The sequence below is a fragment of the Moschus berezovskii genome, chromosome 9 (assembly GCF_049115385.1).
Source record: "Moschus berezovskii isolate FMDL1 chromosome 9, NW_MosBer_1.0, whole genome shotgun sequence".
In the NCBI taxonomy this organism is placed as follows: domain Eukaryota; kingdom Metazoa; phylum Chordata; class Mammalia; order Artiodactyla; family Moschidae; genus Moschus; species Moschus berezovskii.
The window spans coordinates 67,956,020-68,069,555 of NC_142468.1; the positions used below are offsets into that span (position 1 = coordinate 67,956,020).

A 113,536-nucleotide genomic window follows, 5' to 3' on the forward strand; every position below is an offset into this window, starting at 1 on the left:
TAAGCAAAAATCACTATTCTGGATCTTTGGAGCTTATAATCTAGTTAGAGATGGACATTCAAATAACCACATGAAGGCATTTAAATTTACAACAGTAGTAAGGGTTTAGAAGAAAAGGGACATAGAGAAATAAACACATATAGCAGGTAACTGACACAGTTTGGGGGTCACGGAAGGTCTTTCTGTTGAAGTGTAGTCTGAAAGATTAGTAGGAGTTAATAATCTGATAGAGGGAACGGCTTATATGAAGGCCCTGTGAGGCCCCTAAAAAGGCATGTATGAGTTGTAATAGTGTCCAGAAACCAGAGGCTGCAAAGCCTCATTGGCCTCCTAAAGGATATTTGTTTTTATCCCAACAACAATGAAAAGCTCTTGGAAGAATTTTAAAGGAGGAAGCCTATGACAGGATCAAATTTTCAGAATCTCATTATGGTTGTCCTGTGAAGTATGGGTGAGAGGGAGGCAAGCAGACCTAGAGGGGCTGGCACTAGTGTAGTCAAGAGATACAGCCAAGGGGTGGTGTGCAGACAGGGTAACATGGTTCAGACGTGGCTAGTAGATTTAATATCAAGTTCTTTCCCTTTTTGACTGCATAAAGGATATTTTCCTTTAAAAATATTTGAGAGAAAATTCCGACTTGCTTTATGCTTTACAGTTTGCAAAATCTGGTTAAGTAAGGAGGAAGCCTCTGGCAACAGTACCAGAAAAGCTCTATTCCTGAAGAATGAAACCCAGTAATAGTCTCTGTTGAATCATCCTGGGGTTTGAACTGTGTATGGTATGTCTACCTCAACATAGTTTATCTAGGTTAAGCTCATCTTATGTAGCTGTTTTCCTTAACTTTGGATTTGCTGTACTGGTAAACTTTCAATGGAAAATTAAATGCTTGGATTTGACATCTAATTTAGATGGCTGACTTTAAATTTTTTTTCTAAATACAAATCACATGTTTACTCTAGAATCAAAGTCAGGTATAGTAGATGTGTGTCAAAGTAAAGGGTAAAGTACACTCTCATATTTTTGAGAGGCACAGTAGAGCAATCTGGGAGCCAAATAATTTGGATTCAAATTGTGGCTTGGGTACTTATTAACCATGAACTTGAAGAATTAAACTCTTCTTTTAAAATAGGGGTTAAAAGCTAACTGGCTACAGTGAGAATTAAATGAGTTACTGAATACATCTAATGTAATTAAGAGTAGTGCTTAATAGTAAATGCTCAATAAATGCTAATTATTATAACTTTAATTCATGTGGACAGACAAAATAGGCAGTAATATTTTTCACATTATTCTGCAACGTGCTTCTTGTATAGCACATGTCACAGCTTTCTATACCAGGCCTCACCAATTACTCACCACTCACATGATTCAGTCATATGAATGCATCAGAATTTAACCATTCCTACACTAGACCCTCATTACATGTCTTTGCATATCTGTCCAGGTATTTCTGTAGGAGTGATTCCTAAAGTGGAACAGAGGCAAAGGGCATGTTCATTTACAATTTTGGTATATGCCTTTTATAAACGTTGTATTAATTGATACTCACAAATGACTAACTTTTAAACAAGCCTTAGTGGTCTAAGAGCTCCTCTGGGAAGTCTGACATCAATGACTGGCTGATATTAATAGACTAAAGATATCATTTTGCATTGTATATATGTTGAATAAAAAAAAGCATTTTCAAAATTCCATGTACTTAAGACTTCCCTGGCGGTCCAGTGGTATGACTCTGTGCTTCCACTGTGGGGGACATGGGTTCAACCCCTGGTTGGGGAACTAAGATCCCGCATGCCACGTGGTGCACCCAGAAAGTAAAAACAAAAAACCCATGTACTTATAAGAAAAATTGCGTATTGAAGGTTCCCAAGTTGTACACTATCAAGCTCCTCAATTAATGGCAGAAACCATCTCAATTTTTGTTAACTCCACCATCTAGCACAGTACCTGGGAGTAGAATGTATCACTGTGTTAAATGAAGTTTCATAAATCAAAGGAACTGCTACATTAGTTGTCACATCACAAAAACCACGTTCTCTTCATTTGTTAACAGCCAAATCTCAAGGAAGCTTGTAACATCTACTTTCTTAAATTTGAAATAACTCCTTTCCCCTGAACCTACGAGGTATCTTAGTGTTAAAACCTTTTTAGTTATTTAATAACTTGTTAAATATAAAAGTCTTGTTTTATATATTTCATATAGGATGGATTATCCGCAATAAGTTTATCATTACTAAACTTAGCTCACTTATTTCCTTACCAGAAACTACACATTTGCTCCTAGACGTAGCATAAAGTTGGCCCTAAATTTAGGTTAAAAAAGGGGATGGCATAAGGGCATACTTTAAATGTGGTGCCTCTTTATTCATATGGTTACCTGTTTTTGCCTTGAACTACATCAGAAACTGCTACAACTTGGTATCAAGCAACCCAGGTCCTTTGTTTTCTTTGACATCTGGAGCCTACCTCAGCACAGGTTTGTGAATGGCTCCTTCTTCAATCTCCATAATTTACTGCATTATTACAATTACCCATTCCAAATAACACAGTAAAATTTCAGTGCATTCTCAGCCCATGCTGCTTTATTGCCAAAATATATATGTACACAGGTGCAGAGTTTCTAACTCTTACAGCAGTTCCTTTTTACAGCAAAGAATAAAATTTCATCTACAGTCCCAAAGATGCATAGATTAGAAAGCAAGCGGCCTTTTGTAAAACTCCAAACAGTCAATGCAAGTCTTTTAACATTATCTTTTATACCACGGGAGGGAGAAAATGCTGAACAGTAAGTAAAAACAAGCTACTGAAGTAAGTCTATGTGAAGGTTATGCTAATATGAATCTTTTAAAATTACCAGTTGTAAGTGGTTTTAAGGTAACGGTCAAACATTACTGTTGCTTAAGGACTGATGATAATTTATTGCCAGAATACTTATCCCTGGGAGAAAAACATTTTAATCTATGGTGTGGCATACCATCACCAAAGGAGACAAAATCTTTTGAAAATTCTAACCTTAACATATCTATTCTGACTAAAAGTTTTAGAAGTATGAGTTCCTGGAGAAACCTGTGCTGTTTGGATTTCTAATATTAACATTTTAATATGCCCTAGTGGGATAATGTAAACAGAGATTACAGAAACTCTGTCCTTCAATCTTTACTGGTTTGTTTGGCAGACATGTTATTGGTAAGTACCAAAGAGAAACTTTACATATGGGATATGACATTTCACTTCCTGAACTGAGTGAAATGACTATTAGTAATTCAATTTGTAACTACTGGAAAGTTATCCAAAGGTATTTGGAATCAAATCCCACAGCAAAGATTAAAATCAGGTTGAAGTAATTTTTGAAAAAATATTTTTCAATCACAGAACGTGAAACTGGATGACACCTAGTGAAAACCAGTCTAATCCTGAATTGTCTTCTACTTAGGCCTCTTTCAGATACAATGAATCCCATTTGTACATTCGTCATGATCACATGTTCTTACATGGGTCATTTCTAAATCAGAAATCGTCTCAAAAAATTGTAAGCTATCACAATAAACTGGTCTATTTTCTACATCAAGAAAATAAATGACAAGGTTTTTCTTCAAAATGGGAAAAGTTGCTCCTTTTTACCTGCCATAAAAAACTTTAGGCAACATATTATGAAGTCTAACCAAAACAATAAAACTTTTCTTTGAAAACTTGAATACAGGAACAAGAGAGAAACCAAACCCCAGATGTCTGTATATTTTAAGGACTATTTCCATAAAATGCAAAAGGCTCCTTTACTGGAAGGAACTCTTAACGGCTGGTTAATAGCAGTACCATCCAAAGAGCTGCCCAGTTACCTGAAAATCCTGGAACATCTGAAATTTATGCATTGTCTCTATTCACTTTCAAGATTCTAATCTTAAAACAGATCCAAACTTAAGCCACGTAAACTTTTATCAGACAAATCCCATTCCTGGTTACTTTACATCTTCCACACTGGCACTCCATACCCTTTCTGAAACTCTGCACTTGATTAGAGCCACAACAGCTTGTTTATTTTTTCAACATGCTTAGTTTGTGCCTTTTGTTTTTAAACATGCTTGGGGACTAATGGAACCAGGCAAGAGGTTAGAGGGTGAGCACTGTTATGCTCTATTCCTGACAGTCTGAATGTCTTGTGGGTGCCCCCGTTTATCATCTAGCTCCCATTTTCAATGGAAGAAAGAGGCTTTACTTAGAAAATGAAAACTAATGATCCAAACAATAAATTCAAGATAGTGGTTTAAGTCTCTATTGCTTCATTACTAATAAATGGATATATATAATTACTAGTAACCACATTAACACTGTACATTTTCAGCCATGCATTAGGAATATTATACTCTTAAGAGTTATGGGCCTGCCAGTATTGATCGTACTTTCATCCAGACCCAGTTTTAATAAACATGCAGGGTAAATTTGTTGACTAAAAGGAATTAGGGGAAATTACAAGGATACATGCAGTTTCAACTGAAAATATAGGTTAATAAAGTGATTGCTTAGAAATGCAGGCAGCTGCTCCACATCTATCACAATGCTGCTTCAGAATAGAGGTACAAAAGTCACACACAAAAAGGTTAAAATTAGGACCACTATTCAGTTATAAAAGGCTTCATTGCAAATTCTGGTCCTTTCGGGTAGAGAATAATGTAAAAAATTGGGAAAAGAGTACTGACAGATGTCCTCTGGAGCAGTTGTTTTCTTGGCCATTTACTGACAGTGATGGCATAGAAGAGCATACATAGGTGGTATAGACAATGAAAATGCTCTTAGGCAGAATGGTTTCTGATTCACATTAATGAGCATACCTGCACAGCTCCCTGGGGAAAAGGAGTTTATGAACAGCAGAGCTAATACAATGTAAACTCAAAAATCAATGCCCTGAAGTTTAGCATAGCCCTCTGGTTTTGAAAACTGTTGGCCAAGGAATCCTTCCAAACATGGTATAATTAACAGCCAAGCAATGTTCTGAATAAACTAGAAGCAATTTGCTTGTACCAGCAGCACCATGAGAATGTAAACTCCTGGAGGCCAAGGGTCTCTTCATATTTTGCATATCACAGGTACATAAGAGTAAACATGGGATCACAATATTGAAAAACAATCAACCATACTTTGAGACCATAAAAACTTAAGAGCACATTTGAGCATTTAGAACTACTAATGTGGCTATTGAGGGTAATCTTTAATTGTTCTAAGTGACTAAACTGCTGACATCACTGTAACATGCAGTGGTGTCCTCATGATCGTGCAGATGTCTGAATATTGCTTGGTTATTCCAATGCCTCTAATACCAACTGAAGGCATAGGACATATAAAGAGGAGCTATAATCATTAATATAGCCTTTTCTCTATCCTTTGGAGTTGCCATTTAAGAATTTAGTATTCAAGAGGCACTATTTTCTTAGATCCACTCTATTTACCTTTCAGCTTTTCTCCCTGGGAAACAAGGGAACACACTCTTTATGGGAATCTTCAAGGTACTAAATGGCCAAGATGAACATGAGGTAAAAGTAGTCGCCCTTGTTCCACCATTACATCCAGATGTGAGAGCTGTGTTATTCTTCAGATCAAGAAACTAGTTTGCTGGGTTCCTGTTAAAATAAGCTGTCATAGACCACAGGCCTTGGCATATCTGCATTAGATGATGTACTGTCTTTGGCCATTCCTTTCAATCCTTTTGCTTAACACCTTTAAATCCTAACTCCCCTATACTAATAGGCATGAGGAAAAGCCAGTTATCCAAGCTCTTGGTTTGTTTTTAAAACCATAAATATATACACACAACAAACTTTTCTCTCTTTAAAAAACATACCCAGGAAACTAATGGAGAAAGATGAGGTGACAAAGCAAAATATATGCCATTTTATAAATGGCCTGTTGCTAAAAGGAACATCATTCCCCACATGATGAGCTTCAACGGGGCTACATCAGCAGGAGTAAGTTTAAGGTTAAGCATCAGATAAGGTTAATTTAATGAGGCTCTAAACCTCTGCTCTAGCAACCAAGTAAAGTATTTAAACTGACTTACACAAAAGTTGCTATTTCTCACATGATATATTCATGCACATTCATAGTTTTTTTAAGTACCTTTATACACTCTTTATCTAAAACATCTTTACGTCTTTTTCCTTCCATGGAATTCTGTTGATCGCAGAGTCTCAAACTCAAGTAGTAGTCTATTGTACAACCTTGCTAACATAACTTATTATACATGCAAAACTGTTATTGCTACTGAAATTCTACCTCTTGAAAATTATGAGCTTGTTTTATGGCTTTTTTTTTTGTAATAGGAAATATCCTTTTCTATATACTCTGCTATTTTGCATTCATTACCTTTTCAGAGGTATTTTTAAAAACGTTTAAATGCTTTTCAAAAGTGGATTCTCCCAGGCACTAAACTACTTGAACCAAGAGTACAACCACTTTAAGTGAAATCTAAGGATCTAAACGTGGGTCCCTGGAGATCTGCTGCCCAAGAGTCGATTTGTTTAAGCCTGCTTCTGCACGTGTCACACCACATTAAAAATGTTTTGTATTTCTTGTCATACTAACTGTAGAATCTGTGTCTATCCTGAACTCTCCTGAGATCTAAAAATCACCCCAGAAAACTGCCATTTCCAAGTTCTCAAGAAAGCTTTTAGAGGTAGGATTTTCTTTTCTACAGAAAGCTATGCTTTCAGAACCAAACAAACTTTTATTTCTATGAGGAAAGCAGAAAAAAGTGAAAGCTGTCTGAGGCAGTTACTATAACTAAGCAGAGAGTTAATGCATGGCAGCCTAGGTAGGCTCCATTTAGCTACATTTCCAATTTTCATGAAAAGGTCTGGAATCCCATCAATACACAATTCTGCAGATTTAGAAACAGGAAAAACCCATGAGAAATTCATATAGGACACTCTGAACTACTGATCAGTGTTGTTCTGTTAACATGCAGCATACCGTAGATGGAAGCATAAGTGGCCTGCAGATTAGGAAAACCGTCACTTGAGCAATAAACACAGAATCTTGGTAACATGCAAAATATAAAATAATCTGATGCAAAAGGAGTGGGAAAACAATAAACCTACCAGACATACAATGTGAAAAGAGTGTAAGAACAATCTCACTTCAAACTTAAGAGAGCAAAGCCGAATCATGAGATAGGGCCTCATTTTGATGTAAGGTTTCATAAACAAAGGCGACTGCTTTCCAGCTGCCTCATGGGAAGCTCAAATGCCCTCAAAGGCAGCATCTCATGTTGTGACCCCACATCTATTCCTAAATGAGTACTTTTGGCTTTAATCTCTTTTCCCCAGGGAGAATATCACAGATTCAGATATTTATGAAAAAACAAAAGGTCTAGATTTCCCAATCTTTTTACACTATTAGTTATCTTCTGTAATTCATCCTGAAGTTTAAAGTATTACTAGGCTCATGCACTAACCCCTAACATGGTACTACAATATGCTACCAAGCACTAATGCTTACAAAACTATACACATCTCAAAATGGAAGACATTGGTGATTTTGTTGTTCTTAAACAACTTGTAACATTTGTCCACAAGTATTTAGAAAAAAAAATATACATATATATATATTTCTATTGCACATATCCCGTTTTTGATCAACTTTTTAAAAGAAAAAATGCTAGCTAACATGGACGAGCAAAGTAAAGGAAGTAGGCACAGCCACAGACCGAGGCACAGTCATGCCTAACAGTAGCTTCTGCCGTCACGAAGTGGAACAAAACACATCAGGGAAAACCGTGTAGATGCAGGAAGTAAACACTGGGCAAGTACAACTGGAATGCACCCATTTTGTTAAATGCCGTCAGATGAAAATCATGGAAGATGCAGAAACAGTTTCAAAGAAAGCATTAAGCAGTGGTCTCTTAGCTGTGAAATCAAAAAATGTAAAGCAACTTGAGAAGATGAGTCGATACACACACACTTATTTAAACAAGTGGGAAAGAGAGCTTCACTGGTGCTGCTGGTACACATCTCTTCTATACCCTACCAAACGATTTTTGCAAAAAAAAAAAAAAAAAAAATGGGGAAGATGGGTTTAACAGACAAATGTTGATATTTTCAACATACCAATGGGACTCATATAGGCAGGTTCCATTCCTAAAGCATACCTACACTGTTTTTAACAATTCCAAAATACTGAGAGAAAACATCAGGAAATGTCTGAGAAGTTACTAAAAGAAAATTTAAGTTACCTTTATCCAAGCTACTTTGACTATGCTTTACCACTGAGTAATTGCTCGCAATTAAAAGAAATTATATTTTATCTATATTATGAAATTATTTTGCCAAAATGTTTTATGTCAATGCAAACTAGGTGACCAATTTAACTAATGATTAAGAATGCCCAATTATTTTCCACTTTTGGCTATTTCTATCACTCTCAAATTCTGATAAATCTTTCCCAAGATTTCAGCAGCACAGTACGTATAGCCCTGGGCAAACATTCCCTATATCACAGAGATGATCTAAGATGATTTAATCTTAATTTCATCGAAGCAGCTTTAAATTCTTTCTCTACTCACAAAGACTTATTATAAAAGGTTTCCTTATGTAAAGACCTGGCAATTCATACAATGGTCCTCTGTTGATTTGGAAGCAAGGACAGCTTTACCCTATAGACTGTTCATCAGATAATACATGTTTTAACAGAAAGGAAGTGCATTACTTTTCTTATTGGAATTATTTTTCCTGTTTGAGGTCTTTCTTCTTCCCCTTTTTTCAGACTCTGAATTTTTCTAAATCTACACTGAACCAATCACGTTTGGGTACATTTCTTCTGAGGTCCATTCTCTGATGAGAAAGTTCAGTTCCAAATGGAGAAAGTTACCTGAGTCCAAGCCTTTTCAGTCAAACATTACACCTATTGCCTAGAAAAACTAATCAAATACCCAAGAACCCGTCTTGGATCAAAGGAAAAAAGTTATTTATGCTTTTACAAAAAACAGAGCTGTAAGAATGTGAAACACCATAAACTCAGACGGAGCTGCATAAAGCATTTTCACTTTTTTTTCCTAGGAGAAAGGAGTAATACGGAAACTCCTCCACTCCTCTATGTCCATAGCTGAGGCAGGTCATACTGTAGGGTCCATCACATCCTCTGAACAGAAAATTCACTTATGCCACTTTTCTTCCAGCCTTAGCAGCGTGTAAAACTGAGTCTCAAGTGCTATATAAGACTCCACAAAAAAGAATGAAACACTTTGTAATACAGTAGGTCTCTCATGCTACAGAGGTGAAGAGGGTTCCATCACTGGAGTCAAAACTGTTGTTTCCTTTTACCAATTTTTCACTAAACCCAAGCATGCATCTAGCATCTGCACAATGTGGTCATTCCTTAGATGAATGAAAAAACATTTAAAAATAACAAATATCTAAAGACTGCTGAGAATGAAGTCAACTGCAGTTTCCTTCTCCAGGAGAAAAATTCCTCTTATCATCCCAAACTGTGGACTTACATATGTAAAAATAGCTAGTTATAGGTTTGTGATGGTTTATTCACATATGAAAGTTAACCTTGTGATATCTTGTCTTTTTACTTCTTTATCACATCAAGGGTTTTATTGCAAAATAGGACCTTTGTTCTTATCTAGTAAATCCATGTCAAAGGATAAGCCAGGATTTAGATACATATGTAAGCCATCTCTTTCAGCATCTCTTTCATTTCAAATTAGAACATATATCTGGAATTTACTGTTGCAAGTCTCAACTGTGCTTATGATAGTTAAAACTGGAAGACGTTAAAAAAAATCCCAAAACCCTGATGTCATACTGATACCTGCTATTTATATTCCGTCTTCTTGTTTGGAACAAAAGGTAAAGAATTCACAAATATCACCATCAAAGCATCTGTTTCAAACCAGACATCAGCCTTCAGCTTTTGAAATAATTTCTTTGTGATTAAGCAAATAGCAGCTGAAGATACATGTCAGTTGCTGCTTTCTTCCACGAGAACCTGGCAGGATGACTGCACCCCAGGAGTTTCTGTGTTGAATCCGAGTGGAGTGGCGGAACAAAAAGAAAAGCAGCTGTTTCCAATCCAATCATGGAGGTAAAGCGTAGAGAAGAGATCCACATTTCAATAGGGAAGGTGACTGGATAAAAGGAGGAGGACTACCCCACTCCAGGAGACAATACCTGGAAACACAAAATAAATTAAAAGACAGAAGGATTAAGATAGGTACCTCTACAGGAGCTTACTTTTTAAAAGTAATATTTAAAAACACAGGAAAAAAAACCTGCTTGGATTGCATATTGTTTAAAAGAAAATGTCCAACCACACCACCAAATTCAGTATTATCAGAAAAGCAGAAGCAATAGCCAGAAAAAATATGTTAAGTATATACAAAAAGTTAGATTTATATAAAAACTAGCATTATATAAAATGAGATATACATGTCAATTTCATGTTACACAAATCAGTAATATATTCCAAGTTTTTATAGCCATGAAATGATTCTATGTAAAACATATGTGTTTAAAAGCAGTACTGTACTTCAAAGGTGATGTTTAAATACTTAATAGGCAAAACCATGTGTATTATCTTACTCAGAATTATCTTCAACTTCCTAAGACTAAGAGTGAACAATAAAAAGTGTAAACTATAACCACAGGTAAAACAGTATGTACTGTACCATGATCACCCAATGTAAGCATGTAAAAACATCAGCAGTTCATTGCTACTGAACATAACACTTAAATTGTAAATATCTGCAAAAGTAAATCAGACAAAAAAGGATAAATACTGAATAAAGTCCGCTTACATGAGGTACCTAGATGAGGCAAAAGATGAGGCAAATTCATAGAGAAAAAAGTGGAATAGAGGTTACTAGGAACTAGGGGGATTGGGGGAATGGGGAGAGTTATTGACTACAGGGTATTGAGTTTGGAATGGTAAGTTCTGGAAAAAGACAGTGGTAATGGTTGCACAACAATGTGAATATACTTAATGCCACTGAATTGCACATTTAAATATAGTTAAGATGATAAATTTTACCTATGTGTGTGTGTGCTCAGTCGTGCTCAACTCTTTGTGGACTGCAGCCCACCAGGGTCCATGGGATTCCTGTCCATGGGATTCTCTAGGCAAAAGTACTTAGAGTGGGTTGCCATTTCCTCCTCCAGGGGATATTGCGATCCAGGGGTTGAACCTGTGTCTCTTGCATCTCGTGCATTGGCAGGTAGATTCTTTATTACTAGCGCCATCTGAGAAGTCTAAATTTTATGTACGTGTATATAAAAGAGTAAGTTACAAATGCATATTGAACGCTTAAATAAATTACTTAAGCTTACAAAAATGGCCAACGGTGACTGGCTAACCAGTCTTCCTAGCCCTCCATTTTTAGTATGCAACAGAGATTAAACAACAACAAAAACCTCAATTCCAAACTGAACTAGACAAGACTGCTGACAGTTCTGATTTATAGAAGGAAAAGAACTACAGAACTTGCCTTTGGTATAAATGGAACAGAGGAAATGAGCGGAAAAACTGAGAAGATCCACAGACAGGCCTTCAGAATGCTATGGAGAACAGAGCTATTTCATTAAAGAAACTTAATCTGACTAGTTCAAGGTTTGTACCAGCCACTAGACTTTTCTGCAGTTTGACTCTAATTGGCAGTAATGTTGAAGGGGAAAGCTAGTTCTTTCTACAAATAAATATACTGAAAAAATTCTATGTAAACCAAACAAGTACCAAAGGAAAAAAAAAATTTTTTTAATGTTCCTTTTCCTTAATGCTATTGCAGCTAGATGGATGAACCTAGAGATGTCATATTAAGTGAAGTAAGTCAAAGACAAGTATCGTATGATATCACTTACATGTGGAATCTAAAAAAAATGATTTAAGAATGTGTTTATAAAACAGAAACTGACTCACATAGAAAACAAACTTATGGCGACCTCCATAAGTTTGTCATGTGTCCTAAAACGAAAACTCCAACAGGAAGGAACCTGTTTTGTTCACTGAAATCCCAAGCACCTAGAACAGTGTGTGACCCACAGTAAGCACTTAATAAAAATCTGTTGAATAAATGAATGAATAGCAGGGCTCTTAAATACACTTAGCCAACATGAGCTAAAATTTAAGTAGACAGGTTCTAGAGTTAGAAGAAACTACAACTATATACACTGTGATCTATAAAACGTACACATACATTCTGTAAAGCTGGTGCCTTACTAGGCATTTCTGGGTCCCTGAACTCACTTGTTTACTGCTGCTGATACAGGAAAAAAGTAATTTACTTTTAATTTATAAAAGTAAATTTTTTATATTAAAAAATCTGACTTGAGAGGATGAAAAGATAAAACAGGAATTTTCAATGTAGCTCTTGTGCCAGCTGGATCTGAGTCAAATGACTGTATGCAGTAGTCAGCTTCTAAGGTGGTCCCCACTTATTGCTGCCCCTGGTATTCAACCCCTTTAATAACCTGTTCTAAAAATGAATCAAGGTTGATCTATGTAACCACTGTATAATAAAAAATTTTGACTGCCCCTTGTCCCTAGAGGGAGACTACAAATCTCTGGAATTTATGGTAAATGAACCAGTGGAAGTTAAACAACATACTCCGACACAACCAACAGGTCAAAGAAGAAATCACAAGGGAACTTTGAAAATATCTTGAGGCGAGAACTTCCCTGGTAGTCCAGTGATTAAGACTCCACTTTCTAATGCATGGGACATGGGTTCGATCCCTGGTCAGGGAACTAAGATGTCACATGGCAACTAAGCCTGTGTGTTGCAATGAAGACATAGTGCAGTCAAAAAAGCAAACACAATATACCAAAATTTACAGGATGCAGTGAAAGCAGTGCTGAGAGAGAAATTTATAGTTGTAAAAGCTTAAATTAAAAAAGAAGGGTATCAAATCTACAACCTGACTTTATACATTAAGGAACTAGAAAAAGAGTAAAACTAAACCCAAAGCAGCAAGAAGGGAAAAATAAATATTAGAGCTCAGATAAATGCAGAACAGAAAAATAACATACAAAATCAACAAAACCAAACACTGGTTCTGACAGGGTCATCGGAATCCCTGAATCTGCAGCCAGTTGGTCAGAAGTCAAAGTGTCCTGAGGATCCTTCAAAATACAGCTGACATCTAAAGTAAGGGCAGTCTTCTTGGGGGTCATGCCCTTTGACTTGTGTGTGGGGGGATCTGCATTAATTCCAGATGGTTAGTGTCAAAACTGTACTGCAGTATACTATTCAGTGTTCAAACAGTGAGCAAAAGAATGAGGAAGTGAGTGAGTAACCTTTGAGGCAAGGTCAGAGGTGGGATTGAGGCTTCTGCCTTGTTCTGGGATAAGCCAGCTGCCTTATATCATAAGGACACTCAAGCAGCCCTGGAAGAGGCTGACAGTGGAAGGAACTGAGGTTTTTCACCACCAGCATGAATTTGCTATCCATGTGAATAAGCCACCATAGAATTAGACCAGACAACTACCATCCCAGCTAGAATCTAGACCAAATAACCTTATGAGACCTCAAGCCAGAAGCCATCCAAGCTGCTCTCTAACTGCTGACCCACATAAACTGTGAAAGATAATGAATGTTTACTGTTGTTTTAATCCACCAAATTTTGGGTAATTAGTTATGCATCAATAAATAGTTCATACACTTTGCTTCCTCTAAGGACATGAAGAATGATATACCATAGGAGTTAAGTACTTTCTTACTTTGCTATGTAAATTCAGAACACATTTCATAAAACAAAGTGGGTATCACTGTCATTCAAATTAAGTTTTAAAGTGTCTTATTTGAAACAAATGCAGGGTTTGTTGGACAGTTTCTGTCCCCAAATATGGATAGACTATACTAATATAGATCTGCTTAAGTAGACTTATTTCCTCCCTATAAATGAAAGTACACTATACACCTTGTTCTGCACCCTGCTTTTTCCTTTAAAGTATACTAGAGATCATTCCCGGAGAAGGCAATGGCAAGCCACTCCAGTACTCTTGCCTAGAAAATCCCATGGATGGAGGAGCCTGGTGGGCTACAGTTCATGGGGTCGCTACTAGTCGGACAAGACTGAGCGACTTCACTTTCACTTTTCACTTTCACACATTGGAGAAGGAAATGGCAACCCACTCCAGTGTTCTTGCCTGGAGAATCCCAGGGAAGGGGGAGCCTGGTGGGCTTCCGTCTATGGGGTCACACAGAGTCGGACACGACTGAAGTGACGCAGCAGCAGCAGCAGCAGCAGCAGAGATCATTCTGTATCAGAATTTAAAGGTACTTTGTAAATACAAAAGCGCTTACTTTGTTAAGTACAAAAGCACTGATAAGTGCTTATCAGTTCCCTATAGATTTATAGGTTGCTATCAATGTGTTATACAAATGTAAAATTTCTATTACTCAGGCCCAATTAGAGTCCCTTGTGCTAACTCCACATCACCAAACTAAGACTTTAATACCTAACCTAACTGCAGTTTCAACCTCCTGCAGAAATGTTACCTTTAACCAGTCAGTCTGGAATTACCCAGTCAGCAGAACCCTCCTGTTCCTCTTAGGAGGATGACCTTCCCTGAAATTATGCATTTTTTGCTAATGATTTCCTGTTTCTGCCCCATTCCCACCTTTCCTCTTCTACAGCTCAGTGAAGCTCCTTTCTGTCTTCTAGATGAGAGGCTGCCTGACTCATGAATCATTTAATGACGCCAATCTGATCTTTACTCTGCTGACATAATTAAAAAAGACACACACACCCTGATGTTAACAGCAGCATTATTCACAATAGCCAAGACGTGAAAACAACCTAAATGTCCAACAGATGAATGAATAAATGTGGCACATATATACAATGGAATACTACTCAACCATAAAAGAATGTAATGCCATTTGCAGCAACAAGGATGCAACTAGAGATTACCATCCTAAGTGACGTCAGAAAGAGAAATACTGTATGATATCACTGATGTGTGAAATCTAAAATATGACACAAATGAACCTATTATGAAGCAGAAACAGACTCACAAACATAGGGAACAGATTTGTGGTTGCCAAGGGGGAGCTGAGGTGGGAGAGTGATGGAGTAGGAGTTTGGGGTTAATAGTTGGAGAAGGAAATGGCAACCCACTCCAGTGTTCTTGCCTGGAGAATCCCAGGGACGGGGGAACCTGGTGGGCTTCTGTCTTTGGGGTCACAGAGAGTCGGACACGACTGAAGTGAGGCAGCAGCAACACAGCAGATGCAAACTATCATATATGGAATGGATGGACAACAAGGTCCTACTGTATTAACATAAGGAACTATATTCAAAGTCCTGGGATAAACCATAATGGAAAAGTATACAAAAAAGAATGTGTGAATATATATATGTATAATTGAGTCACTTTACTGTATAGGAGACATTAAGACAACACTGTAAATCAACTATACTTCAATTAAAATTAATTAACTCAGCTGAATTTTTATTCAACAGTCTGCATGGACTTAAGGTTATAAATCCAAGCAACAAAGCCTTTACTCTAAAGGCATAAGATAAAGACGCTTACCAACTAAAGGGCACTTACTCTGTTTCCTCCGTTTTTATTCCTTTTCTTAATATTAAAATATACATAGTTGGAGCTTTTCACTTATCTTTTTTCATTTCTTAATTGTAAAATACACATAACATACAATTTATCATCTTAACCCTTTTAAGTGTACAGTTCAATGGCATTAAGTACATTCACATTATTGTGCAACCATCACCACCATCCATCTCTATAACTCTTCATATCACAAAACTGAAACTCTGTACTGATTAAACAATAAATCTTAATTTCCACTCCCTGAAGCCCCTGGCAACCACCCTTCTACTGTCAGGCTCTATGAGTTTGACTATATTTAAGCACCTTATACAACTGGGATACAAGATTTTAATCCTTAAAGCAGTTGAACGTTGAATGTTTTCATATATTATAATCAAGGTGTAAGACTAAGTAGACATGGGTTAAACTATGTTATATGTCATTCCCAAATTCCTATGTTGTCTTACAAGTACCTCAAAATGTGACCTTATGTAGAAAACAGGGTCACTGCATAAGTCATTAATTAAGATGAAGTCATACTGAAGCCAAATGAGCCCCTAATCTGATTAGTGTCCTTATAAAAGGGAGAATTTAGGACACAGACACACACAGGGAGAATGCCCTGTGAAGAATGGAGTTATGCTGCCACAAGCCGAAGAACTACCAAAAACTAGAAGACCTGGAAAAAATCCTTCCCAAGTGCCTTCAGGGAGAGTATGGTCCTGCCAACACCTTGATTTTAGATGTCTGATCTCCAAGTCACCCACTTAGTAGTACTTTGTTATAGCCCAGAAAACTAATACAGTAGCTGTGAACCCTAATTTGCACATAAGGTTACTGTCTACTATGAAAGTACTATCACTTAATGCTCTTTGAACAACAGAATGTACTTTACTTCTGTGGTAAATTCAGAAGAATAGATTCATACCAAAAGATAATCAAAGTGTACTGAAAAGGCTTTTGATTCAAATTTAAGTGAATATACTCTAAAATTTGCCCAGTAACATTTATATTTTATCAATTGATCTCCTACAGTCTACTTAAATCTTTCCTCCTTATCCAATAAAAATTATTGGTTTGGGCAAATGATCAAATTTTTATTTTCTTTTATATCTAGCTTCAACTGAGAATATCACAAGTGACTATAAATTATTTATATTTAAGCTAAATCGTTTATACATTGCTTTTGTTGAAAATAAACAATTTAGCTTAAATATAAATAATTTATAGTCACTTGTGATATTCTCAGTTGAAGCTAATGATTTCTTGTTCCACTTCCATCTAGTTATTTCTGAACGACTTTAACAGTATTTGAAAGCGTTAGCTACTTTTACTCACTTGCCAAATCCCGAGTTCAGCATTTTGTTTTTTTTTTGAGATGAATATAAAAGCACCTAAATGGCAAGGAAACTGTTCTTCCTGCAGTAAGGGGAAGAAAAAAAAATTACAGTAAGGATATAGCCTTCATTTGTGTTATATGCATCCATGTGCATAATATTCAAATGAACCAAATAAGTCTTTAAAACATAAAGAACTATTTGGAAGGAACAATCAGAAAAGAAGTTACTCTTTATCTGCACTGGCATTAATTTTATAAAGATGTCAAAACTCCTGAAACAGTGGTTCTCAAGTTTTTAAACAAGGTTCCCCTTGAGAATCTGATGATGCTGCGGGCCCTCTCCTCCCACAGAAAACCTCTGCTTTAGTAAAGATGACCACTCCCCTATTTGTAAGGTAGGAAGGAAGAATGTTCTGTCCCATATTTTCTTCACTTTCCTAAATTAAAGGAAAAAACTACTCCAGTCAAAAGCAACAGAAAGGTTTTATTTCTTCACTGGGTATTTTCAGCTCTGCTAAATCCAGGGCCAGCAAAAAGTGTACCAGTCACATTTATTTGTATTAGGACACATTTGAACCAGGCCTAACTAACGTGCCAGTTTCAAACAGGCTTCACCAACTCAGAAACCTAGTAACAGGAACCCTTCTCACAATTTAACTGAAAGACCGAATGTGAGGGGTCATAACCCAAATTACAAAAAGACGCATCCCATAAAGTTAAACAAAAACAGAACAGAAATGCCTGAGTATTATACTCTAACCGCTCCCCATTAACAAATTACTTTCTAATAATTCCCCAAACTCTTCCTCATTCTAAAATATATATATATATATAAATTAAATTGTACACTGACTCTTTCAGCTCTGGAAAACTACGGTGAATTCTATCTAATAGTCAGCCATGACTAGTGCGCCATTAGGCAACTATCAGGTCATACAAGGACAAAGCTGCTTTCTCAGACCTTAAAAAAGTTTGAGAGGCGGTGGGGGGAATAAATGGATATAACAGAGTTAAGCAAGAGTACATACACGATAAGCAGACTCAAATTGAAATCCCCGGGCGGGGTGGTGTGGGAGGGTGGGGAACCTGACCTGTTACATCAAATCTCAAGGTCAACGGGACGGGGACACAAAATACTCAAAACTCGGACAGGCCTCGATTGAGACTCAAGTCTCAGACAAAATACTGGGCACGAAGTTGTGAGACGAAGAACAGACACAAACCAATAAAACTAAGATATTCTTCAAAGAAAAACTGATGGCCGACACAGAGAATGCCAGTTATACACCAGCGTGGGTGCAACCATTGGGGAAAGAGCCGAAAGCACAAAAGCAGCCAAAGGCAAGGCACTTAGGTCAGTGGCGAAAAGGGTTTGAGAAGTGGTGCAACACACCTTCAAAAGCGGGGCCGGCCGCCCTAGGGCAGCTCAGAAGGAAACCAGCGCCCAGCCAAGGCCCGCACCAGCTGCGGGCAGGCTCTCTGCACTCTGTTCCTCGGACGGTTTGGGCCGCGCCACCGCCTGCTAGTTCCCCCGTCCCTAGCCTTCCCGGCTTACCTCGCAAGGGCCGGCAGAAGCACTCCAGCGCCAGGGGGCCGACCCGCCCCCTGGCCCAAAGGCCAGATAGCCTCTAAGAGCCTCACTCCGCCATCTTCGCTCCTTCTCAAGTCGGCCAACCCTGCGGCGGCCGTTTGCAGGCGCCCCGCCTCTTCCGCTAATGCTGAGTACAGGTTGGACAATGACTTGCGCAGGCGCGCTCTTCTTCCGTTGTAGGTTGGTTGGAATGTGTGTCAATCAAGAGCTCTAGCCCCACTCTTTCGGCTTGTTTTTGCCTGTCGTTGGGTCTCAGGTTTGAGGTAATAGGGCAAAATACTTTCTTAATACATTTCTTAAGAGTGTAAAATTATTTACGCGTTTAAGCATCGGAACTTCGTCGTTAGGTAGTCTATAGCTAGGCCGCGTGACTATTTTAATAAGCCATCGTTAGGTTAAAATACCTCTTGAGAAACCAATATGCAGGTCAGGAAGCAACAGTTAGAATTGGACATGGAACAACAGACTGGTTCCAAATAGGAAAAGGAGTACGTCGAGGTTGTATATTGTCACCCTGCTTATTTAACTTATACGCAGAGTACATCATGAGAAACGCTGGGCTGGAAGAAGCACAAGCTGGAATCAAGATTGCTGGGAGAAATATCAATAACCTCAGATAGGCAGATGACACCACCCTTATGGCAGAAAGTGAAGAGGAACTCAAAAGCCTCTTGATGAAAGTGAAAGAGGAGAGTGAAAAAGTTGGCTTAAAGCTCAACATTCAGAAAACTAAGATCATGGCATCTGGTCCCATCACTTCATGGCAAATAGATGGGGAAACAGTGGAAACAGTGGCAGACTTTCTTTTGGGGGGCTCCAAAATCACTGCAGATGGTGATTGCAGCCATGAAATTAAAAGACGCTTACTCCTTAGAAGGAAAGTTGTGACCAACCTAGACAGCATATTAAAATGCAGAGACATTACTTTGCCAACAAAGGTCCATCTATTCAAGGCTATAGTTTTTCCAGTGGTCATGTATGGATGTGAGAGTTGGAATGTAAAGAAAGCTGAGCACCGAAGAATTGATGCTTTTGAACTGTGGTGTTGGAGAAGACTCTTAAGAGTCCCTTGGACTGCAAGGAGGTCCAACCAGTCCATCCTAAAGTAGATCAGTCCTGGGTGTTCATTGGAAGGACTGATGCTAAAGCTGAAACTCCTATACTTTGACGACCTCATGCAGAGTTGACTCATTGGAAAAGACCCTGATGCTGGGAGGGATTGGGGGCAGGAGGAGAAGGGGACGACAGAGGATGAGATGGTTGGATGGCATCACTGACTCGATGGACATGAGTTTGAGTGAACTCCAGGAGTTGGTGATGGACAGGGAGGCCTGGCATGCTGTGATTAATGGGGTCGCAAAGAGTCGGACATGACTGAGCGACTGAACTGAACTGAACTGAGGTTAAAATATGCTACTAGTAGTTTCATTTTCGGGGCCCAGGAACTTTTAACACTGTTGTTGTTCAGTTGTTTGGTACTATCCGACTTTTTGCAACCCCATGGACAACAGCACACCAGGCTTCCTTGTCCTTCACTATCTCTGGAGCTTACTCAAACTCATGTCCATTGAGTCAGTGATGCCATTCAGCCATCTCATCCTCTGCCGCCCTCTCCTTATCCTGCCCTCAATCTTTCCCAGCATCGGAGTCTACCAAGGAGTTGGCTCTTTTCATCAGGTGGCCAAAGCATTAGAGCTTCAGCATCAGTCCTTAAAATGCATATTCAGGGTTGATTTTCTTTAGGATTGACTGGCTTGATCTCCCTGCTTCCAAGGGACTCTCAAGAGTCTTCTCCAGCACCACAGTTCGAAGGCATCAATTTTTCGGTCCTCAGCCTTTTTTGTTGTCCAGCTGTCACATGCGTACATGACTATTGGAAAAACCATAGGTGGGCAGTATAGGTCCTCAAACACCATTAAGGCTGTCATCTGAGCTGCTTCCTAGAAGTACAGATTCCATACCACTGCAGCTGAGATCATTTCCTAAGTCTTTAGATGAGGCCAAGAAATCTTACTTTTACAGAAGTGGTGACTCAGACAGTAAAGAACCTGCCTGCAATGCAGGAGATCAGGGTTCGATCCCTGGGTGGGCAAGATTTCCTGGAGAAGGGAATGGCTACCCACTCCAGTATTCTTGTGTGGAGAATTCCATGGACAGAGGAACCTGGCGGACTGCAGTCTTTGGGGTCACAAAGAGTCTGACACAATTAGGAGATTAACACTTTCACATGATAAAGAACATTTATGGGAAAACCTTCAGTTAATATTACACTTAATGGTGAGATGATACTTTGGTTTTAAGATCAGAAACAAGGTAAGGACACCATCTCCCACCACCTCTACTCTACATTGTAGTGGAGGGTGCAGACTGTGCAAAAAGACAAATAATAACTTTCTTTAGATGACATGATTCTTTGTAGAAAGTCGTAAGGAATACATTCACACACAGCAAAAACAAAACTACTAGAATATGGTGAGCAGGTTGTAGGATACAAGATCCGAATACAAAAATCAACTTTATACTAATAACAAAAATGAAACTAAGAAAACTGCATTCAAAATAGCATCCTAAAGGATAAAATGCTTAGGAAAAATGTAATAAACCAAGTCCAAGCTTTTTACACTTTAGACTACAAAACATGCCGAGAGGAAGGAAGATTTAAATAAATAGAGACTTTCCATGAAAATGGATTGATAGACTCAATATTGTTCAGATAGCAATTCTTAAATTGATTAGAGTCAATGCAATCTCCAATAACAGGTATTTTTCTTCCTGGGGTATAGGAAACTAAGGAAGAACAAAAAACTATAAAGGTGTCAACTGGGATGATGCAGACTGTCTCTTATTTATTTGTTCCTCCTGACAATCATCCCCCTTCATGTATAAAATTCTGCAGATATTCTTTTGTGTATTCCTAAAAACAAAACCAACACGAATACAAAAAATTTTTGCAAAATAAGTGTTATAGCTACTTGGAGAACCTAGTTAAGTCTATGAATTAACAGGCAAGAATTCTATCAATAAATCATCTAGGCAATCCTCTATTGTTTTAGGAATTCTGTAAGATTCCTGACAGAAATGATCATTCAAGATTTTCTAGGAACTTCCCCTTGGTGGCCCAATGGTTAAGGATCTGTCTTGCAATGCAGGGGACACGGGTTCAATACCTGGATGCTCCATTGGGGAACTAAGATCCCACATGCCTCATGGCAAAAAAGCAAAACAAAATAGAAACTACACTGCAATCTCAATAAAGACTAACAATGATCCACATTAAAAAAAAACTTAAAATTCCCATCAAGACAATCAGTTCGAATAGTGTTTTAAACACAAAACTTGGCAACATAATTCTATAATTAAGTTGAAAAAAAAAGATGACCATGAAACACATTCTAAAAAGAACACTGATGGTAAAGGAGAGTAATTAGATTGCTTGTGGTATTCTCTTTATCAAAGCTTGAAGTATATGCCCAAAGTTAGCTCTAATAATCCCACTTCTAAAAAATGTTTTCAAAGAAAAAAAGAATTATAGGTAGAAAGGCACTCATTGTATTATTTTAAAATATAAAATTGGAAACCAAACAAGATAATGGCTAAGTAAACATACATTAAGTTGGTAAAATATTATGAAACCATTAATATAAACAGGGAAGAACAGTTCATACAGGGATATACCACAATGTTAATTTCTAAAAGCTGATAACTCATGTTAAGTTTCATTTATGTTAAAAATATGTAATGGATGCATAGACCAGAAGGGAGCAAGGGAGATAAAATTGATTAAGGAGATTCTCTTCAAACTGCAAGTAATGTTGTAATGTTCTTAAAAAATTTTTACAGTATCAATTGTTTTTAGTCATAGACTGTATACCTATGGCATTGTCAGTAATACTAAAGTTCCTCCGAAACTGATGTTATGGTTACTCCAACTATTTTTCACTTTCTCCAGGTTGGAAAATTACTCAAAGTGAAGCAAAGCTAAAATAGTGCAAGTTATTTTGAATGGACTTTTGAGGCAGAGGGATGGGAAAAGAAGGTGGTATTGTGTTAGAATTTATAGGATTGACTCCTGTTATTCTTTGAGTCCTGTGGCATGACACTAAACTTTAAGATAAGAAATTACTCATACCCTACATAGTGGATTGAAACTTGAAGTGAAAAGCCATGTAATAATAGCTGGGCAGTTTTTCATTCCAATCCCAAAGAAAGGCAATATGCCAAAGAATGCTCAAACTACCACACAATTGCACTCATCTCACACCCTAGTAAAGTCATGCTTAAAATTCTCCAAGCCAGGTTTCAGCAATACATGAACCGTGAACTCCCAGATGTTCAAGCTGGTTTCAGAAAAGGCAGAGGAACCAGAGATCAAATTGCCAACATCCACTGGATCATGGAAAAAGCAAGAGAGTTCCAGAAAAACATCTATTTCTGCTTCATTGACTATGCCAGTCTTTGACTGTGTGGATCACAATAAACTGTGGAACATTCTGAAAGAGATGGGAATACCAGACCACCTGATCTGCTTCTTGAGAAATCTGTATGCAGGTCAGGAAGCAACACTTAGAAGTGGACATGGAACAACAGACTGGTTCCAAAGAGGAAAAGGAGTACGTCAAGGCTGTGTATTGTCACCCTGCTTATTTAACTATGCAGAGTACATCATGAGAAATGCTGGGCTGGATGAAGCACAAGCTGGAATCAAGATTGCCAGGAGAAATATCAATAACCTCAGATATGGAGATGACACCACCCTTATGGTAGAAAGTGAAGAGGAACTAAAGAGCCTCTTGATGAAAGTGAAAGAAGAGAGTGAAAAAGTTGGCTTGAAGCTCAACATTCAGAAAACTAAGATCATGGCATCTGGTCTCATCACTTCATGGCAAATAGATGGGGAAACAGTAGAAACAGTGGCAGACTTATTTTTCTGGGCTCCAAAATCACTGCAGATGGTGATTGCAGCCATGAAATTAAAAGACGCTTACTCCTTGGAAGGAAAGTTATGACCAACCTAGACAGCATATTAAAATGCAGAGACATTACTTTGCCAACAAAGGTCCATCTATTCAAGGCTGTGGTTTTTCCAGTGGTCATGTATGGATGTGAGAGTTGGACTATAAAGAAAGCTGAGCACCGAAGAATTGATGCTTTTGAACTGTGGTGTTGGAGAAGACTCTTGAGAGTCCCTTGGACTGCAAGGAGATCCAACCAGTCCATCCTAATGGAAATCAGTCCTGGGTGTTCACTGGAAGGACTGATGTTGAAGCTGAAACTCCGGTACTGTGGCCACCTGATGCAAAGAGCTGACTCATTTGAAAAGACCCTGATGCTGGGAGGGATTTGGGGTAGGAGAAGAGGACGACAGAGGATGAGATGGTTGGATGGCATCACCGACTCAACGGACATGGGTTTGGGTGGACTCCGGGAGTTGGTGATGGACAGGGAGGCCTGGTGTGCTGCTGCGGTTCATGGGGTCGCAAAGAGTCAGACACGACTGAGTGACTGAACTGAACTGAATAGCTGGGCACACTATGTCACTGAGACTGTGGACAACTTAATAACAAGCAATAGACAGATACCCCATTTTAGACCTCTTCTACATTTAAGAAGTCAGGGGCACAAGAACAGAAATGGAATCCCACCTGGAGAGAGTGGGAAGCTGCCAAGGCTGTCAGTCATGCTCAGAGGCATTCAGTGCTGGCCACTAGACGAACACTTCTGCTTTGTATGTCCAGGCAGCAGCAGATATAAATGCTGACAGAATCTCACGTCATGCTCAGTTATGTTCAAATAAATACATTTGACAGCACAGACATAAAGCCGAGTAAAGAAGACACATGATTTCAAACCTGAAGAAAGGGACTGAGTCATGAAAAATTCTTATAAAACGTAAGGACAAAAATCAACCAAGTTGTTTTGTTTTAACCACAAGTATTTATTGATGGATTGAAGAATACAATTTTAATGGAACAATAAGGCACAACCGTGGATTAAAACATTTCGCTACACAGCCATAAAGAGGAAAAAGCCATCATCTTAGGAACTTTAAATATGCAGGTCAAGGAGCCTCTGACGTACCTCACTAACAGACTAGCGTTGGACAGTTCTTCCCTTTTATACAATTCCTATATTACATCACTTGATCACAAAGTCACACGGATACTTCAGTATGAAATCCTCTCTCATTTATACTTGAGTCATCCAGTCTGGCCACTCTTTCTTAAGCACTCTTCCCAAACCCTTTGCAGTTTTTTTTTTTTAAGCAATTCCTGAAGTAGTGTGTATACATCTTGGATAGCCTTCCAAACAAAGCAAGGTAACAAGCAAGCAAGCAATGAGTCAGAGAGAATCAGCCAAGGACAGATATATGGATGAAGAGATGCATAAAGACAGATCTTAGGATGATCACAGTCTGATTCAGTGACATCTATGCTAAGCTGTCTTGGGGCAGAGGAGTTGCTCTGGTTCAAGCAAAGGCTTGTAATGCCACTTCAGGTTGTGTCACCAATGCCAGAGCTCTCATTCCTAAGGGATTAGCAGTAGTTTACAAGAGGAGCTAGGAAGTCATTGTAACCAGGCAGCTAATGATACGATACATTCAATATTTTGGACCTGTATTAAGAGCTGACTATGGCATCCAGCATTAACTTGTGCCAGGTGTAAAATTCAGAGAGAATGTTGTGCAAAACCTCAAGACATTGAGGACAATTTTTAAATCTTATGGACTGAGATAAGTTAGGCACTTATCTTTCTACTTAGAAATGTGAAGTAAAATGCATTCCAGGGCACATCACACCAAGGTATAAACCATGCTGCAGAGGTGGGAGTATTTTTAGGGTGCCCAGCCTAAACCCATGAGAAAGACACCAAGCAAATGCTCAGAGCAGCCATTCTGGTGGTGACATTATCCTCAGACGAAGCGAGCTGCAGGCATATGGCTAACTTCTAGAGAATCAACACTGTACTAACAAGAGCAGCCATGTAGGTATGTGTGTTGAGAATCAGAGGCCAGAGGTAGAGCGACCTGGGCAAGCCACCTAGAAGACTTGGCTCTACACCTCTTATCTTTCTTATCTTTCAAGAGCATCTCTAACCAACAGTCCTTTGGTGACAGAGCAGAGGGGACCAAGAGATGGTCAAGACATTCTTCTGAGAGAAGTGTTGGTTATTGAAAAGCTCCTGGGGAGGCAACATCCCAGATACCCATTTAAGAGTAAAAGTAGATTAAAAACTGCTAGACCACTGAATTATACTGCCAAGTCTGAAATATATTTAACAGGCATAACTGGGGATGCCAAGTAGAACAGGGAGGATGGAAGCTTAATAAAAACCAGGGATACTGAAAGACTAAGAGAGTGGTAGGTTGGGCAAAAGAGAAGTGGAAGCAAAGGACACATAAAAAAGGATGAAGGAGCATGCCAAAGCCAAGCTGGTGGGAAGGCAGCCTGGCTACGGTTCACATCCAGTCAAAGAGCTTTGCTAGATGGTTCTTGGGTTGATTCCCTCTCACTTTCTCAGACTGGATGGACGCGTGGCATTCAGCAGCAGAACAAGGGAAGGTGACATTTAGAAATGGAGATATCCGGCAAACAACACTGAACAGAATTAGACTGGGTGTACCATTCTGTAATGCCCTATTTATACACCAGAGGCAGGTTTGCGTTGACGGAACATATTTGGGGTTGTCATGCAACAGCAGTAGTACTTTGGGAGAAGGGGAATGATGGGGTGGAGGTGGGGCTGGTGGATAGGAGGGCTTTCAAGTTCCAGTTCTTAAATACTAGAAAGCAAGGAATAGTTTGGTCTCAGTCCTTTAGTGAAGAAATCGGATGCTCATTTTCTGTTCTACGTCCACCTTCTCCAAAACCTGTTTAAAAAAAAAAAAGCAACCCAGCTACAGTTACGAAGGTTACAACAGGATATGCTGTGTCAAGCTCCTCTCTAATGTTTTTTCTCCCTCTCTCCTGCATAGTAGGATTTAAGTTCTTCAAGCGAAGAGGTAAGTGACTGACCTTAACAAATTCTGTGAAAGAGATGGCGCTGTCCCCATCCTGATCAGCCTCCTGGATAGTCCTGTCTGCAATGCTGCCCAGCTGCTCATCTGAGATATTCACTCCGACCATCATGCGTAGCACCTGCAGGACCGAGAGCCAGGGATTATGAGAGACTTGGGGGTCACGAGGACTCTCTTTCTAAAATTTAAAAAATAAAAAGCCACCCCCACCCTCTCTTTCTTTGATGTCCTCTAATATAACAGCCAAAAAGCCTCAATGCATATCTTCTTATATAGGTCATTTTAGACAATAATATGAGCAGAACTATTTGGCAAAGTTATTGAATAGGAAGGCAGACCTTCACTTCAGGGAGAGTCCTTTGCATTTTGGTCTTCTCCATTCTTCCTGCCTGGATGTAGACATGAAGCTGAACAACAGTCATCCTGGGACCATTAGGTGAAAGTCAAATGTACTGTAGATGCCGCAGTAAGAAGCAGCCTGGTTCCTGGACATCATTTAGGTACTGTACGAACCTGGACAATATATTCCCAGGCTTCTTGTTGCATGAGACAAACTAGTCACTTATAGGTTTAAGTCAGTTTGGTTAAGACTTTCTGGAATCTTACCAGAATACAGTTCGCTTTGGCAGTGCATTAGCTCAGCTATTCCAAACGTATGGTCAAGGAACATAAAGACCGTGAAGGGTTAAATACTAAATCCCTTCTTTTAGAAAAATGACAAGCATAGTTAAAGGGCTGTGAGAACTGTGACAAAGAGAATTAAAAAACACTTTCACCAAATTTACTCCCAAATGTACCAAAAAAAACGCCAGCTCTCCACTTATTCTGCTAACATTTTTAGGGTGTGAATATACATTGAAAATTGCTACCTTAAACGAAACAAACAACTCTTACTAACATGACTTTTAAAACAACATGAAATGAGGGACAGGGTGCTTTTATGATGCCCTGCATTGCCCTAGTCCACCACCTCTGTCTTCAACAGGTAAGAGCTGAGTTTTCCCCTAGGAAAGAAAGACTTTCTCAGCCAGCTGTTCACGGGACTCCCTTTGCCCTATTCCTTTATACCCTTCCCCAATCTCTTAAAGTTGATTTTTAAACGTATGTTATGGAATATTCTGAAAAAAAAAAAAAAAACTGAAATACTGATTTGTATCAATACTCCCTGATCCCCAAATCAATTCTTGAAAACTGAAAGTTGTACATTTGGGGAGAAATATATACAAATTAAAGGTTAAATAAAAAGAGGCAATGCTAGCAAAAACTTTAACTGGCCAAGCCATCTGTCCTCTTCCTTGTGACCGGGATTCCCAGGTGGCTCAGGGGTAAACATGCCACCTGCCAGTGCAGGAGATGTGGGTTCAATCCCTAGGTCAGGAAGATCCCCGGAGGAGGAAATGGCAACCCATTCCAGTATTTCTGCCTGAGAAATCCCAAGGACAGAGAAGCCTGGCAGGCTACAGTCCATGGGGTCGCAAAGAGTCGGACAGGACTTAGCAACTAAGCACTCATGCAGTGACTGTGTATGGCCAACTAGACAAATTCATTCTGAAACAGCAGTTTCTTCAGGTCCCAGTCCAATTATTCTCTGAAGTGTTTTCCTTTTAGGATTACAGAACTGAACTGTGTGTGTGTGCACGCTGTATGTACAGTGGGGTGGGTATAGGAGTGGTGGTAGAGTGCAAATCATGCACCCAGTCTGTCCATGAGGACACAGGTCCCAGCAGCCAGTGGCCCAAGTTGTCTCCCCAGGCCTCCACACCTGGCCAGCGCCCTTTCCACCTCTCCACAGTGTCGCTCTGAGTTCCAGTCAGAAGTTTATTGGCAAACGGAACTTTTATTATTACTGTTTTTAAAATGAGTGATGAGGTTTTCGATATATATCTTTTATTAGTTTAAGAAAGCTCCCATCTCTCTCTGTTTTAAGACTTTTAAAAAAATCATGAGTTGGCGTTGGGCGAAGGAGAGGAAAAAATTGGGAGGTTGGGATTGACATATACATGTTCAGTTCAGTTCAGTTTAGTCGCTCAGTCGTGTCCGACTCTCCGCGACCCCAATGTTACTTTATATAAAATAGATACCTAATAAGAACCTACTGTATAGCTCAGGGAACCCTACTAGAAACTCTGTAATGACCTATATGGGAAAAGAATCCAAAAAAGAGAGGACATACACATGTAACTGATTCACTTTGCTGTACAGCAGAAGCTAACATCACGCTGTAAATCAACTACACTCCAATAAAAATGTAAAAATTACAAAAACTATGTAAGTCAATATTCCCACCATAATAAATCATGACTGAATGATGAATTTTATAAGAATTCTATGAAAAAGAACATTCGATTTTTCTTCTTTAATCTGTTAACATGGAGAAATACTACTGGTAGGTTTTCTCCTTTTACACCAACTTCAAATTCCTGGTATAAAGCCATCTTGGCTGCAATATAGTATTCTTTTTATATATTGCTGGATTTGATGTGTCAATATTTTGTTTTGGATTTATATATCCATGTGAGTAAAAGAGACTGCACTGTAATTTTCTTATTATATCTTTACAAGATTTTCATGTCCAAGTTATGCTACTCTCGTAAAATGAGTATAGCAACTATCTTTATTGAAGTGTAACTGGTATGCAGTAAACTGTACACATTTAAAATGTACAACCTGATAAGTTCTGACATATGTACACATACTTGTGAAACCATCATCCCAATCAAGATAATAAACATATCCATCACCCTTAAAAGTTCAGTCAGAACTTTTTATATAAATCAAACTAGGAAAATAAGAACACTCAGACTTTCCTTATAACAAACAGCAAAATTTTTTTAATATCCACCAAATAATTAAGAATTTCTTATTATCAAATGTTTTAGAAATGGCAGCATTTAGAAAAGTAAATTTTGTAAACTTTGGTAAAATGTTCAAATTCTCTTCTTGCTAGGATAACATTAGTTCTCTGACACCTCAATAATCCATAAAAACATTTGTTCTAAAGTCATTTCAGGCCTGAGGAACACTTTAGTCACTGACTGGTACTCTGGCCACATGATCTCCTCCTCATACCCTGCCGCAGGCTCTTTTATCTTGATAATAGGAAAAAAGAAAAAATCAACCTTCCATTCCAAAATATATCTTTCTGGCGGCTTGATCTGGGCCAGAGGATAAAAACTTGCAACTATAGAGTGATTGCCTCTACTTTTCTCTTCAGAACTCAGAAGCCCATATGTAGCAATTTTAAATAAAGTGAAATCTTCTTACAAAAAAAGATGTTCCCAATTCAAAACCAAAGGACACGATCATTGACCTGCAGACTGTTTTGGTTTTTACTATGACACAGAAATGTATTAATAGGAATACCCTTGGTTGGTCCTTAATTTCAACTGAGATTTCTCAAAGCAATGAGTTCAGACTCACTTCAAGGTAACTAGAAAGCACTTTACTTTTTAGTTTTATCTTGAAATAGAGAAATCTCCCTATGGAAATTCCTAAATGTGTTAGCCCCCTAGGATCCTAAAGATACGTAAAATTTTTTTAAGTTTTTTTGTTTGATGTGGACCATTTTAAAAGTCTTAATTAAATTTATTACAATATAGTTTGTGTTTTATGTTTTGGTTTCTTGGCCACAAAGCATGTGGGATCTTAGCTCCCTGACCAGAGATCAAGCTGGCACCCCTGCACTGGAAGGCGAAATCTTTTTTTTCTTATTGAAGGCTAATTACTTTACAATATTATATTGGTTGGTTTTGCCATACATTGACATGAATCCACCCTGGATGTACATGGAAGGCGAAGTCTTAACCTCTGGACCTCCAGGGAAGTCCCATGATTCATAAATATTAAAAAAAGGAAAAAGTAGAAATTTCTCTCCTCCTAAACTTGTGTTTAGGAAATGGGGAGCAGGGAAAGAGAAGGGCAACACTAACAGGATAAAATACCAGTCGCTGCCTTTAGGACCGGGAATTATCTGTTGGGAGCAACAAAGAACAGTGAACCATGGCTCAGTGGATACTGTCCCAGCAGCAGTTCCTTGACTCTTATTTACATCAAGCCTAAGGACATACGAAAGAGCCGTATTTACCTAAATGTCATCAGAATTACCAATAAGCTGATTTGACAATAACTGATCTGATCTAAACCATCTAACATATTTTAGTGTCAGCCTGCACTTAAAAGATATTTCAGTTCAGTTCAGTTCAGTCGCTCAGTCGTGTCCAGCTCTTTGCGATCCCATGAACCACAGCACGCCAGGCCTCCCTGTCCATCACCAATTCCCGGAGTCCACCCAAACCCATGTCCATTGAGTCAGTGATGCCATCCAACCATCTCATCCTCTGTCGTCCCCTTCCCCTCCTGCCCTCAATCTTTCCTAGCATCAGGGTCTTTTCAAATGAGTCAGCTCTTTGCAGCAGGTGGCCAAAGTATTGGAGTTTCAGCTTCAGCATCAGTCCTTCCAATGAACACCCAGGACTGATCTCCTTTAGGATGGACTGTTTGGACCTCCTTGCAGTCCAAGGGAGTCTCAACAGTCTTCTCCAACACCACCGTTCAAAAGCATCAATTCTTCAGCACTTAGCTTTTAAACAGTGGCGACATCTGTGAGAACTCAATGAGCCATTTCGAGTTTCCCCAGGTCATCTGTTCTGCTTTATCCTATATATGCAGGACAGGATGCTGCATACAGCAGGTGTTAAATAAAGGTTTACTGAAGGAAAGAACAATTCCTGCCCACATCACTAAGTCAGCAGGGCCCAAACACAAGCTAGCCGTGTGCATTGGAATTCTCCCACATACCTGTAACAGCTCATCACGGGAGATCTTGTCATCTTTATCCAAGTCATACAGTCGAAAAGCAACTGGTAGGAAAAAACAAGAATTCAGTGGAAATTCAATAATGTTTTGCAGAGAAGGCAATGGCAACCCACTCCAGTACTCCTGCCTGGAAAATCCCATGGACAGAGGAGCCTGGTAGGCTGCAGTCCATGGGGTCGCGAAGAGTCGGACACGACTGAGCGACTTCACTTTCACTTTTATGCATTGGAAAAGGAAATGGCAACCCACTCCAGTGTTCTTGCCCGGAGAATCCCAGGAATTCTGGTGTGCTGCCGTCTATGGGGTCACACAGAGTTGGACACGACTGAAGCGACTTAGCAATAGCAGCAATAATGTTCCTTCTCAAGGAACCAAGTATATAAAGGACACCAGGCAGAAAACTGACAATGAATTAATGGTTTTTCCAAGAGCAACTGCCCTTACTTGTAGAGATTTAAAGACACTGTAACTGATTTTAAGACACTTTAAGGCATTGGGATGCATCTCATAAATGACTTCATCTTAGCATAGATAAAACATGGCCTTTCATTGGACAAATCAAAAAACTTCATAAATCGAGTGTCCTTTTTCTTAACTTAGTTTCTAAACTTGTTTCTTAAGTTTCTTAACTTAGAATGTTAACTCTACCCCCGCCCCCCGCAAAAACCCCAAATCCCATTCTGTCAGTTGGGCCGTCTCTACATAGCCCGTCAAGTCTTCCGGGCACCATTGTCAGGGAGAGTCAACAACAGGAGCCATACAGGCACCAAACAGCAGACTGCAGGTCGCATTACTGTGGAAAAACAACCACTTCGGCAAATTCGTGTCAAATTTCAAAAAACTGTCAACTACAAATTGGCACTTGCCATCTACCTCTACAAGATTAAATCATGTGCTTCTGCAGCCGCTGATTTTCAACACCTTGTGAAAGGAGTTCAGGGTGGAGAGCAGAAATGAGGTACTCTGTGCTCTGGGAAAAACTGGCAGGACAGGTCTTCAGATAGTTACATATTTTTAGGAGTCGATTTTATGAGACCAATTCTTGCATCTTCTCAAATCTAGAAAAGCACTGAAATCCTTCATGGTGATGTCTGCTCCTCATGACAAGCATTAACCTTCACAAGACTAGCAGAAACTTTGCAAAATACATGTGCCTGACTGCAAGTACTCCCCCTCCACCTAAATCACATATATACTAGCTTTCCCTGCTGCCTCTTTGGAACAGTTTCTCAGCGCTGTCTGAAATGCTGTGTCTCAGGCTATAGTCTTCATTTTGCCTCAAATAAGACTGGGCATAATCCTCTTCCACTTGGGAGTCCTGAAGGTAAAGAACTTGTCTCCAACAGAAAGACCAAGCATTTGGTGGTGTCCTGGCCTCTTCATGCTTCTTTCTCTTTAACAATAGATAGATCTTTTAGAAACTACGATATTTGAGAGAGCGAATTCAGAAGAGCAGAAATCACTCAGACAGTGTCATGTTCCTAAAGGGCCACCAAGTGAATAGTGTGGTAACACTGGATGATTTTATAGGCACTGTGAGACATCACACTGAGGACGTGACTACCATACAATAGCTGAATGTTGTACTTTCGAGGCTTTGAATCACTTCAAGTATGCCGCTAAGATTTTTGGTTTTCAGTTCTGAAAACCAAAAGGTACTGAAGTTACTGAAAATACTAAAAGGCCCATATCCGTTGCTTTATAGTTATCAAGATACACAGATTTAGATCTGGTCCTTGGAATTCACAATCCAGTAGAGAACAACACACACTATGCACTTTAATATATTCTAGAACAGTTAGAACTGGACATGGAACAACAGACTGGTCCCAAATAGGAAATGGAGTACATCAAAGTTGTATATTGTCACCCTGCTTATTTAACTTATATGCAGAGTACATCATGAGGAACGCTGTGCTGAAAGAAGCACAAGCTGGAATCAAGATTGCTGGGAGAAATATCAATAACCTCAGATATGCAGATGACACCACCCTTATGGCAGAAAGTGAAGAGGAACTAAAAAGCCTCTTGATGAAAGTGAAGAGGAGAGTGAAAAGGTTGGCTTGAAGCTCAACATTCAGAAAAACTAAGATCATGGCATCTGGGCCCATCACTTCATGGAAAATAGATGGGGAAACAGTGTCAGACTTTATTTTTGGGGACTCCAAAATCACTGCAGATGGTGATGGTGACTGCAGCCGGTGATGGTGACTGCAGCCATGAAATTAAAAGACACTTACTCCTTGGAAGGAAAGTTATGACCAACCTAGATAGCATATTAAAAAGCAGAGACATTACTTTGCCAAAAAAGATCCGTGTAGTCAAGGCTATGGTTTTTCCCATGGTCATGTATGGATGTGAGAGTTGGACTGTGAAGAAAGCTGAGCACCGAAGAATTGATGCTTTTGAACTGCAGTGTTGGAGAAGACTCTTGAGAGTCCCTTGGACTGCAAGGAGGTCCAAACAGTCCATCCTAAAGGAGATCAGTCCTGGGTTTTCATTGGAAGGACTGATGCTAAAGCTGAAACTCCAATACTTTGGCCACCTCATGCGAAAAGTTGACTCATTGGAAAAGACCCTGATGCTGGGACAGATTGGGGGCAGGAGGAGAACAGGATGACAGAGGATGAGATGGCTGGATGACATCACCAATTTGATGGACATGAATTTGAGTAGACTCCAGAAGTTGGTGATGAACAGGGAGGCCTGGTGTGCTGTGATTCATGGGGTCGCAAAGAGTCGGACACAACTGAGCGACTGAACTGAACTGAAATGAAATGCTATCATACATATGAAATACCAGGGAACCTAGCATACTTCAGATGTGTCTTTCTGGTTCAAGTAACATTTGAACAAGGTATTGAAAGATAAACAGAAATCTGATAAAGAATGGATTCCAGGAAGAGCTAATACTGAGAGCAAAGGCTTGAAAACATGGATGAACATCTACAAGTTTAAACATCACCCCTTGCCTCCACCAAAAGGAAAAAAAAAGAGGGAGGAGGGCGGTGAGTCCACTAAAAGTCCAAGTAAAAATTTTTGAAAAATCCAATTTACCTTTTGTAAGGTACATATTAAAATTCTCAAAGGGGTAGTAAATAGGAGAGACTTTCCCTGATGTTTGTCAGTTTTCTTTAATTTCGTTAGTTGAGTTGAGATTTATATGATTAGGAAGTTTTTGACTCCCATGGAAGGGACAGGATCATAAGTGTTCCAAAATGAATGTGTGTTTAATACAGTATTACCAACTTGAAAAAGAACAAATGTAATGTACACCCATAACTGTATCACTTTGCTATACACCTGAAACTAACACATTGTAAATCAACTATAGTTCAATATCGAATACAAATTTAAACATATACACACACTCTCTCTCTTCTGCATATGCTGTTATCATTCTACAATACCATAAAATGTGTTATTTACTAAGGAATGTTTAGGGTGATTTAGGGATAGAAATCTGCTTGCTATATAACCCATGAATATGCTTCTGAATTTCTTAATTGGGTACCGGAATAAACACATTTCTTTCTGACCAAGTATTTAGAGAAACCTGAAAAGCTCATTTTTGAAACCTAGTTGCCATGGACTGAATGTTTCAAATTCTTGTATTGGAACCATAAACCCCAATGTGATGTTATTAGAAGGTAGAACCTTTGGGAAGTAATTAGGGTTAGATTAGCTCATGAGGGTGAGGTCCTCATGATGAGATTAATGCCCTTATAAAAAGAGGAGACAGGAGATCTCTTTATCCCTCTCTCTTTCTGTCTCCATGTCCCTCCCCTTATCGACCCCTCCCTTGCTTACCATGCTCTCGAGCATTCTAAGATGGGTTGGACCTTCCACATAAGACATTATAACCTCACTGACCTGAAAAGAATAATAAGGAACCATTCCTGGAAATAGAATAGCAGTACTGTGTGTGCTTGGGCCCGTGCCTACATAGGTACAGCACAGCCTTGTTAATTGCCCTTGACATTCTTTCACTGTGGCATGAAAAACAGATAGGACAAAGCATGCTCTCAGAGTTCCTGAAGAGACTATTCTCTGAGGAAGATGGACAATAAACAAATTTGCCTTAGTAGCAAATGTGTTGCTGGGTATATAATGTTCAGCTGTTCTCTTCAGTCTACAACAAGAAGCACCTTCTTGCTGCTTCCACAGCTCTATGGTAAATTAAGGAAAACCAATATATAGACAGAGAAGCAGACATCAAGGACTCCTCCTGTAGCTTTGGTTTCACCAGTCTCCTTACATGAATGTGATCCTAACATACAGGATGCAACTGAATTCTAATTCATGTTCAGCTTTCTGTAAAAGTTGATCTGAAAGCCAAAACTAAAGTAATGGTAAAAACTATGCATCACTAGCGCACGCTATTCTATCTCACCCTGAACTCTGCCATTTCTGTGGCACTCTGGACTTCTCCCTTCCTAACAGAAGCTCATCCATGGCTTAGGGGGCATCCTGTCTGTCTCTGTCTCCCCACTGTCAGATATGAACAGGGAAGCACATAGCCTAAATACCACTAAGCCATTATGTGACCATGAGGAGCCACACCTTTGGATGAAGCAGACCCTAAGGATGGCAGAGCAGGGCAGCAGGAAAAACTTGGGTCCTTGACAATATAATCAACCCTGACATGTGCCCCACTTCACTTGTAAAGTGAGATAATACAGCTCCTGACTGTTGAAGTCAGCTGACTCAGCTGAAGGTATCCTAGCTGATACACTAAGTAACTACCATATCCACTAATGCTACTTAGAATATTTTCTTTAGGGTCAATGTGAATTAATGAATTTGCTTATCCATTCATTCACTGATGAATATGGGTTGCTTTCTCATTTCAGCTCTTATGAATAATGCCACCACAAATGTGGATGTACAAGTATCTCTCTGAGCCTCTGCATATACCCTTCACCCCAGGCTCTCTGCAGGTAACATCCTGCATAACTGTAACATACCATCAAAACCAGGAAACCGACAGTGGTACAACCCAGAGAGTTTATCCAGGCTTCACCATGTGTGCATGTGCATGGGTGTGCAGTTCTACGCAATTCTATCATCTACGTAGTTTCATGTAACCATCACCACAAGCAAGATACAGAGCTGCTCTACAGCCAAAGGGCTCCCAATCACGCCCTGTTATTTAGTATGGAACAAAGAAGCATCACAGCATCACAAAGTGGCTTTAACATTTTTTTAACTGTATTTCAATATAGTTGGTTTTCTTTATAATTGTACGTGTTTCACTTTATACTTTCACAAACATTCTGAGATGAGATTGATACTATTCACCAGACTGCTAAGGGAATTCATGACTTGAAAAAAGTAGAGCCTACGCTGTAATGGGAATACAGGTAACAGATCTGTATTACATCTGATAACCTTTAGAGCCTCCTCTAATCCTGGATTAGAAAAGCAAGCATAGTTTTGTAGAGCACAGAATGTCTCTTAATTGTTTTCTCCTTAACCAACTCATTGATCCACAGACAGTCCCCTCCCCTCTGCAATCGGTCCAGCTGACAGCACACAGCACGCCTGCAGCCAATGGGAGACTCTGGAGCGTCTACTCCACCTGCTGAGTTGGATTCTTACCAACAATCAGGTGTGTCAACTATCCGAGAATTGTGCTATCTGTAGTTTTCATAAAACTGTATAACTTAATAGGAAATGAAACATATGTGAAAAGAAAGTTATTTTTTAAATGAAAATTAGTTTGACAGCTTTTGAAAGACTCAAAATCAAGTCACTGAAGAGAGGAAAAAAAAAAACCAAAACCAAACTGTTGTGAAAATGTGGCAGAACAAATGTAAAAGATGAAGGAAGAAATGTAAACACCTGGAAAATTCTATTCTCAGAATGCTTTCCAAGTACCTCTTTCCACTGAAAAGAAACTGCACCCAGAAACCTCAGACTATACATTACAGATAGGTTCTGTGCAAAAAATGTCACACAACTCCCATCAACAGAACTTTATTAAAACAAAACAATATATACTTAAGACTGATTTGCATTGGTGTATGGCAGAAACCAATAAAACACTGGAAACCAATTATCCTCCAAGTAAAAACTAAATAAATAAAAAGAAAGAAATAATTCTAAAAAAACAAACCAAAACAACTCTTGGTCTTACACCCAAAGGTTGGCCAATAAATGTGTTTTAAATATTTTAAGGTAAATTAAAGTGTTAAGCCATGTATCCTTTTCTATGATTCCATGCTAAAGCCAACTTTTTCAATTATTGATCAACTCCTGGCTTGACAACATTGAATAAGAAAATAATCTCCTATACTAATGCCAGCATCAGGCAAACTTGTACTAAATATACACTAAACCTCATAAAACATTAAGACACAAGGCTTTGTTTCAAACAGTACTTAGTCTTGAAAGAAGAAAGGGATATTCACTAATAAACATAGAGTATCCAATAAATTTGAGAACGATTCATCAGAATTCTGTTTTCTTCTATATTCAATTTTGTTTGTATTCAAGTTTTTTGCTGTTCACTAAGGTATATGATTTTGTAGTGAAGAGGAGCAGTGTTTTATTACTTGGGTTCAAAAACCTTTTTTGTCTTATACAACAATATTTATTTCAGTACTTCTCAAACTCTACCTGAAATAGAGGAGTGAACTCATACTCCTATAGCAAGGGAGATCTGGGGATATGGGCCAAGGGCTACAAATTAAAACTTTAAGTTTCATGTACCATCTTTCAAATGTATGTAAATTTAGCATTATATCCTATAGTTTATCCATATTTGTTTCAATGTTATAAAGCCTTTTAATTTTTCTTTAAATCATCTAGTAAAAATTTGGTGGGCATCCCAGTAACATAAGTTTGGGCAAAATCAATTCAATACAATTTCAACTTGTGTTAAATGAAAAGAGAAATCAATTTTAATTTCTTGGAGAAGTATTATAAGGGATTAGGCAATATCTTACACAAACTCAATAAAGGACAGAGGGAAATCTAAGAAGTATCCAAAGAAAGGAGGCGAGAGGCATGGGGAGAAAAATGAAAACTTTCACTAACCTGGCTGTCCACCCCTCTTAAGTGACATCCCAGCATCTGTCAAATTTTAAGGTGGGCTGGATCTTTTTCACTGCTGTCACTCTAGCACTTGATGAAGATGAAGATCTGTCATCAAATCTTTTCAACCTTCCTGAGTGAAACCTCTTAATATCCCATTTTACAGAAAAGGAAACTGCAGCCCAAAGATCTGAAGTAACTTGCCCAAAGTCACAGGGCCAAAAAGTGGCAGTGCTAGGATTCAAATCCAGCCAGTTTAGCTCCAGGGTCTTAGCTCTTAACCACTGTGTTCGAATAAATGATTGTTCAGTAAATGAATGAATAAATAAATTATTTGTAAAAAATGAAAAGCAAATATTTTAAGCCAGAAGACTATCTCCTTACAGTGCAGTTTGTTGCTTCGGCTGTTGAGTGGTTCTGGTCCATTCACATCTTTGCTCTTTTCATTATCCTCAATGGGTCGGAAATGAGCCAAGGTTCTCATGAATCCACGGAAGTTCACCTGGTCCTCTCTGATCAAGAAAGATAACAAAAAGAACATGTCAATCAAGGTGATTATTTCTTATTAATTTAATATATTAACAGGTATAACAGAGTGGCCTGAAGGTCCATTTAATGAAGTCTCTTTCCATATGCATGGTACTTTAGAGTTCACAAAATATTTTCAGCTAAGTCTTGCCACAACCCTTTGAGGTAGGTATTATTATTCTTACTTTATAAATGATTAACCAGACTTAGAAAGGTAATAGGACTTACCAGAGTGAGTTACCTATTAAATTTACTTTATTTCTTTGCCCAAGGAGGACTATTAAGTAGCAGCTGGGCTGTGCTATCAGACAAGTCAACACCTGAACTCACTGCTTCAGGCTCTGAAGTGAACAACAAGTTAGCCATTTCAACCGAATGTCTCCCTATCTACCTCGCATATCTCCCCTGCAGTCACATATACCTAGTGATATTTTAAGGTTAAGGCATATTATGTAACAACTGCTTTTGAAATAAACTTTATTTAGTCACAGAATCAATAACTACATTTTGAAAATTTGATAAAAGTAGAAAAATACCACTTCTAGTTCTACCAATCAGTTAGAATCATTGTTAATACATCTTCCAGTAATTTCTCTGTGCTTTTTGGAGAATTGTGAACATACTGCATATGTAATTTTGTATCTGGCTTTCTAAAAACTTTTAGGTATGTCTCTAACCAATATAAACACTTCAAAACATTTTAACCATCTGCATAATTGTGTGGCTGTATCATGATTTAATTATTCCCTCATAGTTGGATAGATATTTTCCTCATAATGCTTTGAAAGACCTCTTTATGTATAAAGCTTTTTTGGTACTGAAGATTAGAGAAAATCTTTTCATTGTGCCACAGTTAATCAGTAATCTTATAAGAAATAATTATAAAATTTGAATGAATAAAGAATGCTTTTTAATATTGAAAAAGAATGTCCCATGTGAATAGTTATTTATCTAAAGTAGTCATGGCGAGAACAGGTTGTCTGGTTCCTGTGGCTACCTAAAAATAAATCCTAGTCTTTGTCCCCACTGAATAGATGCGGTATATCGGGTCTTAAGCGCAAGCAGACATACAGATCAGAGACCTTCTAAAGGCAGAGTTCAAATGCTAGGTCATGAACCCTCTGTACTCAAAAGAATGACCTTTCATTACCTCTAAAAAATGTGAATAAGAGTTGAGGAATCATGGAATGTGTAATAAGATCGGAGTCATATGCCAGAACAAATAGGTAAACATATATCACTGACATAATGTCTCTGAGTAAAAGGAAACTAAATACCAATGTCCTACTTTCAAATCTCATTCTATTAAAAAAAACGAAACTGAGAGACTTCCCTGGTGATCCAGTGCTTAAGAAACCACCTGCCAACGCAGGGGACACAGGTTCAATCCCAGGAGGATGCCACATGCCACAGGGCAACTTAGCCCACACTTTAGAGCCCATGCTCTGCAATTACTGAGCCCACGTGCTGCAACTACTGAGGTTCTTAGGCCCTAGAGCCCATTCACCACAGTGAGAAGCCCGTGCACCACAACTAGAGAGTAGCCCCCATTTGCCACAACTAGAGAAAGACCAAGTGCAGCAACAAAGACTCAGTGCAGTGAAACATACATAAATAAATAATTAATTTTAAAAAAAAACCAAATTGAACCTGCATATGACCTAGAAGTCAAGTATCTATTTATGACAGAGCAAGAAGCAGAGGGAGGCTTGCCTAGCCATGTAGCTCGGTGCCATCCTCAGCCTCCTCATACATACCTCGAGTACATTAGCACTCATTGTGTCTTTAACAAGAGATCAATTAATAAGGCACCACCACAGTCACAACAAAGGTGGTCTGGCCTTTATAAAACAGCTTTCCACAGCTGCTTTTTCAAATGATCAATGTGACTACTGCTGCTGCTGCTAAGTCACTTCAGTCGTGTCCGACTCTGTGTGACCCCATAGACGGAAGCCCCCCAGGCTCCCCCATCCCTGGGATTCTCCAGGGAACACTTAAAAAAAAGTTGGCAAAATGACTCTACAGGGTTTCCTTTTCACTGCAAAAGGTTTGGAAACAAAATATAGCAGTGAAAGTCATCCCTGGACACAGTTCAATTCTCTGCAAGGGCTAAAAAAAAAAAAGAAGTTTAAAAAGACAAGAATTCAGCACTAAAACCACAGCTGAAACAATCAGGGCATTTCAGGGAGACAAAAAATCAGAAAATGAGGAAGAACAGATGATCACTCATGGTCAACATGAAGCTGAAAAGGGCAGGTCTCAGTCTCATTGAGTGCTGTCTTCACAGGAACTGGCTGCTAGTCTTCTCTGTCACTCAGGTTTACTGAGGGACCAACTTCTCAACTTGCAAATTCCTTTGCTTTCAACTCAGAGTTCTACCATTTCCTTTCCACTTATTTTACCTGAGTGTTTTCACTGACACTTTAGTCTCATTAAGAACTGGCAACCATGTAACATTTTAAAGTCCTCTGGGACATATAAACAAGTCACAAGGAACCAGGAAGAGATTGTTAAAGACATTCTTACTTAAAACAAGATTAGATAATAAGCTTTATTCAGCAAAAGGTACCTAATCAATTCAGTAAATATTGACTCAGTACTTTGAAGGCAGTATATTAGGTTTAGTGAAGCATATCAAATGCCTAGTTTTAATTACACAAACCTAAATCTGTTTGAGAAAGTATGTGTGTGGTAGGGGAACTATATCCTTAGCCAGTGTCAGAAAAGAAAAGTAATGTTCTGGATTAAAGGAGGCTAAGAATATATGACAACAACTGAGCCAGACTGGATCCTATAGTGGAGGAAGGAAATTGTTGGATAAACTGAAAAAACTGGACTATCAATAATATATTAGAATAAAGTAGATTATAGGAGAAGTGGATGAAGGTGGTCAAAAGGTATCAAATTCTAAGATAAATATATTCTGGGGGTGAAATACATACCCTAGTGATTATAGATAGATTGTAGTTGTGTCCGACTCTTTGCGATCCCATGGACTATAGCCCACCAGGCTCCTCCATCCACGGAATTTTTTCTAGGCAAGAGTACTGGAGTGGGTTGCCATTTCCTTCTCCAGGGTATCTTCCCAACCCAGGGATTGAACCTGGGTCTCCTGCACTGCGGGCAGACGCTTTACTGTCTGAGCCACGAGGGAATCCCAGTGATTACAGGTAACAACACTGAATTGTATCTTTGAAAGTTGCTAAGAGAGATCTTAAAAGTTCTTATCACAAGAAAAAAATAACTATATGCAATGATGAATGTGTTCGTTAATATTATTATGGTTATCATTTTTCAATATATACATATATAAAATCACTATGTTGTGCACCTTATATTTATACAATGTTACATGTCAGTCACATTTCAATAAAGCTGGAAGAAATATATTTTATATTAATATTCTTATAGTACTTGAAAGGTATGGTTAAATATAAATTACACAATAGATGCCAGACATCTTATGAAAAAGAATATATACTACAATAATTTTAAAATACTGATTTACACATTTTGGATACATCAGGGTTAAATAAAATATATATTGCCAAAGTTAATTTAGCTTGTTTATCCAAAATTAATTTAACTGTTTATTTTTACTTTTTAAAATGTGAAAATTTGTAGTAACTATGTATGTGGCTTGAATGATGTTTTTATTGGCTAGGACTGAGACAGACAACATTCACAAATGAGGCAAAATATTAACAATACAACAACAACTGCATCTGGGTAAAAGACATACAAGTGTTTGTCATACTATTTGCAAATTTTGCAACTTTTCTATAAATCTGAAATTATCTCTATAGTTTTTTAAAAGCTTAGTTTTACATCAAAGAAAAACAGAGATTAAAGACAGAATTGTGAAAATGGGCTAACATACTTATTTGAAGTTTAAAACAGGGAGAGGGTAGAGATATTGTAGATATGATTGAGTTAGGAATGTCTAATAGGAAGATCATGGTCTGAGATGACCCAACGAATATCAATACTTCAGATTAGCCTCCAAAAGGAAGTCCAACACCTGCAGGGACTCACCCCTCTGGAAAGAAGGCGTTGATGATCCGGTCCCCCAATGGGTTGATGGCAAGTTCTGGAATCCGCTGAAAGTCTTCCCGGCTGCCAAGAGAATCACCTTGGGTTAGAGACCATTGGCCCTTGCATGAACTCCTTCGGTCATGCAAGAGTACAACCGAGCAAGAATATTACCTCCTGGAATTTACTTCTGTGGCAAATTATACCAAATAACTGCAAAGAATAGCACTTTAATAGCTGCCAAGTGTTTCTTGCACCAGCTCAGGAGTGGAAGAAGCCAGATTTGACTATGTCACATTCCAGTGAATTCAGCACAGAGGTTACGTCAGTAAATCAACCAACAAGCAAATACTAAGCTGTCCTTGTAAATGATTCTTTGAACATGACCATTTTGCACTTAGTTATTAAGTTTGTAGAATAAACAGCAACTGTGAAGTATCAAATACCAAAGAGCTTGAGCATGGGAGGAAAAATTCAGAGGGGCCTCCGTAACCTTGTTAAGAAGATATACAGCACTTAAGAAATGCAAGGAGTTCTTAGATGATATTTACATCTCATTAGAGAACAAAATGTGATAACTGATTCCATGCTTCCTTGCTCTGATTGGACTTTTCTCCAGTACCTTCTACAGACTAGAGCTAGAGAAGTATTTAACCCTTGAACATGGCAAGAGCAGTCATCCTCTCACAACTTGAAGTCTGTTAAAGTGAATATTCATGTTAGTTTCCATTCACCCTATTCAGGTCACCTGCTACTCTGTTAATATACTTTGTCTCATTTTTTCATGTCAACACAGAGCTGAGGACGTTGTGAGTCAGTGACATAAAGTAACCTGTCCAGTGCTACAAAGGTAAAAAGCCGAAAAACTGCAATTTAAAACTAAGTCTGTGACTAAATAACAACTGTAAGTCAAAACATATGCTCTTTTTCCTAAAACACCTACACTTCTTTCCCATATTAAATAAACTTTTTGAAAGAAAGGTGCTCTCCCCAAAAATGTTTAGTAACTATTTTCTTAAAAAAAAAAAAAAAAACAATTCCTGGGGTGATAGCCTGTGCCAGAAATATAAAGCTATCTGCAACAGAGACAATATATCTATAAAATATCAATGTAATGAAGGACAGAGAAAGGTGGAGGCTTGTTCAAGACCAAAGAGAACTGACTAAACAGACATACAACTGAACTCAATACATGATCTTAGACTAGGAAAAAAAAAAAAAACCGTTGTGAAGGACATTACTGAGTCAATAGATAAATGTGGAATATGGGCCATATAGAATACAGAATTTTATATAATGCATCCGTTCCATTCCGTCACTCAGTCGTGTCCGACTCTTTGCAACCCCGTGGACTGTAGCCTACCAGGCTTCTCCGTCCATGGGATTCTCCAGGCAAGAATACTGGAGTGGGTTAATCGTTTCCTTCTCCAGGGGATCTTCCCGACCCAGGGATCAACCCGGGTCTCCCGCATTGGAGGCAGACGCTTTAACCTCAGCCACCAGGGAAGCATAGAAAATGCTAAAGTTCTTGATTTTGCTATGAGAATCTCCTAGTTATAGGGAATACACATTAAAGTATGTGGCAAAGTGTTAACAAGTGGTAAATCTGGGTACTGGTTATATGAAGTTCTTTGTATTATTTTTGTAACTTTTTTGTAGGTTTGCAATTATTTCCAGATAAGAAGAGGGTGAAAAGGATATAAACTCAAAAAGATGATTCCTGCTTTCAAGACATTTACTAATAGAAAAGATAAAACATTCCTCTACCTTCTCTGTACCAGATGCTAACAAAATGTTCATATTTTACCCATGTGCCTTCAGCTCTCTCTGATCCTCTTATGGTTTAACATTTACAAGGTGCTTAATTAATTAATTAAACAACACCACATCTGGGGGCGACAAAGTTAAGAAATGACCTAGGTGACTACGCGCAAAGCTCTGGTACAATAACTCTGGATTCTAATCTTCCATCATTTAGAGTAATAATTTAAGCGTCTGCCTCCAATGTGGGAGACCCGGGTTCAATCGCTGGGTCGGGAAGATCCCCTGGAGAAGGAAACGGTAACCCACTCCAGTATTCTTGCCTGGAGAATCCCATGGACGGAGAAGCCTGGTAGGCTATAGTCCACGGGGTCTCAAAGAGTCGGACATGACTGAGCGATGGAACGGAACGGAAATGAACTAGAAGAAGACATTCATAAGGTAACTGGGTTGCTTAAAATTATTAAAGAAAATTATGGAGGTCATGATTATATAATTCAACAAACATGTACTAAGCTGTTATTACATAATATGTAATACAAAGCTCACATTATCAACACAATGTAAGCTCCTCTTGTTTGACAGAGGTTAAGAAATAATAACTGCTGCTGCTGCTAAGTCACTTCAGTCGTGTCCGACTCTGTGTGACCCCATAGACGGAAGCCCACCAGGCTCCCCCGTCCCTGGGATTCCCCAGGCAAGAACACTGGAGTGGGTTGCCATTTCCTTCTCCAACGTGTGAAAGTAAAAAGTGAAAGTGAAGTTGCTCAGTCGTGTCCGACCCTTAGCGACCCCAGGGACTACAGCCTACCAGGCTCCTCCATCCGTGGGATTTTCTAGGCAATAGTACTGGAGTGGCTTGCCATTTGCCTTCTCCGAAGAAATAATAACTACTTCCTTTTAAAAGAAGATTAAGGCTAATGTGAATTGCAAGGCCACATACCCCAGTTTAATGTCTAACAAGCTTAAGTAATTTTAGCTGCAAAAAGACATAGTTTAAAATACCAGATCTAGTGTCAAGTGGTGAGTTCACAATCTAGCCTAACTCTGTCAGTCTCCATGAGGAATCTAGTCATGGATTTCCAACACCAGTAAGGTTCTAAACCCCGTCTTTTGACATTTTTTAACTCTACTCTTAGAATTTAGATTGTATATACAATGAGGTCTCTAAGATCAAGGGGAATACAGTTGAAAATACCAATACAAAAATGAAAGAGTATTAAGAAACAGTTTATAAACTATTAAACAATATACAGTTTATTACTGTTGACTGTTCTTGATAAAATGATCTTGGTTTTCTGTTTTATAATAGAAATTTTCATATAAAGTGCCAAAGTTCCAAACCCAGTCTTTGCTACTTATTTTAGTATTCTAGGGCCAGTCACTTATTTGCAAAGCTGCATCTGACTTTTGGTTGAGAAAGTGATCACACACAGGTTTACCTCCTCTCATTCTCTAAACCCCTCTGAAATGTCAGTAAAAATTTACACATGGGAATACAGCCATGACATAAACAATCAGGGTGGGAGGAGTATGTTAGTAGACAAGGAATTCTGACAAATTCTGGAAGGTAGAAAACAGACACAAACGCAGTGATAAGTCAGAGTAGAAGAGTTGAGAGCCATTCTGCCCTGCAGCCTCAGCAAGGCACCACACTCAGAATTGCCAGGTGAGGGAAGTATTAACAGCATTCAGGGAAATTAATTACTGGAACTTTTAAAGAATGGGCCAGCTGCCCACTGCTGCCAGCACCCATCCCGGGAATATAAAACCATTTGTCCCCAGGATAAAAATGGGGAGCTGCTACAGAAAGAAACTGGAAGAGCCACCTGGACAGGGTTTTGGACAAGTGTGGGAGGCTGGCTCCCCAGGAACACAGTCCTTTCATTGGGGGAAGAGAACCGCAAATCTGTCCCCTTGCTCCCTAACCACATGCCCTAAAGTAAGGTCTACCAACTTACTGGTCCTGCTCAGAGTATAGAAGGCTTGATGTCAGTCCTTCCATCCAGCGAAAGACCTGTGAGAAACCAACCACAAACAAGCCTATGCCCATTTCCTACATTACCCCATCCAGGCTTTTCCATAAATAGGAATGGACAATTAAGGCTCACCAGCGTTTTGGAAAAATTAGTAACATAAAAGAGTAAGATCAAGATGAAAAGCGTGCATGTATGCTCAGTTGTGTTTGACTCTTTGAAACTCCATGGACTGAAGCCTGCCAGGCTCCTCTGTCTATGAGATTTTCTAAGCAAGAATACTGGAGTGGGTTGCCATTTCTTCCTCCAGGGGATCCTCCCCATCCCAGGACTGAACATGCGTCTCCTGCATTTGCAGGCAGATTCTTTACCACTGAGTACCTGGGAAGCCCCAAGATGAATAGATGTAATGACAATTCAGGGAACAAAAGAAAGTTTGAAATATTCTAATAAGTAACCCAATAGACATTTGATAAGCTTTGGCATCTATAAAACAAATATAAGCTACTATAAGTTTCTTGGAAATTAAAAGTGTGATTATAGACAAGTTCATCAGAAGGTCTATAGAATAAATTTGAGGATATCTTCCAGAAAGCAAAGGAAAAAAATCAGTCAGAAAATATGAGAAAACTGAGTCATGATGGTCCAATAGCCAACCAACAGAAAAGGCATAAAAATCAATAAGAAAGATGGGGAGGAAATAAACAAATAACAGAAGAAAACTTTCCAGCCAAAGGACACATTTTTAGATTGAGAAAGTTCACCTGATACCGAGCAATGAATAATGAAAAATAACCCACAAAAAGATACAATTTTGTGAAATTTCAGAACATCAGGAAGATATATTTGAAGCTTTCAAGAGAGTAAAAAAATAGATTACCTTCTATAATAAAAGAATGAGAATTAGATTGGCATCATGGTTCTCACCTATGAAACTCCATTATGGAATGACTGAGAGCACTCTGTACAAAGCAAGAGTTTATCCAGGATATGAAATCATCTATCCTCTGGATAAAGTCAAACAAGAAAATGAATCTCAAAGGCACTCAGTTTTTAAGCAGATAAATGGCTACCACTTAGGACACAATTTCTTAAAAATTATAGGTTATCTTTTTAAAAGTGATATATAACAACACAGCCAACAAGTAGTTTCAGTAATAACCTCCTTGCAGAGTTTAACTGGTCTATACTGCTCCCTAGAATCAATTTAACCTGCATGACTTAATACTCAGGAATATTTTTCATCATAGTATTATATCAGAGAAAGTATCTGACAAAGATCCAATGTTAAACTTGCTCAATGCACAGGATATTTTTACAGTCAACTTTTAATGAGGTATAACATACATACAGGGAAGAGTACAAATCATAAGCATTCAGAATGGTGAAGTTCCACCAGTGCAGATTATACCCGCACCCACGTCAAGGAATTAATCACTATCATGACCCAGATACTGTCCTTCCTTCCTTCTTTCATGCTCCCTTTGTGTCTATCTGCTCCCCAACCCAAAGGGTAGTCATTATCCTGACATCTAACCCCATAGATTAGATCAGTACCAAGGATATTTAAACAAAAGATACCTTCTTTGTATTCAGATAATGACCAGGCTCTCACTTTGACCTGACCTACAAAGGAACATTTCAGGGCATCTTATGGATCCAGTTGCCTTTTCAAAGGTCACTTTCACTTTTTCAAGGATATTTAAACAAAAGAAGCCTTTGTATTCAGATAATGACCAGGCTCTCATCTTGACCTGACCTACAAAGGACCATTTCAGGGCACCCTGTAAGACCCAGTTGCCTTTTCAAATACCAATTTCAATGGCAGAGATAGAAATATTTCACTCAAAATAATGGCACCTGAAGAAAGTAAGATTTGTGAAGTTATAGTATATGAAATATCAATCTAAGATTACCAATCATTTTAACTTAATACCTATGGGTAGGCCATGGATGTAGTGTTTTATAAAACATACTTTGGAGTTGAACCTTTGAAAGCACTTTGTTGAAGCTCCATTTCTAACCAAAGCCTTCCATACTTTCTGCTTCATATTCCCACACAGACTGACACTTTTAAAAAAGGAGTACAGAATGTCTTGGACGGTACAGTATAGTCTCTCATTCTGGAGAATTTGGCTTCAAGTCCCAGACATAGAGCATCTTGGGAGAGGGAAGTGAAGAAAGTATGGAAGAAAAACATTTCTCCTAATAACTTTCTTAGGGAAGTGGGGCCTGTTACAGGTAACAAAAGACTGGAGGTAACTTATATTCAGCTGAGTACCCTGATGGGTTCTTGAAAGGTCAAGATAGGACTTGAGCTGAGTCTGGCACTAAAGGAGACAGCTAAATCACTCTATTACCATAAAAGAATCTGGGGGAAAAAAAGAGAATTTTGAGTTTACCAGGTATTCTCTTTTTTTTCCAATGTTTCATATTTATTACTGAGTCTCGGATTGATAGTAAGGAAATAAGAAACATCAGGAGCCAAGCATTACAGTAGTGATGTTCTCACTGTGATTTGGCTGCTTAAAAAAGTGGTCTTAACATGTGTGCCACTTTTTATGTGAGGCTGCTTATGGACCCAGCTTGGTTCTTCTCCAGTGTCTTCTCTTGGAGTTGTACCTGATTTTATTGCCAGTTTTCATTCGAATCCATTGAGGAATGGGACGATTCTGCTTTTGTTTCTTGGCCAGGAATCGTTTGATCCTGAAAGTCTTGTGAGAAGACATGGTGAGGCGGGAACTCAACCGCACATACGATGGCGGAGAAGAGAAAAGAGGTTTACCAGGTATTCTCTAAGGCTGGAGGGAGAGAAAGGGGAAGACAATCTAACAAGATGGCCAGAGGCTGAGATGGCCATCATCAGGAGGCACAGCCAGTGTGAAATTCCTGACAATGGGTAGGTACAACAAAATGACTTACATACTTAGTTGACCCTTGAACCTGGTTCCATCTACATGCAGATTTTTTCAAAAGTAAGTATCGTAGTATTACAGGTCTGTCATTGGATGCCTCTATGGATGTGGAACTGTGTACACTGAGGGCAGACTACAAGTTATTCTCAGATTTGACTGTGCAGAGGGCCACCATCTCTAACTCTGCCTTGTTCAAGGGTTGACTGAAACATGCTAGTTGTTTACTATGTAGTACAATAGGGTAATTTTCTCTTGCACTCAAGGTGGCTTGGGGGTTTTCCCACATTTTAATCTACATCCATGACAGAGATCAAAGCACTGAATTTAGAACAAGTACTTTGTAAAGCTGAATACAAAAAAGTCAGCTAGATCTAGGTAGCCATGAAATAAAAAATTACCCCATCACTTCCTACCACCTTTTCCTCTACCAAGAATTTGTAGAAACCAGAAAAGAAACAGTGTCTAGTGCATTACAGGTATTTAATAGATATGCATCAAATGAGTGAGTTCTCTGGCTTTCCACAGAGTGTGAAATTGAGCAAATATTGCCTATATTTTAAGGAACAGGTAACACTAGCTGACACATGAAAAGTTTCTCCTTTTCTGAGGAAAAACAGCTCCTTTTATAAAAGATGTTCCATTTTTTTCCCAGCAAACCACGAAAATGATTAAAATATACACATTTACAAATCATCTACTTTCTAGAAAAAAGAAAAGGATACAAAACTAATGTGAATTCTGTATCTTCATTTAATGGTTAAATCTTAATTTATAAGGAAGACGTAATCCCAAACTCAGGTAAATTATTCAAGTATTTGGGCTTAAGGAAATATAGATATTCTAGTCTGATTTATTTTTCAAGTACAAATATATATAGTCTCTTCAGCAAATGTTGCTGGAACAGCTAGATATTCACAGGTCCAAAAATAAGGTTTGACTCTTATATTTCTATCTATTGCCACACACACAACACTTTGCTTTGCTTGGGTTTTTTTTTTTCCCCACACTGCACAGTATGTGTGATCTAGTTCTCCCACCAGGGACTGAACCTGCATCCCCTGCAGTGGAAGCAAGGAGTCTTAACCACTGTTCTGCCAGGGGAGTCCTTTTTTTTCCCCATTGGGTGTAAATACACCAAAAAATTGTGTGTGTATATATACACATAAGAAACTCAAAAATGAGTTTCTTGGTGGTCCAGTGGTAAGACTTGGCCCTTTCACTGCCAGGGGCCAGGTCCAAATCCTGGTAGAGGAACTCAGATTTCACAATCCACATTGTGTGATGAAGAATGAATCAAAGACCTAAATATAAGAACTAAAATCATAAAACTCTTAGAAGAAAACATAGAGGTAATCTTCATGACCATGGACTTGGCAACAGTTTCATAGAATCAACACCAAAAGCACGCACACCAAAAGAAAAGTTAGGTAAGCTGGACTTCAAAATTTAAAGCTAACCCTGTATGCGAGACAGCAAAATAGACACAGACGTATAGTCTTTTGGACTCGGAGGGAGAGGGAGAGGGTGGGATGATTTAGGAGAATGGCATTGAAACATGTATATTATCATATGTGAAACGAATCGCCAGTCCAGGTTCGATGCATGATACAGGTTGCTCGGGGCTGGTGCACTGGGATGACCCAGAGGGAGGATAAGGGGAGGGAGGTGGGAGGAGGGTTCAAGATGGGGAACACATGTACACCCGAGGCGGATTCATGTCAATGTACGGCAAAACCAACACAATATTGTAAAGTAAAAAAATAAAAAATAAATAAAACAAGGGGAAACAAACAAAAACAAAACAAAATAAATAAAGCTATGTGTTTCAAAAAACACTAGAAAGAGAGTGCAAAGACAATTCAGAGAATAAGAGAAAATATTTGCAAATCGTGTCTGGTATCTCAGATATAAGAAGAACTCTTAACAACAAAAAAGACAAACTCCAGTTGAAAAACAGGCAAAGGACTTGAATACGCATTTCCCCAAAGAGGACATACAAATGGTCAAGCAGCACAAAGATGCTCAACATCATTAGCCACTAGGGAAGTGCAATCAAAACCAAAATGATCTACCACTCACATCTACTAAAATTAAAAGAGAGACGATAAGTGCTAATGAGCAAAAAGTCTACAAACAATAAATGCTGGACAGGGTGTGAAGAAAAGGGAACCCTCTTGCATTGCTGGTGGGAATGTAAATTGATACAGCCACTATGAAAGACAGTATGGAGATTCCTTAAAAAGCTAGGAATAAAACCACCATACGATCCAGCAATCCCCCTCCTAGGCATATACCCTGAGGAAACCAAAACTGAAAAACCACATGTACCCCAATGTTTACTGCAGCACTATTTACAATAACTGGAACATGTAAGCAACTTAGATATCCATCAACAGAAGAATGGATAAAGAAGCTGTGATACATATACACAATGGAATATTACTCAGCCATAAATAGAAACACATTTCACTCAGTTCTAATGAGGTGGACAAACCCAGAGCCTATTATACAGAGTGAAGTAAGTCACGAAGAGAAATATAAATATCTTATATTAACACATATATATGGAATCTAGAAAGGTGGTACCGATGAATTTATTTTCAGGGCAGTAATGGAGAAAGAGACATAGAGAATAGACTTATAGACATGGGCAGAGGGAGAAGAGGGTAAGATGCATGGAGAGAATAACATGGAAACTTACATTACCATATGTAAAACAGATAGACAATGAGAACTTGCTGTATGACTAAGGGAACTCAAACAGAAGCTCTGCGACAATCTAGAAGGGTGGGATTGGGAGGGAGATGGGAGGGAGGTTGGGGAGGGAGGGGACATAGGTGTACCTATGGCTAATTCTTGTTGATGTGTGACAGAAAACCACAAAATTCTATAAAGAAAATATCCTTCAATTAAAAAAATTAAAAACAGTGCTGATGAGGAGAAATTTGAACTTGCATTTCACTGCTGGTGGGAATGTAAAATAGTATAGAGTTGTGGAAAATAGTCTGGTGGGTCTTCAATAAATTAAGCATAAAATTATCATAGGACCCATAATTCTACTCCTAGGTATATGCTCAAGTACATATGCTTAAGTTTATATGCTTAAAACATAAGTCCACACAAAAATGTTCATAATAGCCAAAAGATGTTAACAGCTCAAATCCCCACCAGATGATGAATGAACAAACAAAATACAGTCTATGCATACAATGGAATATTGTTCGTGCTATTTAGTTGCTAAGTCCTGTCCAACTCTTTTGCAATCTCATGGACTATAACTCACCTGGCTCTTCTGTCCATGGGATTTCCCAGGCAAGAATACTGGAGTGGGGTTGTTATTTCCTTCTCTAGGGGACCTTCTCCACCCAGGGATCAAATCCAAATTTCCTGCATTGGCAGGTGGAGTCTTTACTACTGAGTCACCAGAGAAACCCCAGATGGAATACTATTCAGCCATAAAAAGGAAAGAAGTACTGATACACACTATGGAAGAACTTTGAAAACACCATGTAAAATGAAAGAGTGAGTGAATAAAAGGCCACATACTCTATGATTCCACTTATATGAAATGTCCATAGAAAGAGGAATGGGAAGTGACTACTCAATGAGTATGAGGTTTCCATCTGAGCTGATGAAAATGTTCTAGAACTAGAATGCGGTAATACATGACTGTATTAAACTGTGTTGTGAATGTGTTTAATGCCAGTAAAAAGCACACTTTTTAATGGTAAATTTTATGGTATGTGTCTTTTGCCTCAAAAGTAAAATTAAATTAAAAAGACAAAGTACCAAGTGTGGTCTTTGCATATGATAGGTACTCCATAGTCGTTGACTTTAATGACTGGACAACATGATCGTGGTCAACTCCAGCTTCCAGCGAAGCCAGACATGGCTCTAAACAAACATGGCCCTATAGATTTTTAAGCTCTTCTGCCTGAGGATTATACACAAAGGCTTAGCAACTATATTCTTTCCCCTCTTATGCTAACCCACACCTGTGCTAGAAGCCTACATTATTTCTTGCCATCCACCCAGAAAGGCAGACAGCTTTGTTCTATCAGTCAATCAAAGCTGTAACAAGACACAGTAACAAGAGTTAGGCTACTTAAGAATTAGGTTGGGAGGTGGTGCTCAGGAGACATTTCACTTGACTATGACAAGACATTTACAAATATAAAATGACAGAGCTTTACAGTAAATCTGAAGTCATATACTCACTCTAGACCAGTTTCTCAACTTTGGCACTACTGAAATTTAGGAAGGATTGTCCAGTGCATTGTAGGATGTTCAGCAACATTCCTGGCCTTGACCCGCTAGACATCAGTAGCATTCCCCAGTTGTGACAATCCAAAATGTCTCCAGATATTTGGCCCCTCAGGAAAATAGCCCTTAGTTGAGAAACACTGCTCTAGATAAATATATTGACCACCTTATCTAACATTAATACATATAAACTGAGGTACCCTAGGGATTGGTTGAGTTGAGAAATTAGAGACCACCTTGGATTGTTATGGATCAGCCTCCTGAAAGCTAACATGTTTGGGGAAGGGCTGTGGGAAAATTCAAGCAGAGAGAGCTGAACTTCCCGAAGGTACATGTCCAGGACCAGAGTAATGGCCAATCAAACTAAGGGGAGTGGGGGTAAAGCAGCAAGCACCTAGTGATAAATGTAAATCTATTGTTCTGTTTAAGTACCTTGTGGATCAATAACACTTAAAGATGCGTGAAGAAATGGTCCCTGCTCTCTGCCTGCCAGATGTCAGCTCTCTGGATAAAAGCAGCTATTCAGCCACTAGCAGGAAATAAAAAAAGGAAATGCCTACCTGAGAGTCCCATTCTCTCCTTTGTCCAGGCTGGTGAATCGGCTGTAGAGGCGGGTGATCTGACTGTGGGAAACTGAAGAACACAGAATTAGTCGCAGTTGGAGAAGTTGTCCTCTGCTCAAACTGAACCTGAATGTGAGTGACCCTTTGGAAACCAGCTGCCCTTCTGGTCCCAGCTTACCACTAAATGCTTCAAAATCAGTAAAGTGGTGCGATGTGTCAACTAACTCACCTCTAGTGTGTCAAAGTAGAAAGAATGAACGAAGTTAGAAAATAAATCAAGAGTAAACAAAATTGACTCTCAGGAGTGAAGTCTAGGCTTAATTAAGACTGTGTTAAATGTCAGTTGGTTAAGATTTAACAAAACAAAGCTAAATTTAGTTTAAAAGGAAAGTGTGAAACTTTCACCTTTCAGAACCCTGACTTAGAAAACCTGAGCTTTGATCAAAAACACATCCCTATTAAATCAGTTGGTTGTTTCAGACTGGCACAGCTGGGTAGGTAACATGTGCTGAATTAAGGACTGGGGCATGTGAAACAGTATTTTTAAAATCTAGTTTACTTTTCCTCAAGCATCAGTGACTTTTATCTTTTCCCTCAGGGCTGATCTTTGGGTAAAAGATCACTACAGCCTTGGGTCAGCCTCTTTCTCTGCAACTGCATGAGCTCCACTGAGTTCCCAGTAAAGGAATGGGATCCAAGAAAGAAAATTAGGCAATCTGTAAAATGGCTGTGCTATCTTCAGATGACATCTACAAGGAAGTTACTTTGTTCCTCATTTTGCACTAACTCAGGTACAAGCTGACAATTAAAATGAGGCACTAACCACAGGTAGACAATGAAACTTTGAAAATGCAAAAAGGAATTTCTGGGAAATTCTCGTGGTAGACTGTAGATAGGAGGGGAAAATATAGTTATCAAAGGAGAAAAGACAAAGCCAAAAAGGGTGTGACAAGTGTGGACTTTGTCCTAGGCTGTACCTTCAGGGGTAAAGGGGTGGCTCAGGGAGTTCAGATAGTTGTCCTCCTCCCCCAGCTCATGCAACAAAAATCCACTCGCAGTTTTGGGAACAATGGGACAAAATTAACACGGGCACACACAGGAGAAACAGGAAGTGAGTGGCCCAAAGCTAGTATGAGAGGACACACCGGGCCAAGCAGTAAATTCTTCAGCCTCAGGTTTCAAGCCAGCCTGGGCTCTGTTCTGTACTAGCTCTCAAGGACAGCAGGGAGCAGAGGAGGAGGCAGAACCACCCGCCAGGGCAGAGCCAGCAGGAGCCCAGACACTGAGGAAGCAGGTGGGGACATTTCTGCCCGACAGGCAGGTGTGTGCAGCTCAGTAAACACTCCTCTGAGAGTCAGGCTGACAGATTCTGATTCCAATCATGGCACCACAGCTCACCAACGAGGGCTGAGTGAATGGGGCTGTGCAGTGAGCTAAGTAAGTCCAGGAGAGAAAAGTGCTTGGCCAAGGTCTGGTAAGCATGCCAGGTTAGCTATTAGCATCACTATTCTTTTACTGTGAGCCTGCAGGTACAATTTTACTGCTGTTCTAATTAATCTCCACCTTTCTCTTGATTCTGCCAGCCACAACCGTCTTCTTCAGGAACCTGAACAGGCTTTGGCCTCATGCCTCAAATGTTGCTCTAGAACTAAAGTGTTTTTTAGTTTTCATAAGTTGGTTCAGGAATGACTAACTTTCTCAAAAGATTTTTTGAAAAGACAAAATTTGTTTACAATATCAATGCCACTGTTTTCATGTCTTCATATATTACCCAATATGTCACTTGTGCACTTTACATAGTTATAATAACTTATTTTTCATTTACTAATTCATAATTTTTCTATATTGCTTTGGAGTGCTTTTTAATAACTTCATAATATTTAGCCCACGGGGTCAGTTTTTAATACTTAAGAGTATTATACTTCAAGTTACTTTTCTTTAACAATGAGCACATTCAAATTGTATTTCTTTTTATACTAGGTTTTTTTTTTAATTTGAGAAAACAATCTATCCACATGGTAAAAATAGTACAAAAAGTGTACATAATGAAAAGTCTCCCTAACACCCACATTCCTCAGTCTTCCTAGCCAGAGTCAAACTTTCTTAGGTGTGACAATAGTATTGTGGTTATGTAGGAAACAAATCCCTGTCCTCAGGAATACATGCTTAAGGCTTAAGGGGTGAAAAGTTTGGCTATCTGCAACTTTAAAATGGTTCATCAAAAAGAATATATATACATATATATATATACACACACACACACACATACAAAGACAAATATAGCAAAATGTTAACAACTGTTGAATTAAAATGTTGACTTATATGGATGTTCATTATACTATTTTAACTTTTCTGTATGTTTGAAATTTTTCATCATAAAAAGGTGGGGGGTAGGGTGGGGGAGGTACAGAGCTTTGCAAATTACTTAATCCCAAACCAGCTGAAAACGTTAGTAATATGTGCAATGCTCTTTCAATAGGAGCTAGGAGACAGCAGGCAGCAGGGTCTTCTGCAGTGATAGAACCCTCAGGCACTATGGCAAGGCAGCTGAGGGCCATGAATGCGTCCTGTATCATGAGGCAGGAACAGCCTTCAGTTGAACTTCCACTTAAATTCTAGTTCAGGAAATTATTCTCAAGCAGTTGCCATTGCCAGGCTTGTGCTCTTTGTTACAATTACAGAGAAATACACACTACTGCCATCATCACTAACACCCTTTCAAACAAACAGAACTTCACTGGCTTGTAGAACTTACTTCCCAAACCTGTTCAGCACCTTTGCCATATCACGTGACAGAGACTAAAAATAAATCAATTGGAATTTATCACTACTCAGTTGGCGTGAATTGTTCCTCAAGGATTATGTGGCTATTTTTTGTTGTAAAGGTTTTAAGTAATTCACAGCCAGGTTATTGCATATAGTTAAGTGAACTAAGGGTGGAGATTTCAGAAACTCCCAAGACACTGTGACCTTTCCCCTAGTGACAGCTTTTACTCAAATGACTTTAATTTGTGGAAATGCTGAAGTGTGAAAGAAGGTAACAGAACTAAGACAATATAGCAAATTTTTATGCCAACTCATGTTTTTAGACAGTGTTTTTTTAAAACTCTTGGACATATCAGGATTTCTACTCCTTCCAAAGTTTTATTTCTTAAAATTGGAAAAATCTGATTCCTAGTCCAACGTCCCCTGAAAACAGGAAAAGTGTAAAATACTGTCACCTCTCCAATTATGTACTAGACATGGTTTTTATAACTAGCAATATGCTAATGGTGTTTTCGCAATGATTGTTACCTACAGTTCAAAATGAAAATAGCTAACACCTGGTGCTTATTACATACCCAGACACTATTCTAAGTAGTTTACCTAATTTTTCTCATTTAATCCTCACTAGGAATTCTATAAAATAGGTACTATTTTTATTCTCATTTACAGATGATGAAACTAAAGGTGTACAAGGAATTCTTACTTAGAAGTTCTTTTCTAAATATTTAAGAGATTACATTTCAAATACCAGATAAACTAGTCATATATGAGTGAGTGAGTGAAAAGTCGCTCAGTCGTGTCCGACTCTTTGCGACCCCATGGACTGTAGCCCACCAGACTCCTCCATCCATGGAATTTTCTAGGCAAGAGTACTGGAGTGGGTTGCCATTTCCTTCTCCAGGGGATCTTCCCGACCCAGGGATCGAACCCGGGTCTCCCGAATTGCGGGCAGACGCTTTACCGTCTGAGCCACCAGGGAACCCCAGTCATATATGAATTCTAACCAATTTAGACTTACAAATACAAGGTTTTCATACTGCATATAAAGTCAATTTTACTTATTTATGGTACATTTTCTTCTGGCAAAGGGAGCAGTGAAATGTCTTACTTGTTCTTAATTTGAAGTGTTTTGGAATAACAGTTCCCCAAACTCTTTATAGAACAAGAAGCAGAGGAAAATCAGGCTAATTTCATCACTCCACCCCACCCTCAGGTGTTTGCTGTTTATATTCTTCTAAACCTTTTGCATCATGCTAAGATTCCTGCTTTAAAAATCAATTCTGCTGATGGTCTCTAACTGGATAAACTGACAGCTCAACTCCCAAAGCAGAAGAATGACAGCGTAGCAGGTCAGGGGAGATGACTGGAAGCCACTCAAAATGCTCTAGCTTAATTTATCCAAATCTAATCCATTGATGCATATATCATGGCCCAATTCCTATCCTCCTCAAGGCCAGCTCACAATGACTGTTCCCTGAGTTTCTGGAAGGGTTGCTACACAATTTCAGGTATCTTATGTTTGATGCTAATCCTAAATCTTGTGGGTTTATCTCCATGACCTGGTTGTGGGCATCTTTTGTCACTACCTATTTTGAATACCCAGTATCATACTGAGTATGCTGCTGCAGCTGCTAAGTTGCTTCAGTCGTGTCCAACTCTGTGCGACCCCATAGATGGCAGCCCACCAGGCTCCTCTGTCCCTGGGATTCTCCAGGCAAGAACACTGGAGTGGGTTGCCATTTCCTTCTCCAATGTATGCATACTTGCTAAGTTGCTTCAGTCGTGTCCAACTCTGTGCGACCCTATGGACAGCAGCCCTCCAAGCTCCTCTGTCCACAGGATTCTCAAGGCAAGAATACTGGAGTAGGTTGCCATTTCCTTCTCCCCGTACTGAGTATAGACATTGCAAAAATTCAATAAATGCTTGTTTCATTACGCTTTCTGGCTCAATATGTTCATTTGTCCTGGTGTGGCTGAGACTCTCCCTCAGGCTTGATTCTCTTTTTGGCAAGTAGGAAAATAGCTCTGCAGGAGTACTCCATTCTCACAGTCACACAGTGAAAAAAACCTAGAGTACTAAGGCAATTGATGCCACTTTCACTTGGTCAAATGTAATAAAACCAGAATGGGATTACTGCTTCCTTCCTCTTGAGGGAAAAACAGCTTTTTCCCACCAGCACTCTGGTTTATACTCCCTCATTCTGTGACTCTTTATTTTAAGAAAGAATGCTTTAACTCTGGTGTCACCTTAGACCTAAAGTAGTTCTTATGTTTACAAGTGTGGCCAGAGGTCATAGCCACAAGATGTAATAAAATGCTTGCTGAATCCAAACCGTCTATGTTTCTACTCTTGGAATCAGAGTAAGTAATAAAATGACCACAAGGTCAAGTGGCTAAACAAGTACTGCACATTATAAACATCTACCTACTTTCTTGTCTTCATTGGTAGGTGGTGAGCTCCTTAAAATCTTTATAGAGAGGCTTAACGACTGTAAGTTAGGAGATGCTGAAAACAGTAAACCAATCTGACAAGGGATGAGGCTAGATAATATCCCTTCCAACTTGAAGATTCTAGAAAGCTGCTCTATCAGAAAGCATGGGACAGTATTTATTTAATTGATCTCAGGTCACCCTTGCCTGAGTGATTCTGAGGTTCCCCCAGCACTCAATATTATCTGCAAATGAATCACTGAGTTACTTTGTGGCCATCTCATTATCAAAAACAGAAATTATGAAGACTCAGAGCCCAGATGCTTACATAACTCATGTAAAATAAAAGAGTCATAATGGATTACTGAGAAAATATTGTATCCATTATCAAGGGCTACACAAATGTACCATGGTGTTTTACAGGGTTTATGAATTCACAAAACCCTGTTGCCCCTTTCAGATTCACAGGAAGAGATTAAGACTATAAAAATCGGTTCCTCTACAAATTCACTGAGATTTTTGGAACACATCCAATTTCCATGGCGACTGCATGAAATACATCAGCATAGTAGAAATCAATATATGCGAAATTAGGACAGCCAGCATCCTCAGTGTAAATAAAAAACTGGTAGTCACAACATCTGCACTTTTTCTCCGCAAGCTCAGAATGAAAGAAGTCTCATACTCTCAGACCCCTGATTCTTTACAGTGTTCCACCACCAGTTCACGTCTTCCAAAACCTTACTACACGATCTCACATTCTGGATTTATTTTTCCAGTTGCGGCAAGAATTTGTCTGATTTCCCATATTGTCAGTGGTTTTAAATCCTTGAGTAGAAACGTCACAGGAAAGAAGACAATGTTTTCTACAGGACCTATCCAGAGTTCCTGAGTTTAAGTTTGGTACGAGGAAAGACAAAGGAAAAGAGTTCGGGGACTTTCAAGAGCAGGGGACGGAGAAAAGAGCGGGATCAGTGATTTACTGGTGATCGTGACTCCGGTCTTTGATGAGAAAGGGAGCCGCACAAGAGCCAGAGTCCCACCGCGGGTAGCCTTAGCTGTAAGAACAGGTCCTCCATCATCCCCGAAGCTCCAGCACTGGAGGATGCCTAGGAACCCCCAACCTCTCGGCACCCCAGCTCCAGATGTCAGCGACAGCCGCCCTCGGTCCTGAGGCCAGCCGGAGGCGCCCGGCCGCGTTCCCACCCGCTACCCGAACTCACAGCCAGTTTCCTTCTTGATCTCCTCGAGCTCTTCGTCCCGCAGTAACGTGGAGGCCCGGGACCCCATCACCAAGCCGGGAGCTCTGCTGGGAGCGGGGGCGCCTGAAGCGACAGCGGCGGTAAGAGGGAGGGACGAAGGGGAGGAAGGGCCGGGGTCAAAGAAGGGAGAGGGCAGTGTTTCTACTGCGGACTGGGAAGGGAACCCAGGGGTGGTGCGCGGCGATGGGCAGGCCAGAGGCCCAGCCAATTGGGAGTGAGGCTGCGCTCAGCGCCCGAGCCGACGTCGACGTTCCTAGCTCCAGCCCCGAATGAATTAGCCCGGCGCCCGGCCGGGTCTAACTAAAAGCGGACCACGCCCCCGGAACCATGATGCCACCGGTCTTAAAGGGGCAATGCCACGCTGGCCCTAGCGCCCGCAACTAAAAGGGCAACGCCATTGACCCACTGTTTTACAACACACTGACCTGTGGCAACCTCTTTCTCACAGAACTCTAACACTAGAAATCCCACCCTACAGTTAGTATGGATTGCGGAGAGAAACAAAAACAGAGGCAAAACGTGGCTTGGTGGAACGCTAGGGTGTGTCTCCTGGGAACTGCATGCTGGGAGTGGCGTTGCCCCTCTTCATTTTTTCCTGGAGGCTCTCTCTCCTCCAAGCCGCGGGGGGCGCTCGCGAGCCAGTCTCGGGCCGCGCGCCGATTGGCTCCTCGGAAACAGCCGGCTTGCGTCGGCTCCAGTGTCAGCGGCGGAGCTGCGCTGACTTTTCTCTAGTTGTTTTCGGGATTGCCCTCTGGTAACTGCTACCGAGGGTTTGGAACTTGCCGAGATTTCTTTCTTAAAAGCAGTCCTTCTCTTTTCAGTTCAAGACTGAAGCTCGAGAAATTCACCATTTGGCTGAAATAGGCACAAATTTCCCAAATTTCCGTTGGAGGAAAAAAAAAAAACCTAACGGCGGAGGACAGACTTTCTAACGTATGGCGCCGTTTAAATTTATCTTGCCTTAAAAATGAGGAAATTTGCATTTTGTTCTTATGGCATATTTTTGTTTTCTTGAAAACGTTTAAAACCACCTGTCAAATTAGTACACCTTCTCAGGAGAACCAGTTCATTTGCTGTGGCTTCAATGCCTTTACACCCCTTCGCCGCCCGTTACTTTGTACCAAACTGGTTTCACTTCTGACAGATCTCACTTAGTACCTAAGCCCTAGAAGACTGTCTTAGCGGTCTGGTAGTCAACTTAGGTTACGGAGGTTCTAGTTTTAGTGAGTTGTTTTCATGATTAAAGACTTGCTCTCCTCTGACTTTATGATGTCTGCCTTCATAAGCAGAGGGTGACATGTTGCATATGCCCGTCTCGGCCACATGAGCTTCTTTTTATCTTGAGAATATAAGTACGGTAGAAAAGTCTGTGTTGTCAGCCACTTGAGTGTCCGTTTTCTGAGTGTGCCATGAAGCCCATGTCTGGATCCTGACCTTGCTCCTTACTAATCTTGAATCTTACCTTTTGCAGTTGTCCTCAGTGGAGCTTTCTTTGCTTTTTGTTAATGTTTTTCTGATTTACTTTAACATTTCTTAATTTTCCTTTTCCCCCAAGCATCTCACAAACTTATTTCTTATGTATCTTTTAAAAATATAAGTTAATTTTTATCTCTAGTAAGGGCTGGTTTTTCCATTTTTATATTCTCTTTTATTTCTGTAAAAATTCCCCTTTTGCTTGTTGGATTGACTGGAACAAGGAAGAATGAATTTTCCAGGCACTCTGGTGACTTCTTCTGTGTTCCCTCTGGAATTGTAACACTGGGTGCTGCACTCATCTCCACTAGGGGCCTGGTTTTAGTTCAGGTTGCACCAACTTCTAGCTGTATAACCTTGGACAGGTGTCTTAAATCTTAATTTAAGTCTCAGTTTCTACATATGTAAATTAGGCAGTTGTTGTGGGCAACAAATAACAGTTGTGAAAACACTTGCTAGACCTTAAAATATTAAAGTGTAAGTTATTTATCTGGTTAAAAACACTATGTAACTTCTCACCTTCTTCCTAGATGAATTGGGCCTTAGTTATTTGGTCAATGTTTTGTAGTTAAACTAAGTTGCAAAATTCACTAGTTGACTATTCCAAGTGTGATGAAGGCAAGCCGCTTTTAAATTTAAACCACTGTGGAGGAACACTTAGCTGAGGTTCAAAATACAAAGACATCCAAATAACAGGATTGTTCTAAAAGATCTTTTTTAAAAAAAGAATTCATCTTTTAAATTACAGTATTACACTAAGGAATGTAAGTATCTGCTGTAAATGATAGTTATTTCTGCAAGATAAAGTTTTTTCTTTGTGCATTTCTGCATTGCTATCCTTTTTATAATGAGCATACATCATTTTTACAAAAACAGTTTAATTTTACAAAACCATTGTGTGGCATGTGGCGGTTTAATCTGTCAGGCTGCACATGACTGGTTGGTTACATTACAGCAGCCCAGTCCCTGAGCTGTGGCTAGGGTGGGGTGGATGACCCTCAGAGTGACATGGCAATTGGATTGGTAATGCAAAAGTTGTGATAATTCTAACTCACTTATTCTTTGGTTGTTAACAGTGTGGAACTCTGGAAATGTTATTAATCTAGAAGAAGTTATATCCAGAAGAGATTTCATCCTGGATATTTCTGGATAAACAATTCATTGCAACATGTGTTGTCAAGTGTTTGCCAATATCATTTTTTTCATTTGAGCTTTTAGTTTTTTTGGCTGATGTTAAAATAGTGTATGTATATGCTATTGAAAGGCCTCTAAATGTTCTTCTTGCTCCATTTAGCTGAGGAAGGATAGGTGATATTAGGCCATTTTATAGACAAAGAAACCAAACCCTCTTTGCCTGAAGTCTTATAGTTTTAAGTTTCCCTTGTATAAGTTAGAGTTGATACTTGCAATGATCTTTTTCTCATTATAATTCTAAACAATAAGCAGAATTACTCAAATATTTTTATTTTTCTTGTCCCAAGTATGAGGAAAGGAAAAATAACCTCATTTCTCCCAAAATATTTAAAAAATCATAGATCTCTTTTATTTTCAAGGGTTTAGATATTAAAGAAGATTATTTGAAGACTCCTTTTGGAATCAAATAGCATGGATCTCAGCAGTGACTACCATTTCCTCAACCAGATTTTGTGGAGAAGAGTGAGACTCACATTAGTTTGTGGCATTTTTGAAGGAGTGCTGCAGCATGTGGACCCTGACAAGATTGTTGTTCTGAAGAAAGGTCTCATTTTATTTCTCATAATCTCCTGCCTTTTAGGAGACTAATAAGTGTGTTTGGGTGATGATTCTGGGCTCTCTTAGCAACTGAAAGAGTGGCATTATTCCTATTTTAGGGGAAAGGTGGGAGGAAGATTAGAATGTTATTTTCCCTAACGGAGCAATATGACTGTATATGCTGGCTTGTCCACCTCTGTACTTCAATTGACATGATAGTGGAAAACTTCAGTATTTAGGTTTTTTTTTAATTGAGCACATCTTTTAATTTCTCTCCATATGAACCTTGAAGTTAAAAATGAACACTGTATTAGATAGAATTGCTTTTGGCTTCAACCGACGAATTTCAAAGACAGTAAGGGTCTAATTTTGGGACACAAAGAAGCCCATTGGTAGACTGCTGAGGAATAGTGCAGTGGCTGAAAGATTCCAGGAGAGATAAGGCATCTTGTGCTCCTACTTGGCCACTTCAGTGATCACTTGTTACCCTCACGGTCATGGTGTAGCCTTTACACCTTCCAGTTTCAATTCCAGTTCCTTTATGAAGGATATAATTCAGGAACAGCCAGATGGAGGAGATTTATAGGGGAAGGTTTGTGGGAACGGGCTCAGAGTTTCTACTGTCTCTAAGCATACCACCCTTTTAGCCTCTTCCATGTGTTCACCTTGAAGCCTCAATGTAGAGTTTTTATTCGGTTAGAATATTGACTTGTTAGAGTAGTTGTACTCCTGTTAGAGTAGTAAGTTTCAAGTTCACAATTGAAATGTGTAAATGACATTTGAGAGATTAGTATTATTGTTAAGCCATATTATTAAACTTTTGTAGGCTAGGGTGGGACTATATCAGGTTTTTGCAATACTATTTCACTTGGTAATCATTTATTGAGTTTTATATCCCAGGTACAGTGCTGAGTACCAGGGATATGGATGAGAATAATGTGGTCTCTGTCTTTGAAAAAACTAGACTAGTAAGGAGACAGATAAACAAGTAGAAAGATATAATGCAGTGTGATATCCTCTGATAGAAGGACACACAGGATGCTATGGAAACACAAAGTTTCTAATTTAGATCTGAGACAGTGGGGACGGCTTCCCAAAGGAGGAATTGATGTCGGAACTGTGTTTGGAATTAGATGTAACTTCACAAGAGTTAGCTGGTTGGGAAAATCGGGGAAGGTTGTTTTAAGCCAATGGTTCTCAGACTTCATCTATATTTCAGAATCACTTGAAAGACTTGTTCAAACACAGATTGATGCCTCCCACCCCCTCAAAGAGTTTCTGATGCTTATGGTCTTAAATGGGGTTCAAGAATTTGTGTTTCCAAAGTTCCCAGGTGATGCTGATTCTGTGCTGGGGAACACACTTTGAGAGAACCATTGTTTCAGGGAGAAGTAGCAGCATATGCGAAAGTAGAGAACTGAAAACATGGTGCATTCAGAAAACATTAAGTATGGGGCTTGCCTGAGGTCCGGTGGTGAAGACTCCTCACTTCCACTGCCCAAGACAGTGGTTCTATCCCTGGTCAAAGAACTGAGAATCTTCATGCCTTATGGTGCAGCCAAAAAAATCCCAAAGGAAAATCTAAGTAAATTTCAGTGTGAGGATGTGGTGAGAGATAAGGCTGGAGAAGAGAAATAAGCATGGGGCAGATCAGAAGGACCTCACATGTCATAACATTTGGAACTTCTGAAAGCAAAGAGGAACAATCTGAAATATCTTTTCAATGGGAGTCATATAGATTTTCAAATTACTTGCCTGAAATTTTTAATGCTGTATCAGTTAGGATCCGTGCTCAGCTGCTAGAAACAGATTCACTTCTAGTGGCCTAAACAAATCATGTAAAAGAAGGCAGGTATCTCAGAGCTACTGTGACTCTCCCCAGAGTTGTTCTTTATCTTTCTCTTGCCTAGAAAATCCCATGGATGGAGGAGCCTGGTAGACTACAGTCCATGGGGTCGCTACTAGTCAGACACGACTGAGAGACTTCACTTTCACGCATTGGAGAAGGAAATGGCAACCCACTCCAGTGTTCTTGCCTGGAGAATCCCAGGGACAGCGGTAGGGTCGCACAGAGTCGGACACTACTGAAGTGACTTAGCAGCAGCAGCAGCAGTATCATCTTCACCATGTGGCTTCAAATCTCAAGGGCATATGGTAGTAGCTGGTGGAGTTAAACACAGGAGGAAGAGGAAAAATAGGGTAGGGTGTTGTTTCTCATCTTAAAGAGATGTCTTGGAAATTTAATAGACACTGCTGTCTGGGGAGAATGAGCACATTGGTAGCCTGAATAAATGGCACTAAGTAGATAACAGTCAGTAAATGCCACATGCTCGTTCAACAGAGTGTTCAATTCTGATGAAATTTTTGGTATATTTCTCCCTAGTGTTTAATTACATAGTTTTATTGTAGTTGACATAAGAAATTGGCTGTATCATATATGCATTTTTTTTAGTTAACAGTGTAACATTTTCTTATGTTATTTGAAACTTCAGTTTAATGGCTAAACATTTTAAAACAAAAAGCTTAAAAACAAAAAATTTTTAAATATTTTATAGTTATAAATTATAGTAAATTACAATTAAAATACAATTGCATATTTTATAATTATGAGTTATAATAAATTATAATTATAAAATACATTTTGATATTTTTTATATTTTATAATTATTATCTTAGGAATAGAGTTCCTAGAAGTGAAAATACTGGGTGACAGTTACAGATATTTTAAATGTTTCTGATGTATGTTTCTAAAAAGTTTTTCAAAAGGTTATGTGTTTTTACTTTGCTCCAAGGGACTCTTAAGAGTCTTCTCCAATACCACAGTACAGAAGCATCAATTCTTCAGTGCTCAGCTTTCTTTATGGTACAACTCTCACATCCATACATGACTACTGTAAAAACCATAGCTTTAAGTAAATAAGTATAAAGAAATACATTCAACTTCCTCAGGAATAGTTTTTTAAAACATGCCAGAATAAAATATCACTCTTTGCCTATAATACTAACAAATGCTGAGAAAAAATACACATTTGCATTTCTTAAAAACTCAAGGCTAGGTTATTTACTGAAATTCACTTACACATTACTAGTCTGTCTGTCCACGGAAATGCAAAAAATATTCCTGAGGAAGTTGAATGTATTTCTTTATAGTTATTTACTTAAAGCTATGGTTTTTACAGTAGTCATGTATGGACGTGAGAGTTGTACCATAAAGAAAGATGAGCACTGAAGAATTGATGCTTTTGTACTGTGGTGTTGGAGAAGACTCTTGAGAGTCCCTTGGACTGCAAGGAGTTCCAACCAGTCCATCCTAAAGGAAATCAGTCCTGAATATTCATTGGAGTGACTGATGCTAAAGCTGAAACTCCAATCTTTTGGCCACCAGATGCGAAGAACTGACTCCTTGGAAAAGACCCTGAATCTGGGAAAGGTTGAAGGCAGGAAAAGGGGACAACAGAGGATGAGATGGTTGGATGGCATCACTGACTCGATGGGCATGAATTTGAGCAAGCTCCAGGAGTTGGTGGTGGACAGGGAAGCCTGGTGTGCTGCAGTCCATGGGGTTGCAAAGAGTTGGACATGACTAAATGAATGAATTGAACTGATTTACTTATTTTATGTACTATTTGGGTAAAGCAGGGAGTGACATCACTATGATAGCAGTGTGAAGGAAACTTTGAAGTAGGGAGAAACAAGAGACAAGGAGAATAGACAGGGAACTATTCAGGCAATCAAGGGACCCAGTAAAGAGGAAGTAATGGGAGTCAGAGCTTAATCTTGTGAACGAATGGAGAAGACAGATTCTAGAAATGTTTAAGAGAGGGGATTAGTAATTTAGTAATCAATTAGATAGTCAAAGAGCAAAGGAAAATGACTCCTACATTTATGACTGAGATTTGACATATAATACTGTTATTGATAGAAATGGGAAGAGGAACAGGTTTGTTGGTTACTGCAAGAAGATAATGATCAGTTTGAAAAACCTTGCAGTAAGTCTGCCATTAGTTGAAAATTCGAGTGGACCTCAGAGAAATAATCCATATTGGAGAAATGAGGGATTAGGATGATTAGGGAGTGGATATGATCACTCATGGAGAAGGCAATGGCAACCCACTCCAGTACTCTTGCTGGAAAATCCCATGGGTGGAGGAGCCTGGTAGGCTGCGGTCTATGGGGTCGCTAAGAGTCGGACACGACTGAGCGACTTCACTTTCACTTTTCACTTTCATGCATTGGAGAAGGAAATGGCAACCCACTCCAGTGTTCTTACCTGAAGAATCCCAGGGACAGCAGAGCCTGATGGGCTGACGTCTATGGGTCGCACAGTGTCAGACACCATTGAAGCGACTTAGCAGCAGCAGCAGCATGATCACTCAAGGAGAAGGTAGAAGGTTGAAGAACATAACCTTAGGGACTGTCAGTGTGTAAGCTGCAAGCGGTGGTGGTAGAGGCAGCTGAGGAGACCAGAAGGAGCAAATCAGGGAGACGCTGGAATGCTGGTTATAAGATGTATATTAAAATCACTGAGGCCTGGGTTTGAATCCTGACTCTTTTACTAGTAGTGTGACCTTGAGCAAGTTATTCAACCTTTCTGAGCCTCAGATTCCTCCATAATGAAGATAATGAAATGCCTGTCTCATTATGTTGCTGCTGCTGCTGCTGCTAAGTCGTTTCAGTCGTGTCCGACTCTGTGGGACCCCATAGATGGCAGCCCACCAGGCTCCCCTGTCCCTGGGATGCTCCAGGCAAGAACATGGGAGTGGGTTGCCATTTCCTTCTCCAATGCATGAAAGTGAAGTCGCTCAGTTGTGTCCGACTCTTTGTGACCCCATGGACTGCAGCCTACCAGGCTCCTCCATCCCTGGGATTTTCCAGGCAAGAGTACTGGAGTGGGGTGCCATTGCCTTCTCCGCTCATTATGTTACTGGATAATTAAACATAGGCAATTAATTGGCATGATGCCTTGTTTAGGTGCTTAGTATGATGACTCTGGAAAGGACATAAACACTAAGAATGTCTTGTAAGTCAAGAAAGTAGAGAACAGACAGTATTGTCAAAGAATGCATGGGAGCCAAGTATAAGATAGTAAACTTCCGGGGGATTTTACAAATAGGCAGTTGGTGATCTTTGACCTCAGGATATATTCAAGCTTAGCTATTTAAAATCCTAAAAGATGTTGCTGCTGAAGTGCTGCACTCACTATGTCAGCAAGTTTGGAAAATTTAGTAGTGGCCACAGGACAGGAAAAAGTCAGTTTTCATTCCAATCCCAAAGAAGGGCAGTGCCAAAGGATGTTGAAACTACCATACAGTTGTGCTCGTTTTGCACGCTAGTAAGGTTATGCTCAAAATCCTTCAAACTAGGCTTTAGCAGTACGTGAACTGAGAACTTCCACATGTACAGGCTGGGTTTAGAAAAGGCAGAGGAACAAGAGATCAAATTGCCAACTTTTGTTGAATCATAGAAGAAGCAAAGGAATTCCAAAAAATAAACAGTTGCTTCATTGACTATAATAAAGCCTTTGACTGTGTGGATCACAGCAAACTGTGGAAAACACTTAGAGATGGAAATATCAGACAACCAGTATCAGACATTAGTTACCTGTCTTCTGAGAAACCTGTATGCAGATCAAGAAACAACAGTCAGAACTTTACATGGAACAACGGACTGGTTAAAAGTTGGGAAAGGAGTATGACAAGGCTGTATATTGTCACTCTGTTTATTTAACTTATATGCAGAGTCAGTCAGTCCAGTCGCTCAGTCGTGTCCGACTCTCCGCAACCTCATGAATCACAGCACGCCAGGCCTCCCTGTCCATCACCAACTCCCTGAGTTCACTCAAACTCATGTCCATTGAGTCGGTGATGCCATCCAGCCATCTCATCCTCTGTCGTCCCCTTCTCCTCCTGCCCCCAATCCCTCCCAGCATCAGAGTCTTTTCCAGTGAGTCAACTCTTCGCATGAGGTGGCCAAAGTATTGGAGTTTCAGCTTTAGCTGTTCCAGTGAACACCCAGGACTGATTTCCTTTTGAATGGACTGGTTGGATCTCCTTGCAGTCCAAGGGACTCTCAAGAGTCTTCTCCAACACCACAGTTCAAAAGCATCAATTCTTCAGTGATCAGCTTTCTAGAGTACATCATGTTAAATCCAAGACTGGATGAATCATAATCTGGAATCAAGATTGCCAGGAGAAATACCAACAACCTCAGATATACAGATAATACCACTCTAATGGAAGAAAGTGAAGAGTAATTGAAGAACCTCCTGATGAGGGTAAAAGAGGAGAGTGAAAAAGCTGGCTTAAAACTCAGCATTCAAAAAACTTAAGATTGTGGCATCTGTCCCATCACTTCATGGCAAATAGATAGGGAAAAAGTGCAAGCAATGACAGAGTTTGTTTTCTTGGACTCCAGAATCATTGCAGATGGTGACTGCAGCAATGAAATTAAAAGATACTTGCTTCTTGGAAGGAAAGCTGTGACAAACCTAGACAGTCTGTATAGTCAAAGCTATGGTTTTTCCTGTAGTCATGTACAGATGTGAGAATTGGACCATAAAGAAGGCTGAGCATCAAAGAATTGATGCTTTTGAATTGTGCTGGAGAAGCCTTTTGGGAGTCTGCAGAGTTTGTACTGCACAGAGATCAAATCAGTCAGTCCTAAAGGAAATCAACCCTGAATATTCATTGGAAGGACTGATACTGAAGCTGAAACTCCTATACTTTGGCTACCTGTTGTGAAGAGCAGAGTCATTGGAAAAGACCCTGCTGCTGAGGAAGGTTAAAGACAAAAGGAGAAGAGGGCAGCAGAGGATGAGAAGGTTAAATAGTATCACAAACTCAGTTCAGTTCAGTTCATTTCAGTTTAGTCACTCAGCCGTGTCCGACTCTTTGTGACCCCATGAATCACGGCACACCAGGCCTCCCTGTCCATCACCAACTCCCGGAGTTCACTCAAACTCATGTCCACTGAGTCAGTGATGCCATCCAGCCATCTCATTCTCCGTCGTCCCCTTCTCCTCCTGCCCCCAATCCCTCCCAGCATCAGAGTCTTTTCCAGTGAGTCAACTCTTCGCATGAGGTGGCCAAAGTATTGGAGTTTCAGCTTTAGCATCAGTCCTTCCAGTGAACACCCAGGACTGATTTCCTTTAGAATGGACTGGTTGGATCTCCTTGCAGTCTAAGGGACTCTCAAGAGTCTTCTCCAACACCACAGTTAAAAAGCATCAATTCTTCAGCAATCAGCTTTCTTCACAGTCCAACTCTCACATCCATACCTGACCACTGGAAAAACCATAGCCTTGACTAGACGGACCTTGGTTAGCAAAGTAATGTCTCTGCTTTTTAATATGCTATCTAGGTTGGTCATAACTTTCCTTCCAAGGAGCAAGCGTCTTTTAATTTCATGGCTGCAATCAGTATCTGCAGTGATCTTGGAGCCCAAAAAAATAAAGTCTGCCACTGTTTCCACTGTTTCCCCATCTATTTTCCATTAAGTGATGGGACCAGTTGCCATGATCTTGGTTTTCTGAATGTTGAGCTTCAAGCCAACTTTTTCACTCTCCTCTTTCACTTTCATCAAGAGGCTTTTTAGTTCCTCTTCACTTTCTGCCACAAGGGTGGTGTCATCTGCATATCTGAGGTTATAGATATTTCTCCCGGCAACCTTGATTCCAGCTTGTGCTTCTTCCAGCCCAGCGATCCTCATGATGTACTCTGCATATAAGTTAAATAAGCAGGGGGACAATATACAGCCTTGTCGTACTCCTTTTCCTATTTGGGACCAGTCTGTTGTTCCATGTCCAGTTCTGACTGTTGCTTCCTGACCTGCATACAGGTTTCTCAAGAGGCAGGTCAGGTGGTCTGGTATTCCCATCTCTTTCAGAATGTTCCACAGTTTATTGTGATCCACACAGTCAAAGGCTTTGGCATAGTCAATAAAGCAGAAATAGATGTTTTTCTGGAACTCTCTTGCTTTTTCCATGATCCAGCAGATGTTAGCAATTTGATCTCTAGTGCCTCTGCCTTTTCTAAAACCAGCTTGAACATCTGGAAGTTTACAGTTCACATATTGCTGAAGCCTGGCTTGGAGAATTTTGAACATGACTTTACTAGCGTGTGAGATGAGTGCAATTGTGTGTTAGTTTGAGCATTCTTTGGCATTGCCTTTCTATGGGATTGGAATGAAAACTGACCTTTTTCAGTCCTGTGGCCACTGCTGAGTTTTCCAAATTTGCTGACATATTGAGTGCAGCACTTTCACAGCATCATCTTTCAGGTTTTGAAATAGCTTAACTGAAATTCATCACCTCCACTAGCTTTGTTCATAGTGATGCTTTCTAAGGCCCACTTGACTTCACATTCCAAGATGTCTGGCTCTAGGTGAATGATCACACCATCGTGATTATCTTGGTCATGAAGATCTTTTTTGTACAGTTCTTCTGTGTATTCTTGCCACCTCTTCTTAATATCTTCTGCTACTGTTAGGTCCATATCATTTCTATCCTTTATCGAGCCCATCTTTGCATGAAATGTTCCCTTCAGTTCAGTTCAGTTCAGTTCAGTCACTCAGTCATGTCCGACTCTTTGCGACCCCATGAATCACAGCACGCCAGGCCTCCCTGTCCATCACCAAATCCCAGAGTTCACTCAAACTCATGTCCATCAAGTCGGTGACCCTTGGTATCTCTAATTTTCTTGACGAGATCTCTTGTCTTTCCTGTTCTGTTGTTTTCCTCTATTTCTTTGCATTGATCACTGAGGAAGGCTTTCTTATCTCTCCTTGCAATTCTTTGGAACTCTGCATTCATATGCTTATATCTTTCCTTTTCTCCTTTGCTTTTCGCTTCTCTTCTTTTCACAGCTATTTGTAAGGCCTCCTCAGACAGCCATTTTGGTTTTTTGCATTTCTGTTGTTTTCCATGATAGGATACTGAATGAGGCATTCCCCAGGTCGGTAGGTGCCCAGTATGCTGCTGGAGATCAGTGGAGAAATAACTCCAGAAAGAATGAAGGGCCGGAGCCAAAGCAAAAACAATACCCAGTTGTGGATGTGACTGGTGATAGAAGCAAGGTCTGATGCTGTAAAGAGCAATACTGCATAAGAACCTGGAATGTTAGGTCCATGAATCAAGGCAAATTGGAAGTGGTCAAACAGGAGATGGGAAGAGTGAATGTAGACATTCTAGGAATCAGTGAACTAAAATGGACTGGAATGGGTGAATTTAACTCAGATGACCATTATATCTACTACTGTGGGTAGGAATCCCTTAGAAGAAATGGAGTAGCCATCATGGTCAACAAAAGAGTCTGAAATGCAGTACTTGGATGCAATCTCAAAAACGACAGAATGATCTCTGTTCATTTCCAAGGCAAACCATTTAATATCACAGTAATCCAAGCCTATGCCCCAACCAGTAACGCTGAAGAAGCCAAAGTTGAACGGTTCTATGAAGACCTACAAGACCTTCTAGGACTAACACCCAAAAAAGTTGTCCTTTTCATTATAGGGGACTGGAATGCAAAAGTCAAAAGACATCTGGATTAACAGGCAAATGTGGCCTTAGAGCATGGAATGAAGCAGGGCAAAGGCTAATAGAGTTTTGCCAAGAGAACGCACTGGTCATAGCAAACACCCTCTTTGAACAACATAAGAGAAGCCTCTACACATGGACATCACCAGATGGTCAACACCGAAATCAGATTGATTATATTCTTTGCAGCCGATGATGGAGAAGCTCTATACAGTTAGTAAAAACAAGACCAGGAGCTGACTGTGGCTCAGATCATGAACTCTTTATTGCCAAATTCAGACTTAAATTGAAGAATGTAGGGAAAACCACTAGACCATTCAGATATGACCTAAATCAAATCACCAACTCAATGGACGTGAATTTGAGCAAACTCTGGGAGATAGTGAAGAACAGGAAAGCGTGGTGTGCTACAATCAGTGGGGTTGCAAAGAGTCAGACATGACTTAGTGACTGAACAGCAACAACAGCAAAGAATATATTCAGTGGACTAGTGAGAGTGAAACTCCATTGTTTTCAGTTGCTGAGAGATGTGGAGATATACAGATGCTGTGAGCATTTCCATCTAGAAAAATATGACACTGTTGTAAACATGACATCTAAACTTCTAAATCCTTTACCTACTCACAGAAAAACCTGTAAGTGGGCCAGGAGTTGGGCTGTTGTCTCTGACAATTCATAGTTCAAGCATGTAGCATGAAAAGGGTGTGGGCTCTAGAAGCAGTCAGATGCCTTAAATTTTTTTCTGGAGTTAGGTGGAATAAAAATCAGTAGAAATATAATAAATAGATAGTCCTTAGCTCAGAGGCCTTTGGATATTCTTGGCAGAAGTTTAAATTTGGTGTATTACTACTGCCCTTTCAGTGTATCTTTGATCGTTCTGGGGTTCCCTCTGTTCTTTATACTACTTGTTTAAAGGTTATAGCTTTGTAACTTAACTAAATTTTAGCTTTGACTCTTTATTCCTTGGGGAAGATAATTTGGTGATTTTTATAAAATTCAGATTTGGGCAATTTTGAGAAGTATTATATTTTCTTACAGTTTTAAGGACTATTACTTTTTATTAATCAAATGAATTGTTTTCTATAACAGTGAAGAATGTGGAGACTGGTCTAAGTGTCCCAGGAGTGAAGATGTTTTTTGGACATGAGATTGTGAATGGTGAGAGCTTCATGTTTCCTACTTGCTGGTATCAGGATTTGCAGTAGCAGGAAGCTCACTGCTCCACCTCATTCCAATATTTGGTAGTGAGCGGGTGGCGCAAGATGTTGTCTTGCATTTATGAACTCTTAAAGTTGGTATTTGAGAATTGTCCCTTATCTTACTGTTGCAGTAGGTACTGTGAACAGAACTGTCTTAAAGAATTTTAATCATTTTGGTTTTACAACGTGAGGATAGCTGGTTCTCAATATTAGAGGTCAGTTTGCAGACAGAGTTATCAGTCTGAACAGAGAGGAGTTATCTTGTTCAGCAAGTGAGTTTAACACCACACGTTCACAGTACATCCAGAGTACATTATTTGAAACCTTGGGGCCAAATGTTTCAGAACCCAGTCTAGTTCTGAATTTTTGAAAACCTAACAAAGGCCACTCCAGTACTCTTGCCTAGAAAATCCCATGGATGGAGGAGCCTGGTAGGCTGCAGTCTGTGGGGTCGCTAAGGGTCGGACACGACTGAGCAACTTCACTTTCACTTTTCACTTTCACACATTGGAGAAGGAAATGGCACCCCACTCCAGTGTTCTTGCCTGGAGAATCCCAGGGACGGGGGAGCCTTGTGGGCTTCCATCTATGGGGTCACACAGAGTCGGACACGACTGAAGTGACTTAGCAGCAGCAGCAACAAAGGGTATAGGGGCTTCCCTGGTGGCTCAGACAGTAAAGACTCAGCCTACAGTGAGGGAGACCCAGGTACGATCCCTGGGTCAGGAAGATCCCTTGGGGAAGGAAATGGCAACCCATTTCAGAATTCTTGCCTGAAGAATTCCATGGACATAGGAGCCTTGTGGGCTTCTATGGATCCCATGGGGTTGCAAAAGAGTCAGACACTACTTAGCAACTAAACAATAACAAAGGGTATATACTGGTCATATTACATAACACTTCAAGTGGGTCTGGTCAGCACTCTAATAACACATTTCTGCAGAAAAATGGGTGGATAATCATACGAAGCAGGATAAAATAGGACTATAAGTAATATGAGAGTTCAGGTTTTGCTCCCAAAAGAGTTACACAGAATTTTTGGTTTTCAGACCTTTTGGGTTTTGCAATTACAGGAAGCGGCCCCACTCTTTATTTCTGCCAGCAAAATCCATTTAGCAAGAATAGATCCAATTATTTGCCTAAAGGAATATAGACTCTCATCTGGTCAGTGTGCTTCAGACAAGCCAAATGAAATAAAAGGAAAAAGGTTGCAAACAAGAACTGTTCTTGCTTTCAAGAAGACAAAAGCAAAAAGCCCTCCAAGGAGGAGTAAATATCAGTATTGGGTGAAAGGGAGTGGGGTAATGGAAGACCTAGGAACTCATAGAACTGTGCATTTCTAATCATTGAGGCAGATATAAGGAAGGAAAAGGACTCCTGTAAATGAGAGATTACTACTTCTTGAAAGATTGTTTTGTGAGCTAAATAGAATTTAGGGAAAGATGAAAATCTCACCAAATTAATGACTGCCAGTCCAGACCTACTTTAAAGCAGACAAGTCCAGCCAGCTTATCTAACTGCCCTTTCTCACTCAGTATGCTATTGGAGTACGCTACTTGAGAACCCCATAAACAGTATGAAAAGGCAAAAAGATAGGACACTGAAGGATGAACTCCCCAGGTCGATAGGTGCCCAGTATGCTACTGGAGATCAGTGGAGAACTAACTCCAGAAAGAACGAAGAGATGGAACCAAAGAAAAAACAACACCCAGTTGTGGATGTGACTGGTGATAGAAGCAAAGTCCGATGCTGTAAAGAGCAATATTGTATAGTAACCTGGAATGTTAGGTCCATGAATCAAGGCAAATTGGAAGTGGTCAAAAAGATGGCAAGAGTGAACGTCAACATTTTAGGAATCAGCAAACTAAAATGGACTGGAATGGGTGAATTTAACTCAGATGACTGTTATATCTACTACTGTGGGCAAGAATCCCTTAGAAGAAATGGAGTAGCCATCATAGTTAACAAAAGAGTATGAAATGCGGTACTTGAATGCAGTCTCAAAAACAACAGAATGATCTCTGTTCATTTCCAAGGCAAACCATTCAATATCACAGTAATCCAACTCTATGCCCCAACCAGTAATGCTGAAGAAACTGAAGTTGAACAATTCTATGAAGACCTACAAGACCTTCTAGGACTAACACCCAAAAAAGATGTCCTTTTCATTATAGGGGATTGGAAAATGAAAGTAGGAAGTCAAGAAACACCTGGAGTAACAGACAGATTTGGCCTTGGAGTACAGAATGAAGTAGGGCAAAGGCTAATAGAGTTTTGCCAAGAGAGCGCACTGGTCATAGCAAACAGCCTCTTCAACTCAAGAGAAGACTATACACATGGATATCACCAGATGGTCAATACCAAAATCAGATTGATTATATTCTTTGCAGCCAAAGATGGAGAAGCTCTATACAGTCAGCAAAAACAAGACCGGGAGCTGACTGTGGCCCAATCATGAACTCCTTATTGCCAAATACAGACTTAAATTGAAGAAAGTAAGGAAAACCACTAGACCATTCAGGTATGACCTAAATCAAATCCCTTATGATTATACAGTGGAAGTGACAAATAGATTTAAGGGACTAGATCTGATAGAGTACCTGAAGAACTATGGATGGAGGTTCGTGACATTGTACAGGAGACAAGGATCAAGACCTTCTGCAAGGAAAAAAATGCAAAAAAGCAAAATGGCTGGTTAAGGAGGTCTTACAAATAGCTGTGAAAAGAAGTGAAAAGCAAAAGGAGAAAAGGAAAGATATACCCATTTGAATGCAGAGTTCTAAAGAATAGCAAGGAGAGATAAGACAGCCTTCCTCAGTAATCAGTGCAAAGAAACAGAGGAAAACAATAGAATGGGAAAGACTAGAGATCTCTTCAAGAAAATTAGAGATACCAAGGGAACATTTCATGCAAAGATGGGATCAATAAAGGACAGAAATGGTATGGACCTAACAGAAGCAGAAGATATTAAGAAGAGGTGGCAAGAATACACAGAAGAACTATACAAAAAAAATCTTCACGACCCAGATGATCATGATGGTGTGATCACTCACCTAGAGCCAGACATCTTGGAATGTGAAATCAAATGGGCCTTAGGAAGCATCACCACAAACAAAGCTAGTGGCGGTGAGATAATTCCAGTTGGGCTATTTCAAGTCCTAAAAGATGATGCTGTGAAAGTGCTGCACTCAATATGTCAGCAAATTTGGAAAACTCAGCAGTGGCCACAAGACTGGAAAAGGTCAGTTTTCATTCTAGTCCCAAAGAAAGGCAGTGCCAAAGAATGCTCAAACTACTGCACAATTGCACTCATCTCACACCCTAGTAGAGTAATGCTCAAAATTCTCCAAGCCAGGCTTCAACAGTACGTGAACCGCGAACTTCCAGATGTTCAAGCTGGTTTTAGAAAAGGCAGAGGAACCAGAGATCAAATTTCCAACATCTGCTGGATCATCGAAAAGGCAAGAGAGTTCCAGAAAAACATCTATTTCTGTTTTATTGACTATGCCAAAGCCTTTGACTGTGTGGATCACCACAAACTGTGGATAATTCTGAAAGATATGGAAATAGCAGACCACCTGACCTGCCTCTTGAGAAACCTGTATGCAGGTCAGGAAGCAACAGTTAGAACTGGACATGGAACAACAGACTGGTTCCAAATTGGGAAAGGAGTATGTCAAGGCTGTGTATTGTTACCCTGATTATTTAATTTATATGCAGGGTACATCATGAGAAGCATTGGGCTGGATGAAGCACAAGCTGTAATCAAGATTTCCAGGAGAAATATCAATAACCTCAGATATGCAGATGACACCACCCTTATGGCAGAAAGTGAAAAAGACCTAAAGACCCTCTTGATGAAAATGAAAGAGGAGAGTGAAAAAGTTGGCTTGAAGCTCAACATTCAGAAAACTAAGATCATGGCATCTCGTCCCATCAATTTATGGCAAATAGATGGGGAAACAGTGGAAACAGTGGCAGACTTATTTTTCTGGGCTCCAAAGTCACTGCAGATGGTGACTGCAGCCATGAAATTAAGATAGTTGCCCCTTGGAAGAAAAGCTATAACAAACATAGACAGCATATTAAAAAGCAGAGACATTACTTTGCCAACAAAGGTCTGTCTAGTCAAAGCTATGGTTTTCCCAGTAGTAAAATATGGATGTGAGAGTTGGACTATAAAGAAAGCTGAGCACCAAAGAATTGACACTTTTGAACTGTGGTGTTAGAGAAAACTCTTGAGAGTCCCTTGGACTGCACGGAGATCCAACCAGTCCATCCTAAAGGAAATCAGTCCTGAATATTTATTGGAACTACTGATGCTGAAGCTGAAACTCCAATACTTTGGCCACCTGATATAAAGAACTGACTCATTTGCAAAGACCCTGATTCTGGGAAAGATTGAGGGCAGGAGGAGAATGGCACAGCAGAGGATGAGATGGCTGGATGGCATCACCAACTCAATGGACATGAGTTTGAGTAAACTGTGGGAGTTGGTGATGGACAGGGAGGCCTGGCATGCTGCAGTCCATGTGATCACAAAGCATTGGACACAACTGAGTGACTGAACCGAATTGAACGCTGCTGGAAACACTTTTTGTCCCTTGAACACCTTTTCAAAATGCCAGTGATGGTGGTGGTAGTAGAGTGATTCTTAATTGTGCTTTGACTGTTAGACTTTGCAGTAGAGCAGAATTCTGGACTGGAACAAAGCTAGGCTGTAGATGAGTTTGTAAAAATAAATGAAGGAATCACTCCCACTATCTCCTAACTCAGGAGAAGGCTGACCACTGACCAGCTTTGGGATCTGTACAGATGGATTCATTTCCTCCTAAATTCATTCTCACGATCTGGACTTCATTCATAATTTTAAGATCAGAGAATGGTCATCTCCTTCTTTCTTTGCTCTGTGGCTTAGTCAGCCATGGAGGGGTCTCCAAGGTGCTGAAAAGCACCTCGAGTAAGAACTATCAAGATGAAGGATAATAATTGACTAATACGTGTTTTCAGTGAATTTTGCTTTCTCTGACCAAAACTCATTACTTTTAGAATGTAGGAAAAAGAGACATTTTGAGACATTGTGACCCCTGAGAAGCTTCTGCCCCCACTGAATAGTACCCAAGTGTACTTAATTGAATCTTAGATGCCATCAATGATAAGGTGCATTATTTCTTTTTCCACTCTAAGAAAAAAAAGCTGCCAGTTTAATTATCATGTGTATTTACTGAAGGCATATCTAATTTTAGAGCTGTTTAAAATGTGCATCTTAGAATCAATGATATGTCCATATAATATTTCCCTGTATTCTGTGAACCATTAGGTTAAAAAAAAGTGGTTTCAGAGTCTCTGTGGAATGTCTCTCTCATATTTCTTTTGTGATTTCCAGTCTAGCTTTTGTTACCTTTTATGTTTCTGACCTTTAGTGTACCAGCCTGTGAAAGAGTCAGTGTGAATGATTTAAGAGTAAAACCCCAAACAGTACATACTGTGAGGGAAGATGCATTAGGATGGGAATAAAAAGGAAAGAAAAGATATCTCTAGAACCAACCTGCTTGACCACAATAGTGCCCTGGAACAGAAAGGGTAAAGTGGACATGTAGAGAGATTCCTAATCCTGCTAAATGACCAAGAAAGCTATGTAGAGATATAAGATTAAGGGTCTTCAGTACTTTGGTTTATCTTTTCTGCTCTATTTGTTACTGGTCGGTGAAGTCCTCTATGGACTAACATTTCATTCCCAATTACTGTCTGTGTTACATAATCAAACTGCGGGTGTGGGTGAGAGAGGAGTAGTAAACTGTTTTCAGGTTGGAAGCTCTGTTGAAATCCATCTGGTTATTTTACAGTGGAACTACTAGATGAAGTGGAACAAGGTGCAGTAAGAGAAAAGGCTTCTTCTGTTAGGTATGATGGAATGATTTTCTTAATTATGATGTTACCCAAATATACACATTAGGGTAGGAAACCTTAACTCTTAATTCACTGGTTGTGTAGTTCCTAAAGTGAAGAAACAGGCAGATGGTGTCTTCAAATCAGTGTAAGCAGTGGATGAATGGGTTCTCTATGAAAGGTCCAGAGTCCTTACCACTGATGTGTGTATGGCATTAACAACAAAGAACAAGTTCACCTAAGTGTTGTTTTTTGTAAGTATAGTCTAAATACAGAAAGAACCAAGATGGATACAATAAAAGATGAAGACCTTAATGTACATAAGCCTGCTTCTCCTGCCCCTGAGGTGCCAATAACCTCTCTTCTGAATGAACTCAAGTACAGCCCATCTGGTGAGTACTAGGGCTTTGAATTTTCTAGGCTTTTTTTGTCATTCAGAGTTCTTCAGAGTTGGTATATAACCCAAAGTCAGAGTTCTATATGGAACTTTCAGCTAGGACATTGTTTCTAGGGTCCAAATTAAGATAAAAGATTGCGATTCATTCATTTATTTAATATTTGCATGCACACTATCTGCCAGACACTGGGGATACTAAAGTTTGGTATCTCTACACTCCTTGAGTTATGGTTCATGAAACACATTAAATAAGATAAATCAGTATACTATGTAGTTTGCTGGAACCACATGTTAAGTAGAAAAAAAAAATGAAAGAGAAGAAATGTGTGAAGAGGGTAGTTTTACAATTTTGGGGTGTCCAGAAGACATCTCAATGAAATGGTGACATTTAAAGTAAAATCTTGAAGAAAGTGAGGGATCAAAATGTATGAATATCGGAGGAACTGGTTTTTAGGCATAAATAATGAACAAATGCAAAGGCCCGAAAGAGAAATATGCCACGATTTGAAGGGACAGTAAGGAGATGAGTGTAGCTGGAGTAAGGAGAACAATTTGGGATGAGGTGGGGTGAGTGGCTCATGGAAGATTTTGTTGATGATTAAAAGGACTTGGTTTTTACTCTGCAGTGAGAAGAGAAACCATTGGAAGTTGGTTGGTTGTTTTTTTCATTTCCCTAATGACTAAGGATGTTGAGGATTTTTTAATGTGCTTATCTGACATCTGAACATCTTTGGTGAATGTCTATTCATATCTTGTTCATTTTCTTATTTGATTGTTCTCTTATTATTCAGTACTGGAAGTTTTTTTATATATATATTCTAGATACAAGTCTTTTCTCAAATACATGCGTTGCAAATATTTTCTGCAAGTTTCTGGTTTGCCTTTTCATTCTCTTAAAGAAGAGAAGACATTTTAAACTTTGATGTACAGTTTATCCATTTTCTTTCTTTTATGGATTGTGCTATTGATGTCATATCTAAGAAATCTTTCCTAACTCAAAGTCACAAAGATTTCCTCCTGTGTTGCCTTCTAGACACATTAGTATATGTTATGCTATACCTCTAATATTTTAAATTACATAATTAGAAAAATAATTTTCAGGATCCAGAGAATTCCAAATATGTGGACATTGGCCCATCACCAGAACTAATTTATTTTAAAATGCTATTTTTTATTATGAATGTGCTTTTAGAAAGCATATGTCTTAAATACTGTATGGGGGGATGGAAGACAGTATTACATGAAAATGGAAATCAGAAGAAAGCTGGAGTAGCAATACTCATATCAGACAAAATAGACTTTAAAACAAAGACTGTTTTAAGAGACAAAAAAGGACACTATGTAATGGTCAAGGGATCAATCCAGGAAGAAGATATAATAATTATAAATATATATGTGCCCAATATCAGTTCAGTTCAGTCGCTCAGTTGTGTCCGACTCTCCGCGACCCCATGAATCACAGCACACCAGGCCTCCCAGTCCATCACCAACTCCCGGAGTTCACTCAAAATCATGCCCACAGAGTCGGTGATGCCATCCAGCCATCTCATTCTCTGTCGTCCCCTTCTCCTCCCACCCCCAACTTTTCCCAGCATCAGAGTCTTTTCCGTTGAGTCACCTCGTCGCATGAGGTAGCCAAAATATTGCAGTTTCAGCTTTAACACCTTAAATACTGTATGATATCACATATGTGGAATCTAAAAATTACAGCAAACTAGTGAATATAACAAAAAAGAAATGGATTCATGGATATAGAACACAAACTAGTGGTTACCAGTTTAGGGAGTGATATACGGGTGGGGGAATGGGAAGTACTAATTATTGTGTGTAAGATAGGCTACAAGGATGCATTGTACAACACCGGGGAATATAATCACTATTTTGTAATAACTGTAAATGGAGTGTAACCTTTAACAACTGTATAAAATTTTTTTAAAAAAGGAAGTACTTGTCTTGAAATGTTCAAAACATAAACCTATGATGAGGAAAACATGGATTATCACAGGAAATGAGTAAATATTTCACTTTATGAGATTATGATCACTGGGGCTTTTGTTTATTCTCAGTTGACAAGTCAGATGCTAATAGTGGGATGGACTGATACTGGTGATAATGAAGTAGTTCTCAGTATTCTAGACATAGTCTCAGTAGTTCTAGACATTTGAGTTGCAGTTGAGTTGGAATTTAGGAGTATGGCTAAAATTAATGGGAGGGCTATTCTGTTGCTAAGGAAGACAAATATATATAATATTGTTCTTCTGTAGAGGAAGAGGAGGTGACATACACAGTCATTGATCAGTTCCAGCAGAAGTTTGGTGCTGCAGTAAGTATTGCCCTTAGTCATCCTCAGTATTATCTGCAAATGGATATCATGTCTATGTTTCATAAATTTTTCTCTTACTGTAAGATCACTGTTTTCCCTAATAATTTAACAGAATATCTGAGTGCCTGCTTTGTGCCAGGCATTGTTCTGAGGTCTGGGATAAAATAATGATAAAATTCCAGTACTTTCCTAGTGGTGCAGCGGATGAAAATCTGCCTGCCAATGCTGGGGACACGGATTTGATCCCTGGTCCAGGAAGATTCTAAGTGCATCAGAGTAACTAAGCCCATTCGCCACAATACTGAGCATACCCTGTAGGGCCCAAGAGCTGCAACTACTGAGCCTGTGTGCTGCAGCTACTGAATCCTGCTCACCTGGAGCCTATGCAAGAGAAGCCCATGCAGTGAAAAGCCCAAGGACTGCAACTAGAGAAAGCCCAAAGGCAGCAATGAAGACTCAGCATGACCAAAAATTAATTTTAAAAATTCTATGTGAAAAACAGAAAAAAAACAAAAGATAAAGTTCCAGCCCTGAAGGAGTTTAATGCGAAAAAATAAATAATTATATGTCAATTGATGGTAAATGCTATAAAGAAAACAAAACTGTAGTAGGGTGAATAGAATGTTAAGGAGTTCCTATTTTATTTAGGGTAGATAGAGAAAACCTCTGTGAAAAGGTGACAGTGAAGCAGAAACCTTAAAAGAAGTAAGGGAGCTAATCATGTGGATAAATAGGTTAAAAAGTTAAAGAAGGCATGATTAGCAAGAGCTGAGGTCCTGTAGCTGAAACACACTTGACTTGTATGCAGAGGCAGCAGGGAGGTCCTTGTGGCAGGAACATAGTGAAAGAGTGTTAAGAAATGGAAGTGGGCAGGAAGCAGATCAGGTAGGGATTTTTAGACATAAGGATTTCAAGTTTGACTTGAGTAAGATGGAGAGTCATTGGCAGTTTTAGAGGAGAGTCAGAAATTTTTTATTTATATTTTAAAAAGACTGGATGCTTTGTTTAGGCAATTTCTTTATGATTCACTAATTTGACATGTGGCGGTAACTCTTCAGCCTAGGTTATGATTCACAGATAGATGTCAGGGAAGTTATTAGGTTTTTTTGTTTAGATGCAAGCTTATGCTTATGTATGCCCAGGTGTATTTTTTAATGGAGTGTTAACTTTCAACTAGATTCTTTTTTTTTTAAACAGCTTTATTGAGATATAATTCACATGCCATAAAATTTGACAATTTAAAATGTATGCTTCACCATCGTTTAGCATATTCACAGAATTGTACATCCATTACCACAATGAATTTTAGAACATTTTTAATACCCCAAAATGAAACCCCATATTCCTTAGCCAATACCTCCAATCCCTCCTCAGTCCCCCAGCCCCTGACAACTACTAATCTATTTTCTGCCTCTGTGAATTTGCTAGTTTAGGATATTTCATATAAATTAGATCATACAATGTATGGTTGTTTGTGATTGGTTTGGGTTCTTTCACCTAGAATAATGCTTTCAACTTCTGTGTTATAGCACATATCGGTATTTCATTTATTTTTGTTGCCAAATAATATTCCTTGGTATATTCACATTTCATTTATCCTTTCACCATTTGAGGGACACTTGGGTTGTTTTTGATATTTCTCCCAGCAATCTTGACTCCAGCTTGTGCTTCTTCCAGCCCAGCGTTCCTCATGATGTACTCTGCATATCAGTTAAATAAGCAAGGTGACAATATACAACCTTGACGTACACCTTTTCCTATTTGGAACCAGTCTGTTGTTCCATGTCCAGTTCTAACTGTTGCTTCCTGACCTGCATACAGGTTTCTCAAGAGGCAGGTCAGGTGGTCTGGGATTCCCATCTCTTTCAGAGTGTTCCACAGTTTATTGTGATCCACACAGTCAAAGGCTTTGGCATAGTCAATGAAGCAGAAATAGATGTTTTTCTGAAACTCTCTTGCTTTCTCCATGATCCAGCGGATGTTGGCAATTTGATCTCTGGTGCCTCTGCCTTTTCTAAAACCTGCTTGAACATCTGGGAGTTCACGGTTTACATATTGCTGAAGCCTGGCTTGGAGAATTTTGAGCATGACTTTGCTAGCGTGTGAGATGAGGGCAATTGTCCGGTAGTTTAAGCATTCTTTGGCATTGCCTTTCTTTGGGATTGGAATGAAGACTGACCTCTTCCAGTCCTGTGGCCACTGCTGAGTTTTCCAAATCTGCTGGCATATTGAGTGCAGCACTTTCACAGCATCATCTTTCAAGACTTGTAATAGCTCAACTGGAATTCCATCACCTCCACCTCAGATATGCAGATGACACTACCCTTATGGCAGAAAGTGAAGAGGAACTCAAAAGCCTCTTGATGAAAGTGAAAGAGGAGAGTGAAAGGTTGGTTTGAAGCTCAACATTCAGAAAACAAAGATCATGGCATCTGGTCCCATCACTTCATGGGAAATAGATGGAAAAACAGTGGAAACAGTGTCAGACTTTGTTTTTTTGGGCTCCAAAATCACTGCAGATGCTGATTGCAGCCATGAAATTAAAAGACGCTTGCTCCTTGGAAGGAAAGTTATGACCAACCTTGATAGTATATTAAAAAGCAGAGACATTACTTTGCCAACCAAGGTCCGTCTAGTCAAGGCAATGGTTTTTCCCGTGGTCATGTATGGTTGTGAGAGTTGGACTGTGAAGAAGGCTGATCGCCGAAGAATCGATGCTTTTGAACTGTGGTGTTGGAGAAGACTCTTGAGAGTCCCTTATACTGCAAGGAGATCCAACCAGTCCATTCTAAAGGAGATCAATCCTGGATGTTCATTGGAGGGACTGATGCTAAAGCTGAAACTGCAATACTTTGGCCACCTCATGCGACGAGTTGACTCACTGGAAAAGACTCTGATGCTGGGAAAGGTTGGGGGCGGGAGGAGAAGGGGACGACGGAGAATGAGATGGCTGGATGGCATCACCGACTCTGTGGACATGAGTTTGAGTGTACTCCGGGAGTTGGTGATGGACAGGGAGGCCTGGCGTGCTGTGATTCATGGGGTCGCGGAGAGTCGGACACGACTGAGCGACTGAACTGAACTGAACTGAACTGGGTTGTTTTTGCTTTTTTGGCTGTTATGAATAATGCTGCTGTGAACACACATTGTACAAGTCTTTGTGTGGGCATGTGTTTCCATTTCTCCCGGATAGATAATTACAAGTGGAGTTGCTGGTTCATATAATGATTCTGTGTTTAACTCTTTGAGGATTGGCCGGTACTGTTTTGCAAAGTTGCTGCACCATTTTACTTTCCTACTAGCAGGACATAAGGGTTCCAATTTCTCCACATGCTCACCTACACTTATTATCTGTCATTTTAATTATAGCCATCCTAGTGGTGTGAAGTAATAATACATCTTTGTGGTTTTGATTTGCATTTCCCTGAAGGATAATAGCATTAAATATATTTTCATGTGCTTATTGGCTATTTTTAACAAATTTTTACTGGAGTATAGTTGACTTACAATGTTGTGTTAATTTCAGGTGTACAATAAAGTAAGTCGGTTCTACATATGTCTACTCTTTTTTTTTAAAGATTCTTTTCCAATTGTATATTTTCTTTAGAGAAATATCTATTTCATTGTCATTTTTATTGTTATAAGAGTTTTTAATATGTCAACAGATGCTTCAAAGGCTCCATGACAGCAGCAAAAAATAAGATGAGAACCTTTGCTCTGGAAATTTAAAGAGCTGGTTGGAAATTCTTATCAATAGGGAAATACAGCCTTTGTTCCTGGTTTTGCAGCCGTCTTATTGATTGAGAATGAAACTGAAATTCAGTCCCCTTTTTTAATCATTGATGAAAGATACTCAGAGTATAGAAACTTTATGCTCTGAAAAGAAAGATACTGTGCTAGTGTACATTGCTTTGCCCTTCTATTCTTGAGTAATTTATCTACCTGTAAAATGGGGAGAATCTTGTGTCATATAAATATTTTCATGGATTATGGAGTAAGGATTTTAGAATTGTATAATGTTTTGAAATATGATAAGATTGTAGGTAATAAGAGGACCAGCATGTGTTTTGGGGATACTCTTATTTCAGTTTTGAGTAATTTAATGAATCCAAGACTTTAAAGGATCTGTTGAGTCTGTGTTTTTCTCATTCTGAGCAGTAGATACTGTGAGACTCAGCCACTATGAGTTCCCTTTTGGTACAGTAAATTGCCCTGTGTTAGTTTGCTGTTTTTTGCATGAAGAATCTTGCCATAAGGACTAGAAATTGTTCACTGTAACATCAGTGGTGACAAAAAGTATCTGAGTTTGCAACTCTTATTAGCATTTGTGATAAGAATTATTTATTTTCCAGTTGTGGAATACCTTTGTGAACACTGAAAAGAAGATCAGAGATATTCAGTGTGATGTGTGTGTGTGTTTGTGTGTGCATGAAGCAAACGTGTTTGGGATTTTGTAAGTTTAAAAAGTATGATCCAATTTGTTTATTTCTAGCAATTTTACTTGTGCCATTCATGATGTCATAATTGCAGCATTTATTTCCTGGAGATTTTTATTTTCTTCCTTTTCTCATCAGATGCTCCACATCAAGAAGCAAAGTGTCCTGAGTGTGGCAGCAGAAGGAGCTAATGTGTGTCGTCATGGGAGACTATGTTGGCTTCAGGTGAGAGAGTTCTTAAAACTTTTGAAATAATTGTAGATTCACTGGTAAATTTATTTTTTCTTTTTATGTCACCCCAGTGTTGCTGTCCTGTAACTTGTTTGGAATGTCTTTCAGTTTCCTCATACTTTTTATTATTTTCAAAAGGAAAGAGCTTTATAATCATCGGTTAAGTCTCATAGGCTCTACTTAAGGTCTTCTTTCTCAGCTCTGTTTTCTTGCCTTAGATATGTAGAGAATTTCTTATCTTTCCTTCTGGTTGGTAACTTTCCACAGTAGATTTCTGCCACATCATTTTCATTTTCCTGGATCAAGGAGATGTCAGATGAGGGTTTCTATTATATCCAAAGACGTTTGTACTGAGCCTTGAATAGCTAGAGGATGGGTAACCACATTTGGATCAAACTCAGCAGCATCAGTATTTAAGGGGTGTGTGTGCTAAATAGCTTCAGTCATGTCTGGCTCTTTGTGACCCTATGGACTGTAACCTGCCAGGCTCTCCTGTCCATGGGATTTTCCAGGCAAGAATATTGGAGTGGGTTACCATGCCCTCCTCCAGGAAATTTTCCCTAACCAAGAATTGAAGCCTTGTCTCTTAGTTTCCTGCATTGGCAGGTGGGTTCTTCACCACTCGGGCCCCATGGGTTGATATTTAAAGGGGGAGTGGGCCAAAAAAACCAGCTGAATTCCCAACCAATGTCCGCTATCTCTTGAATGAAGACTTACATCAGCCTACCTTGTTATTCAACTCTGCCTCAGCTCCTGGTGTTTTTCAAACCTCTTTGCTGTCTAAGCAGCCTGTTACACTTTTAATAACTCCCAGTAGTTGACAATATCCCGAGACCTGTCAGTGTCCCCATGTAGATGATCTCAGCACACAGACTCAGGGTGACTGGAAATGAACCCTTGGCCATCAGCTTTTTAAAGTATGTAAATATATAAGGTCCTATGGAACCACAGCATGAGAAATGCTGGGCTGGATGAAGCACAAGCTGGAATCAAGATTGCCGGGAGAAATATCAATAACCTCAAATATGCAGATGACACCACCTTTATGGCAGAAAGTGAAGAACTAAAGAGCCTCTTGATGAAAGTGAAAGAGGAGAGTGAAAAAGTTGGCTTAAAGCTCAACATTCAGAAAACTAAGATCATGATATCTGGTCCCATTACTTCATGGCAAATAGATGGGAAAACAGTGGAAACAGTGGCTGACTTTATTTTGGGGGGCTCCAAAATCACTGCGGATGCTGATTGCAGCTGTGAAATAAAAAGACGCTTACTCCTTGAAAGAAAAGTTATGACAAACCTGGACAGTATATTTAAAAGCAGAGACATTACTTTGTCAACAAAGGTCTATCTAGTCAAGGCTATGGTTTTTCCCATGGTCATGTATGGATGTGAGAGTTGGACTATAAAAAAAACCGAGCACCGAAGAATTGATGCTTTTGAACTGTGGTGTTGGACAAGACTCTTGAGAGTCCCTTGGACTACAAGGAGATCCAGCCAGTCCATCCTAAAGGAGATCAGTCCTGGGTATTCATCTGAAGGACTGATGTTGAAGCTGAAACTCCAATACTTTGGCCACCTGATGCGAAGAGCTGACTCATTTGAAAAGACCCTGATGCTGGGTAAGATTGAGGGCAGGAGGAGAAGGGGACGACAGAAGATGAGATGGTTGGATGGCATCACCAACTCAATGGACATGGGTTTGCGTGGACTCTGGGAGTTGGTGATGGACAGAGAGGCCTGGTGTGCTGCAGTTCATGGGGTCGCAAAGAGTCAGACACAACTGAGCAACTGAACTGAACTGAACTGATGGGACCACAGCATAAACCTTGCTGGCCAGTAGAGCTGGGCAATCTGGAGATGTCCCCTGCATGGCAGTTACAGAAATCAGGACTCCAGACGAGTGTATCTGCCCTCTTCTGGGTGATATCGGCAATCTGTAGCGAGGGAAAGCATTGAGATGGAGTCCACAGCTTATGTTCCTTGAGAGCAGCTCCAAAGGCCACTAAAGTGTACCAGCCCTGGAACCTGCCCCTCAGGCTGAAGCTCCAGGGCAAGCAAAGAGCTCTCCTTCACAGAAAGACTGGAGCATGTGCCCCAGTCCACTGTCTGTGTAGTGCCCTTAGCGGGGGTCATGGTAGCCTGCCAAGAACTGTCCCTCCAATTGCCCCAGTCCTGTTCAGTTCAGTTGCTCAGTCATGTCCGACTCTCTGCAACCCCATGAATCACAGCACGCCAGGCCTCCCTGTCTATCACCAACTCTCGGAGTTCACTCAAACTCATGCCCACAGAGTCGGTGATGCCATCCAGCCATCTCATTCTCTGTCATCCCCTTCTCCTCCTGCCCCCAACCTTTCCCAGCATCAGAGTCTTTTCCAGTGAGTCAACTCGTCACATGAGGTGGCCAAAGTATTGCAGTTTCAGCTTCAGCATCAGTCCTTCCAATGAACACCCAGGATTGATCTCCTTTAGAATGGACTGGTTGGATCTCCTTGCAGTTCAAGGGACTCTCAAGAGTCTTCTCCAACACCACAGTTCAAAAGCATCAATTCTTCGGTGATCAGCTTTCTTCACAGTCCAACTCTCACATCCATACACGACCATGGGAAAAACCATAGCCTTGACTAGACGGACCTTTGTTGGCAAAGTAATGTCTCTGCTTTTTAATATACTGTCTAGGTTGGTCATAACTTTCCTTCCAAGGAGTAAGTGTCTTTTAATTTCATGGCTGCAATCAGCATCTGCAGTGATTTTGGAGCCCAAAAAATAAAGTCTGACACTGTTTCCACTGTTTTTCCATCTATTTCCCATGAAGTGATGGGACCAGATGCCATGATCTTTGTTTTCTGAATGTTGAGCTTCAAGCCAACCTTTTCACTCTCCTCTTTCACTTTCATCAAGAGGCTTTTGAGTTCCTCTTCACTTTCTGCCATAAGGGTGGTGTCATCTGCATATCTGAGGTTATAGATATTTCTCCCAGCAATCTTGATTCCAGCTTGTGCTTCTTCCAGCCCAACGTTCCTCATGATGTATTCTGCATATAAGTTAAATAAGCAGGGTGACAATATACAACCTTGACGTACTCCTTTTCCTATTTGGAAACAGTCTGTTGTTCCATGTACAGTTCTGACTCTTGCTTCCTCAAGAGGCAGGTCAGGTGGTGTGGTCTTCAAGAAAATTAAAGATTCCAAGGGAACATTTCATGCAAAGATGGGCTCGATAAAGGACAGAAATGGTATGGACCTAACAGAAGCAGAAGATATTAAGAAGAGGTGGCAAGAATACACAGAAGAACTGTACAAAAAAGATCTTCACGACCAAGATAGTCACAATAATGTGATCAGTGACCTAGAGCCAGACATCTTGGTACGTGAAGTCAAGTGGGCCTTAGAAAGCTTCACTACGAACAAAGCTAGTGGAGGTGATGGAATTCCAGTTGAGCTATTTTAAATCTTGAAAGATGATGCTGTGAAAGTGCTGCACTCAATATGCCAGCAAATTTGGAAAACTCAGCAGTGGCCACAGGACGGGAAAAGGTCAGTCTTCATTCCAATCCCAAAGAAAGGCAATGCCAAAGAATGCTCAAACTACCGCACAATTGCACTCATCTCACACGCTAGTAAAGTCATGTTCAAAATTCTCCAAGCCAGGCTTCAGCAATATGTGAACCCTGAACTCCCAGATGTTCAAGCAGGTTTTAGAAAAGGCAGAGGCACCAGAGATCAAATTGCCAACATCCGCTGGATCATGGAGAAAGCCAGAGAGTTCCAGAAAAACATCAATTTCTGCTTCATTGATTATGCCAAAGCCTTTGACTGTGTGGATCACAATAAACTATGGAACATTCTGAAAAAGATGGTAATACCAGACCACCTGACCTGCCACAGTCCTGTAGGACCCAGAAATACAAGCCACCCCAGCACCAGAGCCATGCCATCAAGGGGCATCCTCTGGTAGCAGTCTCAAAAACCAGGGAACCAGACACACAAAATACAGAGGTAGCGACTTTTAACATATTGAAATATTTCTGTTTTCCTTTTTCTAATAATTTGTCATTGTTCTCTCTTTATTAATTAGTTTTACAAATTATTAACTTTTATTATACTAAATAAAGATTTTGCTCTCTATAACACCCACATTCCGTAGAGCCTACCAATGTAGCTACATCCCAATTTTTAAGAATTTTTATTTTTATATAACTTTTTATAAGAATACAACTGATTTTTTAAAAATAATTTGATTAATTTATTTAATCTGGCTGTGTTGGGGCTTCATTGCCGCATGGGCTCTTCTTTAGTTATGGCAAGCAGGAGCTACTCTCTAGTTGTGGTGCATCGGTTATTTTTACGCTGGTGGTTTCTCTTCTTATGGAGCTAGGCTTTAGGGCAAGCAGGCTAAGTAATTGCGGCTCCCGTACTTTAGAGCACAGGCTCAATAAGTGTGGTGCACAGTCTTAGTTGCTCCTCAGTGTCTGGGATATTCCTGGATCAGGGACTGAACCTGTGTCTCCTATATTGGCAGGTGAATTCTTTACCACTGAGCCACCAGAGAACCCATATTTTTTTTATAATTTTTAAAGGTTACTTTCCACTTACAGTTATTACAAAATTGTTGGCTGTATTCCCCATGTTGTACAATACGTTCTTGAGCCTGTATTACACCCAATAGTTTGTACGTCCTGCTCCCCTACCCCTATATCCCCCACTAGTTTGTTTTCTATATCTGTGAGTTGACTTCTCTTTTTGTTATATTCACTGCTGCTGCTGCTGCTGCTAAGTCACTTCAGTCGTGTCTGACTCTGTGTGACCCCATAGACAGAAGTCCAGCAGGCTCCCCCGTCCCCGGGATTCTCCAGGCAAGAACACTGGAGTGGGTTGCCATTTCCTTCTCCAATGTGTGAAAGTGAAAAGTGAAAGTGAAGTCACTCAGTCATGTCAGACCCTCAGCAACCCCATGGACTGCAGCCTACCAGGCTCCTCCATCCATGGGATTTTCTAGGCAAGAGTACTGGAGTGGCTTGCCATTGCCTTCTCCGGTTATATTCACTAGTTTGTTGTATTTTTAGATTCCACATATAAGTGATATCCTACAGTATTTCTCTTTCTGTGTCTGGTAACGCCTTCCAGGTCCATCCATGTTGCTGTGAATGACTAAAGTGTGTTCTTTTTTGTAACTGAGTAGTAGTCCATTGTGTGTGTGTGTGTCTCGCACCACTTCTTTTTCCTTTCACCTGTTGATGAACACTTACGTTATTTCCAGGTAATAACCTATTGTAAATAATGCTGCTTTGAACATTGGGTTGTGTGTCTTTTTAAATTAGTGTTTTTGGTGAGGTGTTTGGTTTTTTTTTTCAGTGGGGGAATTTATGTCCCAATTTTTGATTAAGACAGGATTCAGGCTGTATATGACTATGTAAACATTGCTCCTTGTTGAGCCAGTAAGATTGTTCTTTTCTTGACCAACCTTTTGTTTTTCATAGAATTGATAATTGGAGAAGGAAATGGCACCCCACTCCAGGGTTCTTGCCTGGAGAATCCCAGTGACGGGGGAGCCTGGTGGGCTTCCGTCTGTGGGGTCACACAGAGTCGGACACGACTGAAGTGACTTAGCAGCAGCAGCAGCAGCAGCAGCTTTGTTTTCCTTTCATTTGTGGCTAAGCCTTCCCATAGTTTCCCCTCAGAATAGTTTTTCACAGGCTTACATCTATTCTGATAACCTGGGCTGCATTTTTGTCTTGAAGCCATCTTCCCTGGAACCCTCTATCCTCTAGTTCCAATGCAAGCTGGTGATGTCAAGCTGGAAGCTACAAGGGAAGAGGCCTGGAGGCTCAGAATTCAGTGTGCAGACTCATTTCTGACTCCATTACCAGCCCTCTGCCCTCTTCTATATCTTATATTCCCAACCCTAGAGCCTCTCTCGTTGAATTTATCCAGAGAATATATCTCTGTCCTCCATGAGAATGGAAAGGCGTAACTTAGAGACTTACTTATACAGACCTTCAGCCCATTGCCTTATTTCTAACTCCTCACTTTTCTTAGTATCTGGCACCTTCAATTCCTAAACCTTTGTTTTCATTTTGTGTTTCTTTCTTTGTTCTGTTTTGTTTTTCCTAATCTGATTTCTTTCTGTCAGTATTTCCCCCTGCTTTTCTTTAAATTATTTAAATGTTTAACCTACATCTGTGGTCAAATATTTTCAGTTATAACATTATGTCCTAAGGTGAAGGTAGTGAATATTTGTTTAGAGTCATAAAGGTTTTTTTTTTTAATTATTGGCACAATTCTCAGGTTTGTTTCTGGGAGTCCATCCTAAATAATTCAAAATATGGAGAAAAAATTCTGTATGAACCGGTTCGTCTTGGCAGCATTTATAGTGGTGAAAAGTCAGAAGCCACTTAAATAATTAACAGTAGGAGATAATACAGTATATTTGATAGATCTTATGTGGCTGCCAAAAGTTGACAAATATAGTATAGAAAAATGTTTGAAAGTTTATGAGAGAAAAAAGCAGGGTATAGATTTGAATGCATATTATTAGAGTCATATACATTTTATATGAAAAAAAGGAAGGGAGTGTTGTACTGCATGATGCAATGATTCACTGAAAAGATGGATAACAACCATCCTCCTGGTTGGCCTGGTAATTGTAACTGTACCAACAGTAGCTCCTGAAATGAAAAAGATGCCATCCGCCTGTCCCATAACTGGCTCTCAAGACCTATTTGGATCTGTTCTTACCTTTATTCTTTGACTCAGTACATTATACAACTATATAACCTTTGTGACTTTTATAATCAGAAAAGTGAAGGTGAAGTCGCTCAGTCGTGTCCGACTCTTTGCAACCCCGTAGACTGTAGCCTACCAGGCTCCTCCATCCATGGAATTTTCCAGGCAAGAATACAGGAGTGGGTTGCCATTTCCTTCTCCAGAGGATCTTCCTGACCCAGGGATCGAACTCAGGTCTCTAGCACTGTAGGCAGAAGCTTTACCATCTGAGCCACTGCAACCTATAATTCTTAAAATTGTATAAAATTGATCAAAGTGACAGTATTTCACATGCTACCATTTGTGCCAGCCTGTTTTAAACTGCTAGAGGACAAGGATCTTCTGAGTAATTTTATGTAGCACCTCACATGACCATGCTTGTTATGGAATTCAGAGAAATAGCATTTTGTGTTATTGAGAATTAAATATTGTTAGTTCCCCTTAAACCTATAATTCCAGAATATTAGGATGCCACAGGTGAAACGTAAAACATTAAAAGAGAAAAAAGCTAAAGGCCAACCACCAACTTGTCCTTTTCTTTCCTTTGAAAGATCACAGAGATAGTGTATTTGTGGGTCTGTAAAAAACATATTTATTTTGTATTGGAGTATAGCTGATTAACAATGTTATATTTTCAGGTGCACAGCAAAGGGACTCAGTCCTGCATATAGATTTCCATTCCTTCCCAGACTCCCCTCCCATCCAGGCTGCCATATAACATTGAGCAGAGTTCCCTGTGCTATGCAGTAGGACCTTGTTTGTTATCCATTTTAAATATAGAAGTGTGAAAAAGAAAAGTAGCAATGTGGACTTGTTGATCCCAGTGAGGGTTTTTTCTTTAACTTAAGATGAATTTAAACCTATTTCCCTAAGAGTCAATGAGTAAGTATTGTTTACTTTAAAAATGTGTCTTTCTTGACCCTATCTTTCATGTCTTCCTCTTCCCTAGTTCTGTCTTATAATGCGTGTCTGAATGGTCTATTGTAGGTGGCCACAAATAGCCGGGTTTACTTGTTTGACATTTTCCTTCTGGGTAGTCGTGCTTTCAACAATGGACTTCAGATGGTATTAGAAGATAAGAGAATTTTGAAGGTGAGTGTGTCAGCTGATTCATCTGCTAGTAAGAGTAATAACAAGGTTCTAATAACTCTGTCTTCTGATTCCTTAGGTTATCCATGATTGTCGTTGGCTTTCTGATTGCCTCTCTCATCAGTATGGAATTTTGCTGAATAATGTCTTTGACACCCAGGTACATGCAGGGAAATGCTAGGATCAATCCATTGTACATATGGTTTCTGTAGAAAATAAGTGTTGTCTGATGAATGATTGAAGTCTTTTTGTGTGTGCCTCATTCCTTCCCATTTCTCCTGTATTATGTTTGTACAATATGAGAACATTTGGTGAACTGTAGAAGCACTGCAGAAAAGTTATTTGTAAGTATTTAGCGTTTTTTTCCTTCATTTTGCTCCAAAATTTGTCAAATAAGAAGCAAGCTCTAAACTCTATAACATTCAGAAACTCAAACAATTTTGGGGTTATTTGGAAATCTGACACGGACTCTTACTGTGAGGTGAACAGTTGTGTCTATGCCTTTACCACACATGTATCAGTTAAAGTGACAGTTGCTCAGTTGTGTCCAACTCTTTGCAACCCCATTAACTGTAGCCTGTCAGTCTCCTCTGTCCATGGAATTCTCAAAGCAAGAATACTGGAGTGGGTAGCCATTCCCTTCTCCAGGGGATCTTCCCATCCCAGGGATTGAACCTGGGTCTCCTGCATTGCAGGCAGATTTTTTACCATCTAAGCCACCGGATATCAGTTAAGGCTAATGGCTAATGGGCTTCTAGCTCAGGGATGCAGGTTGTCCTAGATGTGCCCCCAAAGCCTATTCTGGCCCCAAATAGCCTGAAGATAAGTGATTTTTCTCTGGTCTAAAGGACCTAGAGAAAAGACTCTGATGCTGGAAAAGGTTGGGGGCGGGAGGAGAAGGGGACGACGGAGAATGAGATGGCTGGATGGCATCACCGACTCTGTGGACATGAGTTTGAGTGTACTCCGGGAGTTGGTGATGGACAGGGAGGCCTGGCATGCTGTGATTCATGGGGTCGCGGAGAGTCGGACACGACTGAGCGACTGAACTGAACTGAACTGATACTAGATGTGAGAGTTGGACTGTGAAGAAAGCTGATCGCTGAAGAATTGATGCTTTTGAACTGTGGTATTGGAGAAGACTCTTGAGAGTCCCTTGGACTGCGAGGAGATTCAAACTGTCCATTCTAAAGGAGATCAGTCCTGGGTGTTCATTGGAAGGACTGATGCTAAAGCTGAAACTCCAATACTTTGGCCACCTCATGCGAAGAGTTGACTCACTGGAAAAGACTCTGATGCTGGGAGGGATTGGGGGCGGGAGGAGAAGGGGACGACAGAGAATGAGATGGCTGGATGGCATCACCGACTCGATGGACATGAGTTTGAGTGAACTCCGGGAGTTGGTGATGGAGAAAGAGGCCTAGCATGCTGTGATTCATGGGGTTGCAAAGAGTCGGACACGACTGAGCAACTGAACTGAACTGAACTGAATTGATACTAGATTTAGAGCTGATCTGGGTTTCTGGTTTGTCTGTGAGAGCCATAAAACTACTAATTTTCATTATGTATTCTTTAAGTTCTTCTAATCTTTTAGATTAATGCCATGAAAGGAAGATCTTGAATATATAAACCTTTAAAGAGAAATTCCTAGAAGTTCAACTTTATGTTATTGTATGTGGTTGAAGTTTGCTCTATATGTATCTGCTTATAATAAAGTTTGTGCCAGAGGACCTGTGGGTCTTCTTTCAAGAGCATTCACTGTATAGAGATTGCTTCTTTGCTAACTCCAGAATATAAAAGAATTGCTTATCATTCCCTTGAGGTCATTCAGCTTCTTGATTAGAGCGCATATATGTTGTCTAATGAAGACATTGTCATGTCTTTTATTATTATTTTTAAAAGTCTTTACTGAATTTGTTACAGTATTGCTTCTATTTTCTGTTTGGGGTTTGTTGTTTTTTTTTTTTTTTGGTCATGAGGCATGTGGGATCTTAGTTCCCCAACCGGGGATTAAACCCTCATCCCCTGCATTGGAAGGCAAAGTCTTAACCACTGGACCACCAGGGAAGTCCCTGGCATGTCTTTCCATATTTTTCTTTTCATATTTTCATAGTGCAAGAAGCAGGAATTCAGAATTATTTCAGTTTGTTTTCCTTTAACACAGTGTATTAGTTTTCTGTTGCTATTGTAACAATCACCATAAACTTTGTGGCTTAAAACATAAATTTACTCTCCTACAGTTCTGGAGGTCAGACATCTGAAATCATTTTCACCAGGTGAAAGTCAAGGTGTCCTCAGGGCTGGTTTCTTCTGGAGGCTCTGAGAGAACAATCTGTTTCCTTGCCTTTTCAGCTTTCACCTGTACTTTGGCTTGTGACTCCTTCCATCTTCAAAGTATATCACTCAAATCTCTTCTTTCATCATCACATCACCTTCTCCTCTGACTGTAATAAAATCTCCCTCTGACTCATCTTATAAGAACATTTGTGATTATGTTTAGGGCCCACCCAGATAATTCAAGTTCATCTCCCTATCTCAGTATCCTTGACAGATACAAAGTCCATTTTGCCATTAATGGTAATATTCACAGGTCCAGAAATTAGGATGTAGATATCTTCAAGGGCCATTATTTAGCATACCACAGACAGATAAATAATGGTTATAATTCTTAATTTTATTAGCTTTCCTTACCAAAACTTTACCAGAGTTGCTAATAAGTAGAAGTGATCCTTTAATTTTATCTTCCTTTCCCCATTCATTGAAGGCACCAAAGAGTAATAAATAACCATTACGCAGGCAAATAAAAGAAGTGGAAGAGAAAATAGGGACACATTAAAGTTGCATGGTCCTTTTTCTTTTCTAATTTCTCAGAATAAGTTAACCTAACATTCTGATGGCATTGTCTGTCACATGGGTCCTTGAGAAAAATGGTATTTAAAGATATTTCTCCAAATATATTTGTCATGAGATAGCTGTCTGTAATATAGTCTATGGATTGGTCTGTTTATTCTTTTTGAATACCACAGGTAGCAGATGTCCTTCAGTTTTCCGTGGAAACAGGAGGCTTTCTTCCAAACTGCGTTAGTACTTTACAGGAGAGTTTAATCCGACACCTTAAAATAGCCCCTAAACATCTCTCCTTTCTGGAAGTGAGACAAAAATGGATTCGAGTGAGTATTAAAGTATGTCTCATATGACATTAATATTTTCAAGTGTTTTGTGAGTGGGATTATTAGCATATTATATAGAAAAATGACAGCTTCTATGAAAAGCATATGGACATTGCCAAAATCTTAGTTGTTTCAAATGGAAGCAGTTTGTGGTCTCAAGTGGGAAAAAACCAGCATCCAGATTTGTTGGTTAAAGTACTTTAAAATAAATTTTCAAGTTGGATAAGAGGGGATTTTATTGGGAATTTGGATTAAGGCACTGGAACAAAAATCATGCCAATTACTTCTCCCAAAATTAGATAGATTTTCTTCAGCTTCTAATAGCCTTGCATGTAAACTTAAGTCATAATCATGTTGGCTGCAGTTTTGGCCATATAATCAGTCCTGCTGCTTCCAGTTTTGCGTGAGAAGCCCTGATCTCTCTCTCTCTCAAGCCCTCTCTCTCCCCCTATCCACCTTCTTCCCTCCTTCCCTCCCCCTCAGCTTTCCCCCATGACATACTCACACTCAAATGTATACACACAGTATGTTTGTGTATGTGTGTATATTCTCAGAAGGCTACCCATAGTGTGAAAGTAGAAGGTAATAACTGAAGAAAATGACAGTAATGGTGATTTAAGTTAAGCAACACTTAAATAAACCATTCTTTAAAGTTTTTTTAAGATTCTGAGAAAATTGTTTTGATATCTCTAGGAAAACCCAGAACTGTGGTTCACACGACCTGTTTCACCTTCTTTGCTGAAAATTTTGGCTTTGGAAGCTACCTACTTGCTCCCCCTTCGCTTGGTACTCTTGGATGAAATGATGTCTGACCTAACTACCCTGGTGGACGGATACCTAAACACCTACCGAGAAGGGTCTGCAGACCGACTGGGAGGCATGGAGGTAGGTACCACTCTGTGGCTTTGTTTTCAAGACTTCTGCTTTCTCATGGGGGGGGGTCACACTGATAACCACTCTTCACAGCTGCACCAGATTTTTTTCAGCAGACTTGATGATAAATATTCTTGAAGGGCTTAATGCAGCTACTTGAGCACTTTTTTTTTTTTACCATATATATATATATATGTATATATATATATTTTTAATGATCACTGACACTTATTTCATATGATACAACTGGTGACGTGCATTTCAATAAAAACTAAAAGTATGTGCTGGAAGTCCTAACTCCTTTGTTAAATATTATAAAAACTTTTTGACAATATTAAATTATATTTACAGTAAATATATCTTTCAAAGAAAGGGTAAATTTAATATTTCATTAGTATTTTTATGAACCCAACACAATATAAGAAAACTTATATTGTTGATAGACTATTGCATTAAGGCCAAATCTTGCCCATTTTTACACAGTTCACAAACTAAAAATGATTTGTAGAGTCTTAAAGGATTGTTAAAAAGAAAAGTGTGCAGAAGCCATGTTTGTGGCTTACAAAGCTTGAAGTATTTTCTATTTGACTCCTTACATAAAAAGTTCACAGGCTGCTGCTTTAAACCATTCTTATTTAGGAATATTGATACAAAGTCCTAAATAAAATAATAGCATTTTTTATACAAACTCCATTCGATGTATTACACTTTTTTATTTTTACAAATATTTATTTATTTTATTTTGGCTGTCCTGGATCTTTGTTGCTGCACAGGCTTTTCTCTAGTTGGGGAGAACAAGGGCTACTCTTCATTGTGGCATCTGGACTTCTTGTTGTGGCTTTTATTGTTGCAGAACACAGGTTTTAGTGTACGTGAGCTTCAGTAGTTATGGCACATGGGCTCAGTAGTTGTGGGTTCCTGAGCTCTAGAGCAAAGCCTCAATAAGAGTAGTGCACAGGCCTAGTTACTCTGCCACATGTGGAATCTTCCTGGATCAGGGATCGAACTCATGTCTTCTGCATTGGCAGGTGGATTCTTTACCACTGAGCCACCGTGGAAACCCCTATACTTTTCTATTCTATTAATGTGTCTCTGGATTTTAGTTATAAGCATGGTTTAATATTATGTTCATAATATTTAGTAATTGATAGAAAATATTATGGGCTTCCCCGGTGGCTCAAATGGTAAAGAATCTGCTTGCAATGCAGAAGACCTGGGTTTGATACCTGAGTTGGGAAGATCCTCTGGAGGAACGCATGGCAACCCATTGCAGTATTCTTGCCTGGAGAATCCCCATGGACAGAGAAGCCTGGCAGGCTACAGTCCATGGGGTCGCAAAGAGTCGGACATGACTGAGTGACTATATTAAATTCTCTGTTTTACTAGGGCCAAGAATGTCTTATGATTATCTCATAAATGCTGAGAAGGTTATTTTGTAATTTTTATGTATTTTGCTCTCACTATTTAGCAAGAAAAGAACAACATAGAAGTCCTTGTATAGTTAGTTTGATTGGAGAATTTTAATGTTTTTCGTTTATCACTGTAAAGGACAGTTTTTTATCTTTTTAATATTTTACTCTCACTGTTATTGCTGAAAAAATTTGATAATTTTCTATGTACATTGTTGATTAAAGTTGGAATAGATACTTTAACATGATAAAACATATCTCAAGCAAGAAGATTATATAATATTTGATTGGGAACATTAATATCAAGAAAAATGCAAAATTGGTGACTATAACCACTACTTTAGTAGTTTCTGAAGCTATTAGCCAGTGGGATTAGGAAAAAAAAATGAACTATAAAAATAGAACAAGAGGAACAGGAATTATGACTTGCTCATGATACGTTCGAATACTAAAGAGAATCGACTGGAAAAGACTGCCACAAACAAAAAGGCAATTTGGTAAAGGGTACAAATATAACATAAAATTAATAGCTTTCCTATACCCATTTATACAGCTAGAGAAGATAATGGGAGAAAAACATTCATTTATAATTGTAATAAAAAATAGATTATATAGAGATGAAGAAAATGTTTAAGTATTACCGAATGGTGTAAAAGAGGATTTAAATGTGTGGGGACATTAAGTATTTTTGCCTATCAGTTATTCCTGAATTAACTTTTAAATTTAACTTTATTATAGGAAAGATATTAAAACTGTAATTATTTTGATAAACTGTGATTATAATGTTTATAGGGATAAATAAACATAAAGAAGAGTAGTCCTGTCAGATATTAAAACATATTATATGTCCACGTTAAATGTCAGTGATAACATGTATAGGCAAATCAGTGGAAGAGAGGAGAGAACCCCGACATAGATTTCATATATATCAGTAATGATTGGGATAAAGGTAGAGTTTCCAATCAGTGAGAAAAAGATTATTTAGTAAATGGCTTTAGACAATTGACTAACCATTGTGGAAGGAGGAGAATCAGAGTTGTAGTGTTACATCTTTTGCTTCTGCTGCTGCTAAGTCGCTTCAGTCGTGTCCAACTCTGTGCAACCCCATAGACGGCAGCCTACCAGGTTCTCCCGTCCCTGGGGTTCTCCAGGCAAGAACACAGGAGTGGGTTGCCATTTCCTTCTCCAATGCGTGAAAGTGAAAAGTGAAAGTGAAGGCGCTCAGTTGTGTCCGACTCTTCGCGACCCCATGGACTGCAGCCTACCAGACTCCTCCGTCCATGGGATTTTCCAGGCAAGAGTTCTGGAGTGGCTTGCCATTGCCTTATCCGAAATCCCATGGATCAAGTATTTATATAAAAAATGGAATTATGAAATTACTGGCAAAAAAGATTAAAAGAAAATTATCTCACAGTAGGAAAATGTCTTTGCCAACTTTATCGAGGAAGAGTTGACAAAATTATGTATACTTAAAGTCAATGAAAGAGTGCGAAATGCAGTACTTAGATGCATCTCAAAAACAACAGAATGATCTCTGTTCGTTTCCAAGGCAAACCACTCAATATCATGGTAATCTAAGTCTATGCCCCAACCTGTAATGCTGAAGAAACCGAAGTTGAATGATTATATGAAGACCTACAAGACCTTCTAGAACTAACACCCAAAAAAGATGTCCTTTTCATTGTAGGGGACTGGAATGCAAGAGTAGGAAGTCAAGAAACACCTGGAGTAACAGACAAATATGGCCTTGGAGTAGAGAATGAAGCAGGACAAAGGCTAATAGAGTTTTGCCAAGAGACTGCGCTGGTCATAGCAAACACCCACTTCTAACAACTCAAGAGAAGATTCTACACATGGACATCACCAGATGGGCAATACCGAAATCAGATTAAGTATATTCTTTGCAGCCAAAGATGGAGAAACTCTATACAGTCAGCAAAAACAAGACCAGGAGCTGACTATGGCTCAGATCATGAACTCCTTATTGCCAAATTCAGACTTACATTAAAGAAAGTAGGGAAAACCACTAGACCATTCAGGTATGACCTAAATCAAATCCCTTATGATTATACAGTGGAACTGACAAATAGATTCAAGGGATTAGGTCTGATAGAGTGCCTGAAGAACTATGGATGGAGGTTCGTGACATTGTGCAGAAGACAGGGATCAAGACCATCCTCAAGAAAAAAAATGTAAAAAATCAAAATGGCTGTCTGAGGAGGCCTTACACAAATAGCTGTGAAAAGAAGAGAAGTGAAAAGCAAAGGAGAAAAGGAAAGATATACCCATTTGAATGCAGAGTTCTAAAGAATAGCAAGGAGAGATAAGAAAGCCTTCCTCAGTGATTAGTGCAAAGAAATAGAGGAAAACAATAGAATAGGAAAGAGGTCTATTTTATTAATAGGAAAGGTCTATTCAAGAAAATTAGAGATACCAAGGGAACATTTCATGCAAAGATGGGCTCAAAAAAGGACAGAAATGGTAGGGACCTAACAGAAGCAGAAGATATTAAGAAGAGGTGGCAAGAATACACAGAAGAACTATACAGAAAAGATCTTCATGACCCAGATAATCACGATGGTGTGATCACTCACCCAAAGCCAGACATCCTGGAATGTGAAGTCAAGTGGGCCTTAGGAAGCATCACTACGAACAAAGCTAATGGAGGTGATGGAATTTCAATTGAGCTATTTCAAATCATGAAAGATGATGCTGTGAAAGTGCTATACTCAATATGCCAGCAAATTTGGGAAACTCAGCAGTGGCCACAGGACTGGAAAAGGTCAGTTTTCATTCCAGTCCCATAGAAAGGCAATGCCAAAGAATGCTCAAACTACCGCACAATTGCACTCATCTCACACGCTAGTAAAGTCATGCTCAAAATTCTCCAAGCCAGGCTTCAGCAATACGTGAACCGTGAACTTCCAGATGTTCAAGCTGGTATTAGAGAAGGTAGAGGAGCCAGAGATCAAATTGCCAACATCTGCTGGATCATTGAAAAAGCAAAAGAGTTCCAGAAAAAACATCTATTTCTGCTTTATTGACTTTGCCAAAGCTTTTGTGTGGATCACCACAAACTGGAAAATTCTGAAAGAGTATTTCCTCTGAAGGAATACCAGACCACCTGACCTGACTCTTGAGAAACGTGTATGCAGGTCAGGAAGCAACAATTAGAACTGGACATGGAACAACAGACTGGTTTCAAATATGAAAAGGAGTACGTTAAGGCTGTATATTGTCGCCCTGCTTATTTAACTTATATGCAGAGTACATCATGAGGAACCCTGGGCTAGATGAAGCACAAGCTGGAATCAAGATTGCCAGGAGAAATATCAATAACTTTATATGCAGATGACACCACCATTATGGCAGAAGGTGAAGACCTAAAAAGCCTCTTGATGAAAGTGAAAGAGAAGAGTGAAAAAGTTGGCTTAAAACTCAACATTCAGAAAACTAAGATCATGGCACCCAGTCCCCTCACTTCATGGCAAATAGGTGGGGAAACAGTGGAAACAGCGTCAGACTTTATTTTTTTGGGCTCCAAAATCACTGCAGATGGTGACTGCAGCCATGAAATTAAAAGACGCTTGCTCCTTGGAAGGAAAGTTATGACCAGCCTAGATAGCATATTAAAAAGCAGAGACATTACTTTGCCAACCAAGGTCCGTCTAGTCAAAGCTATGGTTTTTCCAGTAGTCATATATGGATGTGAGAGTTGGACTATAAAAAAAGCTGAGCACCGAAGAATTGATGCTTTTGAACTGTGGTGTTGGAGAAGACTCTTGAGAGTCCCTTGGACTACAAGGAGATCCAACCAGTGCATCCTAAAGGAAATCAATCCTAAATATTCATTGGAAGGACTGATGTTGAAACTCCAATACTTTGGCCACCTGATGGCGAAGAACTGACTCATTTGAAAAGACTCTGATGCTGGGAAAGATTGAAGGCAGGAAGAGAAGGGCATGACAGAGGATGAGATGGTTGGATGACATCACTGACTCAATGGACATGAGTTTGAGTAAACTCTGGGAGTTGGTGATGGACAGGGAGGCCTGGTGTACTACAGTCTATGGGGTCGGAAAGAGTTGGACACAACTGAGGGACTGAACTGAACTGAAAGTGTACATCATTATGATATGACATACATTGTAGAATCATTACCAACATTAAGATAATTAACACATCTATCACCTCATGGCTACTTTTCTCTATGTGTGTGCTGAGAATGCTTAAGATATACTCTCAGCAACTTTCAAGTATTAACTATAGTAACCATAGTGTAGATTAGATCCCCAGAACTTATTCTTAAAACTGAAAGTTTTTACCCTCTGACTTACATCTTCCCATTTCCCTTTCCTTCAGCCCCTGGGAACCACCATTCTATTTTCTGTTTTTATGAAGTAACATGTTTGGTGCTTTTTTTTTTTTAAGATTTCATCTAGCAGTGATTCCATGCATCATTTGTCTTTACCTCTCAGTCTTATTTCACTTAGCATAACCCTCCAGGTTCAAATATATTATTCCAAATGGCAGGACTTCCTTCTTTTTAATGACTGAATAATATTCTATTGTGTGTGTATATATACACCACATCTTTATTCATTTGTCTGTTGATAGACACAGGTTGTTTACATATCTTGACTATTGTTAATAATGACACATTGAACAATGAATGTACCTGTCTCTTTGCGATCCTGTTTTCATAATCCTTCAAATATGTACCCAGACATAGGATTGCTGGACCATATAATAGTTCTATTTTTAATTTTTTGAGGAACCTCCATACTGTTTCCGATAGTAGTTGTGCCAGTTTGCAGTCCTCTCAACAGTGTATGAGAGTTCCCTTTGTTCCACATTCTCACCAATACTTGTTTTCTGTATTTTTGATAATAGGCATCTTAAGAAGTGTTAATAATATCTCATTGTGGTTTTGATTTGCATTTCCCTGGTGAATAGTGATATTGAGCACCTTTTCATGTACCTATTGACCATCTAAATATCTTCTTTGGAAAATTATCTATTCAAGTCCTTTGTTCACTTTTAAATTAGATTATTTATTTTTTTGCTATTGAATTGTATGAGAGAATGCTTTTCTATGCAACAGAAATACTCAGAATTCAAAAAAGATAAATTTTTGACTTCAAAAATTTTGTATAGTGAAAATACTGTGAACAAAATCAAAGAGCAAGCAACCTGGGAAAAATTATTTACCTCATAACAGAGAGCACATTTTCTTAATATATCCTTTATTGTAGCATTTATGTAATGACAAGATACTGGAAACAACCCAAATATCCATCCATAACGGTTTGGTTAAACAAATTATGGTATATCCATACAGCCATTAAAATTGCCAACATGGAAAAATCTCTTAAAACAGATTTCTTTAGTTGGAAAAATCAAGATGGAAAAAATATTGCCATTTGTATAAAATATTTTTAGAATTATCAAAATAAAAAGTTGGAGGATAATAAAAATTGAAAAATATAATCCAATGAAAAGATTTTTAGTAAGAAATCAAATATGCAAAGGCTGTCTCTGGGAGGCTCACAAGAAGGTGCTTTTTACAGGGTGTACCTGCTAAGGCAGTTGGGGCAAGATTGGAATGGACCCTTACTTTTTTTGTATAACCTTTATGCGTACACACATGCACAACATACAAAACTGGATTCAACATATTTAAATTACTCAAAAAATAGTACTACTATAGTTGAAGACACTAGAGGGTGCCATAAGAACACATTTGAATAGATGCTTGCTTGCCAAATACTGTTTAGTAGAAGTGATTTTATTTAAGGACTATATTTAGAACTTTAGTTATAGTAGACTTGTGTTCATTTTCTTTTCTTAGCCTACATGTATGGAGCTCCCGGAGGAACTGCTTCAACTCCAGGACTTTCAGAAGCAGCGCAGAGAGCGAGCGGCAAAAGAATATAGAGTAAATGCGCAGGGACTCCTAATAAGGACAGTACTACATCCAAAGAAATCAGTGACAGAGACAGCAGGGAAAGAGGGAAAAGTACGAGGTTTCTTACTTTATAAAAATTCTACACAAGATAAAGCCCCAAATATTACATCTCATGAGGATGTAAATTTACTGAAAGAAGAATCTAAGAGTAAACAAACCACGGTAGAGCCTCTACCTCCTACAAAGGAAGATGCCGGCGAGAATTCCAGTTACAACCTAAATTACCCTGAGTCAGAGGGGGTTAAAGACCAGAGAATAACTCGAAAAGAAGAGTTTCAGACAAGTTTATCTTTGAAAGAGGAGATAGAACAGTTATTGATGGGGGGAAACAAGGAAGATCTAAAAAGTACAAAACAAGATGTTTCAGCGTCTCCTTCCCTTCCTCAGGAAACCAGAGTGTCTCCCAGTGACATTTTTCATCCTTTTAGAAAAGCTGTGTTTCCCACACTTCCTCCTTGCTCAGCTTTGGAAAAGACTGATTCCTGGTTAAATCCAGATTCTCCCAATCTGCCTTAGAGATCTACAATTTGTTTTTGAGGCCATGAAGGTGGCTTATTTCCTCTGTCATCAGGGTCTTCCTCAGTGCTTAAGTTTCTCATGTTGTAAATTCAGTTTTGCCTCAGTCACAGTCTTTAGGGAAAATTAAATCCTCTTACTTTCTGTATTCCTGGAATTTGATTAGGATGGGAATGAATAAGTTAAATAATGGAAGAAGTAGATTTTCTGATTATGTCACTCTGTAGAAATGTTCCCTGTGGCCAGACTAAATTATTTCTCATAATTTGGGTTTAAAAGATTTGAAGAAGGGAAAAATTTTGGACTTAGTGTCTGGAAGAACCTATACTTTAAATTTTTTGGTTGTATTTTTTGGTTTGAAGGGGGTTGGTAAAACTCTTAGCCAGAAGTTAAAAAAAAAATGATACCCAACAAGTTTATCAGAACTTTTTTCCTTTTTAAAATACTAATAAGTACATTTATCAGGTATACTTCAAGAAAGCTGAAAAATCCAACTTTATTTTTTAATTTAAATTTTCAGTCTGTCTTATGTTATAGACAAACAATAGTTAATGTTACTACAGGAATCAGTATAACAGTTCTAGTTTCTTTTCATTTCATTTACTTTTAGACAATTTTATCCTTTTTCCTAAAAAGTAGGGGCTTCTTTAAAGTATGTCTATGATGTAGACTTTAGGTTTGATTGCACTCTGTTTGCCTGGAGATGGTATGCTTTCTTAGGGTGAAAAGAAGGCAAGTTGTCCTGAGTCTTTTTATATTGAATACTTTCAACTCGCATTCTTTTGTGTATAATAAGCAATAAACCTGTTTTGTCACTAGGTTATCTCTCACTTTTCTTCATTGTGTCATGGTAGGAGTAAATTGGAATGTTTCTGCATTTCTGAATCTGGGGTAGAAATCTGTATGTGTTTTTTTTTTGTCCACACTACACAGCTTGTAGAATTCTAGTTCCTCGACCAGGGATCGAATCTGGGCACCAACAATGAAAGTACCTAGCCCTAACCACTGGTTCACCAGGGAATTCCCTAGAAATTTGGTAATTTGACTATTATACAGGCCTCTATTATTTATTGCACTCAGGGAAAACTTAGAGACAGTCTTCAGTTAGGAACATCCTTGTCTGTGCTCATTGATTCTGTCGTGAGTACCACTGAAAGAACGTCCAGCTGTGCCTTCCAAACCCCAGAGCCCAGATCTGATCTGAGCTTAAGATGAAGTTAGGCCTAAGAGCTGTCAGCTCAGCCCTGTGGGTGCTGTGTCTCACTTTGTCCATAGTTTAGAAGCTCATTTGGAGCAAAGGTGATTTCTGGTTCATCTTGGATGAATGCATTTTCAGGGTGATCCCAGAAAGTGGTTAATCTAGGTTTACTCTGGGAAGGACATGGATATCTGTGAAATATGTAGAACTGATTTAGCACCTTATGGAACCATACCACACACAACATTTATACATGTTTGTATACAGGCTAGAAAGAAAAATGTAATGTTCTTCATATCTAAAAAAAGAAGTTTTTCTTTATGTTCTGTGAATGTAAAGAACAACAGGATTCTGTTGGACCTTTGCTGTACTGCTCAATATGGTAGCCACTAGCTGTATGTGGCTATTTACATTTAAAATTAAATTGATTAAATGAAATAAAATTAAAAATTCAGTTGTACTTGCTGTATGTTTCCATAAACCCAGTGGCTCCTACTTGCTACTCAATAGTTCCATATAACCTGGAGCTACTTGGGTAGCTGTATTGAATATCACAAATACAGAACATTTCCATCATTTCAACAAGTTCTATTGGACAGTGCTATTTTGAGAGGTACTTTGACTCCCAGAACTAAAGGAAACTTTTGGGTTTCAGCGTAGTATTTTCTTAGTGAAACACTTTTATAACTGGAACTGCATTTTTCTCTGTACATTTCTTCATTCTAGCCTGGAGTCCTTACTTAAATTCCATGTGATCAGATCCTACCATGAAACTGTCCTTTCCTGGATCCGTTCCATTCCGTCGCTCAGTCGTGTCCGACTCTATGCGACCCTGTGGACTGTAGCCTACCAGGCTTCTCCGTCCATGGGATTCTCCAGGCAAGAATACTGGAGTGGGTTACCGTTTCCTTCTCCAGGGGATCTTCCCAACCCAGAGATCGAACCCAGGTCTCCCGCATTGGAGGCAGACGCTTTAACCTCTGAGCCACCAGGGAAGCCCCCCCCACCCTAGAATGTATAAAAATACTTGGGTGACTCAAGCCCTGTTGTTAATGCTCTGTGCCATTACTCAGATGTCTAAAGTTTGCTCAGAATTTTGGGAAATCTTTGGTTCTTGACCCAACTCGTTGAGTTCTTACTCTGTATTTTTCTAGGTGAGAGTTCATAAACCATACTGCCTGCATTCCCAAACTCTCTTGGAGTCTTGCTTCATTCTGCACCAAGTTTCTACATCTGTCCTACTCAGATCTCACCTTTCTGAACTGACCTTTCTGTATATGATATGCAGGTAGAGAGTCTCACGAGCAATCTATCCTTTTGGCTTAGGAATTAGGAAACAGTTGAATGAGTTCCCTGAAGAAGAATCCTGCTCTGAGAATAGAAACAATGTTTCTTGCTTCTTGGTCCTTTCAATGTTCTTTCAACTATGGTGTGAAAAATCATTGCAGCAGCTTTGCCTGGGATCTGCCTATGGGCTTGGTAAATCCTAATATTACACAATAGAATTTTAGTGCTCTATATATAGGCCTATCGTTGTTTTGACGTGAGGCAAGTCTCAGCAGAAAGCCAAGATAAGACCCAGTGCAAACTTGGGGATCTGAGGATGATTATCCTTGTATACTTATAAAAATGCATTTATTATAAAGGTAACATCAATAAACACCTTACAGAAAAATTAGAAAATAAAGAGAAAAGTACTCAACAATCATCCCATATTAAACAACCCTTCCTAACATTTTGGCACTTTTCTTTCAATTTTTTCTCTCATTCTCTGTCTATCTCTACACACACACAGTCATAACCATACCATAAATACATTTATTGTGTTTTTATATCGATTATTTTTCCATTTTATAATCCTAACAACCAACATTTTATTATTTTTTTACAACCAACATTTTAAGAGTGTTTCATTTTAAAATTAATGTGCTGTTAAATAGAATTTGGAAAATAGGAAACTAAGAAAAAATTTAGTTTCCCCTAAATTTAGTCAGATGGCATCAGTGGCTCAATGGACATGAGTTTGAGCAAGCTCCAGGAGTTGGTGATGGACAGGGAAGCCTGGCGTGCTGCAGTCCATGGCATTGCAAAAAGTCAGACATGAATGAGTGACTGAACTGAACTGAAGAAAAACTATATTCATTTCTCTCACCACACTGAAAAAGCAGGTAATATTTTTGTTAATATCAGTGTTTATACTTAGGTTTCCCCCCGTGCATAGTTTTATATATATATAGTATGTAGTTGTATATATATATATCATGTATCTGATAAGGGAATCAAAGCCAAAATATCCTAAAATTCAACAACAACAAAAATGATTTAAAAACGGACAACAGGCTTGAATAGACATTCCTCCAAAGAAGACATACAAAATGCCAACAGGTACATGAAAAAATGCTCAGCATCACTAATCATTAGAGAAATCCAAATCAGAACTACAGTGAGATACCATCTCACACCCATTAGGATGGCTACTATGAAAAAACAGAACGTAAGTGTTTGCAAGGTTGTGGACAAATTGGAACTCTTGTACGCCACTGATGGGGGTATAAAAATGCGGCTACTGTAGAAAATAGCATGGTGGTTGCTCAAAAGTTAAAAACATAATTACCATATCATCCAGCAATTTCACTTCTGGATGTATACCCAAAAGAACTGAAAACAGAGTCTTGAAGAGAGATTTGTTTCGCATGTTCATAGCAGCATTATGAACATAGGCAAAAGTGTTCATCAATAGATGAATGGATAAGCAAAATGTGGTATATACATATTATGAAAAATAATTCAGCCTTAAAAGGGAAGGAAATTCTGCAGTGTTCTATGACGTGGATAAAACTTGAGAACATTATGGTCAATGAAATAATCCAGTCACAAAAAGTAACTATGAAGTGTCTAGAGTAATCAAAATGATAGTGACAGGAAGTAGAATGGTGGTTTCTGGGGCTGGGGGAAGGAAGAAATGAGAAGTTATTATTTAAAGGCTATAGAGTTTCAGTTTTGTAAGTTGAAAAGATTTATGGAGATTGATGGTTGTGATGGTTGCACAACAATATGAATGTGCTTAATACCAGTGAACAGTACATATAAAAATGAATGAGATGGTAACTTTTATATATGCTTTAGCATGTATTTTAAAATTGGGGGGGAAAACTAACATCACACTTACAATGATGAAAGTCTGAATGTAGTCCCCATATAATGGAGAACAAGAAAGGATATCTGCTTTCACTATTTCAATTTAAAATTGTACCGTAAATACTAACTAGTAGAATAAGGCAAGAAAAAGCTTATAGATTATAAATTTTAAAGGTAAAATTTATTTTTGCAAGACATGATCATGTGAACATAAAATCCTAAGAAATGTACAAAATGCTACTAGAATCCATAAGTGAATTTAGCAATATTACAGGGTACACTGCCAATATAAAAAAAGTGTGAGTATAAAAAATAATACTAGCAATGGTTAATTAGTAACTGAAATTTAAAAAAATACCATTTACAATCATGTATATTAACATCATACCTTTAAAGACAGGTTTAATAAAACATATGCAAGACGTGTATTGAAAACTACAAGATATTTCTGAGAGAAATTAAAGAAGACATAAATAAATGGAAAATACCACTGAAGGCTCAGCACTGTTAAGATGTAAATTATTCTGAAATTCTAATAGATTTATTTATTTATTACAAATCCATAGATTTATTACAATCACAGTCAAAATCCAAGCAGGCTTTATATAGAAATTGATGCACTCAGTCATGTCTGACTCTTTGTGACCATATGGACTGTAGCCTGCCAGGCTTCTCTGTCCATGGAATTTTCCAGGCAAGAAATACTGGAATGGATTGCCATTTCCTCTTCCAGGGAATCTTCCCAACCCAGGGATAGAACACTCGTGTCTTGTACCTCTTGCACTGGCAGGTGGATTTTTTTATCACCAGCGCCACCTGGGAAGCCCCATAGAAATTGACAGGATGATTCCAAAACTTATATGGCCATGAAGTCAAGCAACTCAGATTGGGATTTGAACCCACTCTTTTAATTGAGATCACACACCTGGTCTCAGGACTTAATGAAGCTCAGGTTCTTTATGTCTCATCACAGAAAGAATTCAGTGAGAGACAGAGTGATAGGTAAGAAGTGGATTTATTTAGCGAGAAACACACTCCACAGACAGAAGTGTAAGAGTGTAAGAGTGGCCTTACCTTTTACCAAGAAAATAAAGTCTTTCACTGTTCCCATTGTTTCCCTGTCTATTTGCCATGAAGTGATGGGACCAGATGCCATGATCTTAATTTTTGAGTGTTGAATTTTAATCAAGCTTTTTCACTCTCCTCTTTCACCTTCATCAAGAAGCTCTATAATTCCTCTTCGCTTTCTGCCATATAAGGGTGGTGTCATCTGCATATCTGAAGTTATTGATATTTCTCCTGGCAGTATTGATTCCAACTTGTGCTTCATCCAGCATGGCATTTCGCATGATGTACTCTGCATATAA

The 113,536-nt window shown here is 39.3% G+C and overlaps 2 protein-coding genes, 1 long non-coding RNA gene and 1 pseudogene across 4 annotated transcripts; 1 reads left to right on the forward strand and 3 right to left on the reverse strand.

The window, feature by feature from the left end:
* Positions 1–2,560: 2,560 nt before the first annotated feature.
* On the reverse strand, positions 2,561–18,584 carry LOC129562604 (uncharacterized). Its single transcript, XR_008687231.2, has 3 exons — positions 18,438–18,584; positions 16,882–16,962; positions 2,561–10,163 (listed from the first exon to the last, which is right to left on the reverse strand). It is a non-coding gene; the product is annotated as an uncharacterized LOC129562604 (long non-coding RNA).
* A 5,793-nt stretch (positions 18,585–24,377) lies between these two features.
* On the reverse strand, positions 24,378–61,098 carry CHP1 (calcineurin like EF-hand protein 1). The gene is made up of 7 exons (XM_055436197.2): positions 60,798–61,098; positions 54,376–54,448; positions 42,904–42,984; positions 38,725–38,852; positions 31,285–31,346; positions 26,486–26,608; positions 24,378–26,340 (listed from the first exon to the last, which is right to left on the reverse strand). Exons 1-7 carry the CDS (start codon positions 60,862–60,864, stop codon positions 26,287–26,289), a joined length of 588 nt encoding a protein of 195 aa, XP_055292172.1. The 5' UTR covers positions 60,865–61,098; the 3' UTR covers positions 24,378–26,286.
* On the reverse strand, positions 49,046–49,422 carry LOC148776478 (large ribosomal subunit protein eL39 pseudogene; annotated as a pseudogene).
* A 484-nt stretch (positions 61,099–61,582) lies between the features above and the next one.
* On the forward strand, positions 61,583–109,256 carry EXD1 (exonuclease 3'-5' domain containing 1). Of its 2 annotated transcripts, XM_055436915.2 has the most exons (12): positions 61,583–61,769; positions 63,863–64,047; positions 74,662–74,730; positions 80,618–80,675; positions 80,925–81,052; positions 83,322–83,380; positions 87,955–88,041; positions 95,796–95,900; positions 95,977–96,057; positions 98,924–99,067; positions 99,761–99,952; positions 107,201–109,256. In XM_055436915.2, exons 2-12 carry the CDS (start codon positions 63,915–63,917, stop codon positions 107,831–107,833), a joined length of 1,689 nt encoding a protein of 562 aa, XP_055292890.2. In that variant the 5' UTR covers positions 61,583–61,769; positions 63,863–63,914; the 3' UTR covers positions 107,834–109,256. The 2 variants fall into 2 exon arrangements, with proteins under 2 accessions (XP_055292890.2, XP_055292893.2); XM_055436918.2 differs by lacking the exons at positions 61,583–61,769; positions 80,618–80,675 and having other exon boundaries at positions 64,028–64,047.
* Positions 109,257–113,536: the final 4,280 nt, after the last annotated feature.

Excerpts from the sequence above, each read along its gene's own strand:
- CHP1 (XM_055436197.2), bottom strand. The coding sequence starts at position 60,864 with ATGGGGTCCCGGGCCTCCACGTTACTGCGGGACGAAGAGCTCGAGGAG. Across the intron at positions 42,985-54,375 it reads GGAGAGAATGGGACTCTCAG|CCGGGAAGACTTTCAGCGGA; the intron begins GTAGGCATTTCC and ends TTCTCTTGGCAG. Across the intron at positions 38,853-42,903 it reads AACGCCTTCTTTCCAGAGGG|AGAGGACCAGGTGAACTTCC; the intron begins GTGAGTCCCTGC and ends TTTCTTGATCAG.
- EXD1 (XM_055436915.2), top strand. The coding sequence starts at position 63,915 with ATGGATCTCAGCAGTGACTACCATTTCCTCAACCAGATTTTGTGGAGA. Across the intron at positions 81,053-83,321 it reads ACTCAAGTACAGCCCATCTG|AGGAAGAGGAGGTGACATAC; the intron begins GTGAGTACTAGG and ends GTTCTTCTGTAG. Across the intron at positions 95,901-95,976 it reads AAGATAAGAGAATTTTGAAG|GTTATCCATGATTGTCGTTG; the intron begins GTGAGTGTGTCA and ends CTGATTCCTTAG.